Source organism: Fundulus heteroclitus, chromosome 21 (assembly GCF_011125445.2).
Source record: "Fundulus heteroclitus isolate FHET01 chromosome 21, MU-UCD_Fhet_4.1, whole genome shotgun sequence".
Classification (NCBI taxonomy): domain Eukaryota; kingdom Metazoa; phylum Chordata; class Actinopteri; order Cyprinodontiformes; family Fundulidae; genus Fundulus; species Fundulus heteroclitus.
The window spans coordinates 20,319,132-20,447,389 of NC_046381.1; the positions used below are offsets into that span (position 1 = coordinate 20,319,132).

The following is a 128,258-nucleotide window of genomic DNA, read 5'->3' on the forward strand; positions in this document are numbered from 1 at the left end:
AGGTAATTTTTTTTTTTGTAGAATTTCCAGCCTGCTACGCTTAAAACAGAAATGCATTTTAGTAGTTGCCATGGATACCTGTGTGCGAACGTTTAGGCCGGGAGTCTTGATTCCTCTTGGCGATCAGTGAGCCGCACGTGTCAACCAGCATTAACCTGCTCGGTCCGAAAGATGCCCAGATATGCACAAACACAAACGCACGCGGCGAAGAGAGATAATAAACACACAGCAACATGCGCGGCGCCCATCTCTGAGTGTAGCGTGTTGCGTTTGAAATCTGAGTGGAGTTCAAACTGAAGCGCGTCCTCCTAAACATGGAAGTAAGAGCGGAGAGGAGCCATGCGTAAGACAGGGGTACATGTCAGCTAAATTTAGCACTTGTATGTTTTTTTTTTTTTTTTGAAAACCTCCCAAACAGTACATGTGCGTGGCCTCTTAAAGCGCTGTCAGAGTGAAAAACACTTGCATAAAGTGTAGCCCTTTGCCTGTCTCTTCAAAATCGGATCCAATAAACTTTATTTCTAATGCACATTGAAAACCCAAGTGCAGAGAAACGAATCTTTACAAAAAACGTTACAAGCCTACATACTACACTATACGTATGTGTGTTTGTATACTTACATATATGTATGTCTTATCAGCTGTTTTTTGTTTTTAAAGGAGACAGAAGCTGCACACTTGCCAGACATCAGGACGTTGTTCTAGAGCCTTGGGGATGCTACAATGAAAGAAGGAGCTCTAGTGCTGAGTAATGAACAAACGCTAGTATTACTAAAAGGGCACTTAAGAAATATATTTGTGACAGGTGACCCGGTTCTGTCTTTTATTCTGGTTCCAGTCTGAAAGTCTGTTAGCAGACCTCTGAGGCAACTGTGGGCATGGTATGAGAGACTGATTGATCATCGTCCTCTTTATTTGTCAGTCCAGCATACATTCCAACACAATTTGTCTTCTGCATTTAACACATCCCTCAGGGAGCGGTTGGGCTGCCACTCTGCGGCGCCTGGGGAACATTTCGGGGCTAAGGGTCTTGCTCAGGAACCCAGAGTGGCAGTCTGTGGGATTCTAACCTTGGAAGTTTGCATGCTCTCTCCAGGTTGCAAAGCACCGTACTCCAACCGCTTGACCTCCGGATGAGGCCAAAATCAAATGAAATACAGTAATATGGCCTTGGTGTGATTAAAGCAGTAATAGCTGTCTTTGTACAATTAGTGAGAATAAATTTGAGTTTTAAAATGTAAGACGTGACTCTTACGTTGAGCTGATCTGGTTGTTCGACACTGCAAAGTGGGTTGCAAGGTTACAAAAAGACACACTGTGACTTACTATCATTAATGTGTAGAACATTATTAGCTAGCTAGCAATTCACCTCTTTCAGATCATCAGAACTCAAGGGCAAATAAATCTGAGTGTCATCTGCATAGCAAAAAAAATCAAATATTGTGATCAAATATTCTGATCAAAATATTTCATTGATGTAAGATTTGACCAAAAGGGAGTATTAATTATGTAACTAACACTGACCCTAAAATGGATGCCTAAGGAACACAACAACTTACTTGTGTTTGTATGTGTGTTTCTTACAATGTCAGATGGTATCTATTAATCATTTTAATTTCATAAAAAATAGTGTAACAACAAAAGGATTGTCGTGGCCTGGCAAATGTACACCTCTCTGAACTAACCAGTATTCTGCATTGTTTATTAAGAACCCAACACACACACACACACACACACACACACACACACACACACACACACACACACACACACACATACATACATACATACATACATACATACATACATACATACATACATACATATATATATATATATATATATATATATATATATATATATATATATATATATATATAAGGGGGCATAAACTGCTAGATTATCTGACATGACGATTAAGATATAGCATTTCATTTTTTCCTCTTAGCACTGATGCCAGAATTTTCTCTTTAGGGCCCAGACTGACACTCCGGGCTCGTTGTCAAGCATTGTGTTCTCCAATGTTTGTGCTCAACTTCTGAGCCAAGCTGCTGGAGTCCTTTTGCCCCGTCCATGAGGGCCCACGCAAAATTCAGCGGTCATATCGCTCCTTGTCTATCTCGGAGCTTGGCATGTTTTCCCTTAAAGTCAAATTAAAAAGGTATGCCAGAAAGGAGAGCGTATCTGCAATTCAGAACACATTTTTCTATCAGACAGGAGATATATTGCCGACTAAGTATTGTCAGATGTTCGCAAATTCCACATATTTTTCATATCCGGCCCCCTGAAACCTGGGGGCTGCTTCAAGACTCAAGGCACATCATGGAGAGGGACTCTGTTTGACCTTCGGAGCGCACACAGAAATGAGCAAAAATATTCATTCAGTTTGGTGCAAAAATATTTTCTCTGATCTAAATGCAATATCACCGGCCATAAATCATTTAGGGATTCATTTGGAAATCATTCGAAGAAAAAAAAAAAAAAAAAACACATTTATTTGCTGGGGTGTTCATCAATAAATGTAGCTCCTGCGCAAAGTTTTATTTATATATTCATGCATTCAGTTGATTCAGTTATTCATGTATTCACTCATTCACAAGGCCCAGTCAGTGGCTATGCGTCTATCCCTGTGTGTGTTTGCATCCATGTGTGTGTGTGTGTGTGTGTGTGTGTGTGTGTGTGTGTGTGACCTGCGGCGCAGCCATGCTATTCTGCGGGCTAGTGCTGTTCCCCAGGGGACTCTCATCTTTTACTGAGCCCTGACAGAGGATGGAGGCTGGGAGAGGGGTCCGCTGCATTAAAAAGCCTTTACCTAGCTCTGATTTATCACCCCTGCCTCGCACGCACACACTCACACACACACACACACACACACACACACACACACACACACACACACACACAAACCTGCTTACCACACCGTCTCACCATTTTTCGCCGCAGCTCAACTCTACACTCTATCAAAAGCAGGGACACCGAGACGCTCGTGCACACACGCACGCAGAGACACACACACACACACACACACACACACACACACATTCACACGCCATGAAACACATACTCATTCCATCATAAGATGGCTGCCTTGGAGAAAAAGTGAGGGTGCAAGGCGCCGCAGCGCACAGCAGTGGTGATTTTGCATTTTAATGGAGCCCCTCCTCTCCTACCCGCCGCTCAGTTGGTAATTCTGGTGAGTCGCAGGCTGCAGGCGCCAAGCCATCAGCCACCTCACCACAGGAAGACAGAGTGACACAATTACAGGGCAGCATTTCCCGGGTACATCACCTGCGAACGGCTGCGTGTGGATGTGACTTCCACGGACGAGGCAAGGACAGGGAGACGGGGGAGAGATTGGGTATTTGTTTGCGTTTGCACCGCTGGGGGAAGTAGATTGTCATTACGCCTTTCGAAGAGCAGCAGGGAGCCGCGCGGGAACCGCCTGTACACACGGAAACACTTGTAAATGCAGACGAAGACGCCCCGAAAAGCAGGAAACTCCTCAGTCAAAGCTACGGTCATACGTCTACAACCGAGACGCTGATGAACCCGAGCAAAACAATAAGTGAAATCCACACGTGGAGTTCACAGGAGACACAGATGGGCAACGAGGTTTTGTCCTTGAGAGGTTCCCCGAGACGTCCTAATTCTATTCATTCATTCATTCATACATACATAGATGGCCGCTACATGGTTTCGCTTGAGTTATTACATGACAGCTGATATAAACTTGGGCCAAAAAAAGAGAGAAGACACAAGGAATTAATTCAACACAGCATCTAAAATGTTACTTGTTTTGTTATTCATATAGTTTTTTTTTACTGCTTCAGTCCGTTTGCAGAGACGACACCCCAAGCGAAAGCTCTGGATTGATGTGTCCCACTGGGTCAGCGACGACACAGGGAGATTTTCTAGTCACATTTGATTTGATCAGAAGGAAAATTTGCCATTTTAGGTCAACAGAAAGGACATCTTAAGTCCAGCGCATCCTTAAATAAAAAGGAGAAAATGCGCATGTTGTATTTTTTAAAGCCACTGTCTGTTGAACTGTGTTTAGTTTAGTGTTTTCTTTTGTGGTTTTCTCACATTTGGGTTTTTAGTTATACGAGTATTCGGTATTTCTCTGTTCCTTGGATTACTTCCTCTCTGTTTCACACTCTTCCAGAGCTGTTCCTCGTCTTTTCCTTTAGTCACCTGCGTCGAAGGTGAGTGAACAAATCAAGTGTCTGAATTCCTTGATTCAGCTACTCCACTTTCAGATTTGCTATTTAAATCCTTCATTCACCACACTCCAGCAGTCCTCATCTCTGCATGTTTGATCCTCGCTAAATCAGTTGCTGTTCATTTATTTTTTTTATTTATATACAAGAAGATATACATATTTCAGTTAAAGTAGACTTTTAATTTTACCAACATGTTTTATTTCAGACTGAAAGTAATATTACTGTGCGGGAGTGGCCTTGCCTGAGTCCTAATTTGAATCGAATAAACAAACTTTAGAGGAAGCTAAAGATTAGCGCCATGGCAAGGAGGACCAGGGATAAATCATCATTCCTTATCTTTCAGGACATGCCTGTCTCTCACAGAAAACAAACTTGTTGGTTGAGTGGAAATAATTTTAACACTAAAAATCTTCTAAGGGTATTAATTATTTTTGAGCTCAGATGTATGTGCATATGAGTGTGTCCCTAAAATGTTATACAAAGCACAATTCTGTCGGTCAGCACTATGTTAGTTTCTTATTTTGTATGTCTACATTGTGCCCTAAGTGGTCTGAACAATTTCTGGTGAAGTTTTCTCAGGTCTTGTTTGGTGGGTATTTTAGTTTGTGTGAACCTTGTGTAAGTTGAAGTCTTTGTTGACCTGCTTTATGGGCTTAAACATAAAAATTTTGACTTTTTTTTATCTTTTGTCTGTTGTTGGTCTATGGAATCTCCGACAGAATGTCTCTCCTGGAAGATGTAATGTTTTTAACAAAAATGGCAACCAGAATTGCACTCAAATTATCTTGAAAATCTGATGAAAAGCTGACCAGAAAAGGAAAACGAAGTCTTTCAACTTTTAGCAAACTCATTTTTACTTTCAATGTAAGTCAAACTTACAAAAACAAACAAAAAAACAAAAAACAAAAAAACATCTTGTAGTTTATATCAAAGATGTGATGTAATATTTGGTCAAATTGAATGAGATAAAATATCATTGATGCATTCATTTCTTTCAGTAACTCAATTCACAAATTGAAACAGTTTATATAATTACACAGCGACTGATGTTTTAAAGCCCTTATTTCTGTTAATTATGATGATTGCCCGCTTTACAAACATTACATTTAAGACTATAAAATTACATCAGACTAATAAAAGAAACATTTTAGTACAGAAATTTAATGAAAAGTGTGTCTAAAACCTGCTTAATGGTTATTATTGTTTCAAAAAGTCCTTTTAATCTGACAAACGAGCCTCATCAGAATGTATATTTGATTGATTTACTTGTTTGATGGTCTGACGTCATATTTTACAATAAGAAAACACACAATAGATTTATTTATAGCATTTTGAACATTTGTTAAATAAAGAAAATAAAACATAATGCCTTATTTGTGTAACTTGAATTGATTTCCTTTAAAGGCCCTGTTCTCTTTTTGCATTGGTATTAAATGCTTGTATTTTGCAAATGTGAGAATTTGTCTGGCACTCCTTCGTTTTGTATATGTCAAGCAGTAAGATGTTCCTAAATAGAGCGCTTGGACACAAGTATGTCTGGTTTAAATGATGTATAAAGTCATCTCTTTTGTGTGTGTGCGTGTGTGTATGTGCGTGTGTGTTATTTTTTTTTTTTAAGCAGTAACATTTTGCTGCTAATCTTTCTGTGTGTGCGTCTCTGTAATTTTGTGTACTGAGAAAATGGAGGTTGAGAGGAATGCTGCTGCTGCAGCTGTTGGCTCCAAAACCATAATTCATTGTTGGTCATGCTACAATCTAGATTACATCTCTCGCAGCTTAAAAGTGTATTTTCCCATGAACAGCAATCTACAGCTCATAAAAATTCATTCTGCTTCAGCATAAACAATCTCCTTGTCCTCTCACCCTTGCATACGGGTGTGTGTATAAGTGTGTATACATGCATTTGTCCGTGTGGCATAAACAACCCCCCCCTATACTCTCCCGTCAGGAACACAGAGTGATCCATCAGTTTCTCCACAGAAAACCAATTTCACTGGAGATGTTCCGTTTTCCTCAGACGCGCGCTACCTATTGTCGCAGAATGAGAGGACACACCCATGAAGGGGATCGAGGCAGATAAAGAAGACTGAACAAGGAGGGCAAAGAAATGCAAAGAGCAAAAACAGAGACATGCAAAACACTGAGGAGATGCAAAGGTGACAGCGGAAAAGGGTAAAATAAGAACCGACCCTGCTTGCGCTTGATTGTAGAAGGACATGATTATATTTGGCTTCCCACCACTTCAGTAAAAGTGTATAAGCACCTATCTGTTGCACTGCTTTAATCTGCTCTGGTAGGTGAAAAATCTAATCTAATATGGGCTCCAAAATTTAAAAATGACAAAGGTCAGGCTTATGAACATTAAAAACAAAAAAAAAAATGAAATAAGCCTCTCGCCCTGCTTTGTTAAAGCTCAAAGTGTGGACCCATGAGGCAGGATGCAGCAGCCCAGCGTTACGCAGACGGAGCAGACGGATGACAACATAATTACAGAGAGTCTTCTAACACGCGATTAAACAAACAATGCATGTCATCTCGTCCTAAAGGTTCCAGTTTTGGGCGTCTTTTGTTTTGGGTTTTTGTTTTTTTTTTGTTTTTTATGCATGCGTTTCCAGAAAAGTGCAGCCGCATGTTGCAGGGGCAGATAAGGAGGTGAGTCCAATTTGAACACGTGGCATGCGGGCACACAAAGAGGTAGTCGGACCGAAGTACTGCATGAGAAATGGACAACAGGCTAATGCATCTTTGAAGTAATGGGCCCAAGTTGAAACAGGATGAGAAAGGCCTTCATTTTAGAGAAGCAGCATTGCCGCTAATGACTAGAGGGCCTCCAACTGCCATCTCAGCCTATTATAAGTTGGAGATGCCTCATCTATGTTTTTAAAGATGAATGCAAATTAAAAAGCATTAGGCTACATTCATTTGCGGTCTTTGGCATATAGGGCACTTTTGGTCCGAGGGCCACTTAAAGCCGTCTTATTTCTTCAAATGACCTTGAAATCAAAGAAAGAGCAAGTTTTAATGATTTAGAGAGCTCTTAAAGACTCGAAAGGAAAGGCAACACAGGGTCTCATTAAAATTTTCATTTAGACATTAAAAAAGCTTTTTGTTACAAATGTTCCTGCCAGGAAGCTGAGTTGATTTACAAAGAGGACCCTAATAATGCCCCAACATCTGAGCCAATTTGATGTAAACGCATGTGTTTCCTCATGCGTTGGGTGACGATTCTATAAATGCAAAGGCATGCTTGTTTGGCTTTTTTTTTTTCTTCTTTGTTCCTGGATATATCTGTGTAGATAAAGGGCAGTGCATTTGTGTGATGACTGGGGCTGAGGAAGAGTGGTGACCAGGATATCATTGGGCCCTCTGAAACCTGACCGGTCACCTCAGGTGCCACCCAAGGTGATTGGCAAGTCAGTGCACTTAGTGTTTTTTTTATGGCTGAGCCCCTCAGCATATTTCCGAAAAAGGTCGCAAGCAGTGTTTGCCAAAAAGGTAGAGCAGGAAGGCAAAGTCTTAAAACACAACCCTTTTTTGCCAGCATACTGTATGCACGTATGAAGAAAAACATTGAGGGAACCATTGTAGCCAAATGTTTGATGGATTTGCAAAAACAGCCAAAACGTTAATCTTATGAGGCTAATCTTTGTAGTTACATTTTGCTTTAGGAAACCACTTCCGCTTTAAACTCTTCTTCTGCTGCTATATGTTGAAAATAGGCAGATTTTATCTGCAGCACCGCTACTGTTCGACGAAGGAGCTGCCGTGGTTCGGCTGCGCGTCAAGCATGTGTTTGGCAAAAAGATGGAAAATTTAAATGATAGTGCATGGATGCCATGTTTGCCTGCGGTGAATACAAAAGGACATTTGAAAGTAACTAATCACTGCTTTAATGCTACTCTCGAAATGCAGGTAGAAAATAGGAAGTTGAGGAAAATCACATAAAAGAAATGCAGAGGTTCTACTTTTAACTGTATCTCATAATGTTGCACGGGGAATCTGACAATTGACATTAAGGGTCATTTTCTTGTCATTTTGGTTTAAATCGCAAAGCATGGCTCTTGCAATTTAGAGAAGGATTGCTCCACATGGCAATGCTGAGTGGAGAGAGTTGTAAAGAAGGCGTGATTTTTTGGTGCTAGGTTAGAGAAACTCAAAATCTGGCCCCCTTCCGTATAAAAGTCTAGTTCCGCCACTGTTTTATGAACACCAAAGCTGTGGAGCATTTTGATTCAGAGCAAGGCCTGTGAGTAATCTGGGGAATCCAAAGTGTCACTTTACATTTAGCTTCCATTTCTTCAGCGTCCTCTCTTCCACGGCTCGTGGTATGACTTCAGTCGGCGACTGCATGCATGTGTGCAGGTGAACCAAGAAGTGAGACAAACCCCGTACCCCTCTAAATTTTGCTCATTCTCTACTCCATTGCTGCCTTATTTCCCCATTGACTCAGTGTGCCTTGTTAAGACCTGGTATCAGCAACCTTTCAAATGTGAAGTGCTTCAAGTCTTACTGGATAATCTATGTCATTTTGCAGTTGTCTAGCAAATGTGTTTAAAGATTGCGTTTTGAAGTAGGCTTGGGTTACTAGCATCAAGGTATACCACCGTCTTAAAATGTCACGGGTTTAAAACGGTGAAATTAAATAATCATGCAGTTCCTGCAGTTTAGTCCTTTTAATTCAATTCAATTCAATTCAATTTTATTTATATAGCGCCAAATCATGAAACATGTCATCTCAAGGCACTTTACAAAGTCAAGTTCAATCATATTATACAGATTGGGTCAGATTATACAGATTGGTCAAAAATGTCCTATATAAGGAAACCAGTTGATTGCATCAAAGTCCCGACAAGCAGCATTCACTCCTGGGGAACCGTAGAGCCACAGGAAGAGTCATCTGCATTGTACATGGCTTTGCTGCAATCCCTCATACTGAGCAAGCATGAAGCGACAGTGGGAAGAAAAACCACCCATTAACGGGGAAAAAAACCTCCGGCAGAACCGGGCTCAGTATGAACGGTCATCTGCCTCGACCGACTGGGGTTACAGAAGACAGAACAGAGACACAACAAGAGAAACAAAAAAGCACAGAAGCACACATTGATCTAGTAATCTGTTCTACATTAGATGGTAGTAGCGGGTGAGCCGTCTTCTCTGGATGATGTCACAGTTAACAGAACGCCAGACCAGGTGTACCTACTATGAAGAGAAAAGAGAGAGAACAGAAAGTTAAAGCAGAAATGACAACACATAATGCATAATTGAAGAACAGTAGAACTCAATATAGTGAGAAAATTAGATCCTGATATACTCCAGTAACCTAAGCCTATAGCAGTAAAACTATAAAGGTAGCTGAGAGTAACATGAGTCACTAGTTATAATTTTTGTCAAAAAGAAAAGTTTTAAGCCTAGTCTTAAAAGTAGACAGGGTGTCTGCCTCACGGACCAAAACTGGGAGTTGGTTCCACAGGAGAGGAGCCTGATAGCTAAAGGATCTGCCTCCCATTCTACTTTTAGAGACTCTAGGAACCACCAGCAGACCTGCGGTCTGAGAGCGAAGTGCTCTGTTAGGAACATACGGGGTAATCAGAGCTCTGATATATGATGGAGTTTGATTATGAAGGGCTTTATACGTTAAAAGAAGAATTTTAAATTCTATTCTTGATTTAACAGGAAGCCAATGAAGGGAAGCTAAAATTGGAGAAATATGATCCCTCTTGTTGATTTTCATCAGAACTCTTGCTGCAGCATTTTGGATCAGCTGAAGGCTTTGAACTGCATTTTGTGGAATTCCTGATAGTAAAGAATTACAATAGTCCAGCCTTGAAGTAACAAATGCATGGACCAGTTTTTCAGCATCACTCCTGGACAGAATGTTTCTAATTTTGGCGATATTCCGGAGGTGAAAAAAGGAAACTCTGGAAACCTGTTTAATATGGGATTTAAATGACATGTCTTGGTCAAAAATAACACCAAGATTTTTTACTTTATTACCAGAGGCCAGGTTAATGCCACCCAGATTAAGTGATTGGTTAAGAAGTTTATTTTTTGAGGACTCTGGCCCAAAGATTAAAACTTCGGTCTTGTCAGAATTTAGATGCAGGAAATTTAAAGTCATCCAGCTTTTGATGTCATCAAGACATGACTGCAGTCGAAGTAATTGATTGGATTCATCAGGATTTATGGATAAATATAGCTGAGTATCATCAGCATAACAGTGGAAATTCATCCCATGCTGTCTGATAATTTTGCCTATCAGAAGCATATATATAGTAAAGAGAATTGGTCCAAGGACTGAACCCTGTGGTACTCCACAGGTGACCCTAGAGTTTGAGGAAGATTTATTATTAACATGAACAAATTGGAATCTGTCTGACAGATAAGATTTAAACCAGCCTAATGCTTTCCCCTTAATCCCTACAGTATGTTCAAGTCTTTGTAGGAGAATATTGTGATCAACTGTATCAAACGCAGCACTGAGATCTAACAGGACAAGTATAGACACAAGTCCATTATCTGAGGCCATGAGAATATAATTAGTGACCTTCACCAGAGCTGTTTCAGTGCTATGATGAGCTCTGAAGCCTGACTGAAACTCCTCAAGTAGGTCATTACTTTGTAAATGTTCACAAAGTTGATTAGCAACTACTTTCTCAAGAATTTTAGATAAGAAAAGAAGATTAGATATAGGTCTGTAATTTACTAACTCATCTTGATCAAGAGAAGGTTTCTTAAGTAAAGGTTTAATAACAGCTACTTTCAAAACCTGTGGTACATATCCATTTACTAAGGATAGATTAATCATGTCTAAAATAGTGCCACTGATCAAAGGGAATATGTCCTTAAACAACTTGGTTGGGATTGGGTCTAACATACAGGTAGAAGGTTTAGATGAAGCTAAAATTTTAGATAGCTCAGAAAGCTCTACTGCTTCTAAACAGTTCAAACACTGCGCAGATTCTAAAGATTCCTCCAATGATGCCAATTATTTTATTTTTAATGGCATCAATTTTATTTATGAAGAATCCCATAAAATCATTACTACTGAGAGCTAAGGGAATGGATGGATCAACAGAGCTGTGGCTCTGGGTAAGTTTGGCAACTGTACTAAAGAGAAATCTAGGATTATTTTTATTCTCTTCAATTAATGATGAAAAATATGCTGCTCTAACTCTGCGGAGGGTCTTGTTATACAACAATAGTCTGTCCCTCCAGATTAAGTAGGATTCCTCTTGGTGTGTAGAGCGCCATTTTCTCTCCAATTTCCTAACATTGTGCTTCAAGGAACGCAACTCTGAATTAAACCAAGGAGCCAGCTTCCTGTGAATAATCACCTTCTTTTTCAAGGGAGCTACATTGTCTAATGCAGAACGCAATGAGGAAGTCACATTGTTAGCAAAGGTATCGATTTGTGAATGGGAAGAAACAGCAATGCTGCCATCTACAGGGCATTTCTGCAATACTGAGGATATTAAGAAGGGGACAGACTCTTTAAGTTTTGATACAGCATTATCCGATAAAAATCTACTATAATGGAACCCTCTTTTGGGGGTGGAGAATTCAGTTAGATTAAACTCAAATGTTATTAAAAAATGATCAGACAGGACAGGGTTGTGAGGAAATACTGTTAATTCTTCACAATCAATGCCATATGTCAGCACAAGGTCTAAAGTATGGAGCCAAGAGTGCGTCGGTTTATGCACATTTTGAGCAAAACCAATTGAATCTAGGATAGTTTTAAAGGCTACACTAAGGTTATCACATTCAGTGTCAACATGGATGTTAAAATCACCCACTATAATAACCTTATCAGTATTTAACACCAAATCAGATAAGAAATCTGACAACTCATCCAAAAACTGAGTGTAAGGGCCTGGTGGACGATACAAAACAACAAACAGAAGAGGTTTTATTGCTTTGCAGTTTGGATCAGGGAAACTGAGGGTTAAATGTTCAAAAGAACTGTAATTATTAGTTGGCCTGGGACTAATTAATAAATCAGACTGAAAGATGGTTGCCACTCCTCCTCCTCTTCCCACAGATCTGGGAATGTGGAAATTTGAATAACTGGAGGGGGTTGACTCATTTATACAAACGTAGTCCTCTTGTAGCCAGGTTTCTGTGAGACAAAACAAATCAATCTGATTATCAGAAATCAATTCATTTACTAACAAAGTCTTCGGAGGGAGAGACCTTATATTTAATAGACCACATTTTATTATTTTATTTTTAGGTTCAAGGTGAACCATATTGATTATTATTAGGTTTTTATGATTTGTTCCTTTTTGATCAGTTTTTGATCTGTTAAGTTTTGGCCGTGGGAAAGACACCGTCTCAATAGGATAATGGGTGGGTAACAGTACAGAAGCTGCAGAGAGGTGTGTTAAACTACGGCTCTGCTTCCTGGTCTGGACCCTGGATTGTCAGCATTTAGGAGAACTAATAAATCCGGCCAGATTCCTAGAAAGAAGAGCTGCACCATCCAAAGTAGGATGGATGCCGTCTCTCCGGATCAGACCAGGTTTTCCCCAGAAAGTTCTCCAGTTATCAATGTAGCCCACGTCGTTTTCAGGACACCACCTAGACAACCAGCGGTTGAATGATGACATGCGGCTAAACATGTCATCACTGGTCAGATCAGGCAGGGGACCAGAGAAAATTACGGAGTCCGACATAGTTTTAGCAAACTCACAAACCGAAGCAACACCAACTTTGGTGACCTCTGATCGGCGTGACCGGGTGTCATTACCGCCAGCGTGAATAACAATTTTGCGGTATTTACGCTTATCCTTAGCCAGTAGTTTTAGGTAAGATTCTATGTCGCCTGTTCTGGCCCCTGGTAGGCATTTAACTATGGTCCCTGGTTTCTTTAGTGCCACATTTCTTATTATGGAGCTGCCAATAATTAAGGTCGGCTCCTCGATGAGATTGTCGCTCAGAGGGGAAAATTTATTAGAAACACAGATGGGTTGGTGGTGATCTGGGGTCTGTAATCTAGAGCTATGATTCCTACGAACTGTCACCCAGCCAGCCTGGTTACCAGGCTGCTCGGGTGCTACTGCTTTAGGTTCGCTACGTGAAGTTACTCTATGCGGCTCCGCGCTAGCAAAAGAGCGGCTATCAGCTGGTTTTTCAACAGCACGGAGCCGGGTCTCCAATTCTGACACCCTTGCCTCCAAAGCTACAAAAACACTACATTTATTACATGTACCATCATCACTAAAGGAGGCAGAGGAATAACTGAACATCTGACACAGAGAGCAGCAGATAGGAGACTTAGTCAGGGACGGAGAAGCCATTATGAGGCTAAGGCTTGGCTAGCGCTAGGCTAACGCTAGGCTAAAGCTAGGCTAGCGCCCTATTATCACGCCAAAGAACAAACCGTGTGAAACACGAGGAGTTCCCAAACGTGATGAGCAGCCACAGACAATGTTTTAAAAGTGCTTATGTGCTTAATGAGATCCTAGGAGAAGCTGAATGAGTTGGTAGGTTTCTATGGCTGGACGGAGCACAGATCTGGGATAGCTGACCTTCTGTGACCTGTGGCTGCACACTGCCAGCCAGCCAGCTGCAACAAGGCTCTTTCTCTTTCTATTGCTTACAGGTAACTAGAGAAATATCTCTAGCTATGGGAAACATTGGTATGGTGCTAAAATTAATTAAAAAAAAGTAACTCTTACTAGGGCATGCTCATTCTGGGCAATAATCACCTGAAAACCATTACAAATTTAGCAGGTGTTCATTCTACATTACTGCCTGAACCAATTAGCCAATGGCACATTACCTTTTTTCAACAGAGATTGACAAAAATAAGCTTCTAGTTGGATTTAGTAAAGAGTAAGCCAGTGAGTGAATTTTAACTAATTCCAATGTGGATCCTCAAGTCAGATTTAATGGATTTTTTTTTCCCACCTGAAGAATGCAACTCATATAGAAACACGGATAGGCCCAGAATTATTCATACTGCAGGTGATATTGATGTGTTGAATATTCCCAACCAGAGTCTCAACTTGAATCTGATAGAGAAGCTAAATGCTGCATTATTAAGGTCCTTCCAACCCCAAAGACTTGGAGCTCATCGGCAAAAATAAATCGTCAAAATGTCATCGCAAACACGCAAACATCTGGTCACCAATGATAATACAGGTTTCAATAAAGATTTTTTTTCCACTAAATATTGGAAATGTTATCAATCATTTTCTACATGCCATTTTTAACAAAGGCAAATAAAAGTATGTGTTTTCTTTTCAAAACCAAAACTCCAATTACAATGTTTTGTCGTGTTTTCTAATTTCCACACAGAAACAAACTTCCCGGGTTGGAAAATATTTTTTTTTGGTGTTAAACATAAAGACCAGACCAAATGGGATGGAGCCAAAAACACAAACCATTAGCATAATTAACATCTTCAAGTCCTAAACTGGTACCAATCCATTAATATTCCTTTGTCCATGTAAATGCTTCAATTACAATCCAAGCATGTTCGTCATTCATGAACATAATAGTCTATCGGTAGCACATAAAATATCTAAATGTTCCTTTGTTCATTTGCTACAATGTACTTAAAAACATACTGAAACCAACGATTCTCGTGTGGAGCCATGGCGGGGCTTAGTGGTCTGATTAGACCCGTCACCAGTCTGTCAGCTTGGTGATCATTCCTGGCAGCTGTGGTGGCTGATGGAGCAGTTTTTTTGCAGGTCGTGGCGGGGAAACCGGTACTTCACAGTCAAATCTGGCCGTTTTATTTTGCCCTGGTCCTCTTCACAAAGCACTTTGATGTGTTTCTTTTGTTACCAAACCTATGCGGCCTTCGCAGCATATGGTTCATGGGCTTTGTTGCAAGCCATGCAGAATTCAAGTACGTAAGCCCCACGGAAGAAGACGTGATTAAAAGGACAAACGCATTCAAATTGAAACGGTTGTATTTTTTCAACTTATTTCATGGTATATATTTTTTGTTTTAAACACTTTAACACTGGGATTTCGTGATAAACTGGCCATCCAATGGGAAACTCATCCAAGCCCATGCCCAGTCTGGAATGAAACAGTTTTGGGCCAAATATTTCAAGATCTTGGCTGATTTTACTCTGAAGAAAAATGACTAACAGTGTGTTTGTCACAGGTGTTAAGCATTGTAAATGGCAGAAAAAGGAGAACGTGTCACAGATTTTTTCCCGGTGTTTGGCATGTGGATCCAGCTCCTCATAACTTCTCCTCTCTTGTGTTTAGTTATTTACAGCCCTGACAACAAAAAAGCCTTGAACTGTTCAGCAAACTACACAGCACCCTTTGTGTCACAGGCAAAACAGGAAATCAGGCTTTTGTCCGCTCTAGATGGCATCAAAAACACCTTGTTTCATCTGTCTTAAGCAATCCCATCTTGACGCCTTCACACGTCCCCATGTGGGGCTGTGCCGCTCCTCAGAACAGATTGGGAAGCAGCGCGATCTGCCGGGGAAGTCCCAGCGGGCTGCCATAACATGCTCGTTTGCAAACGCACCTCAGTTACGCCGAGCCCATGTTTGATTTCTCTCAGGTTGCCCCTCCTTTCCTCTTTTTTTTATGCTGCTCTCACTCTCACTTTACTTCTATCACTTGCTCATCTCGTTGTCTGTATCATTGGCTTTTCTTGCCTTCGTTTCCCCCTTTTTTTCCTGTCCCTGCCAGTCAGTTCCTGTCAACCTGTTGGCTTGTCTGTATGTGGTTCTTTCTCTTGGGCCCATCTCTTTTTTTTTTTTTTTCCTCCCCTCTCACACCTCCTTCTCCCTTCTCTTTCACTTTAAAAGACGTGTTAGTTGGCTTTTGTATCTCCTGGAAATGCCAGCAGTGATTGTATCCTTCATCCGCAACGAAATAATAAGGCAAGTATACTCCTGCCCCCTCCATTTCCTTCATGTTTTTTTTTTTCTTTCCTTTTGTACTTTAGAAATGAGGTGTTGCAACAGTAAACGGTAAAGGCAGAAAGGCCAAAGCAAAGTAACGGAGAAAAGATTAGACTACTGTTTTTTTCTTTTCTTTTCTTTTTGCTTAAGATGTTAGTTTTGTGCATGTTTTTTGTTAACATGTGGCTAGAATCCTAGAAAAAAGCTGATGATATTTATTTTCCATGCCAAAGAATCATTGCGCTCTTCCCCACTGACTCACCGCTACCAACAACACAAACATTACTTCATTTACTAAGAAAAACAAGAACACGCTTAAATCCCCCTTATGGGTAAACATAACAAAGTTTTGCAAAATCATAAAGAGAAGAGGGGCTGAAAAGTTGCTTTACATCTCTTTACCAGAAAAAAAAAATAAATAAATAACATGTTCTGCTTTGGCGCATACTCCCCAATACAGCTAGCAATAAATAATACGATTTCATGTTGAGTATTTGTGCACGGGGGACAATGGCTTCCTGATTTCTCAGGTGGAATAGGATGAATCGCAGGTGTAGGGGATATTGTGTGCTTGATGGAACCCAGGTGCAGGAGTTATTTCCAGTCTATGCCGTTAATCACCAACCCGACGCTGAAGTATGGCTCGCGTTTTAGTGGTTTTAATATAGAGTTCCCTTGGCTTCATATACTTAGCCGCGAAAATAACAAGGGCAAAGTCAACAGAGACGCTGAGGAAGTAGCATGTAAATGTTTGCTCTATTTTAGGAGCAAATCTGCATTGAAAGTTTGTAAAATAATAGTTGCTGCATAATGTTCTCTGTTCTCTGCAGTTTCAGCATGCTGCAAACCAAGGTTTTAATGTCAGGACCAGACTGTTAATACCAAAGTAAGTCAATGCATAGGGAAATCAAGATATTGTTGAAAAGTTTAATCATTACGGTAACTCAAATCTGTTGTTATATACATTCTTCACAGACTGATATTTCAAGTGCTCATGCTACTTCTCTTAGTTTTGACGCTTATAGCGTACAGCTAAAGAAAAAAAAATAGATTCTGTTTGTCAAAACAATGCCACATAAGACAAATAAAAGAGTATATCTAATAAAGTTAATGTCACACAACTAAAAAGTATGTACCATACAGTACAACAAATATTTGATGTATTAGCTGCTATCAATGCTGCGTGGCATGAAGGCGCTCTGCTGAAGCAGTGAGAAAGCCCAGGCTGCCTTAATGGTGACCGTCAGCTCCTCCACATTGTTTGTCCTGACAGTACTAGAGCTGCTTCACAATCCAGTCAAGGCCGCTTTTACCCTGCATTTGATTTGCCTCAGAAGTCCCTGCTTGGAATGATATCTGTTACACCCCAGTTGAGCTTGTTCTATTTGAAAGTGGTAAAACAGAAACATTTCCTTTTGATTTTGCTGCTAACTACTGTTAGCAATACAAGCCAATTAGAAAATATTTGTCCATATTGTATACACTGAAGCACAAAACGAAGATGTTCACAAGTAGATAACAATAATAATAATATTAATAATAATAATACAATTAATTAATAATTAATAATGAAACATGTACTTTACATTATAAACTCCACAAAGTGCTTGCAGGATTTTAAATAAAAGTTAGATGTTTCATCGTACTATGTGTAGTACTGGTTAAATAAGACAAAAAAAGACAAGAAGTGATTATAAACAGTCTCTACCAGCAGCTTTCACCACATTCATTTTGAGCACAGCCATGTTAGATGCAAACCTCTGGGTTGCTCAGTGAATTTCTAATTTCCCAATCCCACTTCAGAGGTATGGAACGCCAAAGCGCTCAAAATTAAACAAATAAAACATTATGAAATGATTGTTTACTTGAATAAATAAGAGAAAAATCTACACAGTGACAACAAAACTGTGAAATAACTGAATACGTGTAAAATTTCCACCTCATTATTATGAAATATTTTTCATTCTTCTTGTGCATGATAATATAAAAATGTATTTCACATCATTTCTTTCACAGTAAATTATTATTGAGCTATGGTTATTTAATTCCAGCAGTTTTTTTATTTCAAAATGTAATTTTTAAAATTCATAATGGTGGTTTTCCCAACGGCCTATTTATTTCATAATGGCTCTTTTCAGCAGAATCCCTTCGCCTGCCAATCAGCGTCAGTGGGTTGGACCCGCACCCCCATTGGCTGATCTTTAAAAAGTTATTTCCTGGCTGCTCCATAAAATGCTCACACTGAGTGTTTCCTGTGCTGCATCCTCCGAACACCGTATTTGCAGGCCGATCATGTTACAGCGGGTGACAAACGGGTTTAAGATTTAAGCAGCAATGGTGGAGAGGACTGAAAACCTGTGAATAAGGTTGCATATATGATGCTTTCTGTGACATAAAACTAACTTTAAAAAGGTTTTAGACAAGAAGCTAGCTATATGTTAATCCGAAATAGCTGCTCAGTGTGTTGACATATCGCTTGATTTTAAAAATGCTCTTACATGCTCGGACCGCCAGCCGGCTCGCCTCGTCGCCATGCCGAGAGAGAACGCCTCTCTCCCCGCCAATTACTTTCAGACTTCCGCTAGCTTCCAGCTGATTGGGCACCGGCTGTGGCTCGCTACGCCGAGAGAGCGCGCCTTTCTCCAGACACCTTGCTTACCAACTCCTGCTGTTTGGTTAGTTCATTATTATTATTCTCTCTGCTTCCAGTTCATGGCGGGCACAGCTGGCTCATGCCCGCTCATGCCGCCGGGCCCTGACTTAAATAAACCATGAAAATATGTGACCCTTTCTGTAATGAATCTATAAATGTGAGTTTCCTTCTTTGATGTGAATTGCTGAAAAAAGTGAAACTTTTCACTGATATTGTCATTTGTTAGGATTCATTAAGTACATTTAATTTAGCAGTTTCTTGTTGTTAAGATAAACCACGAAATAGAGAATGCGAAACGATAAAACATACATGCAAGACCATACAGTAGTAGCACCCAAAAACATCCTCCCATCTCATTCATCAGCGTCCGACTCTGCTATGATCCCGGTAGAAGTCAAAATGTCATAGCGGAGTACATTTGAAACAGACTGTCTAAACATCCGATTATAAGCTGTTTATCCTTGTTAAACGATGACAACATAGTTCTGCCGATACGCGCGCGGCCTCAGATGTGATGTTGGTCAATATCTATTGACAAACAAATCATTGTTGTTGTTTTTCCCGTGTCGTCATTGTCCAGACCCAATGCATGAGGGGCTAAACTGGGAGTGAATGTGATTGGATTTTCGGTCTCCATCATTAAATTCCCATGCGGCGAATACTAATTCCAGTATTTAGTGCGGTGATGCTAGGGCTTGCTTTCATCTTAAACTGATTCCAGTCTAATTAGATTGGGCATGTGTGTGTGAAGGTGGGGGGGTGGTGGTGGAGTGATGGTGGTGGTGGATGTATCCGTCTGGACTAATCCCTGCCTCTCCGTCCCAAACATTGTATTATCCGGAGAAAATCCATTGGCTGGAGGCTATTCAAAGCCAGATCTGCCTCCACCACAGCTTCTGTACTGTATCATCTGGAAAGCTGCTCCCAGGAAGCTGCGCTGTACCGAGAGGGTGGAACCTAATGGTCATAAGTGATGTATGGGTTGCAGAAAACGCCATTTAGAATTTACAGTAAACCTTTTATCGTGTATTCAGGGCAAGATCGCTCACTGCTGTGGCCTCTTTAGCAATGCTGCGCCCAAACTATGAACTACTCTCTTATTCCTCCAGCCTTTTCTAGTCGTCCAAACAGCGGTGCAGGCAGTTGATTTGTGAAACCTCCGTTTTTTTTTTAAAGTTTCTTCTTTTTCATTTTCCATCTCTTCGGCTTGAAGATAACAAAGCTACGCCGTTTTGACAAACACAAACGGCCAAACGCAGAACAGATCACGCTAATAAAATCCTGGCGGACCACAGGGAAAACACACAGTAAAGAGGTCCCTCTTCTAGGCGCTGAGAAGGGCAGAAAAATGAAAAGCCTTCAGCCATTGTTCTCTGCAAAGGTCAATCGCAATTCAATCCCATAATATGAAAGAGGGGTGGGCTAACCTGGCAACTGACCACATTTTAGGGGCGAGCAACAGGAAAGGGCCATTCAGCATAACAGTTTGCACCCTGTGTTTCGAGCACATTCGTCAAGGGTAAAGGGTGAATTCAGAAGAGGGGAGAAAAATGCTATTTCTGAGGCTTTTTACGTGTTGCACAGTTTTTTTATTTTCTTTTTATTGCCACTACACACCATAGCGTTCCGAGCCAATATGATCCACCTCCTGAGTGAAAAGATCCTCATGCTCCCCTTTTATTTTTGTTGCCCTTGTGAAATTTCATTAGGTGGATTTAACAACTTGTGAATGTCGGCTTTCTCCGTGACCCTGACACCGGTGGCGGACACGTCTTACTGGCAGGGTGTGATATATTGTGTTAACGTTTTCCTGAGGTGCAATTTTTAATGTGACAGCCTCTGTTGACCTCACATCTAAAAAGTCACCCTCTTGTCTGACACTAGCATCCATTTTGCCTCCTAATAGAATTCTAAAAGCGATACCAAGTCGGGACATGAAACAATTTCTCATATATCTGTCCATCGATCTATCACATTGGAAATCTAGGGCAAAAATATTATGTGCTTTCACCAATTTCTAGTAATGAAAAATGTTCAGTGCCGTCTGCTTTGGCTGTACATCTGTTAATCCACGGCTGCCATTAGTCATGGTGGACTTTTTCCTGCACTGGGTGGATTTAGGAGCGGTACCTGATCAGCTCCAATCCATGGCATCTGCTTAAAATCAATTTATAGCTGAATGAAAGAACATCTTTGCTGATACAGAGTGGAATGATGCATACCACTGGGATCTGGCACAGTAAACTTACTAAAATGGTATGATGGAAAAGAGCTGATGAATACTTGGGGGAAATTACACATATTAACTCAGAAAAGTAATATCCCATTAAAATCACGTACAATTGGATGCATGGTTGTATAATGTTTTATGGATGAGGTCATGATTAAATCCCCAGATATTTAAAATGAGGTAAATACACCCATAGAAGAAAGCTGAAATTACTTAAAATTCTATACATGAACTGTTTAGCACAGTGGTGGAAGACTGGTTATTTGGGCTCGTTCTGTCTCATGAATAAAGACTGACGAAAATACAGCGAAGCTACATGACAATATGTGGAACTGGAGAACCAGATCTAAATAAGAAAAGAGTGACATTTCTGCAGCGGTCCTGTCGGAACTGAAAAGCTACCTTAGCGGTCTGCCATCTCAATACGACGAGACGGTACTGCAAACAGAAAGCAAACTAAATCCCTTCACAGCATGGAAGAGTTAGGTTGTCTTTTAAAATGTATAAAATGTTAGTTTTTCAAACACTGATACGGCACCGGTTTTAGTCATTGGTTAGACTTACCACATAGTGAGGAGTCGATGATTTAGTTTTTCATCACAACTCATACAAGCAAACCTTAGAGTTTAAATATGGTGCAATGTCTCGTTGACATGACGCAGTAAAATCAGATTTTCAGTCTAAAACAAGGCATTTAAATGAGCCGACCTGTATAACTATGTCCTATTTTAAATTACATCCTATTAGCACTTTAGCTACCGGGACCCTAGCATTATGGGATATGATTTATTCTAAATTATTTCATAAAAATGTGACAGACATAACTTTGTTTTACCAAGCCTACGTTTTGATGTTTATTTTAAAGCAAACATTATTTCTGAATATGACATAGTATGTGGATTGGTGCGTTAAAATTGGTCCTTGGGTGTAGACAGATTCACGTTAGATCCGCTGGTCATTGCTAAGCAGCTTAAAATAAACAGATCCCTCTGGAAAATGGTCAGTTGTATGTACTTGGCTGAAAATTGTGGCTCAAAGAAACATCAGTTAAACGTTCCCTGTCCAGTGGGCCATAGTGAATGATATCAGAAACTTAAACTGAAACTGTTGTTAGAATGAACTGAAATAAGTAAATGGGGAGACAGAACTGGTTTGCAGATACAGTTTTTAATGTATCACAACAATGAGCAACAAACATACTTGATGAACTATTTCCAGAAGTTGTTCAAATACCATCTACAATAAACGTCATTTCAACTATGACAACAGGTCTGTGACAAAATAAAAAAAAGGTTTCAAAACCATGTTATTACCGTGATACGGTACAGTTGAGACCTCAAACAGTACAGTAACAAAAACTAATGCGACTACTCTCTATATATAAAACATCAATAACATTTTTGGTTTAGTTTATTTAAAGTTTTAGCCATAGGGGCTTCTTCTTATTAAAACCTCAGGGTGCATTTCCTATGTAACCCAGATGTTGTAGAGTACATATTGTGTAGGATATGATTGCGCCATGAAAATCCCTTTGACATCTAGAAGAGCAATTCCAATTTCAACCTTTTGAAGGCTGTCCCCATAAACATGACACAATCCATCCATTTAAAAAAAAAAAAAAAAAGTTCTTTTTTTTTCTTTTTGGCTGCTGTGCAGTTGCAATATATATGTACAGTTATATTGTCAGACCATCCTTTTTTTTGTTGGTTTCGTAGCTTTTACCAGTCCTTCATGTGGGAAGTGTCCTGTCTGATGCTAGCATCTTAGCACATGATGCTAGCTGACAGTTCAGTCTTATAATGCTGAGCCACAAAGTGGGGAAAGGCAAAAAGCCAGAGTTGTGAAAAGCCTTTGGAATCAGGACAGTCGTTTATGTTTGTACAATGGCAGAATTGCACCTTGGGAGGCCAGGATGTCTCACATGAAACACAATCGAAAAGTGTCCTCAGGAATAAAGTAAATGTAAAGTACTAAAAATCTAAATAATGACATTTGAAAAGCTCACACAGAAAAAAAAAAAAATAATAAAAACTGATGTTTTGCTTAAAACTTTGAAGAAGAAAAAAAAAACAACACCTTTACAAATATAAAACTTAAAAAGGAAATGTTACTTGATTTCATTGTTTGAAACAATAACTAAGCATGATTCGATTTAACCTGTCAAACAGTTGCATTACATGCTACTTGCTCATTTCAGAATAGGAAATACCAAAAGCAATACATTTTTGCATTTCTTCATATTAATAAATTTGTACCATGCACAGCCAACTACGAATATGTACAACAGCTTAGCTTTCTTTGTTCACAAGCCTTTTTCTTTCATACAAATAGCCTTCTGTTACTTTGGAATGAATCACACTGGTTACCAAACTAGAAAGTGATTCGTAAAAAATTGAACACCCTTTGACAGCTTTCACATTCTTAGTTCCACAGAAAAAAAAAACTATTAAAAAAGAAACTAAAGCAATCAATGGAACAGTTTGGTTGAAAGTTGAAAGACTTTATGGCAAGCAAATTAAGATTACACAGTAGCAGCAAATGTTGTATGGTAATACTCTGAAATTTTCAAAAGTTACTAAATAGGAAAGAGTCGAATGTTGACTTCATCTGTAGATCATCAGAAGTGCCCAGAAATTTGACAGGAGGACGTTAACCTATGCACTAAGTGGCTGCGTATAGGTTTAACACTGTTTTGAATCCTGCACATACGTAAAAAAAAAAAAAAATGGTTAATGTTAAACAAAAAATGCTGTTGTCCCCCACTTAAAGCAGCATATTTACCAACGTATAGCAAATTATTATACCATTTTTTTAATTTATTTTTTTTACATCGTGACCAACTTGTACCTTAACAGTTTCAAGTATACAGTACTGCTTTCTTTGATGCACCAATTGTTAAATAGGTCTCTAGATTGTTAGGCATTACTCCTGTAACAAATATGGACCAATATGCTGCTGTAATCGACACAAATAATAATTAAAACACATACATATAAACAAAATCTATTAAATTAACAAATGACCTACTCAAATAATAAAAAGACAAATAAAAACAAATTAAGTGCACTATAGTCCAGACACAAGCAGGTACCGTAACAGTACAGCAATTCACAAATGAAAAAATGTTATATTCACAGAATTCGAGAGTCTATCAAAACTAGAGTTATTACCTCTTCAGAAAAGGGTGTGAGCAGAGGTAAAAGTGAGAAGGTAAGAGTTGGCACAGATTAGTATATACTACAAGAAAAACAGGGGGTGGGAAATAGATACAGCTTGCTGTAATACAAACTGGCAAACACAGGGGCATCATACACATTTACTTCACCATTCTAAATTCCCTCAGTGGCAAACCCATACTGTCTTTGTAGGGTAAAACTAAAAGGATATGCACATCGTCCATTGTAACAGTAATATTGTCTCTTGGTACTCTATACACATCAAGGAAATGCGTCCGATAAAGCTTGACATGTTTTGGTTATAAGCCAAGTGTACCCAGGCTTGGTGCTGTTTTAACAAATGAGAAATGTTATGTTCTGACCTGAGAATTTAAAGCTACTGAATTACACCTATCTAAACTAAGAGAGATTCTCTTTGAGGGTTCTGGATCGTCATCCCATACAGTACATGCTAGCATTTGGAAAACAATCCAGCTGAGGTGCAATTTGCTATCGTGAGAGTTTTTGGCTTGAAACAAGCTCCCCAGAGGGGAGTTTGTGGGATTTTTTTCCTACTCCATGTTTTTTTGTATACAATATAAGCTCAGTCAAGCATCTGCAACAGTTCTGTCCATAACAAAAATCAATCAATATCTTGCCAGCATATCAATATGGGAAAAACAATCCTGAGTCAATCATTTGGTACTGTAATTTTTTTTGGGTTAAGAGAAACTTTGGAACTGCAGTTTAAAAAGTCTTATTTTTTTCTTTAAGCAAGGGATCCTTTTGTCACTCCTACACACTGAACATATCCATTCTGATACTACTGAAGCTCGCGTCTAGGCCAGAGGCTGTCTTAGCCTTGACTTCCAACGCATTATCTAAGTCTTCCAGCTTCTGGCTTAGCTCATTGTCAGACTCATCTGAACAACTCTCGGTGGGTAGTGAGGTTGGAACCCCTGAGGTGCTGCAGGAAGTTGAGGTAACCGTTGAGGGTGAGGAGAGGGGGGGAGGGGGAGAGGCAGACGGGGAAGAGGAAGCAGCTTTCCGGCCTGTGTTGGCCTGGAACAGGACATTTGGCCAGGACTTCATGGACAAGCGAGAGAGATGAGGAAAGGTGTTATTAGAAGAAGCTGCAGACTGCGAGGTAGATGTGGTGTTAGGAGTAGGGGAGCAGACAGAGTGAGGTAATAATCTAGTATGCTCTTTGGCATTTCTCATTGCTTGTTTGATTGTTTTCTCTTTGTGCAAGCTCGACTGAAGGTGTTGGCCAAGTGCTTCATTCCCATTAACAACCACATTACAGGCAACACAAGTGTAGTTGCTCACTGCTTTTCGAAGCACTGTCTCTTGCGGGTCAGTAAAAGGATGTCCGAAGTAACAGAAGGACTTTTGATGACGTACCACGGAATCTTCATCAGCAAAAATCATCTGGCACTTCCTGCATATAAACTCATGCTTGACAGATGGTACAATAAAAGCGTCTGGAAAATCCATGGTACATTTGGTGTCTGTTTTCGGTTCTTCTTTTGTGCTTTCTTTTGAAGAGCCTTTGTTGTCATCATTAGCATCTATAGCTTCTTTTGGTTTGAAGGAATTAGTTGTGGTGCTCTGTACGCTCTGAGGTGTCTTGACGGGGGTTGGTCTCTGTTGCTGCTTCTGCTCAAGTTGTTTCTGCTGCTGCTCGAGTTGTTTCTGCTGCTGCTGCTGCTGCTTTTGCAGGGAATCTTGGAGAGTCTGCTGGTACTGTTGGTACTGCTGCAGGAGAGCGGTTGGGGAGAGACCAGCGGCCATGGCAGCTTGTGGGACTGCCGCGGGTCCATACGGAAACAGGCTCTCCATTCCACACAGTGGTGGAAAATAGCCCCCTGCCTGAACCCCTCTGGGAAGCTGTGGAGAAAAGCAGTTGGGAAATCCAGGAAGAAAGTAGGGCAAGAACTGCCCCCCCAATAAGGAGCTGGGATCACCTGCGGCAAGAGCATTCTGCAGTGCTTGAAGCTGTGCAGCATCAAGGGGAATCTCACTTCCTGGTTTTCCTGGCACTGGGCACGGTCTCTCCCTTGATTTGGCCATGCTAGGGGTGCTGGGGCGCGAGACGCTGTCATTCTCTCTGTCCTTCAACTTCATTTGAGAGGGCTTGTCCCCTGGTTTCTTGCTGTTGTCTCTCTCTGCATCTTTGCCTTGCTGCTCTGTGTGGTTTACTGTTGCCAAAGGTGTGGAGGGAACAGGAGGAGGAGGAGGAGGTGGAGGAGGAGGAGGAGTCTGCAGAAGAGTCTTGGTTGGGGTAGTGCTGAGAGACATGGCAGGAGAGGGGGTGGCTGGTGTAGGAAACCCAAGCATGCCAGCACCGGGAGACGCTAAAGCTGAAATACAGTGGTATATAAATATGGAAATATTCAATAATTCAATATTAAACCCCAGATCACTTTGGAAATTTGATGTTATAAGATAAAGATACTGTCACTGGCTGAGTCTTTAAATCTCGTTAAGATTTTGTTATGGATCAAAACTGTCACATGCGCTTTTCAATAATTTAAAGTCTTCTAAATATTATAATATAAATATATCAAACCTAAAATAGGGGGAAAACAAAAACAAAGTGTGATATAGATCATTTGCTGTAAGAAAAAATCCTTAAATTAGCAAATAGCAGTTCAGCTTCTCTGCTGACATTATGCATGCACTCCCTATCACCATTCCTGAATTTAAAATAGCTTTAAAAAGTAAGATTTTTGACAAACATATCTGTGATACAGAATAATCAGTTATATAGTACAATAAAATAGTGCAGGATAAAGATTAGTCCATAAAGCTTCTAGTCAGTTTTCTTTCACTGTTTGTCATAGTAACTCACCAGGTGTGTTGGGTGGGAAAACTGGAAGTGATGATGGCCCATTTACTCCAGGAAGTAGGACTGGTGGGAGGCCAGACAATCCTGGGTAACCAGAAGGCAGGCTGAGGCCATGAAGTGCATTATTGTTATCCACTGAAGTCTGCTGCTGTGAGCCAGGCAGGCTGAGTCCATCCCCAACTTTCTTCATACGATCCAGTTCTTGCTGGGCCATCAGCTGACGGACAGTGGTTGGTGCTAGGTAGTCCTTTTCTCTATCCACCTGGTTTCCTAGTGTTTCTTGCACCTTTGTGATGTGCTGCTTGGAGAAAATGTGGTCTCTAACAGACATCCTGGCTGTGTATTTTACACCACACAGTGTACACTCAGTTCTGGGCCCCTCTGGTGAACCCTGACTTATCATGAATGGCTTTCCAATGTTAATCTTGAATTTCTTCTCTTTAGCACGGGCATTCTGGAACCACACTTGGACAACACGTTTGGGAAGTCCAATTTCATTGCCCAGCATCTCACACTCTTGCATTGTTGGAGTGCGATAGTCACTAAAACATGCTTTCAGCACTTTAAGTTGCAAGTTACTCATCTGGGTCCTGAAACGTTTGTGGCCTGGCCGATCTCCAGTATTGTTGACTTTTCCAGATTTGTTGAAAGGGTTACCTGCCCCAAACGGACTGGGGGAACTTGGGTCTGCAAGACTGGATGATTCACTTCTGTCATTGCTGTCGTCTATGTCATCATCTCTGGAGCTATAGTAGGAGTCACAGTCTTTTCCAGAGAAGCTGAGGGCAGGGCTCACCATGCTGAATTGAAACCTCTCATTACTAGCATCAGAATGTGGTAAGAGGCCCTTTTTGCTGTCGTTCATCTTGTCTCCTCCATTGGAAGTTAGGCTTTCAACTTCGTTGTTATTACACTCATCTCCAGTTGTGACATCGCTAATGGCTGTATTAATTGATGATGTCTCATCGAAGTCCATCTTACTGAGATCATAAGATGAAGCCTCTGCTGAATTATTATTAGGCCCTTCAGTTTCATCACAGTTTTCAGCTTTTATGGATGAAGGGCTTAAGAAGTTTTTTATCTGCGCCTCAGATGGTTTGACTGGAGTTGAGGATGCAGTTGGCAGTTCATACTCATTTGGCTCAGTCTTGTTGGGCAGCTGGGGGTAGTCAAAGAAATTATACTTATTTGGGCTTTCCCCTCTTTCATTGTCTTGATTCATCATCGGGCTTGGTGGCAAGCTAAAGCCCGCTTGTTTAGCCTCATGCCAGTGTCTTGATCTTATGTGACTGTCTAGAGCAGATTTAGCCTTGAAGAGTGCTCTGCAAAAGGGACATTTCTTGTGGGACTGTGAGGGCCCTATAGCCCTAAACTGCCCCTTTCTCTCTCTTGCACGAGTGTTTTGGAACCAGACTTGCACGACCCTCTTCTTCAATCCAACTTCTCGTGCGATGTGGTCCAACATCTTCCGTGTTGGGTTAGAGTCAAGCAGATATTTGTCATAGAGGATTTCCAATTGTTCTGGTGTAATGGTGGTTCTCAAACGTTTATCTCTGTGTTGCTCTTCACTACTGTTTCCACCATCTTTATCATTAGCATTTTCCTCCTTGTCTTCCAGTTTTCTCTTCATTGACCCAGAGCCTGCAGCCGTGGCCATACTTGAACTACCCTGGGAGGGCATTTGGGAGAGCCCCCCAGATAACAGCTGGCTAGCCATTAGGGGATTGTTTGGATCAAATATCATATATGGCATATCAATAGGTCTTTCAAGGAACTGAGAATGGAGAAATTGGTTCTGAGCTGCCAGGAAATGCATGTGCTGGTGCTCTTGCCACAGCTCCATAGTGGGAAAGGCAATCTTACATTGATCACATTGGTACTGAAGCATCTGATGGGGGAGACTGTTTGTGAGTGAGGAAAGGGCAAGAGAAAGTGGACTTGAGGGTACTGTGGCTGCTTGTGGCTGAGAATGGGGTCTTGACAATTGTGCCTGGGGAGCTTTTTGAGGGGGTGGTTGAGGTGTGCAAGCCTTAGATGGTCTTGGTTCTGGTAGTGGCTTCATCACTGGTGACGGGGCCATCTCAGGTTGTTTCAGCTCTAATTCAGGGGGAATATCTGGCTTAGGTGATGTTTTCCCCATGTGCGCACGGGGTGAGGCCATCACAGGGGAGCTTGAGCCAGAGCTAGTAGCAGTTCCTGTCTGAGATGGTTTGGATAGCTCTAATGGTGCCAGGGTTGTTTTGAATAGAGGTTGATCAGGATTATCTGAGTATTCCTCACAGGTGTTGTCCTCATTGCCCTCCTCATCTTCATCTTTATAGCACTGCTTTTTCTGGTGCGTGATAAGATCAAAGATGCGTGGAAATACAATGTTGCACTTCTTACACTGGTACTGCATGTTGCTGGTTCTAATGTATCGCTCATTGGTGAGCTCTTTTTTCTCATTGTCCTTTGAATCTGCCTGATTTTCATAACTCTTACGGGCTTTTTGGCGAGCATTTTGGAACCACACCACAATGACCCGCGTTGGCAGGTTGAGTACAGTAGAGAGCTGCTCAATCTCATCATCCTTTGGATATGCATTAGTATCAAAAAAGTCTTGCAGTACTCTCAGCTGATAATCAGTAAATCTGGTCCTAGATGACCTCTTGTTCATGGACGAGTCAGTTCTGTAGTACTCATGTGCACTGACCTGGGGTTCCATTCTTATATCTTCCAATGTAGTAATTGGAGGTATGTTAAAGTTGTAGGGAGAGTCTTTACTCCTCTGCCTTTCTTTGAACAAGGTGTTACGGAACCAGTGCTTTATGACTTTTTGTGGCAAGCCAGACTTCTCTGACATCTCCTGAATTTGCTCTTCATTGGGGGAATTGTTGATATCAAAGTTTGCACGAAGAATCTTAAGCTGATCATCAGTTATACGGGTACGTGGTCGCTTAAACTGGGACTGCCGGAGAAAGTTTGGATCAAGACCTAACTGCTGCTGGCAGAGCTGTGTAAGGTCTGTGGAGAGTGAGTCCATACTGGGCAGCTGTAATGCCAACTGAGGGGGGAGGCCTGGGTGTTGGACAGACTGCATCATCAAAGGTGGGAAAAGTGGTAAATCTAAGGGGACAGGGAGCTGCACTTGTGGTGGTGCAGGTGGAGCAGTGGGTGGTGGTGGAGGAGGAGGAGGTGGTGGTGGTGGCTGGGATGGTTGGGTCTGGTGAGTAGTTTGATGTGCAGTTGGATGAGCAACTGGAACTGGCGATGGTGCAGGTGTTTGAGGTTTGGTCATTGATGTGGAAGGTGGCTGAGGTGTTGACACTGGAGTTGGAGCAGTTGGTGGTGGAGGAGGAGGAGGTGGGGGTGGAGGTGGAGGGGTCTCAGGGGAAGCAGGATTTATTGGATACAGTTTGTCATAGGCCTCTCTGTACTGCTGAGCAAACTTTTCAAGCTCCACATATGGGAAAAAGTGACTGTGCACGTGTTCTTGGTGGCTTTTGAGAATCAGCATATTTGAGAACAGTTTTCCACAGATTCCACACTCCAGCTTGTCTGTGTTGATGTCTACCTGTTCAATGCCTTCTTTGTTTTTCTTTTGATTTTTTTGCCTGTTCTCATTGTACTGGATGACCAACTCAAATCCAAAGTTTTCTAATAAAGCTTTGGCTGCATTGCCCCTTGCTCCTGACACAATACGTGGAGGGGGGATCAATGGCTCTGAGAACTTTGACTTTTTGGGGTCCCTATTTTCTTTTACGCCATCACTCACTCCATCTCCTGCATTCTCCATCTTAGCTCTGCTTTCCTGTTTATCCAAGTGGTCTTCAGCCTCTGCTGACATCTGCATCTCTGAAACTGATATAGCATTAGGCTCCATTTTGGATTTATTGCTCTGCAGTTGCTGGCTTTTCTGCTGTTGGATTTGGGATTGTAGCTGAGAAGCTTGATGCTGTTGTTGGGCCTGTTGTTGGGCTTGAGCCTGCTGTAACTGGTGCTGTTGTTGCATCTGCTGTTTCAAGTCCTCTAGAAATGATCCTGTCAGGCCAGGCATTCCAAAAGCTGCTGCTGAGTGTAAAGCAAGTTCTGGGCTTAAATTGAATTCAGCTCCTGGTATGTAAAAAGGGAAGAGGAACTGAGGCTGTTGAAATTGGAGCAAAGCTTCTGGAGTCATTGGGAAATGAGGGAAGAAAGCTGGGTTGAGAAACTGTGGCTGAAAGAAGGCTGCCTGTTGCTGGAGTTCATGCTGAAGCTGCAGCTGGAGCTGGGCTGAAGACTGTGCTGACTGGTGGCTGCTTGCCTGTGCTGAAACATGTTCAGAAGTTGGTGTTGGTTTTGTGTTGTTGCTGTCTTTGGGTTCAACTGTGTTTTCTTTGTTAGAGGAGGGGGTCCCACTTCTAGCATTGTCCGAATTGCTAGTGTTCCCTTGTGCACTTGGACCTGGACTTTTTGCAGGCGTGGGGCCACTGCTGCCGGTGACGCTACTGCTGCTGATGTCCGTTTTGGCTGTTCTTGCTTTGGTCTGGTGGAGCACTGATCTCATATGAATTTCAAGAGTTGAGCTTTGGCTGTAGGCAACATTACAAATATTGCATTTGAATGGTTTGTTGTCGATGCTGTTGGATGTCTCTTGTGGAACCGGACTTGATGCCTCTTGGAGAACCTTTTTCAGTTTATGCAAATGGGAAACTGAATTGTAGTGGACCAGTAGGATGTTCTTCTGGGTAAAGGACTCTTTACATACTGTGCACTTATAAGGTCGCGAGGGGTCTAAAAATTTCTCCATTGTAAAGTTGGGGCCTTTTCTAAATGGTAGGGTCCGTTTTGGTTCCGCCCCCATGTCATCAAGCAGAGAGCTACTGTCACTTCCAGTAGGACTGGGTTTGTCCTCTTGGTCCATTTCATCATCTTTGTCCAAGTCATGGTCAAAGGCTTGAGCTTCCTCCAAGGCCCTGGCCTCACTCTCAGTGATGTCACCGTTCAGCGGCAGGTTTCCTATTAGCTGCTGCACCTCAGCCTCACTAAGTTCAGGGTGCCCATTTTCCAAATGTTTTCTGAGGGCTAGGAATGTCCTGAAGCTACGCTGGCAAAGGCTGCACATAGTGGCTGCTCTGATAGCGTGGTACTGAGAATGTATCTGGAGCTTCTGCATCGTTTTGAAGGCCAGGCTGCAGTGGTTGCAACGGTATTTATATACGTGGCGATCAGATACAGAAAGCTGCTGTTGTTGCTGTTGAAGTCTTTGGAGCTCACTGAGATGGTCTTGTAGGTTATCAGGAGACTTGCTATCATGTCCTAATCCAGGGGTTCTTTTCCAGTCCGGGGCTTCTGAAGCCTCCTTAGGGGGCTTGAGTTCCTGGTGCTCTAATTCGTTCTTGTCTTGATTGGTTTGGTCCTCCTTTGAGGTGTTTCCTACAAGACAAAACAACAATTGCTGCATTTTTATACTATTCATTTACATTATTTTTTCTTCAAAATCCTTGATGGATGTTCCTATTTTTTTTATCTCATAAACAAATCAAGTCTGAAGTCGGTTGTATCATTTAAAAAACATTAATTGTGGGAATACATTTCACACAGAAACATGGTACTCTGCTCACCTTTAAATGTACCTGACCCATCAGTAAGAGACGTTGGGGAATCAGTTAAAGATGGACTTTTCCCTTGTCCAGTTTTTGGATGCATTGCATTATTTGGTGTGGCTGTATCAGGTCCCACAACCTATCAAGTCAAATAAATAAAATCAGCTGTTATAGTCGTACAGAATATATGTTTACAAAAATAAACTGTATAGAATAAAATAAATCAAATGCAAAAACAACAATAACATATTACTTGGAAACTTAAAAAAAAAATAGACTTTCTCTAAGCATCAGAATTTGATTCCATAAAGTCTATTGTGTAGAGACTGACACCCTGGGAAATATATAGTGTATTTATAAAATACACCGGTAACTGCAGTGAAAACTACACCCTTCTTAAAATACCAGCCCTTTATCTACATTTATCTCTCATATTAAATTAACTAATTTGTTGAATCACATTTGCTGACACTTGCATGCAGAGAAATATAATTTATAATAATTAAACTTCACGTACTGTTAGAATCAGCTTCTCCACACAGTCAGGAGCCACACTGTGAAGGTGTGTAAGATGCAGCTGCAAGTGAATTTTGTTGCTTAGGACATCCTGACATAGTGGGCAGCGTATTACAGGCTGCATGGAATGTTGGGACATCACATGGAGCTGCATACGGTTGGCATCTTTACTGCTGTAGTTGCAGTATGGACACTGTTGAACCTGAAAAACAAGAAAGTAGGATCATCTTTTAAATATCAAGTCAAAACTGATCTTGAATTTCAAAAACCAATATTAAAAAAAAATCAACGTTCATTTATTTATTTATTTGTCAAATTTTTGCTCATCTCATCCTGCGGTTGATTCCGCACAAAATGTAGATCAACCATGTTTTATCTAATTTGCCTAGGTATTTTAAGCAAGTCATGCAATTTTATTAAAAGAAACCATGATTGGCCAGAATTTCTACTCAGAAGATTACAGATGATAAAGGTGTGTACTCTCCTGAGCTGTGCCCTGCCCTCATTAGACGGAGTACTCTAAGCCTAGCTACGTCTCTATCACCTGTTTTAATAGAATCCATTTCTGAAATGAGTACATCCTCCCTCCTTGCAGGGCCCAGAACCAGACGAGCTAATACTTCATAATCTAATTTAAAAACACATATAATTTAAAGAGATGCAAAAAAGGGAAAGGAAAGCAGAGAGGGATGCCTAAGGCTAGTGATGGTATTCCACTTAAGAACACAAAAGCTGGCCTGTTGTGCTTGATGTTAAGAAGCTCTGTCAGGGAGGGAATGGAGAGATGCATTTAACCCTTTGAATGAAAGCTGGCGCCAGCAATTGCCAAATGCTTGGCTTAGCATTTTTGCTTCTTACAGTTAAGTATTTTCCCATTAGCTCATCCCACAGTGACAGTCAAGGTTAGATTTCATTAGTGCTTATGAACCTGCCTCATTAGCTATTAGCTTCTGTACATGCAATGACAAATGCCTGCAAATTGCTATATGCTATTGCTATATGAGCTAGAGTTTACCTTCAACACACACACACACACACACACACACACACACACACACACACATACACACACACACACACACACATATATATATATATATATATATATATATATTTATATATATATATAATATATATATATATATATATATATATATATATATATATATATATATATATATATATATATATATAAAGCATACTTATGGGTGACAAAACAGGTCATATCACCAACAGTTCAACCTGTACACACTTTATAGTTTCAGAATCAGCTGAAAATACACAATCCTTATGTTGCTAGGAAACCCACCCCAACGCTCTGCAGTTTTCTATCGATTTTCTGCAAACCTTTACCTGGTCGCTGGCAGAGGTCTTCCCCTCTGCAGACTTTGGCCTTTTGGGTGGACTTTCAATTTGTCGATCTGGCAGGAGGGAATGTTTACCCATGGTATTCAGTCCAGTCACCTCTTTGGACATGGCATTCAGTCCTATAAGACAGATGATTTCAGCAGTTAAAATCCATACGTTTTGTGAATTATTTACAATACATGTATTTTATATGGCATAATTTAGCAGTTTAGTAAAATATTGTTTAATGTTTTATTTAACAAAATGCTTCAATAATTTAAATATCTAAACTTCAAAATAATTCAATTCATAGCTTATTTATTCACACTATTTCTTATATAACGTCATTTATGTTAACAAATCTAGATGCATGTGTTATGTGGGTCTAAATGTAAGGAGAGGAAGAACATTTTGTGAAACATCAAGTCTTGTTGCATTTATAACATATGTGTGTAGCTTTCTGGCACATGTACACAGACACTATTTTACATTGTAAAGGACAAAGAGAAAATTCAGTATTCTTTCGCTTCTGATTGTTGTACGTTATTTTTGTTTGTAAAGTCAATATTTCATTTTATCCTTTCACTATATTCAACAACTTTTCTGGGACAGGAGTAAGTGTTCTATACACAATCTAGTCAATAGGGCCCCCAAATGCTCAAATAATGATCAGTAGGAGAGGAGGGGGCTGCTTCAGTTTAAACCACTACGAATATTCTTTACACTTCATCTGTGTAAACAGAGCATCTGCATAGCATAGTATGAGATTAAATCATGCTATTATTGGGTCATTGCAGCCATATTTCAATGGAACTTTACACCTAGTGTAAATCCAGTAGCTGTGATCCACATGTTCACTACATATTGGATATCACAGCTGCTATACTTGTGATACATATATTGACATTCAAAATACCCTCTCATAGCATGCCTTAGCTGCTAATAAACTTGCATATGCAACAGTAACAGATGCGTAGGAAGATGAGCCTGAAGTGTTATTTACCCAAGGCAGCCTATCTAATGCCAGTGGAATGCCAGGCAAACACATAGTGACAAAGGTATAGCTCTGAGTCCATTGGAATGTGCAATGCATCAGAGTAACAGAGGAAAAGATGAAGGATCTGAATCGCTCATATTATATGAGTATACATATACAGTATAAAGCTAGTAAAAACAAACTACACTAAATATGCTGACACTGAAATGCTGAGGCTACCACCTCAGTAACTGATCAAATGATTATTGATTTACAAATAATATGGTGAATATAAACAAGTATCTCCAATTAATATTCAGTGGGGCATAGGTGATGATTAAAAAAAATTATTTGACTCTAAAAAAAAAAAACATTAACATGGGCACAAGCACAAATTTTATAATTCATATTCATTTACAGTGACGTGGTGCAGCCCTGAGGACATGTAGAATGGGGGGGGAAAAAAACCTCAGTCAGGCTCATTATCACAGCATGACATACATTAAATGTTATGGTAATATTATACACTTCATTAGTTCATATACATTTCCCCGACTGCCTCAACAACTCCTGTGTCTGTACAACATGCTAAATTTTCAGAGCCCGGTCACGGCTGGTGGTACAGGAGCAGTGTGTGTGCCCGCGAGTGTGCGCGCGCGCGAGAGACGTAAACAGCGGGGCTCAATGTGGAGAGATCAGCCTCTGGTTGTATTTAGTAAATGCTGCAGCCACTGATAAATCTTTCATTAGCCTCATCCTAAGATACAAGCCGTGCAGGCCCTGCTATACTCTGCCACTGCAATTTACCCAATCTGCTCGACACAAAGACACAGCAACAGCAACTCTCCCTCCCTCATTCCCTCCCTCTTACATGCTTTCTTCCTCCCCCCTCTCCCTGAGCTATCCCTCCCCGGCCCCCTCTTTCGTGTCCCCTCCCTCGTCTGGTCACTCAAGGCAATATGTGAGCCTCACTCTTGCGAATCAACGCTTCACGCTAGATGCACAAATGGAAAAAAAAAGGGGAAATCAAAGCACTGATACATGGAAGGGAGGGGGGGGTGGGAGTTGAAAAAAAAAAAAAAAACATTTTGTATTTCATATTATTCTGCGGCTCGTGTTTGTATTGGACGCATATCAATTCCTCCGGCCCGTTCATGCATTTTAATTCTGTTGCATTAAGTAGGCGTTCCACTTATTTTATTTGTAATCCCCTATATCTGGAGCCTGAAATATTGGCCTGTCAAGGAAAGTGACAAGAGAGAAAGAGGGAGAGAGGGCTAGAAAAAAAAAGGAGGGGGGGGGGAGAGCAAGGGCACAATGAGAATTTCCAAGAACATCCGAGAATTGCTCTGCAGCCCAGAAGAGCGAGGTAATTTTGTCTTCCACTGCTCGTGATGGGCCCTGCAAGGCTCGTGTGCGTGTATACATTCATATACGTGTGTGTGTGTGTGTGTGTGTGTGTATATATACACCTCTTGTCAGGACTCTGACACGCCATTGGTCGGATTGGCCAAGGCTAGAAGCGCCTGCCGTGTCAGCTGACCTTACCCAAGTATGCATCCCCGCCTCCCACATTTATTATAACCATTTCTAATTTCAACTTTCAATTTTTGCCCCCGTCTTCCAGTCAATTTGCAACTAAATTACATCCAGGAGAAAGGAGATGAGGCGATTGGCGGACAAGAGCCTGCAAACACATTTACAATGTGGCTAGGGAAAAAGGGGGCCCGCGCATCACCATTGATTACTGTCATGCTGAAAGTAAATGTATGTTTTTGTAATGTGCGCATTTCTTGTTATATGCATGCGCAACATCAAGGTCTGTCCTTCTGGTTTATGTGTCTTTTTTTTTTGGTCATTCTCTGTTTACCTATAAAACAGTGAATGACCAAAAAAATAATCACAACATTTTTAATTCTACAAAAAAGAATAAAGAGATATTTAAACCGATCTGCATGTCCTGTGGCGTGCAGTACTCCTCTCTTTGTCTGCAAGTGTGCAACCCACACTTAATGAATGTCCATCCCCCTCTTTGTCCCCCCCCCCTGTCCTTCCACCTTCCGTTCATCCCTTCACCAAATGAAGTGGATCGGCAGAATAAACCCCAAAACTACCCCCCCCCCCCCTCCTACCCCCCTTTCTCCCTCGCAACCCCAGCAGTGACAAATGTCTGCACAGAGCAGGACCTTGCTTGATTAGATAAATCAAAAAGTGATTTATGACACTCAAGCCCCTTTTGCATTGCTGGGGGAAGGAGCGGAACACACAACACCCATCTTTATTTGCAGCTGTCAATGGTGTTTAAAGAGCTGCATGTACACACACACACTTACGCAAATCCAAATGTATCTATCTATCTATCTATCTATCTATCTATCTATCTATCTATCTATCTATCTATCTATCTATCTATCTATCTATCTATCTATCGGCTTTTAGGGTCTGAACCCATCTGCACAAGTCGAATTAGATTTTTACACGAGCAAGTAAAATATCAAATCCTTATCTCTCCTAATATAACATTCTCCTTGCTCAAACCTCTCCATTCTACACAACGTCGTTTTAATATATGTCTTTCTACTTCATGAAAATACCACAAAAACAACAACAACAACTCACAAGCATGAAGCAAAGGGGGCTGGGTGGCATGGATTTAGTATTCAATTTAGCCGTTCTGATCCCTGGCAGACTGGCTAGCGTTACAGAGCAGTAAATCTAAGAGGCAGAGCCGGCCAAAGCGGGCCAGGGAGGGCCGAGCGGCATGATTTACTGGCCTACTGCTCTGGGGTTACGCATTAGGCTGACCTCCAGTCACCTGATAACATTACAGCAACACACTCTGAACCTCAAACTCCCAGCGAAACACTCAGCAGGCCCAGGTCTAGCCAGGGGGAAGTACACAAAGAGATAGACTCGGGAAAAGGAGCAAAATAGAAAGGGGCACAGGCGTAGATGGAGAGAGAGAGAAAAAAAGGAGGGGTGGGGGTGTTAAACAGCAGCTGTCCTTTATACTTTGTCTTTTTTCTTTTCTTTTTTTTTATTATTCGCCTTTCCCCACCATCCCCGCATCAAATGAGATATAAATACGGGCAAGGTCTTGTCACATTTGACAAACTGTATGAGACATTCAACAAGCTGTCATTACAAAGAAAACACACAGTGGAACTGCTGCGGGCCTGCAATTAAACATGCTAATTTCCTTAATATATTTTAATCTCATCAGGAAAAAAAAGAAGCACATCGCTGCTCTCAAGTCTGGCAAATTTGCAAGATGTATGTACATACAAATCTCTGATAATATTTTGAATATGACTGAGCAATTATGTATTGCTCAGTCATATTTGGGAAACGATTTTGTCCCCCCCCCCCCCACCGCCCCATTTCACCTTCACAGTATTAATACATAAGATTGGACTGCAGGAACAATGGGTACTCTCTTTGCTAATCTGAATCAGAGAGATGTCTAATGTCTTAGGCTGTCTGACAGGCTCATTTCTATGCCGGGGTCTTTGTTTGCTTGGTTATTTATAAGAAGTGGGCCCCTGAGCTATAGCGGCGACGTGTGCCATCTACACACACAGCACAAAGCTATCTGGAAGTAATCCAGATCAAGAAGATTTGCATGAAAAATGTAACAGGAATTATAGTTAATGTAAAGTGACATCGGATTTTTTTTTTTTTTTTTTTTTTAAAAAGACTGGAAATGAAGCAAAAGAAAAGAGCTATTTCATTTTTTTCCTACCCTTTCTTGTCATTTTTCTATCTCTTCTGCTCTGTATTTAAACCTCTTCTGTTCTTGGAGATGCAGTGCACACACTGGCCAACTGGTGAGAGCTTTCTTTGAAGCTAGCCGTCGGCTAGTCACCTGTATCAAGGTAACTAGGGTTTTTGAGATCTTTTTTTGGCCTGGCGCTTCTATGGTTGGAAAACCTGCTAGAGCGAGGCCAGAGAAAATACCAGAGCCGCCGGAGTTCTGTCTAGTTTTACGGAGCGCCGAGCACCCCAACGCTGCCATTTCCATTTCAGTCGCAATACGGCGTCAGTGAACTGGCTTAAATAAGTCTACCACAATATTTTAGGGGGAAGACGAATATGGGGGTTTAGCTGTGTTTCTGTTGTCAAAAATAAGCACAGTTTCATTTCTAAAAAAAGTAAGGCCACTCACCAGCCCCAACCCCGGTACACTACAAAAAGAGAACTAAAAATACGTAAAATTTTCTTGAAATTAATGTATTTGCCCTTGATTTGAGCAGGTAAATAACATTATTTGCCAATGGAATGAGTATTTTTACCCCTAAAATAACATAATTAGATATATTGCACTTGAAATAAAATGATAGAGATGAATTGTTCCTATTTTAAGTGCAAAAATCTTATTCCATTGGCAAATAGTCCTATTTACCTGCTCAAATCAAGGAAAAATACATTCATATTAAGAAAAAAAGTATTATTTTTAGGTCTATTTTTGCAGTGTAACACCTGGGATGCACGATATTTATTAAAAGATGACATTGTTGTGTTATTTATTATTGCCATTATGATATTAGTTGCTGTTTAACTCAGAATTTCTTAGCAACCGTCTGTCTTTTCCAACATTACGACACCCCCGCCACTCTCTCTGAGCTTTAGGATGTCAAATCACCAAGCTCTAGATCAGCTGTGAACAACCGAGGTCGTTGAAAGTGGTCAAATATAATACTTGCAGGCAGAACTCATGTGCTGCATGCCGGGCTGCAGGATGGCTACCACAGCAGACAGCCCAACTAACCAGCTAAAATTAGCTGGCTATCCTCCCAGCATCACACGCTACAAAGCAGAAGAACACAAGATGAAGAGAAGAATCTGTAACTACTAAATAGAATGACTGTTTATTTTGTTGGTCTATAAAGATGAAAAAAAATAAAAGAATGTTAAAAGATAAAGGTATTCAAACTGTAATAGTCACTATGCTGCCTTTGTAATATTTTTTTTTTTTTTTTTTTATTTCTTCAGGTTATTCTTGTGTCAATACATCCCATAGGGTTTTTACTTAAAGTTTTTTTTTATTGCACGAGAATCCTGTGATCGCCCTTGACTAATCTAAACATTTGGAGCCGGCCTCCACTTTGAAGGCGATGGAAAAGATTTCTGCTTAGATAATAAAAAAAATAAATAGAAAATACAAGACTTAATGCTGACACACAATGGCTATTGCTTTTTCTACGACTCAACTTTGCGAAAACGCCGTTAATCCGAATACAAAATAAAACACTAGGCACTATTATATTTGGCTTGGCAGACAAACTAAGACCTGGCCCCCCCAAGGCATTTCTTGTAAGCAGTTATTCACCAAAAGTACAATTGGCACGCATTCCTACTTGTAAAACAGGCCTCGCTATGCTCAAACAACATGCACGAACACGTGCATACAGTACGAAAGCACGCCTCAGAACGGAGGGGGATCTGGGCACGGTGTCACTTTGCTGTTTTTTTTTTTTTTTTTTTTTATGTTTTCGGGGCTGTTAAATGACACTCTGGGTGAAATGCAGCAGCAAATGCATGGATGGGGGTTCCCCACCGGTCGGTCAAACAGGCCTGTCAGAATGACAGAGCTAAAAGATAGATGACTAGCTAAACTAATAGGCCCCAGCCTCGCTCAGCTCTCCTTCTGCCTCATTGAGCCTCACATTATGGAGCTAGGTATGGCACAGTAGGAAGAGAAGGTGAGGTGGGAGCTCCAGATGGATAGAGGGTGGGAGCTGGTGGGTATGTGCGTTTCTGTGAGTCTGGGGAGGGGGCTATGAGAGTAAAGAAAAATGAGACGCATTTGTAAAGGGAGGAAAAATGAGAACCTTATGCAATGAGAAAAAAAAAAAAAAAGGTGGACAGAGATCCCATGCAATATTCATCCCCAGCCTTGGATTTCCATCTCATACATAAAACCAGATGAATTCTTATTTGGGCAAATAAAACCTAACAAAGCAAGGACTATCCTGACCACAACCCCGTACCGAACCTAGCCCAAGATAACGCAAGCAACCGAGCTTCCTTTCGCTGCTTGTGGCCCCTCCCAGCGCACAATGTTTCTATTTGCGCGAATGAGCAAAAAGTTTCCTCTCCTCTCTTTCCGTCTTGTATTTTTCTGTCGTCGGTATTACCGGTGATAGGGTCACAGATTGGACAACAATTAAGTTATGCATTGGAAAAAGAGGGCAAAAAATAGGAGAGAAAGATAAATACAGGGAGGGTGCAAGGGGGGGAAAAAAAACTAATTTAAGGGTTGCAGGGATGCAGTGCAATATTAGAAAAACATATACACAACCCCCCATCTAATCCTGCGCTTATGAAAAATTAATATGTCATCGGAGAGGGCACAAGAACGAGAAAAGATTAATGCAAGGCGCTTATAAATTACAAGCACGCAAACTGATTTGATTAAAAAATAATCTAGGGCCTGGACACTGCCTGGTAATATCCACAACACTCAACTTTTCCCTCTCTCTTTCTCTTCATTTTTCTCTCTTCTTATTCCCCCTCTCTCCCTCGACCAGTTTCTCTTTTCTCCCCCCCCCTCTATCTGTCGGATGGAAGCGATTAAAGCCGGTCATGGCGGCTAGTAAGCGGCGTTCACATGTTACGCACACACTGGAATATCACCTAAGTGAAAGCTATGAAGATGAAGAGTAGCTTATGGTTAATGTGTTTTTTTTTTATATATATATATTGAATCAAGGTTTTTTTTCTGCCATTTTGCATCATGCTCTGGGACTTACGGTCAGTCCTTTTGCTTTCAGTCAAATCTCGTTCAGTCAAGTTGAGTCCGGGCCTGGAGGAGGATCGAAGAGGTCTCTCACTTTCCTCTGCAGCCTCTTCTGAAAACACAGACAGACTTCATTACCCATGATGCTCTCTGACAACAGTGATGGATGTAGAATGAGGACTGGATGATAAAGGTGTTTTTGCACGTATTGCATCTTAACCTTAACCAAACAAACTGCTTGTTCCATTGCAAAGCTCAAACCTGGTGTACAGAGGAAGGCACGCCTCATTTTCAAACAACGCAGCTGCTTGAACACATGCTTCACTGAATAAAAGCCTGTCAGGCCACTTCTAGGGAGTTAAACACAATCAGTTCATGGCCTGCAAGCAGGGAAGCTGTAACACATTAAAATATGTCCTAAAGGGAAACTATTTCAGACGCATTGTGTTATAATGCATGCTTTAAAATTGGAATAACTCAACATAGCAATGTTCCCCTGTTAATAAATGGTATTTTTATTTTTGTTATTTTGCTTTTTAAAAAAAATAAAAGGCATAAAATAGGCAGACTTCTACAATAGTTTACAGTTAACTTTCCTTTTGGACAATTTGCATTGATAGAGTTTTTTTTTTTGTCATAACCACTATAAAAGCCATGGGTATACTATAAAATATCTACCATTTAGGCTCAGTCCCATTTCCTAGGGTTAACCTCCACTTCCCTGTCCTTATCCCTTGGCACATGAATTAGGTGGTAGTTCAAATGGGACACTTCTTAAAGAAGTACTGCAATGTAAGCATACCTGATTTATTATTCCCATAGCTGGTATGTAAACAGTGATCAATCCTGCGGCTTACATTATATTTATGCTTCTTAAGGGGGAAAAAAAACATATAAAGAAATTACCTTTGTTCTTTTAAAGTGCTTTATAAATAAATATGGTATGGTATGGTGACTTGAGCCCCAGTGAGCCCTAAATATTAATTAAATATATTGAAACTATATTCAGATTCATGATTACGTATTAACTACTAATACTAATAGTTAATAAATACCATTAGTTAATAAATACCATTATAACTAATACTAACAAAAATAAACTTTTTGACATATAAATGCTTCAGTCTAGTAGACTTTAAGAATAAAAACTTACAAATAGGCACATTTGTACACATTTGAACACATCTGTGTACATAATAGTTATTTTTGTTCTTGTGACACTATATTTTACCTAGATATAATGTGCTACTTTTTTCTTTTTTTCTTTGTTGTTGTTGAGTAGAAACTGAAAATGACATAAAAAATCTTGGTATGAATTAAAGTACAGATGAAAACTGCTGGGATATTAAAAGATTTTGAATGCAACAGCAACTTTACAGTGACACAATATTATATTGAAACAGCTCAAAAAACACATTGATCACTGTGCCCTCAAATGTTTTAATTTAGAAGATATTTTACATTTGATAGTGTATTTGCAAACAACGCACGTATTGCGCCTTTTGTAAGTAGCTGGAACGCTACACTACTGGGCCATCCTACCCCTTACATATATTTTTATTTTTATATATATATATTGTGTTATAGATTGTGCTTGCTGTTTTCTTTTTCAACAATGGAAAAATATATCCCTCCTCACACAAAAAAGGGAAATCACATGGTCCAAATTTTTATTTACGCCTTAATGCATACACACATATACATAAATATATAAAATATATATAGAATTTAGCATTCTTGCAGAGACACACGCACAAACCAACACACACGTGCGACTCTGTACTATTAGCAGATTAGCCTGCCCATCTCTGCGAGTTCAGCCCCTTGTTTGATAATTCTGTGTATCTGCAGTGTTCTGCCAGTGGATTAAAGTGCGTGCATGTGCGTTTGTGTATGCGTACGAGTGTGTACGTGTGTATATGTGTCGCCGGCACAAGCTAACACTAATCCTAGCCGAGCCCCAGCGCTCCCTTTCATCCAGCCATCATTTGTCTCCGGCTGGGCTGATGTCACTTTGTAATGAATTTTGAGCAGTCTGAGAGAGGCCAGATAACCAGACACACACACACACATAAAAACACACACACACACACACACACACACACAGCGCACTCCTCCATCTCAGGGGTAGAACACACCAGTCCAAAATCAAAGTGAAACACTTGCAAACAGGCATCAAATCATACACACATACACTATTGTGTTAACCCACACATACAGACACACACAAAAAGCGTTAAAAACTTCATGTCTTTTAAATGGGGTAAGGTAGAGAGAGAGAGAGAGGCAGGCAGTGGGGTGGGGTGGGGGGGTGGGGGGGGTCTCCCTCACCACAAACCCGTCACTCTGCCAGAGTATTAAACTGCTATGTGTCTGTGTGCGTGTGTGCGTTTCAAAAAAAAAAAAAAAAAAAAAGCTGTACTCATCAATCCTGCAGAGCCTTAATAACCATATTTCAAGAAACACAAACACACACACACACACTACACTTACAGAGAGTAATATGCACAAAAATCAGGCGACGGGTGCACTGAGGTCAGCCTGCATTTGCATACAATCACTTTGGCCATTGTATGATGGGCAAAAAAAAAAAAAAGGGGGTCTCCAAACCCGCCTTAGAAACATGATATGATTAACCCTTTCACATAACACATGGTGCAAGCGCACGAGCGGAGACTAAGCGCTGGCGCCATCGCTTTAAGCAGCAACACATTAAGAGGACATTATATACGGCATGAAATTTTCATGGCGTGTGATTGTTGAGGACATTTGCTGCAGTGTTTGCGCGTGTTGCAGTCATTGTTGTATTCCTGCATTGGGCCTGTGTGTGTGCGGCGTGCACGCGCAGCCTTGTCTGGCCGCGCACGTGTGTGGGTGCGGGTTTTTTTCGTGCGCCACAGAGACCGGGACAGCACTCTGCTCCTGATGTTTTATTAATACATTGGTGACAACGGAGATGAAATATCTCCTGTCAGCTGGGAGAGCCCCGGCTGCAGAAATTGCAATTTTCACTGCTGGTGCTGCTGCAGCGTCCATCTTGTATTTTAATTCGCCTCACCTTCACGTAGTATATATATATAGAGAGAGAGGGAGAGGGGGAACGCGGTGCGGATTTATGTGCGTGTTTGTGTGGAACTGTTGCCGATGTATTCTGCTTGAAAGTCCTCCGTGACTGTTTTGTCTTTTCTGCATACTCGACGTTTGTTCGCAGCCAACATATTGAACGTGGTGTTTTGGAGACGTTTGACAAAAGAAAGTCCAGATGAATACAATCAGAAAAAAAACACAAGTAAGGGAAAACTGAGGTTCTACACATCTGTACTGTAATAGCAGCATGTGATAATGTAAATAAAGCAAGGTTGTGTTAGTTGAGCAGAATTATGATGGTGTAAAATCATTGGTTCAAAGGTTTATGTTAGCTCGTCTTTTATATCATTTGCAAAAGTCGTTCCAGAATTTGATAAAAACAGTAAATTTTAATAAAATACAGTTTTCTCTGAACTGTCAAGATATACTTTATATGATGCATTTTCGAGGCTCTATGAAACTAGAGAGCAAATTATTCTTTTTTTTTTATACAGGAGGACAAAGGGAACTGAACTAATCCAGAGGTCAAAAAGAAGTCGGTCTGAGATCATAATAACACTAAAACACCATTTCAACCAACCTCTAGGGGGTAGTATACCTGTAGCAAGAAAAGAGGAATAGATTGGTAAAAAAGGAACCAAAAAGGACGAAGAAGGAATGGGAGTGGTGAGGAAAAAAAGGGGAATAAAAGAGAAACGGCCGGGTGATCATCTGGGCCCAATCAGCCTTTTTTTTTTCTTCCTCTCTTTTTTTTTTTTTTTTGCTCCTTTTTTCTCCTCATAGCCAGTGATATCTGTGGTCTGTCTGCGTGAATCCAGGGAATGCGCTTCCACACCGAGGACATTCCCAGACGAGCTCCCTCCATACATCAGCCCAACGTCTGCCCTCCGACTGACCCTGACGGTTACACGCCGCGTCCGTGCCTACGCACGCGCACGTTTGTCCCCTGCCCGTGCACGTCTTTCGGTTTGTTAGTGTGTGTGTGTGTGTGTGTGTGTAATTGATCAAGTGAGAGAGAGAGAGAGAAAGAGAGATATAGACTGCTGGGTTTTGAATGTGAGATGTCGTGTGTGTGTGTGTGTGTGTGTGTGTGTGTGTGTGTGTTTGAAGGAGACAGCGGGACTCTCAACCATCAACTTAATCGCTACCAGAGGACAGAGCAAAACTTTCGCAGTCACCTTCCTCTGCCTCTTAGCGCAGGCACACAGACACATACAGAGAGGGAAAGAGAGTGAGCAGTCCCAGGCTGTGGAGGGGGTGTGATTTTGGCAGCCTGGTGGGACTATCTTTGATGTGGGTCAGTCGGAACATTAAAGCCGGCCGGTGGGCTCGACTTAACCACAGGCCCTGGGTTCGATTACCCTGCGACTGACACAAAGCCTATATTTAACTGTTAAAGAGGAAGAATAATTAAGTGACTCTTGATCATAGTTAAGGTTAAAACAGTTTGGTTTTAAAATCAAACAATTCATTAGAGATGGGAATTTGCTTGACAAATGATATGAAATCCAAACCATTTGCGTTCCAGGTTTTTGTAAAAAAAAAAAAAAAAAAAGAATACGCTTAGGATTTATACCCAGAAGAGACAATTGCTGTCAGGGTATAGAAAAAAAAAGATTTTAAATTGAGAAATATTTAAATCCCAGCTCTTTTTAATCTAAATAAAAGTACTTTGCAGCAACACAAAACCTAATCTATTGAATCAACTGGAATAAGACGTTGCAGTGACCGTTATGCCCTAAAACGCGACATTTATATACGCAAGTGCATTTACAAGCGCTGCTTGTACACCCTTTTTTTTTTTTTTTTTTTTACGAGGAGCTTCAAGTAGATAGGACGCCCTGAACGATGTCTAAAATGAGACGTTTGGAAAGTGAAAAATGAAGCGATAGACATATGGGAGATGGAAGCAATGAAGAATGTATTGAAAGTGTCAGCACTCTCTCCGTGCATGTGTGCGTACGTGCGGGGGGGGGGGGAGCGTGCCCTCCAGCTATATAATGACCTGCTCTGAGACCACTCACTCCCCCTCCCGTCCGCCCCTGAGGGCCCATAACCGCCATGCCGGGTCATTATGTGCCCGGTGGAGGACTCAGTCACACGAGCAGCCCAAACTGCAGAGTGATGCCACGCCGGGGAAACTGGACGTTTGGAGGCTCCAGAATGGCTGAATTCATTAGCTGGGCTTAGACACCTCTAATTTGCGTCCTTAGGGCTAGGATGGTGCTCATTAAAGGGGGTGACGGAGGGAAGGGGGAGAAAGAAAAAAAAAAATCTCTCGACATTTTGTTTATCTTAAATCGGAGCTGGCATAAAAAAAATGGGAGCATCAACTGAAGCTGTAATTGCTGGAGGAAGAAAATATCAAGAGACAAATAAAGAGAAAAGCAATAATAAATACACAGAAGTCCTTTCTGTTTGGGTCAGCCAACAGTCTTAGGACGGCTTTTATCTGTGTATAAATATCAACGCGGACTACATGCTCCGTGTCCAGTGCATCTGTGGTAGTAATGTAGCCTTAATGATTTGGGCTGCACCCCTGACTGCCATGTCTCCTTGAGTTAGGCCTGATGTTGACGCTGATTCCTTCTTACAACTCTGGTCGTGTCCCCTGTGAGACCGCTGGTGCGTGTGTGTGTGCGCGAGCGAGCAGGAAGGGGGCCCTGTGATGTCACATTCCTGCGCAGCGCGCGTGGCTCTAGTTTGGCCTCTAGGTTTTAAGGGGGAAAGCTTTGAAACGTTACACCGTCCCACACAGTCACAGGCCCGCATACATACACACACACACACACACACAGTCAAGGGCCAGTGGTAATGCTGCCAGAGTAATAACCTTACAGACTTACTGATCTCCCTCCCTCTTGTTCTCTCACCCTCAAATCTTTATTTACCCTGCTCTCCCTCCGTATCCCCCCCCCCCCGCCTCCTCTCTTTCCCCTCAGTCCCCTTGTACCTTTCCCCCGAATTTCAGCGCATTTAACAAGCATTTAGATCTTAACCAGATGTTGTTAATGTAGCATGTCTAAAATACTAAACATCAACCTAGCGAAGAGGCTCTACAGCTCCTGCACAGGGCCTGGGAAAAAAGCTCGCTCACCCGCCGCACACGCTTTGCACACACACCTAACCCGGCAAAGCCATGAAACGCGCACAGCGCACATTTGGCACCTACGCGTGCTTTCGGACGCGTTTCCCCGCACGCTGACGTTTGTTGGGGGGTGAAACGCACGAGAACTTATCACACCAGCTAAAAAACAACCCCCCTCCTCCCAAAAAAAAAAAAAAAAAAAAAAAGGTTTCAAGGAGACTCTGAAAGCAAGACAATAGGATTGTCACGTTTAATTCGCTCCTGGTGTGAATGTCAATAAGTTGAGCAGACGGAATAAGCTGGGAATAATAGACAGATTTCTGTGTTTTAAAAAATGTGCTTGTATCAGCAGCTCTGAATTTGCTTTGTTGTTGTCAATTACAGCTAACCTGGGACACTTCATTGTGTTTTTTTTTTATTTTTTTTTGCTCATATTGCCCGCTCTGCTTGTCTCGCAGGCAACTAACAAAACACCTATTACTCCCTGCAAAAAAAAAAGAAAGGCGAGAAAAAAGGAAATCATATGAATAAACATAGCCAGGATTAAAGGCTTGCGTGTCTTGCTTGCTGTGCAGAAAGAAACTGTTGTCTCGCGTAAAGAGGGGTTTCATTTTTAGTGCTGTGGGCAGTGTGTGTGTGTGTGTGTGTGTGTGTGTGTGTGTGTGTGTGTGTCGGTGTGGTTGATGCTAATGATTCCTTAATGGCAAATAGAAAAGGTTTTCACGGGACAAAAATATGTCTTCAAAAGGTACAGTGAGGAGGGGGGGGGGGTATGCACCAACACCTGGCTTTACACAATAGAGCAGCAGAGCTACTGTACACCACACACACACACACACACACACACACACACACACACACACACACCTGCATCTTACACAAGAGCCATATTGCATTTCGGCTGCTTGAATCACCTAAGGCTGAAGGAGGTGAATTGAAGAGGCGGCATGGCAAGCTTACTGAGGGATTTAAGAATAATTTTAGAAGAAGATTCCTCTCCTCTGTTTCATCTCTTCCCATCTCTCTCTCACTCTCTCTCTCTCTCTCTCTCTCTTTTCATAATTCCTCTGTCCAATATTTATCCAGCCCCTGATTATAAACATCTGGCCGGTGGGGCGGCCTGCACAGCAGCATCTGAAAACCGCACACACACGCGCCCGTGCACACACACACAGAGTGAGAGTCACAAATGCAGTGGAAATATCACACAAAGTCGGCAACGTGACCCTGTCAGATCCAGACCAGGGGTTGGACGGAGGGGAAAACAGGAGGAAAGGGAGCCGGACCAGACAGCGACAGAGAGAGAGAGAGAGAGAGAGAGAGAGAGAGAGAGAGAGAACTAGGAGCTGAGGGTTAATGGCCTTCCCATCTCTGTGATAAGAATTCATTCTGTTCTATTACCAGCACTTATCTACAGAGGCTCCTGTCTTTCTCTTCCCTTGCTCTCAAACTACACTCCCACACACACACACACACACACACACACACACACACAGAAACGCGCACACAACAAGGGTCCGAGATCGATAGATGAACCTAATGAAGAAAGCAGCTGTTTCTCGGCATACCTGCTCAACTCTATCAGCCCAACGAGATCTGCCTGTTTTACTCATCCGTCCGTCCATCCATTTATCTATCCGCCTATCTTTCTATCTATCTGTCCGTCTATCTATTTTTCTATCTTTTCACACAGCTATCCTTCCGTATGGCCGGCCCATCTGTTTCTGCGCGTGTCTCCATTTATCCCTCTATCTCTCCATCAATCACTACACCGGTAAACAAAGATGCGGGGCCCGGATAGATATAGTTTCGAATTGACCAGACCGGTCCTTGTCATGCATTCAAGGTTTATTTATTTTCCGGGAACTAATACGAGCCCTGAAAAGGAGGAATCTAATAAAATGGCTGCCATGGTTTGAAAGGATGGGTTTTGTGTGGTGTGTGTTTCTCTGTGTGTGTGTGTGTGTGTGTGTGTGTGTGTGTGTGTATGCTTATGGGAGGCCTGTGATGGGCAGTGGCCAAATGGATAATGCTTTAACAGATCTTTATCCCGTTGGGCTACTGTCCCGTTTTTGGCAGCATCAAAGCATCTGCTTTAAGAGCCATCAAAAACAAAGCGGTAATCCTAGTTGGAAAACAAAGCAAAGCAACAGTTGCAAAACAATTTCCATTCATTTACTGTTTGGTGACTTATTACGATGGCGAATCATCAAATCACACACAGTTTGAAGCTCTGTACCCATGAAATTAGAGATGCACCAGTTAACCGACCAAAGATCGGTATCAGACAATTTTCCCTTGATTAGCTCTGAGAGGTGAAACACCAAAAAAAAAAAAATCTAAATTGTATTTCCTATTCAAGTAAATGCATCAGAACGAAGAACTCCTACTATTTTTGGTCCTTCAACATATTATTAAAAAGCGTGTCTTTTGATATGCTTTATGAGGTTAATGCAAATCAGATATGGTTTATAGTTGGATTGAAAAACTACTACTTGAACTAAAGAATCTGCAGCACTCACTTTTTTTTTTACACTTAACCGCAGAAATATACGCTGGCAGATTTTTATTTGAAATTATTTTTAGGCAGTTTGTTACCAGTTTGAGGTAGAAGCGATAAATGCAACTCTCAAAAGATGTAAAAAAAAAAACAAGATATGTATGTTTTTTTCACATTTTATTATCTATTCCTACCTTTCCTAGTAAATCAATCCTTATTAGCATGACAGCAATTGTTTACCTGGTTTTGGATGTTTTCACTGGTATCTGGATTTATCTTAGAAGGGTAACAGCATATTTTGAGGTTGGAAGGCCTCCTTGCCATCACCCTCATTTTTAGCCCCATAACAGAGTCACTATCAGACTCAAGTTTGGACTCTGGCTGGGCTGCTACAAAACAATAATATTACTTCCAATCAGGGAAAACATGTTGTTAAACTAAATATATATATATATATATATATATATATATATATATATATATATATATATATATATATATATATATATATATATATAACTTTATAAAAATCACAAGTGCTCAAAATCGGAACCAACTAATCTGACCTTGAAGAAAACCGGAAATGAGTATCGGCCTGAAAAAGCCTGATTGGTGCACCTCTACATGTAGTCTTTATTCATTTATCTATTTAATGTTTTTGCACAAATGACGTATAATATTGTTGCCATTTTAAAACTTGTCTGGCAATGTTAAAACCATTTTTCCCCCTTCTCGTTTTATATGCGACATGACTTTTTCTTCGTACAAGCATGTGTACCCTTAAAACTCGGCGAGTCATCGGAAAAACTAAAATAACCCAAAATAAAGTCACAGACGGAAGGAAAAGAGACACTTTTAAGCTGAATTATCTTCTGGTTGGTTGTAATCCTTTCAACCAAAATATAAAACGTATAAATAAAACCACACATGGAACCTGTAAGACATGGCCACATATGTTAGCAACACACACACACACACACACCGCGGGGCCGGAGGTGGTGCTGAACTGTCCAGGAGATGGCATTTGCAGACTGCTACAAATAAGGAGTGTTGGCTTTCCTCTGACTTTCTCCAAAACATGCAAAAAATGTCCATTTCATTACTGGCTAAACAATGTCATATGGGCCCCCACTGGCCCTAATAGAAGCAGACAAAGACAGAGCAGCACACATATGCTTCGAATAAATCAGATTACTGAGGGAGAGTGGGGCAGTGAAAGAGTGAGAGAAAGAGGAAAAGAAAGAGAGACACCGCTAGACACTTAGAGGATTGACAATATTCCCCTTTTTGCTACCCCCCCCCAGTTAGCCCCCTTTTCCCTTCCTTTACTTTCTTACCCCCACCCCGCCCCCCTTAGTGGGATCTGTTTTAGATTTGAGCCCGCGCTAGAGCTATATCTCTACCTTATCTCTGCTAGCCGTCAAAAAACAGAAAGCTCCATGCTTCCATGCATTAGACCTCCAGCCTCCTGACATGCCACTTGAAAATCTCTCTGCCGCTCACAATGGCTGAGCAGGATGATAAAAAAATGGGGGGGGGGGGCGGTAGTAAAAAAGCTAATTTATCATTTAATCAAATGAAACACAGGTTACTGGGCTGTACTGATATCATTCCTGGAGGGTGCTCTAATACACTCTCATATAAACAAAAAAAAAAACAGACAAGCAAATGTCAGCTGTGGAAATTATGGAAATTTGTTTGGACACTATGACGACGAACGCAACCCAAACAACTCCCAAAGTGAGACTACTGTGTCAGAGATACAAGGTGTCACACGTTTTATCAGAAAAGCCATTAGAATTGTAAGAGGCTGTGACATTTTTTCTGAAATTATCAAGATGTTTCTTTTTTTTTTTTTTTTTTTTTTTGGCTCCCACAATGCAAAAGCTCCTCTTGATTGACGGTAAAGAAAAAAGTATTGATTCCTCTTGAAGATGTAACCGAATAAAAAAAAAAAAAAAAAAAAAAAAGCATAGACAGGGTGTGCAATCTGTTAACAATTTGAAGAAAGAGGAAAAATCAATATTTAAATGACCCCACATATTGATTTATAATTAAGTCTTAATTGCAGCTCCGCTCTGGACTTTCAAGCTGCCCTGTGACAGTAGCTCGGAAAGAAGAGAGGAGGGGAAACATTATTGATACGCTCTAACAGTGGTGGTGGCCCCGGACATTGATTCGACCACTTTGCGGTGCCTCTGGCGTGCACGCCCGATCTAAGTGCGCAGGCGGCTTCGGGGGGGGGGGGAGACGGATGAACCCGCACCTGCGCGGACAAACAAAACCAACGCGCCTAAGTCGACTAAGGCGGCGTAATTAACCTTCATCCGGGGAAAAGTCAGAGCTGTCGTATCTGCAGGCTTGACTGCCCACATGTTTGTGTGTGCATACGTGTGTATCTATTGTAATTACTCCATTAAGTGTGGAACTGATTGACTTCAGATGGGGGGCTGTCGGAGGTGTTATTTTGGACAGAACGGGCGAGTGTTGCGTTGAAGCCATGGAGGCCTACGCTCCTTTTTGTTCTATATTCGTCGGCTTCAGACCGTATAGCCATGTGATAGAATGTCTTCATGTACAAATCTGTGTGTGTCTGTCCCCGTGGGCCTAATCAGGTATCAGGCACCTTTTGTTTTGGGAGCCCATTGATGGATGAAATCTTTATCTGCGCTATTGATCAGGAGGGTGCAGGTCCTAAACTGTCTGTCGAGCTGCCTGCCTACTCCAGCTCTAACAAGATTGCCAGGGCCGAGTATATCAGTTAACATTTAATCAATGGCAGCTTAAGACACTGGGGCTAAGGGAAAGAAGCCCACCGCTTCGGCCCCCTGCCCCAAACCATTACCCGGGATTGAAACTGAGCAATATGTGGGTGCAAGTGGGAGCTCCAGATGATTACAGGGGATTGGGTCTGCTTGATCACATGTCTTCGGGGGACTGAGGTGTATATTTGTGTGTGTTTGTACCTCTGTGTTTACAGGCATGCAAGTGCTCACTTGTCAATACGTGTTAATTTGTCCTAAAGGAGGGGGTAGGGGATCCAGTTGGAGATGGTGTGACTTAGAGTCTCTCTAAGTGGGAGCTGAATAAAGTGATGGATGTATGAGAAAATTTACTATTCAGTTTAAGTTTAAACAGTTCTCTGCCAAAAAAAAAAAAAGAAGGAGAGGAGGAAAAAAAAGCATTAAAACACACTGCAGAGGAAAGATGTGACATATCGTGCATTGCGTGATTTTTCTTTTTTGCCGTGCTTGCAAAAAGCCCCCTGATGGTAAAAATGCAAAAAGGGGAGACTCAGCAAAAAAAGCAATATGATCAGTTAGGCTTTTTTTTTTCTTCCCCCTCCTTGCTTTTTTTTATTTTTACCATCATCTCATCTCATAGTAAATGAAACCACATCAGATCTAAGAGACAGATCCTTCCTTCTCCATGTTTTTTTGAAACTTTTTTTTTCTCTCCCCCCTCTACATTTTAATATTAATGCTCGCAGCGGACATCGTCAAATCTGATTTTGTGAGAGCGAAGCTTCCCCCTTGCAGCTCTTCCCAGTGTCCATGAGTCTCAGTGTGTACGTTTCAGACCGAGTGGAGCAACGCGTGGAGTCTGCTTGGGGGTTTCTCCGACGGGGGAAGCCCCTCTTACGTCCCTGTCTTTCGTCCAAAGCCTGAGAGATTCCCACCACCTAAAAATCAATGCGTGTGAGAGCATATGTGCTCCTGTGTGTGTCAGGTTTTGTAAGACAAATCTCTCCAGCGTGCGCCGCTTTAGTGCTATTGAACCGGGCTTCGATCACTCGGCCACTGTGAATAATGCAAGGCAGGCTACTGCTCACTTACAGCACAGGACGTTCGGCATGTGTGTCGTCGCGCGCGCACGTGTGACAGGACGGTCCTTTTCCCCCCCTCTTGCAAATGCAACAGGGCAGCTCTTCGACGTTCCTCCACTTGGCCCTCTTAATCTCATGTCAGATACAGGAACTCCCACATTGATACTGTGTCTCTGAGTGCGCGAGCGCCGCAAGCTCCTACAGTAGACGGGGAAGAGCTTAACTCGGTCGGACAGCTCGGGCCTGCACTTTGACACGCCCTGACTCATTACGTACAGCCGGCACATGGCGGAATATTGCGATTAAAAAAAAAAAAGAGGAAAAAGAAAGAAAGACAATTAGATATGAAGTCAAGGGAGCGTCGCTTGCACGCATGAACAAGACGCGCCTGCAAACGCGCACGGCGGGGCATCGGGGTGAGAGGGCTCGTCTCCATGTTCCCGGGCATAGGAAGCGCAGACGTTCATGGTACAGGATGTTACAGAGTAATTAAAATGATTCCGAGTGATGAGTGAGCTTTGTGTGTGCATTTTATCTGGTTTATGTACTGTTAATTAAGCTGAATGATTTGATGTGACACAAACCGTACGCGGGCTTTAATGGTGTCCTGTACTCCGTGTGGCTGGAGGGGACGACAACGACGGGGTTATGGGGAGAGACGGCGCGACACACGCGCGCACACACAGACGACTAAAACCGTTCCGAGCGTTCATTGGCCATGCCTAAGACGAGCATCTCCTTTTTCGACGTAATTATCTTTGTCATCACTTATGAGGCAATTAAACAAACATCAGTTCCTATTTCCTCCCCCTCTGTCTCCCCTCTCTCTCCTCGTTCCGGAGCTCTCCTCCCTTATACCGTCTGCTCCAGTCTCTGCTCCTCCAGACTGCGTCTCCTCTCCCCTCTCCTCCTCTCCTCCTCTGTATGACTTCAGACAAGGTTTCAATTTCAGTATGCTGATTGTCTCATTGCCAACTCGATGCATGTCTAACACTTACTGGCACTCTGGGGACCGGCAATGCACACCACAGAATGCCTATTGCACTCCACAGGTTTATATTTGTGTGCGTGCGCGAGGGGTGATGAGGGTGTAAAATGCCTATTACGCCGAGAGTCTGTTCTCTCTTACACCGAAGAGAATCCTCTGGTGCCTAAAGAGCAGAAAATTGCGATGCTCCTCTTCCTCGGTCCCCATTAACCTGCTTCTGAAACAAAGGCCGGGCCAAGACGTTGCGCGTGAGTTGCGCGCGGACCCTGTGCACCATCTGAAGCACCACTGCAGGCCTAACCGGGCAGAGAGATCAGCACCCGAAGGCTGCCAGAGCTTTGCGGAAGTGTCCGTACCCCTTGAAGGCATTTTCGCATGTTCCAAACACAGACTTGAATAGATTTCAAACTGATTTTACGTTAAGGATCAACACAACGTAGCGCATTGTTGTCCAAATGCATGTCTGAAAGGTACGGTGTGTTTTTACACTCAACCAACAGGAATCTGCTGGTTGAGTGTAATCTACAGGTAAATTTTTAACATCTAGAAGTACTCATTGTTTTTTTTTGTTTTTTTTTTTGTTTTGTTTCAAAATAGCTTAAGCTCAGTCAGATTGGACAAAGATTGCCTCTGAACACATTTTCTTAAGTCTCTCCACAGATTATCAATTGGATTTAGTTGTCAACTTCAACTGGCTGGGCCATTCTATCTCATTGATTGGCTTTCCTGTGAACCATTCCAGTGCTGATCTGACTTTAGGTGCACTGTCCAGACGGAAGATGAACTCGCCCCAGCCTCAAATAAATTACCTCCCAGGATTGGCCAATATTTAGCTTCATCCAGTTTCCTCGTCTGACCGACTTCTCTGTCTCTGCTAAAGAGAAGCATGATGTCGCCATCGCCGTGTTTCGCCATGGTGTTGCCGTGTTTAGAGTAAGGCGCGGAGTTACTTTGGGACAAATATCCCTCTCTTAGTGTTTTCCATGGAGATCAAAAACTTACATTCTGGACTCTAGTGACCGTAAAATCTTCTTCCATATGCTTGCTGCGTCCACTGGATGGCGTGTGGCAAACATCAAACTTGCAAAATGTTCAAACATTAAAGGGGTTCGCTTACGTTTGCCAGACATACTAGAAGATACTTCTTCTAGTATGTCTGGCATATCTTCTTCTAGAAGATACTTCTTCCGTACTGTATTTCTATGCAACACCTCATCGTTGGTATATCCGATTCTGTCAGTTCAGTCACCTAAATTTGGCTAAAGCTGCATCTTTTATGCCCTACAATGAACTTGTCCCTCCTTTCTTCCTCCATTCCTTCCACGCTACAGAAAAAAAGCGAGAGGAGACAGCGCCTTGAGACGAGCTTCAAGATGACTAAAGCAGCAGGCATATTTGTCTAATTTGCACAAAGACATCCACATCAAAGCACAAATCAAAATCCATGCTCACTCAATAGATTTTTATCAGTCTATCCATTTCTTGTTCTTTTTTTTTTTCTCCCAGCATCCTTTTTTTTTTAACCCTCTGTCACGTTCCTCTTTCTCCCTCTCTATTTTCAGAGCGTTATTAGGACATGATAAAAGCAAAAGGGATGTCATGACACAGGACCCCCTGTTAGCATTAGGAGGTGGGAGAGGGGAGGAAAAAAAAAGCGAACGAGAGAACGTCAGAGGGGGAGAGAAAAGATGAAAGAGATTTGTCTGGAAATGATTGCTCACAAGGCATTGATTCTCTGCTTTAATCTCGCACAGTGTGCTCAAATTTCCTATTAGGGAGATGAAGAAAAGAAGCGAGAGGGAGATGGGTCTTACTCAGTTAGGTAGGGAGGTGAAACTTGACATACCTCAGTTTTTTTTTTTCTTTCCTCCCCTCCCCCCCACAATCCCCGCTTTTCGGACAGACAAAAAAAAAATACATTTTCCTTATTCTAGAAAAGAGAAGCAGATTCTTTTTTTCCCATACGCTGCCTTGCTGTTAGGCCATTAGCCTGCTGTAAGTAAACAATAGAGAGGCACAGCTATTGCTACTGAAACCCTGGAGGGTCATAGGCAAACGCACACACACACACACACACACACACACACACACACACACACACACACACACACACACAACAAGCCACTGACAGCTGCTGTTACTGCAAAGCTTCCTTTGGTTAGCGACGATTAGCCTTAGCCTATAGGAAATCAATAGCTGCTATCAATTCCATACTGCTATTGATGGATGTGGTAAAGGATTCGGAAAGAAGAGTGAGGAAAAACAGCTGAAAAGGGGGTTGATTTTTTTTTTACCTCTTCAGGACCGGTCTGATTAAACGGCTTTTTCTTTCTTTTTTGGCTGTGTGTTTTTTTTTTTTCTCCCTTTCTTTTCTTTTCTTCGCCGCATATAGACTGCTTTCAATGTTCATCTGTGAATTGTATCATTGCCGTCGGAGATTACTGGCTGCTTGGACCCTGCGAGTGCATTGCCTGGTTACCGTGGCTCCAGCTCCACACAACCCTCCTCCCATCATTGGATTGTTTGTCTTAATGCTGTGTGACATGGCCCATTGTTTTGTCCATCTGTGGTTAAGAGTCAATGGACAGGGGGTGCATGAAGGGATCTAGGAGGGAAGAGAATGGAGGTGAGGGCGAAGAAAGAGGAAAAAAAAAAAGAGGGGGTGAAGGGGTGGCGTGCAGTCAAAAAAAAAATATAGGGAAGAAAAACAAGATGGAAACAACGGCTAAAAGGTGAAAAATATGGAAAGGGAAAGGTCAAAAAGAACCTGCGGATAAGGATAAAGGTGCAATGACCCTGTGATTTCAATGTAGTTCTTTACATAGACCACTTCCTGCTCCAGGAGCCTTCAGAGGCTTTCAGCTCCATATGGAGCGGGGCCTTGAGCTCTTTGTGATATCACCAATATAAAAGGCATCGCGGCCCCGCGACGCCAGTCCCCTCTTCAAAGGGTTAAGTCATATTTAGTATGCGTCCTCAGAGTTCCATGGCTTTGTATTGTAAATAAGGCTAATGTGGCATTGGTCAGGTATGCTAATTCAGATAATCAGTGCAATTTCTGCAAATTATAACTGTCAGTGTGGTGGGCACAGAACCTTGGCGGAAAACATGAGGGAACAATTTAGCTCGGGTAATACCCCTTCACCAAAGAGCTGCTCAGCTCCAAAAGAAAAACAATCGTCCTGAGCCCATACCGCCCCAACACACCATTTCAAAAATAGTTTATGGTGAATGAAACTCTTTTTTTTTTTTTTTTTTTTTTTTTCTTCCTCCCCCTGGAGCACAAGTCAGGCCGCTGCCCTTTTTTTCTTCTATGTGCACACACAGACCGCAAAGTAATTATAATTTGCTTGGATGGAATTATTCAAAAAGTGACCACATCTTTTACTCCCACTGCAAGAGAATCTGGTTTTGGGAAATATGGGGTAAATTGCTACTTGACGAAAATATAATAATATACATATATGAATGTGTCTCATTTTGATTTGACAAATGATTTAAAATGCAGCACATTGTCTCCATCTAATTGCACGGTAATTGAAAAAGGGAAGCTCTGGAGTGAAATCCCTCAATCTCATCAGGGACCACTTTTTTCTTTTTGCCTCGTTTTGGACACGCAACATAACAGTCCGAGATTCTGATAATGAAAGGAAGGAGGCTGACAGGACCCGGCGAACGTATAATCTGTAAATAATTTCTTGATACACAATAGGTGAAACAGTAAGGTCAAATTTACACAAACTCAATGATTAATTTGAATGAAAGCAAATAAACACGCGTAGCATTTGCCTACCATTAAAAGACGGTGAAGTCGGGTTCTGTTAAGGGTTTTAAGCAGTTAATATCTTACCACCAGTGAATATCTCTATAGGCATTTTTATTTAACATAAATCCAAATTAGTTGGTACTGGAGAGCGAAGCTAATGGCTAGTCCAACCAAAGTTGACTTCCACTCTTTAATCACTTCAAAATGTAAAAATGTCATTTATGCATATCTCTCTTTATCTACCTTTAAGAACTCGACTTACTTCCTCGTCTGAATACACAAGTCGCTTCGACCTCTCAGACCAACATGTGCTACCATTCAGACTATTTTTGGCTTAGCTCTACCACACTGTTTCACTCAGATATACAGTTTTCACTACAGCCTGTCAGGGGGCAACAATGTGCTGGCCTTTATACTGCCTGCGCAGAAGAAGACGCTCTTTCTGCGCATGCACTAAAAACAAAGAAGACATGGATTTACACAGCATATAAATGCAGTCTCTTCTGTTCCCTGAGACATATATTTTCCACACTGCGAAAAACAGCAGATCTCTCTCTCGCGGTGCTTTTTAAAAACAAGGTTAATCGTTAATTCTTTTGTTTTTCTTCTGCTCTTCTTCAGAACTCAATTTATCCTATCTGCTATGTCTTTGACGCCACCCTCTGACTGAAGTTGCTAGCGTTCCTGTTTGCTGTGCACATCCAGTGCAGTCACAATCAATCTGGGCTTCGTGGTCTAAAACAAGGAGGTATAAATTAGACGTTAAATACCTTTAGCCAATGCAAACCTTGTTGCATTTCCACTGACAGAGGCAGATAATTATTTGACAAGAAAATGGAAGAAGGGGGTAGTCGGCCACCACTAACGTAGGCTAGTGGTGGTGCTGAGAACAGGGCATTTGAAGTGTATATATATATATATATATATATATATATATATATATATATATATATATATATATATATATATATATATATATATATGTGTGTGTGTGTGTGTGTGTATATGTGTATATATATATATGTGTATATATATATATATATATATATATATATATATATATATGTGTGTGTGTGTGTGTGTGTGTATATGTCTATATATATATATATATATATATATATATATATATATATATATATATATATATATATATATATATATATATATATATATGTGTGCGTGTGTGTGTACAGTGCAGCTGAGCATGGCAGTTTTGCAGCCACGTTCTTTGTTTATTCACAAAAAAGTATGAAAAAAACTGTAACACTGTCGGATAACTACCTACATCTAGCCTGCCAGCTGCTACTAACTACTTCATACAGCTTTCGCTAACACAAACACTGTGTTTTGTTTACTATTGCTTGCACTTTCGCCAATAACATGTGACGAGAGAGGATTATGCCCCTTTTCCTGCTCGTACGCTTTTCACGGGGAATAACTTCAAAACTCCTGAACTATCCGTTTTAATATATTTGTAAAAGTATCAAACAAGGATATTTATAAGATGTCAGCTGGCCTAATCCTCTCCCGGCAAAACGTATAATCCAAAATGGCCACCCATGTGCTAATGCCGATGATTAGTTAGCTCTGGGACTCTGTTCTATGATTTCTCTCACTCTTATGGGTATTTGCGAATGTTTATGTAATGGCCACAAATTACTGAGACAAACCCTGGAAATAGACTTCTGTCTGAGGAGAGACCTTGCCCAAAACGAGAGAAAAAAAAAGAAGAAGGAGAAAACCGCTGGAATGACAGAAACCACCTCCACCACCCAGAGGGAGAAAAGGATAAAATTAAGTAGTGAAAGTAAGGGAGGAGGGAAAAAACCTAATGCCTCAAAAGGTTCTTGGAGTCATGACTCTAAAACGCTCCTCGTGGAAACAGTGAGGCTCATTCCAACAATGGATATCGGATGATTGTTTTATGCGTCTGCAGCCGTTCTGGAATCGGGGATTGTGGCGGAGCCCCGCTTTTGCTCTGCCCATGGTCCATCACTTCCTTCTGGATGAACACAAACACGCCTATATCCTCACCCAAGCGCGGGGATAAGAGGAGTGCATTAGGCTCTGTTTTTTAGCCTACAGCTGCTATGTAAATGGTTAGCGCAGCCACGCTAATTTGACAAGGACCAAAAAAAAAAAAAAATGTCCCAGAGCCTTATCACTCAGAGAAAACAAAGGGATCCGGAGCACGCCGACGCATGCACACGCTGGCGTACACAGCGCCGTGCACAAGATAAAAGTGTTGTTGGTCCCCTCTAAGTCAGAAGAGGTCTTTTGTTTAAAGGGGGGGGGATTCAGACAAAGAGGGTCCTCTCCCTCCCTCTTTAATGCATGTCGGGTGGCGGCGGGTGGGGTGGTACGGCGGGATGGAGATGTGTGGATGGTGGGTTTGGTGGAGTATGGATGACAGGCTGGGCTCTCTGAAATAATTACCTCCATAAGATCCCATCTCGTTTTCCTTTTTTTTTTTTTTTTTTTTTTTTCGTTGAGAGGGATAGAGGGAACACAGAAGGGGGGGAAAATGACAGAAAGTATGCAGAAAAGGCCCCACGTTTCTGCTCGGTCTGACTTGTGTGGAGCTTTACATATGATGGAGAGCAGGACTAATGGTCGAGGATACACATTCACACACACACACACACGCACACACACACTGACACAAGTGCACCTCATAGCAATGCGCTTTGTGGCTAAACAAGTGGGGAAATGGTTGAAACAAAGCCGACACCAGAAAAATCACTGGAACAACCGACGTTCAGAGACTCTTAATGTCCCCAAAAAAATCCAGCTAAACAAATTGTACAAATTATGAAACTGATGATGGAATACCCATGACTTGCCATTTATCATAGTTTCGTTTCTTTTTTTCTTTTTCGCCTGAATTACACTAAACAGCTCCATTCAGGGTTCATTGCAGAACAGAGAGAGAGAGAGAGGGAGAAAAAAAATTGAATTCTTCTAATCACTTTTGGACGGCCCTCAAACAAAAATGGCATCTGCGTTCTCCATGTTGAGAGGGAATTCATTTATGCTTGCTCTTCTGATGTAAACTGGCATTTTTTATAAACTCAATTTACTTTATCACTTATAATTGTACACAAAGACGGATAGTTTAGCCCAGAAATGTGCACACAGTGGGCTTTTTGTCTGAGAGAGGACTCGGATGAAAGATAATCGTGAAAGGTTTTTAGTGTATGTACACAGAGTGTCTGTTCGCGCCACGCACGGTCCACTCGCATAGCTGTGTTTACCTTGAGACGTACTTCTAAAACTCCGAACTCGACCGGCTAAATAAAACTGAGACGGGCGAAAAACAAGACGACGTAATCAAACGGCACGGCGCTAGCGTCGCGCCTGTCTTGGTTGAAAACACTTTTACCCTTACAGTGTGTCTGCAATGCCGTATCCTTAATTGGGCCATAAAATCTGCATCCAAATTGTTTAATGAAAGCCATTCACATGTACATAAAGTCCAGAGCATAAGAACTCTTATTCCCAAATGAGCCTATAATTATCTGGCTGGGTTCCAAGTCCCAGGCTTTAAGAGAAAGATACCGGTCAGCACTTAAATTAATCTTTTTCATACCGGCCTCTAATGAACAGAAAGTGCTCGAGTCAGGAGTTGCAGCCCCAGAAAAACTAACAACACACATTCACACATGCACAATTGCACACATCGCCCTTAAACCTAAGACTGGCTAAAAAATGTTGCCTACTATAGAAAGTTTTGCCACCATTAAAACAGTCCCATCAACTTTCATTATAAACACATATACCAGTAGAGCATGCATGTATTTCCTTATAACATTTTCTCGGGCTCTTGCAGAAGAACATCCACCAGACAAGACAAGAAGCCAGGCCTTATATGTCACAATGAACTCTCAGTCTGGGAGTAATGAGATCTCATGCCACAAGTTCTCACGATATTGATCAGGTCCTGTCTGGTTAAGCGCCGCCCAGATGCTGCGAGGATGCAACTTGCTCTGGTGAAATAACTTAGTACTACGGGCTCTAAGTGTAAACGGGAGCGCTTTAACCTCAACACGCTTTTGCATCCAGTTTAGACGATCTTATCTCAGTGCCATATAGGAAGTAGTTCCTGAACGTCACTGCTGTGTTGACAGACTCGGCTGACAAAGACGTCTACGATCGGTTTCAGAAGCACCGCTTCGCCTTTAGGAAGGACTGCTTTCTGTGCCTTTTGGCAGTAAATCCAACCTTTGAATGCGACATGCATTAAAACCAAAACATCAAAACTTAACTGAATTGTTTTACACTGATTACAGACATTTTAAAGCACAGAGATTTACGCTGAGTAAAACAAGCAAACGGGGGTATTTTGAATTGTACCCTAAGTTTGTGGTCAAATCTAATCTTGTTTCCTTGACCCAGATGTTGTGTATTGTCTTTGTCTTGTTTGTGTTGTTAAAGGTTTAGGGGACGATCTTCTTTCGGCTTTGAGTTCAGGGGGGGATCATCGTTTCTACTGGTTGTCCTATGTCCCAATCATTGTGACGCGCTCACCTAACCCAATGAGCGTGCTCGTTCCTTGCCAGTTTCCTCTTGGTGTGCACGAGCACTCCTAGTGTTCATGTACCCAGTGAGCTTCGGTGTTAGCCATTCGTTGTAGCTCTGCTGCTCTCACCGTATTCTTGACTGAGAGCTGCAAGAAGCAAACTGTCTTACAAGTTTTTGAGAAGAAGAGGAAGGCCTCAGAAGAAAGGAAAAAGACCAGAGTGGATTTGGGAGATTCTTTCACGCGATCCCCCGGAGGAGCGGAAGAGCAAGGTAAGACGGTCTTGCTCATGCACAGTTATTCAAAAAGTGACTCTTACCTAACATTTCCAGAAAAATTGCCCACTATACCTTTATGTATTTCCTCAATAACCAGAAGTACATAGTTACGGCGATAAGAAAGTGAAGTTAAAAACCGTAACCATTTGCGTATTTCAAAAGAAACATCTGTTCAGCAAAAATCTAAATCAACTAGGCAAGAAAATCGGCATCCAAAAAAAAACAAACAAATTTAGCATCTTAGCAGTTGCAAGCACGTTTTTTAAGCCTTGCACTAACTTCTTTATGAAATTACACTTTGTGGCCTCAAAGCTACCGCTAAAGCTAAGGCCCGAGCAACAGAGGCGCCAGCTTGTGCCGCAGGAACGTCACAAAGAGGCGTAGCAGGCGAATGCTGCTTTTGACAGCTTTAAAAACCTGCTGCTGTAACCAAACTAGAGATGCAAAGAAAGAAGAGAGAGAACAAGGGTTGAAGAAAGTGGCTTAGACGCTTCTGTTTGGGCCGGAAAAAAAAAAAAAAAAACACGGACGAAGCAGGAGTCAGAGGGAGACAGAACAAGCAGGACAAAAAAGGAGCGAGGGAGAGAGCGGGAGAAAGGAGGGAGGGGGGGGACGGATGGGGTCAAGTTAAAATGTAAGGTAATGATTTATCTAAGCATGTTTTGCTGCTGCACCCTGATTCTCACCGAAGCTTTGATCCGTGTGTAATTAAAACCAAATGTCCGCCAGCATCATTCCTATTTCAGGACTGAAAGCTCCTCGCTTCTGCCGTTCGTGTGAGCGAGTGTGTGTTGTGATTCATATATATTAGTAAGCGCTCAGTCTCCATCTGTTTTCTGGGAGCAAAGGCACAGTATAAACAGGATACTTTGGGGGTGCACAGCCTTAAAGACACACACACACACACACACACACAAAGTGGAAGGATGGCATAAGGCTGCGCAGAAGTTCTGTTAAAAACGTCTTACCCCCCCCCCCCCCCTCTCCCCCTACACCAACACGACGCCCCACTCTGCCCACTCCCGCAGGTCAAGCAAAGCAAAAGCCAGTTAAGCACTCATTTTCTCCCAGCAGCATTAACATAGGGATGACTAAATAATGGACCCTGACTCTCAGTCTTCTGGTTTAAATTAAAGCACCCCCCCCCCCTCCTCTTACACCCTACAACCCCTTACCAACCATCCAACCCCCCACTCAAAGAAAAAAAACGATTAATCTTTTTTTTTCTCCCCCCTTTTTTTGTCTCTCTGAATGTTTTACAGTTCTGTTACACTTATTAGCTGCTGGCAGGACGGAGACTCTTAAATGAAAGCCAAATTGCTTTGGTCATGAGAAAGGAAATGAAAGCTCACTCCAGGGAGAGACTGTGTAGCCATAGCATACATGAGAGTGTGTGTCAGCAATGCATGTGTGTGTCTATGTGTGTGTGTGTACAGGCGTTCCACTGTGAGATCCTCCCAAGGTGAAATTTCATAAGCTGACTGCTTGCTGGCCTGGGATGTCCCTGCGCACGGGACGGTGTGTGCTTGTGTGTTTCAAGTAGAAGTGCGGCAGCCTAATGGGAACAGCATGCTCATTTTGGGGAGATTAGGGGGAACGGACGGGTCCGTATCGAGAGACGTGATCTGGATGTGAAGACGCGAGGAGAGGGGGAATAAAGGAGGGAGCGAGGAATAATTAATAAGAGAAAGTGAAGATGTGCTGAGAAATTGACAGTCGCCCCCCCCCCCCCAGAAGTCGGCTTATTTAAAGCTTGGTCGACGAGAGGCTGGAGACCGTAAAAAGAGCGATCTTCACCCAATCAGTAAACAAATCCCTCGCAAGCAACCCCCCCCCAGGTCTCGCTGACAACTCTACGGTGCTGAAGTTGTTACCGAGTGAGGAAGAGTCGAAGTTGCCAGTTTTCAGTTTCAGTGAGGCCTTTTGAACAATGGCAAAGGGAGCAGTGGGATGGAGGAAAAAAGTTAAAGGAAAACTTTACTCCCCACGGCATGTTGACACATGCCTGTGCTTCGATCACTCAAACAGAGAGAGCAAGAGAGAGATTCAGATTTAAAGCAGATAACAGTAAGGCTGAAGGTAGTAGAGCTAATTTCCTCTCTTTTATCTGTTTGAGCTTTCTATCTCTGTCACAGAACATCCTAACATTGTAACGGCGGCAACCTTTTGTAAATCCCAATGTTACACTAAGTATCTCCAAACTATTGAGCAAACATGCTAAAACGCGGGTTTATTATAATGCTAGCCACGCTAACAGCCACACTAACTAATTGATAATCTAAGATGCTGAAGCCAGTTTTAAATACGAGCTTCATAATGTGTTTGCAATGAAAGATAATATAATATAATATTATTAATTCACATATGGCAACTACCAGTAGTCTCCCATACAGCGGGTCAATGACCCCTCAGGCATGAGCGCTACGAAAACAATATTGGGAATGTGTCTTATGTTACATTATTCACATAATATTGAAGAAAAACTGTATATGCTATAAAGAAATGACAGTTGGCAAAGAATAAATTAATGTAAAAGAAAAAGTAGCATTAAGTATAACTTAATACATATCAAGGCAGCACAACTACAGTATAATAAAGCAGGTGTGATGAGGCACAGACCTGGGCTGCCGGGACACTCCTTGACTTGGAAGATTTCATGCAGGCTCAGCCCGTCGTCATCCCCTCCCATGCCTTGCTGGTGCAGCTGGAGCTTCCTCAGGCCTTCGTTCTGCTGGTGGCGAGCAGAGCGGGCGTGCTGCACCAGGTTGAGGCGGGCCTTGGTGGAGTAGTCGCACAGGGTGCAGAGGTAGACACACGACTCCTGACCGTAGGCGCTGTCCTGCTTCTGCAAGTGCTGCGGGACGGAGAACGACAACAGTCATCAATGGTTGCGCAACACCCCACGCATTGGCCTGCCGTATATCCCGTAACCTGCAAAAAGTAAGCCCCGCCCACACGTTTGAAAACGCAGCCCCATATGTTTGCCGCGACCGAAAGGGTGAAACGTTTACACGTCCGGGTTTATGTTTTGTCTTCAACGCGCGCTCTGTCCGGCTCTCGGCATTGTCTGCAGCTGTGGGGGTTTCTCATTCAACGTGTGCTGTCAGTTGCAAGCCCTTAATTTTCCAGTTGCCTCTTTTTAATGGCATTGTAGCCCGTGCAAAGCTACCCCCTACCTCTTGTCCCGCCCTCTGTGTTGTGTAGGTGCATGAACCCACATGCAAGCACTGCTGCTGCCCCCACCCCCCCCCACCTCCAGCCCACCTTGCCCTACTCCCATACACCCAGTCAAGCCAAGCATATCAAGTGTGCTTCTGTTGTTGCTGCCGGGCTAATGAACAATGCACAAAAACAAAAGAGCAGGCCAAGCTTTTATTATCTGATCCTCTGCAGAGGGAGAGGAAGGGGGGGGTGGGGTGGGGGGGGGGGCACAGGGAGCAGAAGAGAGCAAAGCGTGTAGACAGATACACGAAGGTGGCTCATGAAGGTTGGCTTCTACTTTGTTCAGATTTATTCACGCTGCTTTGTGAGAAACAGGTGCAGCGCTTCATGCATTAATTAAAATGTACATTGAGGTGTGTGTGTGTGTGTGTGTGTGTGTGTGTGTGTGTGTGTGTGTGTGTGTGTGTGTGTGTGTGGTAACTGGCTCTCATGTCTTCCTATAGGCAGGGGCTTCTTTTCATGAAGCAATTAAAACTCAGGTAATATTTTCGTATCCTTGCATCATTTTATTCCGAGCAAGGAGAGAGTGTAAAAAAGATGCGCGTGAAGAAGGAGTTGCCGCGTTCATATAGGCTGATGTGTGTGTGGTGGGAGGAGTGAGGCGCAGGTGTGTGAGTTCAACACCCCCTCTTCCCATTTTCTTCCTTTGACAAACAGGGATTAGCAACATAGCTACAGCCGCCAACACATCTTTTCTCGCTCTGTCTCTCCCTCTTTTCTTTTCTTTTGTACAAAATCTAGCGAGTTTTTTTTTTTTTTTTTTCTCACGGGACGGTGGGACGTCCCCTCGCAGTCAGAGGGCCCTTTCAGAAGTCTTAAGTTTTAATTAAGTCGGAGTTGTCAGGAGAAAGCTCCCCTAGTCCAGAGCTCAGGGCCATTAATTACAGCTATCTTTGTTTCTCTGTGAAAGGAGGCCTCCTTTGCTTTTCCTCTCTTTCTTTGCTTTTTTTTTTTCTCCCCTCTTTTATCCCCTCCCTCTTTTACAGGAGAACCGGACCGCTGAGCCTTTCTGTGGAAGCCACACACGTGTGCCTCGGAAACAAACACGTATTTATCACCGGCAAAGACAAGAATGTTAAACTTTTTCTCCCTTTGTTGAAGCCTAAACTTTCTTAACTCCAGCACTATTCCAAACAGGAGGTTATTCGATCCTAACCAATAATGTTGTCACCACAAAGGTACCTCAAAATGCAAGACAATACACACAAACGCTCCTACGGACATTCTTTCAACTTGTATAACGACACAGTGTTAGACTAATATCTTTACCTGCCATTTAGTGTTTTTAATTATGCCTTGAGATACATCTAGAAATCTGCCAGTGAGCAAAGTCCAGTTGCTTTGTTTTTTACCTTTTTTGGAATGACCATTTATATGGTAATATAATATACTAATATGATATGCTAAAGACTGGGTAATGTCTGCTCCATAATCATTTTGCCTGTTTTAAGATCTGAGTACAACCATCACTTTAACAGCAACTCCTCTTTTAGAAATGATGTGAAATCGCCTCTCCACTGCTAAAAACGAATCAGGATCAGTTTTAAGTCTGCACACACAAACAAGGAACTTCAGCTCCACTTTGCCCTCATTAAATACATTCTAAGTATAAATACATAAAAAGGGGAAATAAAAATAAAAAGGTTGTACTTCTTGAGTTCCCACAGAAAGTACGGTCTTCGCCGTGCCTTTTCCCGAACAGTGTCTATGTGGAGAGGGTGGTTCCTAGGAATCAAAAGTAATTTGCAGGAAACACAGCGTTGTTGGGGATGACGAGGGGAAACAGCGTGTGTTTTTTTTTTTCTGGATGTTCACTGGAAGTCATTAAGTAATCTGAATCAGAATCAACGTTATTCACCAAGTTTTTAGGTCCAAACAAGGAATTTTGACTTTGGGTTCTAACACGCGCATAAAATATCAGTTAATGATCCATCACCGCGGTAAGGTTCAAAGAAATGTGGTAAATTGCTGTTTGTGTATCTTCTTCTTATATCATAGCAGTAAAAGAGAAATCAGAATCACATCAAATCAGGAACGGCAGACTTGAGACGAATAAAAAAGTCCGGAAAACAACCACTAAAGTCTAACCTAACTATTTATTTCTACCTGTGTCTCACCACTTCATCGTAAATCCCTTTAAAACATACTTTTGGATGTGCCAGATATGAAAATCAAGTAGCATCAAAGTTAAAAGTGAACGTTTTTACTACAACTACACATTAAGAGTGCTAAAAAAAAGTCAATCATGTTCCATGCAGATGCTTTGAATGAGATTTTTTTTTATTTTTTTTATTGAAAGACTCACTCATTGTTTCCAATTGCCCCTTAGGCACGGCCACAGAGAGCATTCGCAGTGTCAAAACTTAACGTTTTCATCTCCATCAGCTGTGGTCTAAAGCACCACACATCCCTCAACTTATGTTATAAGGTTTTTAGGATGTGAGGCGTCAGCCGGGAGCAGCTCCCAATGATATACTCGCTGTTGAACCAGGCTGCCAGATAGGTTTAGGCTAAATATTAATTCTCTCCCCATCAGCACATTCCAGAGGGTTTGTCTAAGACCAAAACTAGAGGCTGTCTGTCGCTCCGTGGAACTCTGCGGGCCCGAAAGGCAGGCGGCCTGGTGATCACAGGCCAGAACCATCCATGATTTATGAACTTTTAAAGGAGCACTTTGACTCCTGCCAGGCGTGGGCTGTGTAATGCATATTCAAACACACTGTTCCTGCTCCTGGGTTTGCGCCCTTGTGTGTCTGCTCGCAATGTGTATGTAATTTATGCCGTGGCAGGATTGTCTGTCTGGAAATGCGCTGTACGAACATTTGTATCGAGTGTCTTTGTGTGCCTGTGTGACAGAATGGAGGAAAAAAAAAAAAGGGCCATCGTTGTCAATATGGCACATTTCCAAAAGTGCCTGGTGGTTAATTGTTGTGGATTAGTGTTTGGCAAACAACCAAATAAGCTAACACTCCCTGTGGGCCAATGAAGATCAGCTAAACAGCATTCCCTGGGTGGACCTACCCATGGCACAGGCAGCTACTCAAGGGGAGGGTCCACACCCCTGGCATGAATGAAATACAAATTACAACCTTCGTGAGTTTCCTGTTCAGCTGTCAAAAGCACAATTTTGTCAATCCTCAATCACACACACACACACAAACACATGCATGAACTCACTGCGACGTGTACGAGGGGAGGGGAGCCCATATGACAGGTAAAGGAGGCTCCCCTGTGTCGTTTTTTTTTTTTTTTCTACCGCTGCCGCTGCTGTGTGTCTGTTTATGTGAGGATGAAAGAGGACCGCATTCATTATGCAGAATGAAATGTTTACAAAACACATTTCCTCACACACACACGTATATACAAAAAAAGCGTACGCGCACCTCCCCTCCCTCTCGCTCGCGAGGATTTGTGGGGAGATTCTGCCGCGCCGCCGTCTTGATATCCATTTGTTCTATCCGGGGTGACAAAGCTGCCTCATTAACTGAATTCTTAATAAGCCGAGCCAAAAGACGTCTCTTCGCGACTTCTTTTATCTCCCCGTCGACGCAAAAACGTGAGGGTTTGCGGATGAGGTTTCAATCCATCCATCCATACCTCTGGCCCTGTCGTGTTTCGGATTTTCTGCGTCTGTGACTTCCTCTCTACCTTCTGCCTTGAATTCCGGCGCCTGCCTATAATTCCAATCAAGTGTGTGTGTTTTTTTTGTTTTGTTTTTGTTTTATTTTGTGTGTGTCTTTTTGTGCGCTCGTGATTTGTTCGTTGCCGTCATAAAAATATTTTGAAAGCAAAGCGCAGAGCAGTAGGGTTGCGTTTTCCTCCAGAAACCAAATGACAAATTAGCGCGTTCAGTACAAACACGACTCTTTCCTGTCATTAAGTGCAGAACCAGGCGGCTAATGAATACATACTGAAAGTAAGAATGCTCTTCAACGGCAGCTGTGTCTTAATAAGCACTGTGTGCGTGTGTGTGTGTTTGTGTCAGAGCATGTGTACACACGTTTTATACGTAAAGAATCACTGCACGCGTTGGCTCTCGCTGTCTTCAGTTTGCTGAGAGAGTACCGGCGTAGTAAAAAAAAAAAAAAAAAAAAAAAAAAGAGATCCCTCTTTATAGACTTTTATCAGTGTTTCTTAGCAGAAGCCTGCAGCTTGTTGTCGAGTATACCTTCTTTTAGAACCGCTACCAAGCTTCCGGTGCTACCCCCATTGGGCCCCCGGGGGCCATCAGAGACAAAAACAGCCCCACTTGGACCAGCAAACTACAAAAGCATGCATTGTTCCTTGAAAGTATTTTAAACACATACCAGCGCTGCCTGGAAGGCTGCCAAGAGTGGAATTCCATCAGCGCTACCACCTCCCTAACACATGTTACTGCTAACCGCCACTCAGCCTCCAAGACATAGATGTAACACAAGATCCCTGCCAGTGGCACGGCTGGCAGACAGCAGCGGGGGGGTGGGTTGGGGGGGGGATGCGCTGACGGAACCAGGTAGGTGCCGCCTCGCCTTCGCTCCGGCGATGGCGCTGCACCGACACTGCCCCGGCGCTAGGCAAGCACAAAAACAGCAAAACTGCTGAGTTTGTATTTTTCTTTTACGTTTATCCTTCTCCTTGCTTCCAAAAACCCTTAATGTGTGTTCGAAAACCATAGTGACACAAAACAGTTTGAACATCCCGACCTTTCGGTTTCTTTCGGCTGGACTTGACACTACGCGGCTCTTTCGGAAATGCAGAGGATGATATTTTATAGAGCTAAGTATACCCTCTCCTGATCTCCGTTCTGGAGCCTGCCCATGAGGTGTAAGGGCCTGTAGGTAGAAACGTCGCTTGGGTCACCCAGTAACAATAAGCCTGTGATGGTCGTATCGCCGCTGTTGAAAACAAACAAATCTTCATTATGTCCTTTATAGTAAGCTCTGCTGAAATTTTCTTTCCCAAGCCTTTTCCTTCACTTTGTATTTCTGTCTCCATTTCCTAATATTCCTCTCCGCTGCTTGTCGGCGGAGAACAACGACCGCGATAGGCCTCCCTTCTGTTGACGACGATGCACGTCTGCGGCCCACTTCCGTTTCATAGGCTCCCACACACGCACACGCATGCACATACAACCGTTCACACGCTTGTAACCCCGACACACAGTAAGCGTGCCCTGACAAACACTGTAAAGGCCATTCTAGAGTCCATAGTTCTCTGACCTCTAGCCCCTCTTCTGTTTGAATTACTGTGTCTCTGTATCTTTACTCTGCCTTTTGCCCAGGCAAACACAGGCTCCCACATAGCCAAAATCTCAATAAAAGTAATTTTATAGTGCAATGCCGCCTATTTGCCTCCGGCCTTAAATAAAGGTCTTGAAACTATGCAGTATTTGCTACAGAATTCATACCTGTTGAACCTTTGCACGTTTCCACACTACAACCATAAGCTTTAGTGTTTTCGACGTATTGGGCTTTCATTTGACAGAGCGAAGTGTTAGGTAGACGTTTCTCAAATAAACAATTACAGCTAAAAAGTGTGGTGCACTTTTTTTTCGGGCCCATCTTTGAAAAATAGCCTAAGCTCAGTGAAACTGCTTGCAGAGCGAGTGGAGGTTTTCTTTCATGGCTGGTAGCTCCATACATCTTCCCATCAAGTCAGAGCAGCTTTTCTGTCACCGCTGAAGAAAATAATCCCTCCAGCATGATGTTAGTGTTCCTGCACACATAGCGTATCGCATTCAGACCAAAAAATATTCTGATATGGACTCATCTACAACTCGTCTTCTCCGGTATCTTTGTGGAGTTTCCCTTGTGGTTCGATGCTCTCCTCTTCCTGCTCTTAAATAAAAAAGCCAGATTTCTGAGGTGCAGAATAAATAGTTGTCTTGCTGACAGATTCTCCCATCAGAGCTGTGGATCTTGGTAACTCCTCCAGAGACACAACTGGCCTGTCTAATGGACCACTCAGGCGTTTGCACGACAGCCATATTTATAGTGAAATAAAATGAAACACATGGACATTATTTGCCCAGCCTGTGACGTCTAACGGCAGTAGGTTCCTCTGGATTTTATTTAGGGTTATCGGTAAACACAAACGTAAACGACACATTGCAGCTTTTTGTTTATAAAAAACTGAAAAAAACTAAAACAAAACCGCGCGTTCTTTTTCTTCCACTTGTCCGTTAGGCGTTACTTTGTTCTGATCTTTCATGATAACAAACCACATTGGTTGTAATTTGACCGAGGAACATGAATACAGGTGACCGTATTCTCCGCACCAATTATATTTTTCTGCCAACGCAGTTGGAAATAATTCATCCTTGAAAACCGACACACCTGAACACATTCTTACTCACTGGCGCATGTGTGTATGGAGTCTAGAAAGTCAACTCACCTCCATCACCCCATGAAAATGGATCAGTATTTACATTAGCATTAGATTTAGACAGCGCGGCTCAGCCACTTACTCCCTATTAGCCGTCCTGACCTTAGCCCATTAGGGTCTAAAAGCTGCCGCTTGTCTCCACCGCTGCCAGGTGAGACTGACCAGACCTCGCCATTTTCCTACACTATCAAGCCCCGGCGATTATCTTCTCCATCGACTCACAATGGGACAGAAATCACAAAAGGCTTGATCACTCAAAGACTAGCGGAGATGCATTTCCTTCCCCGTCACTTCGCAGGCATAAAGGATTGTGTGCTTTTCATTAAGATTCTTAATGACTTACTGTCATGAAAAGAATCAAGGCAAGGCCTGTGATGGGAAGTACGGCAAAAAAAACAAAAAAAAACAACAACCTGCGGGTTAGATTTTTCGGGTGATACCATCAAAGCGGTTTGGACTGCTTAGAATTTGGTGTATTTTGTAAATGTAACAAAAACTAAAGAAAAAAAGAATTGGCAAAAATGCCTGTCTTCTTAACGCTAGAATTATTTTCCAGTTTTTTTTGTTTGCACTCTCCACCATGAAGGCTTGCTGCCATATGTACTTTCAAACAAAAAAAAAAAACGGAAAAACAACGGTGGAAACCCACATGGACAGACACCGACAGAGAAAAAAATCTGTGACAGAAAGAACAAAAGGAACAAGAGATGGAAAGAAAGAGAGACGGAGAGAGGGGAAAGATAGGGGAGATTCTAGACGAGCATAGTTTGAGTTCAAATCACTAATTACACATTCCTGAGCTTGTGAAGGGGAGTATTGTTTTCCATTTAGCCCTTACCCTGTCGCATGGTTTTACTTAGCACGAAACAAAAGGTACAGGGAACAAAACACAAGCCTAATACCAGGGCCTGCTAATGACAGAGAAATGGGGGAAATTATCCCTGTGGTGGATCCGCGTGAGAAGATGGCTGGTGATGACTGGACAAACGGAATTCGTTTTGAAACTGTCAATAAACGGCAGACGGCTTTTTCCTGGGAGCTTTGCGAGTAAACAACAGCCAATATCTAATGCCTTTTCCATAGACATTTCACTGCATATGTTTACGCTGCATGCGTCTCCACACGACTTAATATAAATACCTGTTTGGAAGTCTCAGAATCTGCAGATGATGGCATTTCGACACATTCAAACAGAAGTAGATTTTTTTTAGGCTTTTTTTTTTTTTTTGGGTGGGGGGGGGAGTCATTTATTGGACTTACTGTGTTTAAATAAGCGAAAATGTAAGTGCATGCTAGAGTGGTGCTCTGTGGGGAAGAGCACAATGAAAGCACCTCTTCAGCTGAGCTATTTTGCATATTGCCACAGGAAATCAAATGCCTTGCGATTGACCTACAAGATGGCACACTTGATCTCTCTCTCTCTCTCTCTCTCTCTCTCTCTCTCTCTCTCTCTCTCTCTCTCCCTCTCTCTCTCTAAAAGGCAGCCACCTCTGTCTGCTTTGCCCACCTCTTTCAAAACTCCAAGATTTAAATAGCAACTGCATATTGAAGAGCACCCTGGGAGAAAAATGTACTGACTTCTTACATAAACTCAAGGCAACTCGCTGTCGACAGCCTTTCGGTCGCTCAGGTTAGTCCTGTAAACCCAAAATGATGAGATGTTCGAGGAACACTGGGGGGGGGGGACCCCAACATTTTCTGCGGGAGCCACTGGAGGGGGGGGGGGTAAGCCGATAGCGGTGGCAACAGTGGGCAGGCCGACCTGGCTGGTGGTGTTTGCCCAGGCCCCAGCCGTCTAAAGGAAAGATATTGTTTTGCCCTGAAAAAGCCTCAGCCGCAGTCCGCATACCAGCATCCACTCAACATACCAATGGGCCCTTTGAAGATTACTCAAATGTTTGCCTTTGTCCACCCCCTCCCTCCCCCATCTGCTCCTATTCCTAGTCCTAACCTAGAGCGCTTCCTAAATGAGGAAAAGACGAGAAAGGAAAGAGTGGCGAATTAATAGAACTCAGCCACCTTCAGATTCTAGACGTTGTTGTTGTTGTTTTTCTGTAAGTGATGGGCGACGGAGACTCCGCGGCACGCTGACCCCTTGCTGGTAATTCCCAACAGAAAACGTTAAGACTCGATGGCGCGGAGCAAGCGTCTCATAAGTTTGCCGATCCTAATTTGACAGTTAACTCCTCCACGTTCATAGCACTTAGTATCTTCCGCAGTTAGGAGTGGACGGCAATAACGCCAATGGGTTAATTTAACAGAATGTGTTGAAAAAATCAGGACCCGCTCACCCCACACAAACCGCATTAATCCCGAACAAGTAAGTGGGCTTTCTATCAGGTCTATTTCAAAGCATTAGGGATTACCTCGCAGAAACTAAGCTGCTTGAACTCACAGGAGGTCAGCGGTATTGTGCTGCTCGCAGAGATGGAGGTGCCTGTGGTAGAGGCTAGGATAGACGGCAGGACAGGTCAGTTCCCCTTTTTCCACAGCTCTCTGACAACATCCCCAAATCCTTCTCCCTCCTTCTTTCCCCGCGCCGTTTTCATCCCCCGTCTCCCTCTCTCTCTCTCTCTCACCGTATAATCGAATATCTCCCACTACTTATCTATTCACTGAGCACCTAATGGTTAAAATCAATTACAGCTGGTATGCTGAAACGCCGAATATGGCTACACATGCTGATAATGACAGAGAGAGTGTGAGACTGGGGGGGGGGGGGAGAAAAGGAGCCCAGAAAGAGAGTGACTTGGGATTGTTCCAAGGGAGTAGCACAATTACCTCCAATCGATTGGTTATTGATTTGGAAGGGCGTTGAGGAGTATTTCAGTTCAACTTTGTCCATATCAATATCCTGATAGAATCATAAGGCGGTTAGAGCATGATGGTGCCATCTAAATACAATTGCAGAGCTGAAGCAACATTTGAAACAGCCGAATCGAATGATTTTACGACAACTTGCGTACAAAATTAAGCACACGTTTTAATGTCAGGGCGATCCCAAAAAAGTAAATCTAATCAACTCCCGCTAAAGAATTCATCTGATCTCCCTGCCATGTGTTCTGTCTGAAGTTGGTCTGATCAAATCAATGCTTCAAAAGTGGAGAGAACATGCCACGGGGGGGATCATATCTGAGCTCAAAGCACCTTCTTTCATTATTGCGGTTTTTTTTGTTGTTGTTTTTTTTGACAGAACGGTGTTTGTTATCTTAGCGCAAACAAGATAATCAAACGCGAAGGGAAAAGAAGAGATTGGAAGGAATTGGAGGTATCCAACAAAAAAATAAATTTAAAAAAATCGGTGCGAGCTACGTGTGTGTGATTTGAATGCGATGGAGGGAAGTGTGTGTTTTGGCCAGGATATAGGGAGGATGAGAGGTTTAAGAAAAGTGGGGAAAGGACAAACTCTTGCCAGCTTCTTTGTTCTTGCATCCCCGACACTACTCCAACCCCCTCGCCCTCATCCTCCACTTGTCTCCACCCTCCCCCCCCACCCCACCCACCCCCTTCTGCTATCGTTCCCATACCTGTCAGCCCAAATCTGCTTCACAGTCTCTTGCACATGGACACAGCCCAAATGACCCACAGTGAAGGGTGGGAACGGTTATTAAAAGGATCACATCTGGCTATTAATCTTAGAAAAGCAGCAGTGTGCGTTTCTCCGTTTCATAAAGACAGAAACTCACCTTGTGAAAAGAAAAAAAGAAAAACACACACACACAAAAAAAAAAAGCATTTGCGTTACAGCCTAAACTAATTCCCTGGGGAGTCAAGAGGCAGAGGGGAGGTGAGAGGGGGAAGGTGGCTAGGGTAATTAAGCATCATTTATGAGTGTCAGCCAAAAGCTGGATCAAAGCTGGACATTACACACACAAACACACACACACACACACACAACTCCTCACACGACCATCTGGTAAAGGCGTTGGTAGGAGAACGGGCGCAACTCTTATTAATATCTATGAGGATTATTAGGAAGACGGGCGAGGGTGGGGACGTCCGTCCATTCAGACCTCTGTCTCAAACACAAAGCCACCGGCACAGCATATACTCTCTCTCTCCCTCTGTCTCTCTCTCTCTCTCTCTCTCTCACACACACACACACCTGCTTTTATGGTTTAATTAGCCTCTATCCCAACTGCCCCGCCCCGTGAGCTCTGAAAGATTTCCATTGTAATCTCGACGCAGGTGAAACAGGAGACTATTTGACTAATCTACTAACCGCCCGGCATCAGTTTTCCTTCGAGCAGAGGGGGAAAAAAAAAAAAAAAAAAACGCAACAGTAAAACAGACAACCTCTCTGCTTGGGAAAAGGAGAAAAAAAAAAGATAAAAAGTGTGAAAATTTGCCTGTTCGGGTTTTCAGCTCTGAACTTTTCATGGCATCATGCGTCTCCATGACAGAACATGAAAATCTATATCTCGCAGTCAAGCAGCATCTAGTGTGAAGTGTCTGACAAGATTCCTTTTTGAAGAAAATATCAACTCCAAGTCTGTCGAGGAGCGCAAGACAAGGACGCTGTTATCGGCACCCTGTGTCTGGTACAGGCACACGTGGACTCAAGTGGAAAAATAGTAACTTGATACCCATAATTTGCGAGTGTTTTTTTATGAATCTGCGCAGTACCGCACCTCTGCGAGTGCATACGCATTCATGTGTGTTTGTGTGTAGCTGAGAGCCCGCGCCATAAATGGGGCAAACGCTTCAGAAATAGACCCAGACGTTTTTCTATTATAGCCGCCATCACAATGATATTTTATGCAAATCTATGGGAGTCAATCTCCTGTCCATTTCCCCATCACACTAGTCCAAATGACGGTCCAATAATTTGGGTTGCATATATATTGGGCCATTTGATTTTTAAATGAGAGAGAGCAGGCTTGACCCTTGCTAATAGTCAAGGCACAGCGGTGGACCTAAAATTGCCAGATGCACAATCAAAGCGACCTCCATTTGAGCTCAATAGAGGGAAATTAAAAGTCAAAGGAACAGGATAGAGATTGAAGAAGTCAAGAAGAAAAAAAAAATCTTGATTGATGGAGAAAAAAGAAAGTGATCTACAAATCTAGACTCCCTTCCTTTCTCTCTCTCCTCCTATCACTTATCTACTTTAATTCCCCTTGCCCTATGATTCCAAGCCCTGGTGTTGCCAAGAGGATCATAGGTAATGAGATGCCCTATCTGCTGCTCCCCAGGGGTCAGGCAGCAAGACGGAGGTGGAATGAAAGCGACTCAAGAAAGAAAATGAGTGAGGCAGAGGTGGTGGAAAAAAAAAGTATCTAAATGTTGTTTAGGTTCCGATTCAATTCAAACATTTGCCAATTCATACCCTCCATCTCATACTTTTACATTGCCATTTTTTTCCCTTCGTCCTCACATTTTATGTCTGAGAACAACAAGCGTCATGGTTTTATGGAATAGAACCATTTGATACTGTTTATTTTTTTTATTGGTAGTACAGTATTTTCATGAGGAATGAAGATGAAACGTTCTGGAAATGTTCTAATCTCATTTACAATTTTAAATCAACTGTATATTATTTTTTCCTCCAGACTTTGTGTTATGCTACTTTTCCATTTATTTTGGCTATGACCCTGGTTGGCACCCTTGACTCTTGAAATCTGTGGGATCATAACCGCTCTTTGTAACAAAATAACCGTAAAGCATCTAATTTTAGAAGATTGTATTTAATGGCATCAAATATTCCCAATTTCCTTGAAGTGGACTAGGATTACCTTATTAAAAATGTATTTAAATGGTACATTGTTAAAACGGGTCCAAAACAAGCCCCTGGGGGGGTATATACCGATGCATGGTTGGTATGGAATGTCCAACAGCAGATGAAACGTACAAAACTACCACAGCATGGAAACGGCAGAGGGGGAAATTCACCCGATCCTTAAGTCAAGGTTTGCCGTTAAATGTGAAAGCTACTTAAGAGTCTGACACACTTAGTTTAAAGCAGATTGTGAGAAAGTGAGCGAGAGGAGGGGAAAATGCCCTGTCCATCCCGTATGTCCATTTCCACCAGGATTATGACGGAAACTTGGAATGGCTAGCGGTGGTTTCGAACAGTTAAAGATTTATTTGGATAGCCATAACAGAAGCAGGTGCCATGGTCTCTAAAACACGGTGTGTATGCCTCTGTGTGTGTGTGTGTGTGTGTGTGTGCGTGTGGTCCTTGACTGTGCCACATTGACCATGAACATTCTCAGCTCCTAATGACCCAGGGGCAAGCGCAACGCAGATCTCAACCTCAAAGCTCTGCTGGGACACATGCACACACAAACACATATGTTCACCTCGAACTAAACCCCCTACTTAGCCAGCCAGCGCATGAGGCTGGCACTGACAGATTTACTCTCGACTCCATGTGCATCAAGGCTAGTGTTTGTTATTAAGAATCATAACGAATCCATACATCATAATATTCAAGTCTGAGCTAAATACCAGTCAGGCCAGCTATGGACAAGCTAGGCTACAGATCATAGGCTGGTAGCGCACACACTTTGTCACAACATCTCGTGCTTTGTCGACTTTTCTAGAGGGATGGGGATTTGTGCAGGGCTGACAGCCTTTATAGCGGCAAAGTAAGATTCAACGCCCAGTGTTTCCAGTTAACGTCTAAATGCAAGAATGCTATGCTACCCGAGCCACAGTTTTCCCTATGATGAATAAACCAGGACCAATCAGACTGTCTACGTTTCCGATAAGAGGCGAGAAGCAGACCTCCATTTTTTTTATTTTTTTTTCATGTAAGGCCTGTGAGTTCCTTTGCCACCTGCTGTGCCCTGGACACCAGATGACTTGATGTCCATGAACTGCTAATGTCATTTCCCTTTTTCTGTTTCAAAGTCTGGAGGGAAAAAAAAAAAAAGAACTTTCAAACTCTCAATTCCCCTCAGAAGTACTCAATGGCCGCTACAAAGCGGCCATAAAATCTCCTGAATATGCTTTTTGTTTGTATCTTCAAATGGTTTCCCATGCCATAAAGATATTCTCTGTTTCCAAAAAAGCCAGATGGTGAAGTCTTCAACACTCGGATCTTTTATGCGCGCGGCCAAGCTACCACTATCCCCATGTGCTTTTCACCTCTGCCAATACATAAAAGGAGAGGTGTTTTTCTGGTCAAATAAAGAAATGATTTTTTTTTTTTTCCCCCTCTCAGCTTTTGCTCTGCAGCTCACTTAGCCCAGTCTACACGTTTTTCTAGCTCTCTTTCTCTCTGTTTTACCACCACATGTCCAAGGGTAAAATAGTGGAATTTCTGCCAGAGGCATTAAAAGCGTCATCTGTGGAACAGATTTGTTGAGGCCTGTGGACTGGGTGGGTGGGTAGATGAGGTAAAGGGGTGTTTGGGTGCGCACAGGGGACATTGGGATGACCCTCGCTTGCCTTGGCAAAGCTGGGGTATGTACGTTTCTGAAAAAGGTACTTCCTGATTCTGCAAACTGCCTATAGAAGATCAAGAAAAAAAAAGAATGAGAAAACTTTTATTAGACTTCTAGGATTCCTCCAGTTTCCACACAACACACCGATATTGTTACCTTTTTGTGCGATAAAATCGCTGCCAATATTTTATGTAACCTTGGTAACTTATCTTAAAAGCGCCTCGTATTAAATCAATGGAAAAGGCAGCCAAACGTGATTCAACCCTTTTAAATGCTTTTACATGTGTGGAAACAAAGACACATGGACGAGCACGAGAGCCTTCCCTTGACAAAAAAGGAGATTCTGATTTGAGTCAACTAATCATGCTGATTCAATATGCCACGGCCTCAGGTAATGCAGTCTAATGTGAAAGCTGCACGTTTGCTCAGAATTTCTCAATTTCCCTCGAGCAGAGACATCTCCAGTTCATCTCGTGCCAAGTTCAGCCTTTGCCAAACTGTTGACAATCTTCTGTTAATATGAACATCCTGTGGAAGTCAGCTAAGACTGTTTTAGATAGCCCTGAGAATGGCAATTAGTCTAATCCAGTTAAGAAACTGTCTTTAAGATCCAGTCAGATTTCCTAAATAAACGTAAATCCTTAAGGAATAAACAATGACATTTTGCTAAGAATAAAAGCAATGCTGGTTAAAGTTCAACGGGTTAAGTGGCTCCTTTAATAACAGAATGACTTGATTTAAAAACAGCAACAAGTAATGTGCTTAACATTTAAGAGATGCAGAAATAAATGAGCTGAAGGTAGCATGCCCAAGCGCCACCAGACTGTTCAAACTACAACACTCTTTTTTTCTGAAAGCTGTTACCGAGAAAACAAAACCAAGTATCCGTAAGGTGTTTAAAAAATGAAGTAAGTGGCGGCGCAAAAGGTGCCGGCTGCTACCTAAAGATACTATACCTGAATTTATTTTTTACTTGTTAAGACTTTTTACGCATTAAAAGACGTAATTTGATAATAACAATTGACCAATTGATAAGGAGATCAAGCAAATCCAGATTTTTTTATTTTTTTTATAGGAATAAGCAGTAAACTGGGGACAACCCGGGAACGATTTTCTCTACCAATGGCAGAACGAGGTGTGGAACCGTTGCTAAACAGCAGCTCCTCCAGTGCGTCCATGACAGGGTATGAAAACAAAGCAGAATGCATCTAAGTATTGACCATTCCCATAAGAAAATATAATGTACCCGAGACTTAAGTCAGAGAAGACAAAGAAAAGTTCCTCAATGAAATCTTGTTCCCTCCAGAGAATTGTGCAGAAGTTTGAGGCTCGTTTAGTATTGTGCATGTTTTTTTTTTTTCATGGCGGGAAAAAGCAGCAAGCTACAACTGCCAATGAGAGTACAGTGGAGCAACTGAGGAGGACTTTTGGCCCACTCAGACCTTGACAAGGCCACCTCAATGAATATTTTTTTTTTTGATTTGGAGTTATTTAGAGGTGGATTTGCTGATGTTCAAGATTTTCTAAGAGTACAGTTTAAACTTAGATAGTTTTGACAGCTTTTCTAACAACCAGTAAAATTAGCATTTGAGAATTGCATCCTCAGTTTATTGTTTGACATTTATTTTTGTTTGACAATCTGTAGGATTTAACTGGGACAAAGAAAACAATAACTGAAAAAGGGAATAAAGACAATTTCACATCACTATACATCCTCAGTGAATATATGCACAGACTGGTGTTTACAGCTCCTGACACTAAAAAAAAACGCTAATAGAACTAATTGCCAATATAAGATGCTAACGACGGTCCACAGTGTCACCCAGTAATCATTTTGTTTTTGTTTTAAATTAGTAAAACCCTAATTCGCAGCTACTGCTGTCTCACACACAAGTTGTGACCTAGCCTCGGCTTCTAATGTAAATAATTAGTAACCGCGCACGAAAGGATATTTCAAAATATAGTTCTAAAAAGGAAAAGTTAGAACAGCTATATGAAAAAACAGAGCTCTGAAGTCGATCACCAAAACTCATCTCTAACATTACGCTGTGTACCTCATCTTGAATATAGTATATCAACCTCTTGCAAATATTTGTTGAAATAAATCTATGACCCCCTTTATTTTATTTAAAAGTGGGCAATTGAAAGTCAGAAAATTATATCTCAACGATTTATATGAATCGCTGATTAATGTTTACATACTCTTCCTGCTATCTTTCCCACATCTACATCTTCACAACATACAAACTCATTCAAATCCACACACACAACTAAATGTCAGTGCCAAATTTTACAGCTGTAAAAGGAATCCTCTGTAATGCATCCCAGTTGATCCGGTCCTGCAGGGTGAGGCCTTTGAAATGTAGCGACATCCAATTAAGCTGAAATCCTTAATCACTCTAAATATTTAGGAGAGGAAAACAACGCCAAACACTGGACATATTTCAGTTTCTTTGCAAAACATCTCTATGAAGTGTAGAAGGTTTAATTGCTTTTTAAAACTCAGTTCTTGCTGCATTTCCCAGCCTGATATAATGACCTACTAGTGCAGTAAGACTAAAGCGTGTCATCAGTAAAAGAGTTTAACTTTTCTTCTTTTTTGGCAAAAGAAGAATGTGTTTGTCTGCTGGGGAGGCACTTATGTATTCTTGGAAAATGATATATCAAAATAAAGCCAAAAATCCATTCCATCGCAGGAAGATCACCAAAATGCATATTTTGTAATCTTTTTTTAATATAAACACTGCCCTCAGCATTCAGATTGTTTGCTGCTTTTTTTTTTTTTTTGTCATACACACTAAAGACAGATCAAACATCAAGAGTAACATTCATTCTGCTCTGGCTGTCCCAACAGAAAAAAAATTATTTGCAAATGCTATGCTTAATATAGATATTTTTTTTTTGAATAATTCCAGTGCCATTTTTTACCGCAAAGACAGCTGAAGGTAATCGACTTATCAAGGATAATCTAAACTCACTGATGTTACATGACTGTATGTGTAATAAGAACGAACAGCAGTGCCAGCAGTGCCAGGAAATGTAACCATATCAAACCGAGATCTGCTTCGTTACTCTCACGGTGACCTTTTTTTTTTTTATCTTTGTCGTTCCACTCTCATGGGAACTTTTTATCTGTGTGACGTTGCACTTAAGAGGACAAGACGAATGCTGTTAAAACAAAAAATACGGCAATTTATCATTTATTATTGTACTTTGCCGGTGCACTGATATTTTCAAGATAATTTTTGGTGTGGCCATCAACAGCTGAGACTTTTTTTCTTTTCTTTGCTTGGACAAGAGGAGTGATTTTTTTTTTGCATGGTACATTGCAAGCAAAAGGGTTTTTACCTTGTAGAGGCGGATGGCGAACTCGTGCCTCTGGTTGGTGGCGTGCAGCCTCAGCTTATCCACACTGTTGCTGTAGTAGTCGCAGGCATTGCACTTCAGGTGCACCGGGTTGCCGATGGCCACGCACTTTAATCTCCACTGGTTGGCCTTGCCTCCCTCCTTGATGTGAGCCACCAGCTGATGTTTCTGCATGTGCTTGTCCGTCTTGCAGTGCAGCTGAAAGTTGGCCTTGAGCTGCGTGTTGTAGCTGCAGAGCTTGCACTGGTAGACATCGCCCACCACGCAGCGCCACTCCTCTTCGGGCAGGGCGCGCTCAGCGTTGATGTGGGCGTTGAGGGCCTCTAAGCTGTCTGTGGAGTAGCAGTTGCACACGGCGCACTGGTAGAGGCGCAGCGAGGGGTCGCTGATGGGTGGCGACAGGGACGAGAGGGAAGGGTCTGCCGAGGACATGCCCCCCATTCCGCCCGACGACACCAGGGATAGATCATCCGCCATCAGCTGGCCGCCGGCAAGGCGCAACTCTGCTGATAGGTCGTTATTCACTACGGAGAAAATGAGCGAAAACGCGCGTTAGGCAGCGAACTGGAAATAAATTAAGAGGCTGTAAAAGGTAATTTTTTTTTAGGTTAGATAAAAGAAAGAAAGAAAAAACAGAAATATGTCAGTAATACAAAGGTGGCGTGAGAGCGAGAAGGCTAACATATGCGTGTGGGCTGATATCCGAAGGAGAAAAAGAGAAAAATACACGTTTTTTTTTTATTAAATGAAATTAAGGGCAGAAAAGAAGATTCTCCCATGCAGGCCTATCCTGCACAAAAGGGGTTTGATCAAATAAAGCCTCACAGAGAAGTAAGGCTACTTACAAAGTCTTGTCTATAAAAAACCCTAATAGGATTGAATCAGGATCAATTACAATCATCCTTTTCAACTTGCTAACTCGCTCATCAGGTAGCTTTAATTACTGCTCTCAGCAATAGTGGCACAATGGTTTCAGGGCTCTGGGCTTTTCCCGCATCAACCAAAGATTTGAAAAGCTGATCAATGCATTACACGCGCTTTTCTTTTTTTCTTCCGCCCACTAACCCTAGGACAAAAAAAAAAAAACGAGATCTGCAATTCATGCAAATGTAATTAACACATGCGTTTGATCCCTTCATTGTCCTGCTATGAATGTTACCAAAGTTAATCATGTTTTTGTTTCTTTTTAAGTTAAGATAATATCACAACACAAAACACACCAAAGGAACCCACATCTTCTAAATAATTTGTTTTACAAAATCATTTTCTCCAGTTAAGTGATGGCAGAATCTACATAAACAGAGTCAGACAAAGCTACATAAACTTTTCTTAAATGCTAAGGCGGATTAAAGAATGCAAAAAAAAAAAAAAATGATTTATGCTTGCATGCATCATACTGAATATGCATTTCAGTTTGAATCAGTTTCCTGCTCCTACCATTTATACCTAGGTACATCTGCACTCACTATGGGGAGCTGTGAGTTATCAGTGTAATTCACCGAGAGTACATCTGCTAGCTGGGCTGTGACCTCCACACTGGAGGAGGGAGTGGGTGTGCAGCACTGCAGGGTCATTGTTAAATCTCTCTCACTCCTACGGGAATCCGCTTCCTGCTGTTAGTGTGTGTGTGTGTGTGTGTGTGTGTGTGTGTGTGTGTGTGTGTGTGTGTGTCCGTGTGTGTAAATCCATCTCTGAGTAAATGAGTAAAGGTTGGATTGGTGTTTATATTGTGGTGGCGATGATGGTGGTTGTGATGTAGAGGGGGTGGATTAAGCTGATTTAAGAAAATTACAAATGAAAGATTAAGAATAATTCTCATGTGGCATCTCATAATCATTTTTTAATCAGTGAGAGGGTTCAAAGAAAGGAGACAATGACAGAGGCACCGCATGAGAGCAGAGATAAGAGAGAAAGAAATCGAGAGAAGGATAAGCGGAAAGGGGGCTAGGGCAAAAACGATGGAAAGTGACAAAGAAGGTGAGAGGGCACAGAGAGATTGACGAAGAGCAACAAAAGAAACACACACAGATTAAAAAAAAAAGCATACCAAGATGGCATCAGATAAATGAGATGAAACAGACAGAACTGGTTGTATTAAAAGAAAATCAACAAAAGACATCAGAAAATTGAAGTTTAAGAACAATAAATCAAATTGGGTATTTCTTCTTTTAAAAACCCTAATCTCTAAAATCTGTCAGGCATGCTTCTCTTTCTCGGGAGGCAAAATTTGAATCACCTAGGCCAGATCCGAGAGCAGCTGCAGTCGCAGGATCCAGCTGAAATGGGTTAATCATCATCTGGGCATCTGGTCCACCGCTGCCAGCTGGATTCTCCAATTTAACTCCTGCGAGCCCCATGTTCTGAGCCAGGTAGTACTGGTAAAGCTCTGCCTCGGCCGGTGCCAGGCCCAGATGGAGGCTGTGCTGGATCTGCTTCATGTTCTGCTGCAGCAGCATCATGTTGTGCATATGCTTCTCGCTGGTCATGTGGATTCGTAAGTTCCGTGCCACATTGGTCTCATAGTCACACACCTGGTGAAAAAAAAAAAAAAATGAAGGTTTTGGATTCAGCTTTATTGGCTACCTTAGCAAGAACTCCATTTATAGCTGTATGACGTCTGGAATGGAAACTAAGAAATCAGGAGCATCAGTTTAATATTAAAACATGAACCAACAAAAGACAGCTTATCTGTGCGTTAACGGTACTGGTGCAAATATACACCGTTTCATTTGATGTAGCAATAATAAGATAAGATGCTCGGATATATAAGACACTGGTTTGTTATAGGGGTCAGATGATCTGGCTGAGGGGGGGGAAAAAATAATAGACACAGTGACGCACAGATAAATAACTGGCTCATTGTGCAGACAGTGCAACAAGCTAATTGGCATGTGTGCAACCACTATGCTACAATAATGCTCTGTTTATTTCAATACCTCACAGCGCCAAGTGGGCTTCTGCTTGGGCTTGGATGGAGAGGGAGCACTGCAGCCTCCACCAAGGCTGGAACTGGACACGGGGTTGGCATGGTTGTGATTATACGGTGCCTCACTGCCACCATTCTGGAGTGTTTGCACGTTATTCAGATGCTTGTCTGACTGCATGTGGATGCTAAGGTTTCCTTTGGTGGTGGTTGAATAATTGCATACCTAAAAGAGAGGGATTGTTGCAGAAAAACTGATGTATGATAAACATTAAAGCATTTATGACAGACACTAACAGGTACCTGATGAGAGAATAAGCATTTAAATTGAGGCTTTCTTTAGATTATCACAAGTGTGCTTTGTTGACAGAAGCGCTTTAATGTCCATATCTTGATGCAATATTTTAAAGGAGTAAAACTGTCTTGTTATTAATGATGCATAACCTAACTGACACGTGCCTGATGAAACAATTTAAAAGGAAAATTGCCTTATTAATCTTGTAGAGACTATCCAATTAATTTCCAATGCTTATGTCATCTAAGCAGACTGAAAAGTTATGGTCAAGCTTTCATAAAGGTAGACAATCAAAACCAAAAGGATAACCTTTTAGATAAGCACATTCAGAGACAAATTACATGGCAAAACAAAATCCAAAGGATAAGATAAAGGATGGACAGACCTCACAACGGAAGGGCTTGTATCCGCAGGTATAGCTTTCGCCTCTAGCTAAACGAGGGTGAGGCTGTCCTGTCCGGCAGTACACACATGATCCACCAGACTCTGGATGTTTTTCCTTCATATGAGCATCCAGTGTTTGCTGGTACTTGTAGTGCCAGTTACACTTTGGACATTTTAGCGTCTTGCAGGAATTACGTGAATGCATCATTGTCATGTGTCCTCCTAGAGACCGAGAGGATCCCAAGACTGTGTCACATTTGGGGCACTCCACCCCACTGCCTGGGGATCCTTCACCTGGACCAGGAGTTCCTGGAGTCCCTGGGGTTCCAGGTGTACTAGTGTTTCCTGTGTTTTGATGTAATGGACCGGGACTCTCATCATCTCTGCGCAGCATCATCATGTCAAGGGGATTAGACAACGGTGATAACCCATCCCGGCCTGCCAGGCCTTCAGTGGTTGAGTCATTGCTGTTTTCACGCTCTCTGCCAGCTGCTAGGGCAGTGGACAGAAGGCTCTTCTCCATCTCCAGCTTCTCAGGTACAGGCAGGGAAGAAGAGGAGGTGGATGCAGGGCCTTTGCTGTCACTGTTCAACTTAAGCACACTGTTGGAAAGGGGGGGGTTACTTTGGTTTAAGAGAGGGAAATCTTTGCTACTGGTGCTGTCGGCCCGCTGGCTTGCCATTGCCATGGTCATTGCCTGTTCCTCCTCCTCATCTGCCTCCATCTCTGCTCCTCCACCAAGTGAATAAGCATCCTCATCCTGTTCTGGACTTTCTTCTCCCACTGTACCGGGCTCCCGCTTAATGGGCGGGTACTGGCTCAGGTCCGGCCCATTGGGTTGCAAAGTGCATGTGTCCCTAACGTGGCCTTTGCAGTCACTATCAGAGTTCCGACTTTCTAGGCTGCAACCAGAGGCAGCAGCAGTAGAACTCCCACTGAGGGTTCTGTGGGCACCAACCCCACTCCCGAGGTTTGGGTTGGTCTCAGCCTTTGGCATGGTTTGGGTTCTGGGGGTTTGGTCAGTAGAGGAGCTGCTGGCACTGCCCTTCAGGAAGGCAAAGCCTGCCTGAAGAGAATCTGCATTCTCCCCACTACTGTGGAACGCATTCCACAAGCCACGGAGCCCCGTGTCTGGCCCCAGGAAGTTGGCAGGTGAGGGAAAGTGGGGTAGCACAGCGTTTGGGGGTTTTTTTGGTTCCAGAAAGCTTATAAGAGGTTCTTTGTCCTTGCCGATGCCCTGGATGATGGCAGAGACATGCTTGTTGCTCAGCAGCTTCTGTTCCTGCTCATTCAGGGTCATACGGTGGTCATGGACAGCATGTGTCACGAAGGAACGGCTGTAGCCAAAAGACAGCTTGCACAGGAAACACATCAGCACAGGTTTCCGCCGCCCATCAGCCACACAGCCCTCAAACTTGGACAAGTCCACATTGTTGGGGACATCTTTGGACACACAGGAGTTTTTGGCTGCACCATCCGCCTTTAGATAGTCTTTGTCATGCTTGTGGCGGAGGTCATAGACACGGAAACTGTGCAACACAGGACCAGCGCCCACCAGCCCTCCAGCTGAGGTATTTGGGAAGGAGGGGTGGTCAGCCGCTAGTGATTTGCTCCCAAGGGATGAGGCGATGTGGAAGGTGTTGATGATCTGGGGGTAGAAGGACATGGGTGCAGCGGGCTGCTCCAACCGTTCCCCTGCTGGGCTGAGGCCACTCTGGCCACTGTTGCCCTGGGCACTAGGGAAGGTCTGGGGTGACAGCAGGCCCCTGAATTGAAGAGACCCAGAGAGCCCCCCCTGGTTGCCACGCTGCTCTTTGGAGTCCTCCAGGATAAAGGCAGAGCCATCGGGCTGGTAGATGATCTCGCCACACAGGTTCTCCACATCACTATCCTCTTCCATCTCCATTTCACTGTTCATATCCCCTACATCTGCGGCACCAACCTCACGTTCTCCTTCATCCTCACTTTCCTCCCCAATCATCCCTTCAACCTCCTCATCCTCCTCATGATCTCCAGCAATAGGCAGGCGGGCATTAGGGCAGTGGTGCTCCATATATTTTTGTAAACTGGAGAAGGAATTAGAACATTCGTTGCAGGGGATCTCCTTTGCCGGTGCCACAGGGGATGTGGCAGGGGCAGAACAGTCCGAACCCAAAGCTGCTCCTCCTCCTACTCCTGGTAAAGTTCCGGTAACACTCCCTTTGTTACCGGAAGTAAAGCTTTCTCTCTGACCCTGCTCCGTTACAGGGTCAATAGTTGCACTGACAGTGGTGGGGGTAGTAGTGGATCTACGCGGACTCACAACTGGCCGTCCAAGGCCATTCTCCAACTCTCCAATGGCAACAGGTGACGACTGCTTGTTGATGCTGTTTGTGACAGTGGTCTCCATGGAGACAACTGAGTTGTCCTCAGCAGCAGCATCCAACCTCTGGCCACCATAGTCCTGCTGCCGTGATGACACCATAGGGGGAGAGTCACAAGTTGCCATGATGACCACTACATAGGGATCTCATCTCATCGAGCCCAACAGGGACCTGATTAAGGAAGAAAAACAAAAAAAAAAGATATTTAGCATCTCAGTTGTGTTGTAGACCTGTGTTATAGTAGACTATATATATATGGAAAGCATACAACAAATTTATCCAACATGAGTTGTTGTTCTGCTATTGAAAAAAGGTAAGAAATTTTAAAGGCATTAATATAATCTCTTAAGAAGAAAGTTTTCAAGACTGGTGAATATTGCTTTTGTTAAAAGGTTATTACTTTTAACAAAAGCAAGGCTCGCAAATTCTGATACAAACAGATGGATCAACATTAGGAAAAACAATAAACTGTTACTTTATGAAAACAAAAGATGGAAGGACTTCAGTCAACCATGGCATGTTCCTACCAGCTTGGGGTTAGCAATTTGGCAGTGCAGCCTTCTGGTCATAGAAACAAAAAGAGTACTCAGAGATCATCTCCATCCATTATATTAACTTGTTTTCTTATGAAACTCAGGACAGAAAGAAGTAAAAATTCACAGAGAAAGAGTACAGCACAAAGGACTAGCTTCCATGAGGAATATTGTTTGGAATACCAGTGAGATGTTATCAATCTTGGGTGGGAGCCCATCTTTGAACCCATGACTACATCTTTCGCTTGGATTTTCACAACAAGGTACAAACACTAAGCCACCAACAAACACACAGTGCAGAAAACAACACATCCCAAATCCACTAGCATGTACTCAGAATTCCATGGTGTTATCACAATAAAAAATTCTTTCAAAAGCATAAGAACCAAAAGTCCATTGCTAGGTTGAGAAAAATCCATCCTTGCTAAACTACTTGCATCAAATGAATTTAATTTGAACATGCTAGTGTTTTTCCCTGTGATACAGTATTAGGCTTCTTTCGGAAGCTTGCCTGTAAATGAGCTAACCTTAAAGGAAAGCTTTAAACAGCCACGTTAACCTTTAACCCAATCCACCTGCTGCTTAACTCTCTCTCTTTTTTCTGCCAGCCTTTTCCTCACAACAAAGCTACAAAGCAATTAGGGGATTAATCCACAACAATCCAGGGCTAAACAAAGCTGGTGGGAGGGGACAGTAAAAGCGTGAGGAATGAAATCAAACACGAGGACCAAGTGTGTTTTTAAGGGTGCACGTGTGTGCAAGTGTTACAATCAGGTTTATATGTCCCAGAGATTAGAGATAATATAGGAGAAATTGTGTTTCTGTCGCACTTAGCATAATAGAGTTTGTCAGATTAAAGAAAAATATACAAAAAGGAAAGACAAAGAATATTACTCCCAATTGAAATATATATATATATATATATATATATATATATATATATATATATATATATATATATATATATATATATATATATTTGTTTGTGTGTGTGTGTGTGTGTGTGTGTGTTTTCAATAAAGCCCTTGTTGGTTTTTGCTTTAGGCAATCCTCTTTGAGGTAACAACTGTGGTCCTCTACAGCACACACCTCTACAGGCAAACACACATGTTTTTATGTTGACTCTAATTGTAATTGCAAAAACATTAGCAGCAATTTGCCTTGCATTCTAATGCAAAAAGATGAAACAGCGAAACTGAATCATGCTAGAAGCATGCGGGGTAATGACACACACATGAAGTTCCTACCCTAATGCATACGTTTATTCTAGACTTTGCTGCATGATCTTTGTCGTAAAAATGTGCAGGCGAAAGGCTTAGTCGGTGGTACGGAATGAAAACAGTTTAGTGCAAATAGATTTAAAATTTTGTCTCAATTAAGACTTTTTTTTTTTACAGTCAGTCTTTTTACATCCTGAAAATAAAAAAACAAATTAAAACAAATTCATGTGCTCCTTACTGATGTTCAACAAACCCACAGTCGCATATTTTCATATCTTCCCCAGTGTCAGTCTTCCAATGCGCCTGTTAAACATGTGATTGTGGGTAAAGCCTCGCCAGAGCAGTGGGTTTGATGGGTAATGCGACACATACAACAGGATTTACTACATGTCGGTGGTGTCATTTTACTCCTTAGTTCATTGGGGAGCGACCCCTTTGAATTGTAGCTCGGACATAAAACATTGTGGTTTATGAATTATGCATCTCTTTAAGAATGGAATTATGTCTTACAGTTAAGCCAGTGTGTTAAGCACTTGGAACTGACACATCATCCCCCCCTAATGCTAACAGGTTCAGAGCTGTTTACATGTGTGCTCCCTGCCAACAATAACATAAGTGTCCATTATTTTCTTTCCTCTGATTCTAATTGACCCCACAACTTTTTCCACCAATGAATCACGCAACGTGCAGAGCACGTACTGCCAGCTGCTTAGTGTTAAATACATAATCTTTGCTAGCAGTTGGATATACTGACACTCTCTCTCCCCCCCTCGCTGTTAAAAAGCTATGTAGCTCGAGAACATGTTTTTCATAGAGTAAAAATAAATATACACGCAATAATCAAACATGCCCTAAGACCATCAATTATTTCTGAATTCATCCTGATCGACTCTACGTGCTGAAATTTGTCAGTTTGTCTGCTAGGAAGGCGTTTGATGTGGCTCAAGATCTGTCAGTATTTAAATGCCTCAATATTTCTGTGTGTCACCATCAAGAATATTAAAATAAGCAAGGATTAAGAGTCCTGCAGGGGAAGACCATTGCTTTAGGTTTCACAATCTGTCTTTATGTTCAAGACTCTTGTTCTAAAAGTACAAAAACAAGCAAGTTTTTGAGTTTATGACGGTGTCCCCTAGATGTCCTCGAGGTGACAACAATCACTATAGAAGAAGTCTCCACCACCTTTAAGTTGTTTTGTTTGGCAGCATTTAAGGTAGCCGGTAGAAAACAGACAGACAGAAGTTTTTAGCACTGTTAACAGACCCCGACTGGCTAACGGCTAACAACGCTAAACTTTGGAATCTGCTCCGAGGATTCCCAGACACACTCAAGTAAAATGTCTGTTTCGTGGTTTTTCAGTCTCAACGGCGATTATTGACCTTCTGGTCATACTTCTAATGATCCAACCTGAACAAGATAATCCTACACTAAATAAAGATTCAACAAAGCACACATTTGAGATTTCTGTGGAAATTATGCAAACCTTATCTATTTTGGAAACAGAAGCTACAACTCCAATGCTTTTCTGTCATGAGGACCAAGATAGGCCTAGACAGTCATAAAAAAAAAAAAAAAAACATATATATATATATATATATATTAGGGCTGGGCAACGATTAAAATATTTAATCGCGATTAATCGCCCTGATTAATCGCGATTAATCGCGATTAATCGCATTGTATTTACAAACTCCAAGAATGAATTCAAAAGTAGTGTAAAGAGCACTTTTATTTTAATGTTCTGCTGCCATTTGAACAAAAGTGTTGTAACATTTGTAGCACTTATTTTATACTGGATATTTTCAACCCATCTATTGAATTTAGTGCACTAGTTGATCTTTTCTTCATAAGAGAACAAGCACTGCAGCCAAAATATGGCCTTTTTTATACCTGCTGTATATTAGCCAGTCCCTAAGCTTGATGTATCATGAAACTGTTGACCTTTTGGGTTTTGTGGTTTTTATTTTATTATTACAATTTAATAATAATAATAATAATAATAATAATAATAATGTTATGTTCAGTGTTTTTTCGCTAATCCACCTCTTATATATTTCAATCCTTATGTAATTTTGTCTGTGTTGTGTGCACCTGCCTGTTGCTTTAATCCTATAAATTTCCCCGTTGTGGGATAAAAAAAGGATTAGCTAATGTTATCTTATCTTAAATAACACTTTTTAATATATGTACTGGGTTCTTTCAAGGTCTTAATTACATGTTATGTGTGGGCTCCAGTAACATCCATCCATCCATCCATCCATCCATCCACTGATCTACCTGGATGTTCCCTGGAGGACTGAAACGCCTCAGTCAGAGACGTCTGTGGGTCTGTCGGGGCAATGAGAGAAGTTTCGTCTCCTCTCTCCGTTTCTGGGGCTCGACGTTTTCATGTTTTTTCATGTGCTTAGATAAATTTGTTGTGTTTCCACTGAAATTAACCGGCTTTTTACAAAACATACAGCTTGATTTCATTTACGGTATTAAAATAAAGCCAAACGGTGCTACTTCCTCTGTTCATGTTTTTTCGCTGCTGCGGTCTCTCTCAGCTGTTTGTGTATTAAGTTTGTGTGAGAGCTGAGTGCGCGGGCCAGGCTGAGCCTGCGTGCTGATTGGCTGGCGCCGCTGAGCCATGTACGAGAGGGGAGGGGGAGAGTGCTGCCGAGACAGCGCGCTGCAGTCAGCGCGCCTGCTGACTGACACTGACTGAAAGCATGTGAGCAACGCGTTAATGCGCGATAAAATAAATATCGCCGTTAATAGTCTAATGAATTAACGCGAAATTAACGCGTTAACTTGCCCAGCCCTAATATATATATATATATATATATATATATATATATATATATATATATATATATATGGATTAGTAAACACTGGACTGGATTATCCAACACTGATACATTAAAATGATATATTTTTTGGTCTTGTTATTCAAACCCAACATCACGTTCCATCTCTTGAGCTGGGTGTTTTGTTACACCTTCTACAGATAAATGTATCCTCTTTAATGATATGTAATGACATTGTCTTGATGGCAAACATATCAGATATTTCAATCAGCGGCCTACCTGGGGTTCAAATCAAGTTTTTGGATACCAACACCCTCACCTTCACCAATATCTAAAGTAGTTCCAGTCTATCTCCTCTTCATTGGCTATGCTTCACACCTTTTTCCCAACAGCAGTATCCACTTGTCCTTCTTTTAAGGCAGATCATATTACTACCAGCTAAGAAACATTCCTGTTTCTCTCCCCCACTGGCTTCCTTCGCTCTGCTAACCAACCAGACTACTTTCATTTGCAAGAAAGAAACAGACAGACAGATACATAGAGAGAAACTAACAATGAAGGTTTTTTTTTTTTTCTCCACAACGCAGAAACAGTTCCCTTCTTTTTAACAGGAGAACAAAGGAGGTGGCCTGAGCTGCTCCTACCTCTGTTTTTTAATTAAGCATGTCCCCCTTGCTTTCACACATATACACATGAACACTGGATGACACAAACACACACACTTACACACACACACACACAAAGTAAGACAGACACACATAACATTAAGGTAATTAAAGTGGCAGATCAGATCCACTGAGAGGCAAATAATAGCCCAGGAATGCCTGCTTGGGACACCACAAGTTCTGATGGGTGAAAGGGGCTAAGAAACTCCTTAGCCTTTTGTTTTTCTCCACCCGCCCCTTTGCTCTTTCCCTTATCCCTCCATCTGCTTTTCAGTAGCCCCCTGAGAGGCCGAGAAGCAGTCAGTAGGAGGGGATTTCTTTTTTTATTTTAGGCTTTTTACAACTTTTCATCTTTCAGACCCGAATCAATCACAATAGGCTTCTATTTCAGCTTGAAGTTACAGAAGTTAAGAAGGAAGCGTAATCATCTGCACACACACAAAAAAAAAAGAAGCTCCATAAAGGCTGCCAAATATGCCAAAGTGCATCTTTTCAGATTTGCAGCTTATCGAGACTGATAAATATGCAGTTGTTGCGGTGGTACAAAAAAAAACATGCAAGCTTGATAGACCTGAGCTACTGAGCAGGTGCTGATGTCACAGTCTCCTCCTCTTTTCCCTTGTCTTTTCAGGCTATCGCGCATTAGCCAGAGTCACAGCCTGTTATATGTCAAACCTGTAATTGCAGTGCCGCCACACTGCCGCCTTTGTTTACACAGTGATCTGCCGGATTCATATTCTTCATCGCTTACTGGCTGACATTTCATTGCAAAAGGCAACAAGTGCCATTAAAGCTGTGGTGAATATTTACAGCGTTTATAAATACCGGGATTAGGCATGTCATTGATCTGAGATGTGGTCAGCAAAGTTCAAAAGTGCTTTTTTTTTTTTTTTTTTTGGTCTCCCTTGTTTGGTTGAGGGAATGCGAGAAGACATTTAACGAGTGGTAGGAATACATCCAGGGCCAAAAATCTTCCAAGGCGACCCGAAACGGCTAAAGTCAAACAACAAAGTGAGAGGACAGCGTGAAACTATAGCTGTGTGTCCGCTCCTTAAGGTCTCCTGGAAGGTTGGCTCTCTCCCCTGCATGTGGCCCCTTAGCCCAACACCAAATCTTCTATCAAAATGTCACCAAGCATTAACCAAAGACAAAGGGGAGAGACGGAGTGAATGTCGCTGCATCCATCTCCCACCGTCAGACCCATGAATGGGCCTGCTCTGTCTAATTAGACCTGTTTATTTGTTGCCATGCAAAGATGAAGGGATGAAAAAAAAAAAAAAACGAACTGGATAAAGGAGGATGGGAATTATCTCCCTTCCTCACAATGCGAGAGAAGCTTTGGCTGCCATCAAAGAGCCCCGGTGCATGTACGCAACGACACATGCACATGTGCACACGATCACAGAAGGAGAGCCTAATGCTCTACTTAAAATCTTAAAAGAATGGAGAGAGGGAAGAAAATGCAAAAGGATAAGAGGGGGGAGGGCTTTTAGCGTGACCAACTGTTTTTTTCTTCTTTTTTTTTTTGTCTTCTTTGCTTCTTGACGCACACAAAGGGTTTTAATGCGGTCCCTGTTTGTGGCCTAAAGGTGTAATGTTAGACACAAGTTTCAGTAGATCTTCAGTAGTGCCCCACTCTACCTACCCCCCATTCACACACACACACACACTTACACACACACACACTTTTCTGTCCCTCTGTCCTCTTCCTTGCGTCTCCTTTGTGAGCAAAGGCCGTCATTACTAAGAGACACCTTGTCATTATCGCATTGGGCATCCCAGACATCTTAAGATCCACTTTAACACAGCGATCCTGTTCAACAAATTACTCACACTGCAAAAAACGGCTTTTTAGCAAATCAAAAACTCAACATTGCTTTGCATCAACGACGACGTGAGGCCGTTAAAAGAGGCAAAAGAACAACAAGGGGGGGAGGGGGGGTTGGGGTTTATGAGGGAAAAATGTAGAGGACAGAAGAGCCATTTTTATCCTTTTCTTGAGACCAGGTATGTGGGTTCTATCCCTCAAGTTGATGACAAGTAAATTGGTCTCATTGGTTGCTCAGGTAACATTACACCCAACTCCCCTCCGGCTGATATTTCATTGTTAGGGAGAGAAAAAAAGAAAAAAAGAAAAGAAGGAAGGTTGACATCGGAGATGAAAAGTAACAAAAAGTGTTTATTGGAGTTATAGGGGAGAAGAAGCTGTATTGGGGTGTGTACTAATGTATGTGGAGACTAGAATCTGGGCTTTTCTTGTTGTAGTTTACCTTCCGAACAGGCCATAGATTCTTTAATCTGTTTGATTACAGCAGCCTTTGTCCAAACCTCAACCAGAAAGCCCAACATACATTCACACTCCAAAGATTTCCAATCCAGGTTCAGATTATGACACTTCTGTTGAATGTTTACCCTATAGGTCAGCGTAGTGATTATCTGCTGCTCGTACAGCTACATACAGACAAAGTTTTAATGGATTAAAGGCAACATTGACTGGATTTAACGTTCTTACAAATGGACTTCGGGCTTACGCGGGGGCCGGGCTAAATATAGGCCCCAGCCTCACGGCTTTGAAGAGGTTATTTTTCAGACTAAATTCAAAGTGAAACACAAAAATAAACAGTGAGACACTGCTGGGTCACAGTCACCACTTACTGCCCTTGCTAAAGATTTTTTTTTTTTTTTTTTTTCCGGCATCAAAGGAAAAGCCAATCTACATAGCTAATGCCTCCACTTTTTTTTTTCCTCCCTTTTGCACGAACTAAAGACAGCAAAGACCAAGGGGAGTGAAAAAAAACTGGGGATTTTTCTTTTGCCGACAATCTGGAAACACTCACTGGTTAATTAGGGTTGATTGGAAATGAACCGCACAAACAAAGGGCAGCCTATGTCCTGGCTATTACGACTAGGCATGCCTGTGCGCACGTGCACCGAGGGTTACTTAAGCTACCTTGGGAGCGCAACATGGTTTCAGCTTGATGATGTGGACTCTTCCTCTCACTTTTTTTTTTACCCCCCCACCCCCCACCCCCTTTTCCTCCTCCAACCAAACCCAGCGCTGTGAAGAATGTGTGACGACCTCCACTGCCAAGGAGCAAAACTTCCAGCCCCTGACGCCACAAAAGCCAAGAAGGTAATTAAGTTTGAAAGAATAGAAGCACTACCACAAACAATGCGGCAGTGTCCATGGGGAGGGATATATGTGTGTGCACTTTGGGGTGGGGGTGTGTGGGGGGTGGCATAGGGTGGGGGTCAGAAAAGCCATTAACATTCAGGGGCCGGGTGAAAGAGAGGAACGAGGGCAAAGGGGAACCTAGGATGGCATTCGCTCCCTTTCTGCGTCCCCCTGTCTTTCTCTGTCGCAGCACGACTCGTCTGTTCATTTGCTTTATTTATCTCTCTTCTTTTTCAGTTTCTCTCAATCAGCCTAACATCTGGTCTGGACCCCACTGCTCCTACCTTATCAGCCCCCGACACCAACGCTGCCCCCCCTAACGCAGATCTGTTTTGCTCTTTTAGGTCCCTTTGCTGTTTTCCAGGTGAAATGTGAGGGGTACCCCCGACGCACAAAACTTCAATCAAGCTCACTCTGAACTGTTTAAACCCACCCTCCGATGATCTTCTTGCGATACTTTAGCTGGAGGATATAGAGCATGCAAACTCTAACAGGTACACACAGCATCCTTGTTGCTCACCACCTGAGAGCGCTGAGAACAAACTCGATTAGCACCCCACAAACAGACACTTCCACATGCAAACATTTGCAATATACGAACCCAAAAGAAAAGTACACAGGGAGCTTTCACCTTCTTTTTTTTTATTTTTTTTTGCCACATCTCTCGAACAGCAACGAAACTCAATTAGCAAAGAATGTAATTTTATTTGCAGAGACCAAGGTAATCGCACACAGTCGCGGGCACACACACACACAGCCTTACACAGTTTAAGCAAACTGTCCCTCGCCCACGTGGTCAGAGCTAAGAAAGAAGTATTCATTGCTCATGCATGTGTGTCCGTCGGCGCGAGTGCATCCGAGTGTGTGGCTGCGAAAGAGAGAGAGAGAGAGAGAGAGAGAGAGAGAGTGTGTGTGTTCGGACAGTGGAAAGATCATGAGACGCATTTACGTCAGATGAGTGATTCAGACAAACCACCGCTAATTTCAATGAGGGATTCTTCTCAGGGCGGACGGGGTGCTAGGAAAACGAGCAGAGGTTGGCGCTCGGGAAGAGCGAAGCGCAACTTGGGAAGAAGGGGTTTGTGCAAATGTTTGCACATCTGCTATCAACCCCTCTTTGCTGCGGACGACGGACGAAAGCGAGTCACCTTCCGACTGTTGTGTCGCAGCGTTGTGTTTGCACTAATCTGCTTCGCTTTTGTCTCTGCATCTCACCAGAGACGTGGATTAGTGCTAAAATGATGACTGCCTAATCCTTGATTTGCCTGTGCTAAATAAATATTAATCTACCCTCCTCATCATCATGCTCTTGTAAGGCACAAACATACACAATGTGAGAGGGTTAAGCTGTTACATAAATCATAGCCTTATCTTTGGGATGAGACCAAATCGTGAGACCATACACACACACGTACACACCTCCTCACACACATCAAGCTGAAGGGGGTGACGGTGTGGGATTATTTGCCACTGAAATTAATAATCCTGCTAAATACAAAATCCTGAAAGAAAATCACGAAAATACATGTTTTCTGTTTGGGTTGCACAGATACACACAATGATATAGTCGCAGGGGAAAATAAGAATAAAAAGGTCCAACTACTCCTCTTTGGTGTTGATTGGAATTTTTTTTTTCCATCTCTCACCCTGTCAGAGTTGGAAAACATTGAGAAATAAAAGCGGCTATAGCTGAAGTCTCTCTCCCAACACGCACACAAACACACAGAGATACTTAAATTGACAAGGCCTTGGTGGTGCAGCGCAGAAGAGGTTAAGCAAACACTGTCCATGTCAGTCAAGGATAGCTTGCACAGACACAGAGAGCAGCTTCTGACGCAGGACCTTTCATATTATCCACCTGGCAAATCTACGCCACCGGGTTATACTGCGTCGAATGCCACGAGTTTCAGGTTCTCTGGTGATTTTGTGCAATAAAAACGGGAAAACCCCCCCGAATATGCAAATCGCCGGACGACAGCATATTATTTTTGACTTGGCAAAGCATCCTGAAGTAAGGGGGGGGGGGGTGTAATTTTCCAGCTCTGAAATGTGTTTTGCAAGACCAGTAGGTCCTGCTGATACTCTGAAGGCTATTATTACGCATCGCAAACTAGTGTAGCAACTTCTGCTTCTTGCAGCCAAATTCCTTTTAAGGAAAAGAGAAAATGTCACATAAACTGGTGAAAGATTTCTACTGGTATCAGGCGACAGCAGGAAAAACATGTCCGTGCACAGAAAACGCTGTACAAGTCCACCGATTTTTTTTTAACGCAGCTGACTGTCCTAAATGCTTATTATTACTCAATTATGGCCCGAACAGGTAGGGACACCTTGTCTCTCTCCTGTGTGTCACAGCCAGCTGATTTATGTTTGCTAAACCTGTGCTTTATCAGGCTGATTACAGTCCCACACGGCAAAGAGAGGAACCAAGAGGGGAACGAAAAAACCTGTCCAGAGATATTTTACTGTCATCTCTCAGACGTGCCGAGCGAACCTTCCGCGTCTTTTCCAGGGGGTGAAAACAATTTTTAAAGTTCAGGTCTCCCTGTTGTTTTTCTGAAAGATCGGCTCTCGCCCCGGCGGAACCTTGGCCCTGTCATTATTTTCATAAACATAATCATAGGGCAGGTATCCTGACTGACGCCACGAGCTATGCGCCGCTGACTAAAACATCTCCTGAACACCTCTCTGACATGCCACAAAACGATCATTAATGTCTCGAGTTTAAAAAAATTAAAATAATATATATATATATATATATATATATATATATATATATATATATATATATATATATATATATATATATATATATATAGATGTATATGGCCTTACCTTACATTAGAAAAAGCACAAATGAACACCCATTTAGTCTCGTACAGATGGAAGCAAGAACAGGGTGTGTGTGTGTGGAAAAACACACAATACCTTTTGGGCTTTCCAAGAGCTTGACTACTCGTGACAGGTCTAATTTCTGGACCCAGGGAATTACTAATTAACTTAAGCTTTCGGCTCTCTATTTAATTAGAGAGGTCTCCAAATGAACTTTAGACCAAAGCCATTTGCTTTTTAAACAAACCCCCTTTTTCTGACAGCTGTTGTGAGTTTGCCCTCTTCTCACAAAAACCCACGAGCAAAGCTAAGTTGTTATTTATCCCATCATAGTTTTTTTTTTTTTTTTTTCTCAGCTTACCGTAGGAGGACAGAAAAGAAAATTTCAAGAGGAACGCAACCAAAAAATAAATAAATAAAAAAATGAGCAGAGGAGTGGGGAAGTGTACAATTTAATTGGATTTCACTACAAACAAACAACTGTCACATGTAATTAGCATAGTTTTAGATTAACCCCACAATATTCCTTTATCGAATAAACGCCCCGTCAGGCAGATCTAGGTCGGCCTGCTGAGAGAGAATCAAGATAAAAATGGACCCATAACCTTACGTTTTTCCTACCCAAAAGCAGAATAGTGACATATTGAAATTGTTTTGTTTCCTTGTGTCTACGGATGGCGCGTCGCCATTCATGGGCCATGGAACTAAAACGTACCAATGCCATATTTTGTGATAACTGAAGGGCAACGTGATACTAGATAAAAAGGTGAGGCGTTTGAAAAACGGCATGCAAAGTTTAAAGCATACAATTAAAGTTCTGCTTTTCACTCCAAAATATACCAGAAGGATAAGTAAGGGTCTATAGCGAGTTAAAGAGACTAACAGACAATCCATCACCGCGCCGTGGCAGTTGTTTAGGTATAGTGTTAAGGAAGAGGTCCATTCTTCAAAAATACTTTGCTTTTTTAGCCGCTCCTCCAAAGCCCGTTGACTATCTGCTCATCTTTGCCGGGATAAAACAAAGCAAAAACTCCCCTCACTATTTAGTCTAGGTGCAGAGAGCTGATACATCAGTGAAAAACCGCTGACAAAACGAGCCTTGTTAATACCAGCAATTTCATATACAAGAACATTCCAGCGCCTGCTCTGCTCTTCTTCTTTACTGTCACAGAAAAGAGGAGTCTTGTCTCTTTTTTTCTCCCCCCCCCCCTCCCTCTTCTTCTTCTTCTTCTTCTTCTTCTACTTCCCTCTCGAAAAGCAAATAATTTAAGATTATTCCACAGCTGGTGCCAGGGCCAGAAAAAGAAGTCGGGTTCTGAGAGGGATACTTTTGGCTTAAACCTCCGTGGGGAGTTGCGGAGACACATGTTTGCTTCTCTGCGTCGGAACGGGCCGAGACCCACACAAGAAAAATAAATCGTTTTACAATTTATCTTTACTGCTATTAATTCAGCAAACACAAATTGGACACAACAAGACTTATTTAGCGTGGCTTTTACGAGTGGCTATTTTAGCGACTGGAACTGAAAAGCGTTGTTTGTGTTTTTAATTCTTAGCATGCCGTAGAGAAACGCTGCTTTTGCGAGGGGACGTCACGCACAGTCAGATCCCCCCCCGTTTAACGCTGTTTCAATACATTCCCGAAAATATGAATTGGGGTTCTCTTTATAACACTGGAGTCTTCTAATGCCAACCAGAACAAGTGTTTCCATGCAATCCAAATCAAATTCCTTAGTTTCTTCATTTCAACTCTCATTACACTGTTTGTTTAAGGCCACAAGTCATGCATAATTAATTAGCCACTTATTCCCTGACAAACCTTGCCAATGGCCTTGATAGCCACATGCTATTGCCTTCAGGAATACCAAACGCCAATCATGTCACAAAAACCCTGCAATTAAAATGCAAACACTGACACCTAGAAACTTGTCTTTTTTTTTTGTTCATGTAATCATAAAGAAAATACAATTTATTTGATTTAGACATTTTAATTATTATTTCCTATTGACACCGTCTCACTCTTTTTTTTTTTTTCTTCACACTTCAAGATTTCCTTGAGGTCTATTAATGTGCACATCTTGTGACTGGGCTCTCTGCCTTTTCAATCCTTTCCTTTGTCTTTAGCCAACAGGGAAGAGAATGTATCATTTGTCATGAGATGTCTTGTGCTATTGTGGGGTGCTTTTTCTCAAACCTGGAGAGACTTAGTCATTCATCAACTTTTTTTTTTTTTTTATTGTTTCCCCCCTCTAAGCTCAGAGATAGCTGCCTCTTCTGTTTGAATGAGGTAGCTGTGCATATTTTTCATGGTTTTGTTTTTATCTTGCCAGCTTTCATAGCTTTGAAAATACTTCTGAGAGCAATCGATAGAATGTGGCGTATAACCTTTTGTACCGCGCATTGTGTTCTTGTTAAGTATAGGAGGGACAAACCTTTCTAAAAACAAAACAAAAAAGGTTGCTGAACACTTTGGTGAATATGTGAGGTAAGGACTTTGAGGCTCTCGTACGCAGCTGAAGAGCTGAGAAAGTGTCCTTCACACTGAATGCAATTTGAAGTGTAGAGGACAAGCAATGTCAGAGAGTGACTGCATGGTCTGCATATACAGTAAATTACAAAAGTATTCATAGCCCTTAAACTTATTTCCATCTTTTCATAATAACAAATACTTCAATGTACAACTTTAGGATTTTATGTGATAGACGACCACATTTAAAATGGATACCGTTTTTTTTTTTTAAAGATAAACTGGATGTTGTATTTGTATATAACCCCTGCTCTACAGATCCAGACGTCGATTCTTCTTAGCAAAACAGCTCAAGGTCAGATTGGATGGGTGAGCATCATTTTATGTCCAGCCACAGATCTGGTTACGGACCGTTACCGGGCCGTTGTAACTCCTAAATATGTTTGACTATAAACCATTCCATTGTGGTTCTGACCATGTGCCTGTGCTGCATACCATTTCCCTAAGAAATCACAACTAGGAGCTGGGAATAGGGTAAACCCGAGTAAAAAGCCTTCCAGTCAACACAGTCGGGAAGTCGGGATTCCCAAATAAAAACAAAACAGCAAAAGGTCAGGATTCCAATATGGCTACGGCCAGGAAAGCAGTTGTTTTTCTGTAGTACCTCTTACAGACATAATTGAAAGCTGGACTTTGCGCATGCAAACACCACTTTTAATCTGTTCGGTTAAGAGTTGCAGCTACAAGTAACAATGATTTTATGCACACTCCTACAACAGTGTCTTCTAATATAACCATGTTTTCATCACAGCTTACTGTCGTCGACGCAAGCAGCTGCCATATTGGATCCGACAATCGTCTCAAAAAAAAAATTCTCCCATTTCCAAAGAAAAAGTCCGACTTCAGCGGCCGCTCCAGGTGGTTCATCCAGTCTGAAGTTAGGATGTCTGAGTTCTGACTGCAACTGGAACGCAGCGTTAGGGCCATGTTCATGCTGGAATGTGTACCTCTGTCCCGGTCTCAAGTCTTTAGCCTACATCACTTTTTCTTCTAGTACTTGGCCTGTAATTAAGTCCATTCGTTATTCTGAAGACCCTGTCCAGCTTCTTTCTCCCCACTAAAGAAAAGCACCCGCAACAGCAAGATGCTGCCACCGCCATAGTCCACAGTGGGGTTGGTGTGTCCTGGGTAATGCTTAATATTAGCTTCTTGGCAAACATAGCAAATCTCTCGGTGGGACTCTTTCCATTTTCCGTGTTCTGTTAGATGTCCAAAACTTGGCATAAAGGAGTAGTTTCTCTTTGCATTTCAACTGCCTAATCATTTTTAGTCAACTCCTAATATCAGACCACCTTGCCTGTCAGAGCGGAAAAGAGGAGCATCCACTGATGACAGATGAGACAAAACGCAAAGAACGTGAGACAGTAAAAAAAAAAAGGGACTTAAAGAGAAAGCAATCAGCAATACAAGAGAGAGGCCCCATTTTTTCCATCGGCCTATTTCATTTTACCGAAACCTGAGAAAACTGCCACCCCCAAGGCCCACAGGACCTCAGATCAAACAGACAGAATGCTCAAGCCCACGGCCCTGATTGTTCTTTCCCCACCCGGTGAAATCCCCCCTACTTTCACTTTGAAATGAAAAGAATAAACATATTATTCCAAATACTTAGAGCCGTGTTTTTCCACGGCTAATATCCTGTATGGGATGGCTGATGCAAAATAGGCAGGAGAGCCTGAGAACGGGACGGAGCACAGAGGGTAGAGAAAAATCCCCCACTTTCTATTTTCCCTTAAGAGACCGATGAAGGCTTGCCGAGATGAGAGAGAGAGAGAGAGAGAGAGAGAGAGATGGAGACATGAGAGAGAGGGTAACGCAATCCTTGCTGGCGCTGGACCAACAGCAACAAAAACATTTAGATAACCGCGCTCAATAATGAACGATTTCAATGAGGACAAAAATTACATTTCCTACAGATAACATGCCCCCTTCCCATAACAGAGCCAAAACAGCCTTGAAACCACGTCATGCTCAAGAGCGGTGCACTGGATTATTATGTTAGGGGAGGGTTTTAGTAACTATATTAGTATCCTTTTACCCCGGCCGAGACTGTTCTTTTACTGGTTGAAAGAACTTGCCAAAGCTGAGAGAGACAGCAAAAATACAGGGCCATTACAACAACCTGACTGGAGCTACAAGAAAAGCAACAAATCTCTCCTTAACTGACTCGGCCAGTGCTATAGCACTACCAGCAGCGTGGCTCACAATATTACCGAATGTCAATACACACCACAAGGGCCACTCCAGATAAAACTCCACGTACACATAACTAAGGATCTCCGCAGCGCACTTGATCCTCACAGGTGGCGTGGGTCACGGTGAGAATGGCATCCCCACCTTTCTCATCCACTAAGCACTCGTTCCCTTTCATGCCAAAATCTGTCAAGTTGCTTGAGAGGGGAAGAGGCAAGAAAAGAGGAGATATAGCGTGGAAAGGAGGCAGAGAATAAGAGAGCGAGTCTTTGTCCTCCTCCACTCAGCTTCAGCATGTTTCCTCCTCGGGTCTGCCAGGGATTAGCATATGAAAGGCGAAAGAAGGCGTGCAAAAGGTCAAAGAAAGAGTATCCCGTCCAATGAGAGACAACAAAAACAGGCCACACCGGCCTTTGTGCGGCTCATGTTCTCCACCGTCTAACCTCGTGCCCCTCCCTTAACCCTGGATGATTTCCATACTCCAGAAGAAGACGGTTGATCATAAATTACTTGCAATGTCGAGCTTGGTCATATGGAAGTCATGGTTGGCGATTTTAAGCCGTGTCACCACCCTAGGCGCTCCTTCCGTGCTCAAACACACACGCGCTGCCGACCGCATATAGCACACCTGCTTCAAAATTTCACAGTTGCCTCAGTCCGGATGATATCCCACCAAATCCTCCGCAAACATCTCAATAAAGGAAAACGCAAGAGGAGTGTAGTTTGATTTGATCCACGAAAAGCCGCTCCCTTCCTTCCATGTAAATACTACCTGAGCCACGACCATCTACTACATAATTGTACACTCCAGTGCTTTAGGGATCCAGTTTAGTATATATATGGAAGCTTAGGGATTTTACCAGTCTCCATTGTTACTCTATTATCATACATATTGCTCCACATGACAACTTCCGTCTGCTGGCGTCTGAACAAACACCTGAAAACACTGGTCTTGTTTTTCCGGGGTGTTCCCCAGCACAGACAGTGGAGTACTGGTAGCAGCCTGGGAGACGGGGGGGGCAGGCTGAGAGGGGAGAGAGGGAGAGAGAGAGAGAGAGAGAGAGAGAGAGAGAGAGAGAGAGAGAGAGAGAGAGAGAGAGAGAGAGAGAGAGAGCACAGGGGTAGAACATTTCATCTCTCTTTCATCTCTGTCACCCAGTCAAGCGTTCAATGCCCCATTCAGCGCCTGCCCAGCATTATGCAAAATAATGCTAATCCCCTTCCCCGTGCTTTCACACTTGTATAAACTGCCGTTCCTACCTCTGAAAAGCAATTATATCAGTTTACGTTCCTGTCAAAAAACAGGATTAGCATGCGAGTACTAGTAGCACCAACTAGGTCCGGTCTCTATCCACCTTTTGGCTGTTCAGGAAACAGAGCGCATTAAATGTTTGTCCACCCCACCCCGATAGAAGGAAGTCAGGCTGCTCGGTCGGGGGTATGGCTTTAAACGTGTCGCAATTAGATATTTAGATGAACTGAAGAGAGGGGCCGGAAGTTTCGCTGGCAAACTTCCTCCCCGTGGCTCCATCTGTCCCAAGCCACCTTCGCCAGAATCTCAGCTTTGTACAATCGTCGTAAAACAAATTCAGCTACACTGCCACCCGGGGCTACGCCAGCCCCACGCTCTTCTCGCTCGTCACGGACTGTATGTGAGTTACATATGTGACACACAAATGATCTGTTGTCCCCACCCCTCGCCCCCCCCTCATCGCAGCATGTTGCATCCACATGCAAGACAAACTTGCCTGCACACATGCAAAAACACACGCGCGGAGCAGACCGAGTGTTTTTGAATATGCAAATGCTCCCAGTAGCAGAATGCTGTAAACAGGAGTCATTGTGGCCTTGTTTCATCTGGGCAATAAGGCAGTTTTTCCACTTTTTGCGTTGGGCGGGTGCGCACTGCGCCCATCCCGACCGATGACAGGTCAGACACAAGGACATTAGTCAGGACAATTAGAAGTGTCGTCGAGGCGACTAATGAAATTTGGCAAAGTGGCCATCCATAGACTTAAATGATCTAGCTTGGTTAGGTGCTAGCACTTGGGGGCTGGCTGCGTGCTGCTGGCCCGTTGCCTTACACACACCCATTATTCTCTTTTCTGCCGCCGTGGTACAATAGACGCACTTGTATCTCAGCCGATACCCACCGGCAGTACAAGCTCTCCGCCTGACAATTTGCATATGTTAATATAATTAAGTGCTAATTACACTAAAACTCGCATATTCACAAGTACCCTCCCCGGGAGCTACACACACAGGCTTGATCTCGTTCCAAGTCTTTAACCCTCCTCCGCGCTTTGCTTGTGCATGTGTGTGTGTGTGTGTGTGATAGAAAGAAACTGTGTGTTAGTAGTGGTGCCCCAGGGCTGACACAGGAAGCCCCCCCCCCCTCTCTCTCTCAGACATGATGCTGAGCTGCAGTGAACTTCTTAGCTTCTCCCCTGTTCAGGCCTCCCTGGGCCAAAAGACCCTGACACTACTGCTGCTGCACATCGTCAACCATCTCAAACACACACACACACACGAAGGTTCAGATCTTGAATACCTCTGCGCTCAAAAAGTACACATTTTGAAACCCCGCGCATTATGGATGTTGCGTAAAAGAAAATCTAAGAGACACGAAGGGATCAAAGAAACCGGACAAATTCACCCCAACTGCGAAAACAAGTGCAGGTACACATCTCCAAACCTGAGGAATACATTTTCACCCCGTCATTTCAAGCACAAAAATCTTTCACGTAAGGCCAATGCTGGACTTGTCCAACACTAAAACCAAAGAAAGCAGGTGCCAAGAATGACAACAGTTGTTCGAGCTATTGATAAAAGACAAAAAAAAAAACTACATGATTCCCTCCAGGGAGCATGTGTGCATGGATGTGAGAGTGTGTAGGCCTGCCGTTTTGATAATGGAGGACAGGCGGTTGTGCTTTTCACATTGTAATGGCCGTGAATCAGGGAGGAAGCCAAGCGGTCGAGCTACAATTAGAGGTCTTTTGTGCCTCTTCCTCTGTCTATTTTTCCCTCTCTTTTCTTGCTTTCAATCGCTGACACTCTACCTATCGAGGGTATGTTAAAACAGTCTACGCTGCTCTGCCGCTGAGGGTGAATGGGCGAGAGTTTGGGCTGAATGGAGGGGAAATTCACACTGCGCCGCTCCTGCTGGACATGCACGGACACATGTGTGCGCTATGCACGCACCAGATGGTACAGCAAGACAAATTAAATAAACACACGCTCACAGACACACACACACACACACACACACACCTATTGCCAGACAGAAGCCTCTGTGTGCACTGTCCCTTAATGATTGTCTATTGGGAGTCAGGAGGTCCAACCTCATTTAGCTGACTCTCAATGAGATGCAGCATTATGGCTATGGTAATATGCTCCTCCCTTCCCCGATAATCATACGCAGGTCATTGTGTCAGAGTTATTCATTTCGATCACAGGCGCACGCCAGATGTTATTATGCAGGAGAGTAAATCTCCCCGATGGGTGTCGATGGTTGCCTGTTTCGAAAAGGCTGCAAAAATAAAGAAGAAGAAGAAGAAGAAGGAGAAAAAAAAAGGATATTGCTCCAGCAGTCCAGCGTGTAGTGAGCTATACTGCTCAGTGAAGCATGACGGCTGGTAATGCAGGTTCGGATGTAGCTCCGCGTGTGTCTTTTTTTTTTTTTTTTTTTTTTTTTTCGAGGCGGGGAGAAGCTCCCCCTTTACTAATACCTGCTTCTCGGATTACCACAGCGTCTTAAGTATTCAACCATGCTCCTATTTTCCTATTCTGCCTTTTTAGTCAAATTGGCTGTCTTTACACCGTAAAGCGGCGATATAGCCCTCTTTACCGAGGGCCTATGGGGGATCCACAGAGAAGAACATTAAAATGCAGCCATAGCCTTGTTGCAAAGCTCCTCTCTATTTCTTTCTGTCTCTTTCTGCAGCAAAGGCTTCTAAATCATCCAGCCTCCTCTATTAGACGGGAGACTTATTGAGGTAGAAACCATAAAAAATGAAGAAGGGAAATTTAATCCCTGAAATATTGATTTGCACATTAATATCAGATAGGCAGAGGGCAATCTAGCCGGGTGGAAATGACACATTGTCGACCCCTAGGAGAGGCCCGAGCCAATCTTCTAGCTGCATGTGTCTTAGACCCAGGAGTTATAGGACAGACTCAGCCCCTGTCTTCCTCTCTCTCTCCTTCTCTCTCTCTCTCTCCTCCTCCTCCCAGTACCCTCTCATCCCTCTTGCCCCCCTCCATCCACACCCTTAATGAAAGCTGCAATGCTGAAAATGCATTAGCTTTTAATAATCAAGAAGCATTTTCAAGCCAACAGCTTTTGTCCTTCGAGGGCTGTCTGCCCATCTTTTACACTATGTGTGTGTGTGTGTGTGTGTGTGTTTTATTCCTCCCTCTGCCATGGGTCAAATGAATGTTGCGACTTGCTTAACTAACAAGAAGAGAGACACACAATCAGTCTTTGAAAGTGCACCCAGCACAGAAAAACAAAAAAAAACAAGAGGCCCGGGATTCTGCAATTATACAGTAAAAACTAAAAAATATTTGCAACACAAAGGATAAAAGTAACAAAGCAATGGGGAGGGGAGGGGGATTGAAATGTTCTTATTATGGAATAATATAGTGCGAGACAACACCATCATGAACTGATGAAATTCATTGCAATTAGACAGGATCAACTCGTTTCATAATTGGAATTTTAATTCCTTTTAATTCGGGCCTGGGCTGCGTGTTTTGGGGTTGGAATGAAGGCTTTTGGTGCGAATGAATGCAGCTGGATCGTCTGACTCAACAGAACCACCCTGTCAAATGAACATCAACCCTTAGCTTAATAAATTAAAAAACAATAATAAACGTAAAAAATAAATAAATAAAAATCATGTATGAAATGAAAATAAATAAGACGTAGAGCTAATTCATTTTAAGCCCTAAAATGTAATAATAATACTTATGTTAGAACACCTCAATAGCAGTGTTAAAACACCTTATTTATTCTTCTTATATACATTTAATTGCTACTTTTTTAAATAAAATATTTTATTCTTTAAGAAACCCAACATGCATCATATATATATATATATATATATATATATATATATATATATATATATATATATATATATATATAAAATCGATGTTGAACAGATTTTAAAAAAAGAATACAATTCTTCGGGGTAAATGAAAATACACTGAGAATCATAAAGGACAACAGAAGCAGTCCTGTAAAAATAGAGCCGCTCATATTAGCGCACTGCTAACCCGGAGCGACTACCCTGTCTCTCCGTACACACACACTCTCTTTGCACCGTTGCATACCCGGGCTGGAGGATGACCGGCCCCTTGGCCCTGGTGTTTTTTTTTTTTTAACCTCCTCTGGGATCGATCGCACCCCCTCACCCCGACCTCCCCCCCACCCCTGTGTCACTGTCCACCCCTAAGACCGAAAACACACACACACACACACACACACAGAAACAGCCACCAGGACGCAAAAAACACACACCAGATATCCCGCATTTCTACTCCTGCTCTCCAAATAAATATCACTAAACAACACTTCAAAAGAAGGTGCATCCGCATCATCTTCTGGGATTATAATGAAAGGAAAATTATACGCATGGAACTACTGGTTTTATGTCAAAACTTAAAAAAAAATGAAGATATAAATTAAAAGAAAAGTGTTTTTTTTTTCATTTATTGGTGAGAATAACAGCGTAGATTGAAGACGGGGTCTAATTTTTGCAGATGCCAACGTTTGGGCAAAGCAGGAGCGCCAGGAGTTGCCTGCTTTTAAAGGGACTCCGTGCAATCAGCAGCCCAGCGATCGCTCCCCTCCTTCCAGGCGACGCAGCTGCCCGAGCCCCGGTAAAAAAAAAAAACCCACACCGCTTTCTAAGACCAGCGTGGAGTAAGCGAATGCATTCTGCTTTACTCGCTACTCTCCGACACAAAACAAAAACAACAACAACACACACAGAAACATTTCAATGCGGTCGTTTTGAAAAGAAATGCGCTCCCGCAGATGAGAGAGGATCGTGTCTGGGGAGAGAGAGACTGGTGCGTGAAAGCCGACCCTGTTTTCAAGAACTGGCTCTCAGCGCATCCGAACTGCGGCTTTCAACCGGGCTCTGCGAGGGTTAAAGACTCGTGATGGGTCGGTACGGGGAGGGAAAGCGAGAGAGACCGGACACACCGAGCGGAAAGGCGCCCTGGAAGCGGACATGTCCGAGTAGGGATCGGACTCCAGGAAAAAAGGGCAACCCATATCCGCACTGCCAAGCCACACAGACGCTCGCCTCGCCTGCTGCCGCTTTTTTTTCCCGTTTTGTCACCGAATCCGCACACAACTCGGAATGAACTGAAATCCGTGTTAAACTTTGCCAAAGACGCGTCGTGTTCTGCATGTATATCTCCCCCACCGCGAACAGATGCGTAAAAGGACGTCTCCGGACCTGACAGTCGCTTGTTTTCACTGTAGCCAAAGCGCCGGAGTTGCGCTAACATCACCATATCCCCCTCTGTGTTATGGACTAAAAAAAAAAAAAAAAAATCCCCCAGCACCTGTTATCCGGGCAACCCTGGTGTCAAAGATCCTCCACTCAGATAGATAATCGATACCCGACCCCTAAATTTAAACACACGCACCCTCAAACTACTCAATAAAAGTTAAAGGGAGAGGTGGAAAGGAGCAAAAAAAAAAAAAAACTTACTTTCTTCCCCCTCCAAAAGCGTCACCTCCGCTCCACTCTGCTCCTGGCTTTTATAAAACAGTCACATCCAGCGGCTTGCGAAACGAGACAACAACAACAACAAAAAAAAAACCGTGGAAAATTACAATAATCCTCCAACTTTATAATGGGGGGGAGAAAAAAAGGGGGTAAAAATCACAAATGACAAGCGTTTCTGAAGAGCTATCCCTTATTTTGGTTCCGGTGGCGGTGGAAACGACGTGTCGACGGGGGCTGCCTCGCAGTTTCTCTCGTTGGACGGGAGGTCGGGGTAACGGAGGAAAGGAAATGAAAATCCGATATGTCTTTATTCTGCTAATTATTATCGTTTTAGCCCTGTTTAAAAAAATGGCTGATTAAGTTGAGTGCGCATGTCTTTGTGTGTCTATTTCCCGATATGCACTCTGGGAATGGGTAGAGAGACAGAGAGAGAGAGAGGGCGAATGGGAGAGAGAGAGAAATGGGAGAGAGAGAGAGAGGGGAGAGAGAGAGGGGAGAGGGAGGGGGCAAAAAAAAAAAAAAAGAGGAGACGGAGAGGGAGGGAGAGAGGAGAGAAGTGTAATTAGTGAGTTGATCAACAGTCTCCACATTGCAAATGACGCGCACACGGAGCCCTGGCGGCCGCAGAGGTCCATGCGCTCTGAAAATCCCTTCTGTTGCCGTTTCTCTCTGAGGGGCCAAATCACATGCAGAACAATGGACAATCGCCTCCCACTAATACTAATAATAACCACCTAATACTAAAAGTCCATTTCCCCCTTTTATTCTGAGGACGAACTTTTAAAAACACGTCTTTTTTTTAAATAGGTTTATTTAATTCTAAGAATACAGATTGCCTTTAAAGTTGGCGCGTGTTGTTTGTCGTGCATCATATCAGCTTGATTTTTATTGATTACGACGCCACAGGTGAATTATACGCGCACGATGAGAGTTTGGCTCTTTTTTTTCTTTGTAGATCATGTGAAGGTTTCTTTTTAAATAAAATAACAATAAAGTCTTATAGACGTTCCTACTTGAATGACTTTATAGCATTTTCTGAAATCGGACGTTTTTTTCCCCCTCCTGAAATAAAAGGGATAATGTGAGTGAAGGCAGGAGGAAAAAAGCGAATCAGTAAAACTGGCCTGTAACCGCGCATCAACACCTGAATACGTTACAAAAACGCGTGTTTTTTTCTAGAGTTATGCCTCAATCTAAAAAAAAAAATGCACTTCTTGTGTTATAAAAGTGACGATGTTGTGTAAATTCTACATTAAAGCTTGAAAGAAAAGAAAAGAAAAAAATAAAACAATCAAAGCCACCGAGCTTCCCAGTAATCCACCATGTCTGAAAGCCGTCTTCTGCCCTTTTTCTGGACCGCTGAGGCCCCGTGTGGGTTCAATAGAGTCAAATTGAAAAAGATCCAATACAGGGTCACCAAAGAAAAAAAAATCCCCTTCCATGTTCAAAGCCCGGTTTACATTTACTGTTCTCACAAAGTGACCCGCTCATTTGACCGTATTTTCTTTTTCAATGCAAACCGATTATTGTGTTCCCCCCATCGGGTCCCTTCACAGAGGCTTTTTTTTGGGGGGTTTGTAGAGGAAGACTTTCCACATTCTGAGACGCAAGAGAAAATCAAGAGATCTTGTTCGCCTTCATGGGGGAAGAAAAAAAAATCGAAGCTGGGGGTGAATTGAACTGCATGAGCCGGGACTTGGGATGTGATGATAAGGCTGCTGCTGCTGGCAAGTGGAGTGCTAGGGTCTGCTTTGCAAGCCACATTGACTGCACAGCACTTACACCAACTGGATCCTTAAGAAGCCAACAGATCCGAGCCCGACCCGACCCCAGGCTGTTTATTCTGGGTTTAGAGAGGTCTCTGACAAAGAGGGGAGGGTGGGTCGAGGTGATGAACGGAGGCGTCACTTTCCACCCGGATCCAAGGCGCTTGCTGCTGCTGCTGCTGCCGTGGCTGCTGCTGCTGCTGCTGCTGCAGCTGCTTCCCTGTCCTCCAGGGGGATTTTTCTAGTCCGCCAGCCCTGGGAGGCGTCGCTCACTGACGGCTTGGAGAGTCGAGTCGACCCCGCTGCTGCAGCGAAACGCGCACAAGAGTCCACAGGGACCTCGCGTGCGCTTTCCCAAAGCTGCAGGAAAAAGGATCTTTTTTTTTTTTTTTTAGATATATAATTTGCGACTTTACATCACCTAAACGGAGGACTTTACACAAATCGGAGTGATTGTGTGTGCTTTTTTCTACATTTCTGGGAGGGGATGTGCTTTTCCCCATACTTTCTAGTGATAAACTTGGTGCGCTCAGTCCACATTTTCTGCAGAGATGCGTTTGTTATTTTTGCTTGTTTCCTCCGAGAAAATGAGAAAGTGCAAAGCGGATTTAGACGGCTGATATAGACTAGCGCTTATCTTAACCTCTTGCGTTCTTTTTTTTTTTTTTTTTTTTTGTAAATCACCCCCTTACCCTCCCCCGTCTCCTCCCACCCTCTCTCCCGGCAGACGATGCTCTTTCTCCGGACGCAGCTTGACAATGGGGGCACGTTAACTAATATTTTGCTCCATTTCCATATCAGCGCGATCCTCAATTAATTATAGATTTTATCAGTAAACTCCCTCATCTGTGAGTGTGTGTGTGTGTGTGTGAGTGTGTGTGTGTGAGAGAGAGAGAGGGTGAGTGTGTGTTTGTGTGTAAAGGAGAGAGAGAGAGAGAGGGTGGGGAGAGAGGTAGAGGCAGCATGTGTGCGCGCGAGTGTGCCGTGTAAGAATAAAAACGTCCTTTTAAGCCAACGGGAATTAAAACTAAACTATTCTAGTGTTTGTGTAATTACTGAAAAGAATAAAAGGAAACGTGTTTCTCGCCTGTTTTTCTATTGATTTTTTTTTAAAACGTAGCACTGAACACCTTCAGTGATCTTCTGTCACATCAGGAGATCAATACCTTTGAATCGTCCGGAGACATTACCATATTGGTTTGACACACCGGGAGATGCCAAGGGATGGAGCTATTGTCGATCCATCAATATATTCTCTGAGATCCGGATAGAAAACTCAATTGATGCTCAGGTTGATTTTTTAAAAAAAAAATGTAAACAATTATGCTGTCTTATTTTAAGTTGGAATATGTCCCCTACAAACAGCTTTTTCTTTTCTTTTTTTTACTCCCCCCTCTTAAAGTTCAGTCGGGCTTCCATCTTGCTTTTGACCTATGCGTCGGCGCCCTCATGGGGTTGCAGAGCTGACCCCTCTCTGCATCGCCAGGAATAACGCACAGAAACACGGTAACATTTCCAGCTCCGATCGCCAACCTGCCACACTGATCGCCCGGCAAGAACACACGCAAAAAAAAAAAAGAAAAAAGCAAACGCCAAATTGCATAGGCCCATAAAGCAGGCAAGAAGTTAGCTGTAACTCTTTCAACTCTAGATCCACCCAAAGATGAGCAAAATCCATCCTCTCCCTCCTCAAAACTAAGCCAAATCAATCTTCAAGAACCTGGCAGAATTACCCTAAAGGCAAAGACAAAGTGTTTCCTTTTCAAAGCACACAGCTGCAAAACCGTTTCTTTAATTCTAAATGAATAAAAAAAGGATTTAGAAAAAAAGCATCTATCGGAGGTAGACTGTCTTTCTACGGACGGGACACTCCACAGATAAGTGACTTTCCACCTTTGACTTTTCAGCAATAAAACACGACAAAAGTGAGGGGAAAAAACAATGAAAACAAACGCAGACCTAACGTAAAGTGTCTCCAGATTTTCACACCGAGTCTCAAAGCCATCCAGCAGCGTTGCGCAAAAAATAAACCTTCATTAAAAAAAAAAGCTTCCAAAACGTACCTCTTCTTACCTCTTTTTTTTTTTAAATCCCCCAAAAAAGTAAAAAGTGGAATAAAAAAACAGAAGAAGCAATATAAAAAAATGCAGACTCTTTGGTACCTTTGGTAAGCATTCCGTTTTCCTTCCTTTTTTTCCTGTCTTTCTCTTGCTCAGTAGCGATCCGATAATAGCATATGGAAAGTGTTTTCAAAATGCCCAGATTTGGCACATTGTCATTGAAAAGAGAGGAGCGCAGTGATGCGGTGCTACAACAGGGGAAATGAGTTGCGGATTGGACGCAGCCCGCCTCGGTGCGGACTTATCCCACTTTAATTTAATATTCCGCAATCACACACACTAGTGATGGCATATAATTCAAGGAGAAATTCAGAGGGAAGGAAATGCTTTTGTGTGTGTGTGTGTCTGGGTGTGTGTGTGTGTATGTGTGTGTGTGTGTGTGCGCGCGCGCGCTTTTTTTTTTTTACACCACTTTATTTGATTAAGGAGAAAGGCAGCACAATATTGTCTTTTTTCTCTGTTTCCCCTTCCTTTCTTCTTTTTCACTCCCCTCCCTTTCAGAGTTACATTTTAGATTGTCTTTATAAACGAAACAATAGATATTTATTTGTTTGTATTTAGGTCATTTATTTAGAACCCCCCCCCCCCCCTCTCTCTCTCTCTCTCTTTCTCTATCTCTGTCTCTTTCCTTCTGCTTGTCGTTGTCACAGTGGAATCATCCCCTAACATAAAATCGAGACCCATAAACGCTTGTTTGTAAAACACTGAACCCAAAATCAATGTATTGGGTCATTTCGATCGATTATATAAACGAAAATCCATACGCAACATGAGACCGGTATCAGCCCACTCTTCCGCTCCGTTTTAAAGGGAGAGACGGAGAGCTAGAGGGGGGGGGGGGGTTAAAAACAAATACTCTCAAAGTAGACCTTTACATCAGTCCAAGAGCAGGACCCCTCCAATATTTTCACATCAAGGACCCCCCCAAAAATGAACCCATCTTAGAGAAATGGGGTCTGATATGATTACATTTTGACCCCGTTTTTTTGTTGTGTTTGTTGTTGTTATTGATTCCGAAATGCTTTGTTGAGCTGCGGGTGCTGCAAGTGAAACCTGTGTTCAGACGTGTGTTCACTAATTGGAAATAATTTGGCAAGTATTAAAAATAAACAAGATGCAATTCAACAGTGTGGCTCTTTTAAGAGGTACTTCAACACCCCCCCATGACCTGCATGTCAAAGTGCTTCCAGATGCACCGCGATAGCGCAGCTCCTGATGACAACAATTAGAAGAAGAAGAAGAAGAAGAAGGGGGAAAAAAAGCGTCCCAATCAATCCGGGCCACACGGGATTAATTCGCATTTCAAGGGTCAAGGGGACCCCCACCCTCACCCGCCCCCTCCTCACTCCTCCACCCATACGCATCTTCCGCCGAATATCGCATTTCAACGGCGCATAACCTGCGCGCGGAACAATCAACCACTTCAGGCGCTGTAATCACAAATGCAAATTCTCCCCCCCCCCACCCCCTCACCCCCGCCCCACCCCACCCCACCCCTCCAGCCAGAGCCACGGACATGACAGCCGGTGCGCACCGTCAGATGAGCTGTTGCATAAACTGTGCATTAATATGCAATATGATATGGGGAGGATTGGGATGAGGTGGGGCAGAGGGGGTGGGGGTGGGGGTGGGTTGGGGTGGAGGGGGTCAGGGCAAGCAGAGGGGTAAAAGAAGGAGGTGGCAATCATGTAAAATTTACATGGGACCACAGCTGCTGGGGCTCTCGAGCAGGAGAAGAGGTGGGGTGCAGCCATGGGGAGGAGGAGAGGGATGTGTGGGGTGGGTGGTGGTGTGTGTTTGGGTGTGTGTTTGGGTGGGTGGGTGGGGGGGGGGGGGTTCTTGAGATTAGGAGACAGAGGAAAGTGGGGTGAAGGTGAAGGGAGGTGGGTCTGCCGGTGCCACTGTGTTTATTTGATAAGAGCAAATCGTGACCCCCCCCCCCCCACACACACACACACACACACACACGCGCACGCACACGCACACACCACTGTAAACTCTTTCCAGAGACGCAGGCGGGGCAAAGTTGGCCGTGATACAGCTGCTGCGCTGCTACCAACTGCCTCTGAGGAAGAGCAAGTGTGGAAGGAGAAGCAGGAAGCAGGAGAAACCAGAGAGGAGGAGAAGGATGACATGGCAAGAGAGTCTGGGTCGCCCCACATTTTCGGGTCGCTCAGACGAGAGGAAATCCACACTAACCGAGCACACCCGCGCTTCTGACGCAGCACACACTTCCCATTCAGTCCCACCTCGCCCCGCTGCCCTCCTCCCACTTGCCCCTTTGGTCCTCCGATCTTTTTCATTGTTGAACTCTATTTAATAGACACGCGTCCGGTGAATGCCTTCCATACATGGACAAAGGAATACAAAAAAATACAAAAAAAGGACCCCCCCGAATACGGCCGTGTCACGATGTCCCGACGCAGATCTGGTCGAGGCCCCTTTTTAATGGCTAATTTTATTACTTATTAATCAGATTCACACGGATTTGTATTTTAAGGCTGAGGAGGATAGAATCAATAGTTGTTTCTCCAACAACAAAACTAAATGTAAAAAAAAATCTAAAGAAATACTACAGGAAATAATTACAGATAAATAAATATTATGATTATGACATAAAATAGTAATAATACAATAATAAAATCAAATATGATAATAATAATAATAATAATAATAATAATAATAATAATAATAATAATAATAATAATAATAATAATAATAATAATTTAGAATTGAAGAGCATGTTCAGTTCAGGCCTTCTGGTAATGGCCTAATGAACGTGAGAGCTCTGTACTATATGTCCTCACATGGCTTATTAAAGTCCTCTCTTCACGTCAGCTTGAAGGAACGTGTTAATTTAGTGGTCCGAGAGGTCCTTTTTAGACCTCCAGTAGTCCCCCCCCCCCCACCCCTCGGCTCTACCTCTCCTGGGGACCGTCACCCCTCCACCTTTCCAGCCCATCATCCACCGATCGGGGCCCACCCTCCCTCACCACCAAAGCCTCCCCTCCCAACCGCCTTGGCTTTTCTCTGACACCCAATCGGCCGTCCCAACACGGCAAATAACCCGGTCAGCACCGAGAAGTCAGCTCCATGGCAACAGATTGACATCTTGACACCTCGGGTGAAAACGCCAGAAGCCCCCTCATACAGACTATTTTTTTTTTTTTTTTTTGTACAAGACTTGTGTGATACAGTGGATATGTGGGAAATATTATAGCTTTTTCTGACATTAATGTTTTAATAATAATAATAGTAAAAATAAGATTTAAAAAAATATTACTGATACAACTCTATTTGGGCTAATATACATGCTTTGAAATATGGCAAAGGATTGGTTTAATTTCTACACACATACTTTTGTAAATCACTGACTAAATTAACCGTTTCACCACTCTTTTTTTTGTGTTGCAGGCACCTAGCACAGATATTTTCCACCAAACAGTGCTGTCAGCTGGAAGCTTGTGGAGTGCGTCCCCTGCCTGGACGCCATCATCCTCCGACAAGCCGGCTAAGTCATCCTAAGGCGCAATGGCCAGCGCGTAAACGCGCACGGTTCAGGGGGCGAACAGACATGGCAGCGACTGGAGGGATGTGCAAAAGAAAGAAGAGAATCCAAAAAGGAGGAGGGAGGCGTCTTTTGTTTTTTTATTTTGTTTTTTTCCTGTGATGTACAGTGACCCTGAAAGATGCTAGTTGGCTTCATTGCTGCATTAGAAGGGTCCTTAAGAGGGCCCTTCAGTCTCCTCTCCCAGTAACATCATTAAACCGGGTGACCCGAGTTCAAGCAGCACATATCTGCGAACACCCAAGTGCCTGTGAGCAAAAGACTGTTCTCCAGGCTCTCCTGTGCTCATGTGATTCTGACCTCTGACCTGACTGAGTTAGATGGCAATATGAAACCCGTTCTACGTACAGGGAGCCAGCTATAGGATTTATTATCAAAAACGCTAACAGCGCAGCAATTTGCCTAATGAAAAAGGCACCGTGCAAGATGAATATTTCACAATTTATTCAATAAAGATATCAAAATATTTGGTTATTAATTAACACAATACTAATTACGCCACTAAAAACGTACATTTATTTGAAAATCTAAAAAAAACAAAAAAAAAAACAGGTTTGCTACGAGACAGTACGCGATTGATTAGTGTCAACATCTGCTTTTGGACAGCGTGGACCCATGAATCTGAACCCGTTCTAAGGAAAACATGGCATCACGTTTATATCGCGCGCACCCACATCAACCAAAGAGCACAGCCACACGAACACAGAACTCTGTTATGTTTTCAATTTGGGTTGAAATGTAGACTTTTTCCCTCGGTTGCATAACTGCCATCCATATCGCTCCTCCCTTCAATTAAATGCTACTTCTCCCAAACAAAATGTCAGAAACGGTCTACACAGGGTAGTTCAACAGTGATTTGTTCTGAAAGCTCTGTGTCCTTTTTTTTCTCAGAAAAGTGTGTGTGTGTGCGCATTTGTTTATGTGTGTGAGGGGGTGTATGTGTGGCTTGACCTCAATTGCGGCTGAGTTCACAAAGGGATAAAAAAAGGTGCCTAAAAATACATGTAATTCACAATCAGGCTGAGCTGAGAATGACAAATCCTTTTAAGACGCCCTACAGTGAGATTTGAGATTATGAAACACAAACACACACACGCACAACGTCGTTTTAACTGTTCATGCGCATGGATGGTATGACAGGGGGGGCTAAAAAAAGTATAACGTTGTGGAAACTCCAAAATAAACTTTATCGCTCTGTTCAAATAAATCTCTTTTCTAATAGCATGTCTGGCCTAAAAACCCAAAACCAAACAGAATAAACATTAGAAAAATAATTCTAAGAAACCATAAATGTTCCTATGAGTTTCTTGTGTAATTTGTAAAAATTTTTTCCACCAAGGTTAAAGTTATGGTCATTTCTAAAACGAATAGGTATATTATAGATAATAAACATATTCCCATGGGTGATGTGATGCAGCTCAGACGGGGGGGAAAAAAATAACTGTAAAGCACGCATTTCAAGCTTCTGCATCGTCTCTATTTGAAAACCAGCACAGGGTCACTCGGCTTAAGCCCGCTGACTCAGAGATTCCAAGATGGCGGCACACCTGTGATGGAGGTGGATTGTCCTGATTACGTATGGAGATCATCTCAAGGCCTCCACAGACTACGGACAGCAGGCAAACCTTTGGTTGCCGGTCAAAGGCCCGTCGTTTTAACGCCACTGACTGCCCCCTCCGAATGAAAGGATAAACCCATCCTTTCTATTTATCTCTTTCTTTTTCTCTCCATCTTGTGCACACACATACACAGACACACACACACACACACACAGACACATGGACCCGCACTTCCTGTTTCTTCCCCTCCAATACCTTCTCTCTCTGTGTCTCTCACATCAGAAGCGCTGAAATGCACCCCAGGGCCAAATCGCACAGAACAACCCCTCTGAGCCAGAGAAAAAAGCTGGAATCCGTTTGCCCTGATATTTCACCAGCACCAGCCAGGAGCGAGGGGGAGAGGGAAAAAGACAGAGGGAGAGGAAAGGAGAAGAGTGGAGAGAAAGGGAAAAGTGTGAGAGAGAGAGACTGGGGGTGGAGGGGTGGTGGTGGTGGTGGGGGAGACTGGGGTAGAGAAAAAGGGATAGATGGGAAAAACGGCAGACCAGGGCTGCATTTGGTGGGGGTGTGAGTGCCATGCTGTAGGCTGTAGGACAGTCGGGACAGTGCAAGGTGTTGCTACTGCTAGGTGTGGTTTGGATTACAGAGAGGGAAGAGCATGCATAGTGATAATGGTGGAGGTAAGAAAAAAAAAAAAAAAAAGAAGGGGGGGGAGAGATGGAAGGATTGGTCATGCGCAAGGTAAGAGTGAGGCTTTGTTTGATTGTATATGGTGGTGGTGATGGGCAGAGGGAGGGGGGTAAGGTGGGGGATTGGAAGGAGGGGGCTGAAGCTGTCGTCTGTGGGGTTATTATTATTGCAGGCAATCTTCCTGTGTGTGTATGTGTGTGTGTGTGTGTGTGTGTGTGTGCGAGTGTGTGTACGTGTGGGTTCGTGTATGTGTCTAGTGGTGGGGAGATGAGGAAATATGAGATTCGACTGTGGGGCCATTATTTTTTTATTTTTCTCCTTCGCATGTCATGTGGCAAAAAAAAAAAAAATAAGAAAGGTTTGTGGTCACGCGGGGCCGAGGCATCTGGACTCGGGGCAAATTGTCATTTGCATATTTAACGAGGAAACCAGCGGGGCCCACAGCTGATTGGGCTGCTCGGGCCTCTTATTGATCTGATCTGAGGGTTGCACTCGAGTGTGCAGCAGTGACGTCCAGGATGCAAACGTAGGCCCTGCTGATTAACATCGCCTCCCACTCTGTGCCAGTAATAACTAAGAGGAACAGAATATCTTGAAGAAGAAGAAAAAAAAAAAACAGAACAGATAAGAATGGAAAAAAAAGAACACAGAATAGAGATCAGTAGCACGTAATGGAAGAAAATATGATTTTATTATGGTTTTTTTTTTTGGCTTTTCACCCAGTTTAATAGGAGTACAGTTAATGGGCCTTTCTTTCATTCTTTTTTTTTTCTTCTTTTTTTTTTTAATCGGGCACAGGCATCAATCAGTTGGTGTCAGGCGGCCGTTGAATCTGGGCTTTGGTCCTCTTCACAGATGACTGATTAGCAAGCCAAAATCACCAGATCCATCTTCCGACGGTCACTTTTATTACAGTCATTTTTAAAGTGACAGCAACCTGCCTTGTCTCACAACACTGGCCACCGCATATATATTCTCATCTTCTCTCCCCCTCGTTCCATCCCTCACTGCATCCGTCTTCTGTCGCCGAGCATTTGTCAGCCACCGTCGTATTGTTTCTCTTTCCTTTAACTACTTTTTATCAGACTTTTCTGTAAGCTCTCCAGTCCCTACACCTTCTTTCGCCAGTGCACTTCTCCCCCCACCCCACCCCGCCGGGGCAAGTTGAGGGAAAGCAGGGTCAGGGAGGTGTGGAGAATACGAAGAAAGAAGAAAAAAAAAAAAAGTGAGACCCCCACCTCTTCCATTGTCTGATGGGTGTGTTCCGAATCCCTATTCCGTTTGCTCTCCAGGGGAAGGCGAGAAATTCGTTTTGCACAGGGTCCGTCTCGTGATGGAATAGGAAACCTCCGTTCCCATGCTCAAAATGAATGTAAATGAAACAGTTTCGGCGAGCGGTACAATGGTCACAGCTGCATTTTACATGGCTGCATTCTGAGACACAGAGAGGGCGATATTAAAAGTTGGAGGCCGGCGAGTGTCAAAATGTGCTCTCGGAGGCCCGGGCGTGTAATGATACGTTGCCGGGAACGGCTCTTCAGGAGATGGTCTGGGAGAAAGGTTCTCTTTTCGGAGCTTGTCTGTCATGTTCCTCATCTTCGCCTGCTGCAGTTTGATTTCAAGCTGCATCTGAGATAAATCACTGCATCAAATAGTCATTGCGGTATCATTCAAAATGGCAGCTGAGTTATTCTTTACCAAATGGTTTACATATATATATATGTGTATGTGTGTGTGTGTGTGTGTACAAGCATCTATGGGGGCCAAACCCAAAAGAGCACACTTCTGTCTTGGCAAAAGTTATGCTAATCGCAGCTGACACGAGTATAGAAAAAAAATCTTTCAAAAAAAAAAAAAAAAAATCAGTCGGAGTAACATGTGTCTGAGATTATATTTACAACTTTCTGAGCAAAGAGGGACAAAGCAACACACACACACACACACACACACACGCACGCGCGCACGCAAGGGACACAAACACTTACGCCTGAACACACAGCAAAGCAAAAAGTGGGTCAGGTAAAACAAGGAAACGTATTTCTGAGACAGCCTGCCATTTACAATCTCCTCAAAAAAACAACTGATTGAACAGCTTGTCGAAACATTAAGGCTCAAATATGAAAGCTTTGGAGTCGTCTTAAACACAATGAAGGATTATTCTATTAAACAAATGTGTCCTTTGTTTTTTTTTTTTGTTTTTTTTTTCCCCCGTGCAAGCTTAAAGACTAAAAGCTTTTAATATTAAGACCTAGATAAGCTATTGCCCTCTATTCTTTGTTCAGGGTTTTAAAGCAGATGCTATGACTTCCTTTGTCCTTTAAAAAAAATGTTGAAGGAGGGAATATGCAACATATGCAACAATATATATATATATATATATATTTTATTTTTTTTTTCTTAGGTTGTGATATGTGCTACAAGACAACCCGGGTCACATTTTACAATGAAGCACCTGAACATCACAGTGACTCAGACGGCTGTAAAATATGTGTCCTGCTAAACTCAATTTGGACAGAGCCTTCAGACGCATGTGTGTGTTGAAGGGACAGATAAAAAGACATACGCACACAGGAAATCATTCTAATGGCACTAGCAGCTGTGCCTTACTAAGTGAACACATATGACTGCAGATATATGAGGCTGGTCCTTCCTAAAGCTTCGGAATCAGAGTTCTGCCAATGCATTAGAAGTGGAGTTTGCTCTTAAACTTTGTCATCCAGCCCTTAAATCACCGTCCCCGCATAAAAAAAAAAGCATCAAAACGGAAACAAAAACTTTGGCAGTCATATCTTCCTCGCTCTCCAGCCGGCTCTCACACTGACACTTTGTAATCTTTCTAGAGGGAGGCGAAAAAAAAAAAACCTCAGAGGTCTGAGTGAATTTGTCCCAAATATCCAACAATAAAATAATAATCTAAATACCAAAAAAAAAAAAAAAAAAAAATCATTGCTGTATTTTACTCTCGAAACGATTGATGACAAGCTGTAACTGCCGTGAAATTCCCCCATAGATTAAATGTCCTAGGAACTGTACCCTCATCCGGAAAACACATACACACATACACACACATACACACATCTGTCAGCCTGCACACACACACCCACACATGGACACGTGCGCACACACACACACACACACAGCTTGTAAACCTCAGTCGCCAAAATACCTCAGAGAAGAGGCAAGTCACAGAGATATAGATTCTGAGATGTGGAAAGCATGGACACACAGAAGACCCAGGCAAAGACAAAAGTTGCATGCAAAAGAGTCTGACATAAACAGCCATGCACTATAAGCTGTGGAGTCTGGACACCATATAATTACATGCATGTCTGCATAGAAAAATACAGAGTTACTCACAGGCGCTGAGACTGGAGACACACTGGGGGGCAAATCATAGCAGGAGACTTGCAGCGTGTTTGCCTGATTACCAGTCAAGAAAATAGCAGATAGAGCATGCTCACACCGCCACCTCCGTCCTCCTACACGGATATGCACATACACCTGTTTCATTCCTGGTTAGTCTGCGCACTGATTATTAGAATGGGAAGAACGTATGTTTTTCTCCTTCGGTTTTTCAGGCCCAAGCTTTTTTTTTTATCTGTTATTTTTGTCTTGATAAGAGTTAGACACCTTTGGCAAACAGGGGAGGATCAGACTGGAATTCGTAGATCCCAAATGTGATTCTTTTTTTTTTATCAAGTTTGATGAGATAAAAATGCCGACACACACACATACAAATACACAATAAACGGCGAAGGCTAACAAGCTAAACAGTGTGGGTGGGTGATGGGTAATACGCAGAGGAGTGTTCTAGGTGATTTTCTCACAGGAACCGTGTTTTCTTTTCACACCTCCACGGGCTGTTCAACTTTTCTGCATATGTAGAGGCTTTTGATGGACTGCTAAAACTACGAGGTGTGAGTGAGTGTCACGACAAGGACAGCCAAAGGCATAAGCAATAGTTGTACGAGCTTGCAGCCAGATAATCCTAAAGATTCTATCGCATATCTTAGCAAAAGACAGAATAACAAATTTGTTAAGTTGTGGAGATGTTTTAATATTTTCATTTCCTTGTGGGTTTACTGGATTATGTTCACTAGAACACAATATAAAAAAAATCTAAATAGTAAAACATCATCTCTCTCTCTCTCTCTCTCTCTCTCTCTCTCTCTCTCTCTCTCTATATATATATATATATATATATATATATATATATATATATATATATATATATATATATATATATATAAATAAACTATATAAACCATTATTAAATAACGTCATGTCAAAAATTATCCATTCCAGTAATACTTTGTTGGCATTTCAGCAACAAAACCTGTTTCATGTTTGCTGACCATGTTTCCACTGGTACCCAACAACCAATGAATAATAAGAATGTCTACATATGTAATATAAATATAAATACAGCTGCTCTGAGGTTTGTTTAAAGCAGTGGTAGATTATAAAAATGTTTTCCCAGAATTTTGAACATATCAGGGAGCACAGTTTAATCTATATTAGAAAAAAAATAATGCTTATACATGTAAATTCGCAAGCTGGGCAAAGCGCATTTGAGAGGCCTACAGTAACTCTGGTGGAGCTACAGAGAGCTCGGGTGGAAGACATTCTTGACCAGACAATCACTAGTGCCAAAAGTCGATATCAGTCACTCAGCAAACATGTAAAAGAACACGCTTCTATTACATGAGAGCAAAACCCTTCTGGCCCTAAATAAAAAAAAAAATGCAATACACGTTCAAAACATTTTACATCACCATGAACTCACCATCCTAGAATGAAAAGATGGCGGTGGCTGTATCATGCTGACAGGGATAGCTTCGCTACGGGGGCAAGCGGAGGGAAACTATTGAAAGCTAACAGGCGGATAACGGAGCTAACTCCACGGCTATCCTGGAGGAAAGATCGCCTGAGGGTGCCAAAGACTCCACGTTTACATTTGCAGCTGGATGTTTTCGGATGCTCTCCATCCAGTCTACTTTAACTATTTATGTATTCGCACATCATTTACAAAACTATGAGTGCAACATTTTGCAAAACAGACACTGGATTACTGCATATCCCCACGATTCACATTCCTCTTCACCTCCACTCGTTTTCAACGGATTTCTGCCAAACTTTCAGGCAAACACTCCATTTAGTCATGTTTACACTTTAAAAAGTGTGCTATGACAAAACAACAATAAAAAAACAACACATTAATCAGACTTAGATACCATACCGCACATTACACACATTTCAAAACCTGTAAAGTAAAAAAAAAAAAAAAAACGAAACAAAATAGAGCATTAACTGGAGTTTAGTCTTGAGCATAGAGATTTTGAGAAACTACACACCACTGTATATCATAATA

General features: G+C 42.5%; 1 protein-coding gene and 2 long non-coding RNA genes across 6 annotated transcripts in view; 2 read left to right on the plus strand and 1 right to left on the minus strand.

Annotated features, from left to right (window-relative positions):
• Positions 1–22,139: 22,139 nt before the first annotated feature.
• Positions 22,140–117,372, minus strand: zfhx4 (zinc finger homeobox 4). 4 transcript variants are annotated; one of them, XM_021317190.2, is made up of 12 exons: positions 117,113–117,372; positions 88,137–90,669; positions 87,470–87,682; positions 86,770–87,064; positions 84,516–85,057; positions 66,811–67,045; positions 42,153–42,251; positions 34,431–34,564; positions 33,079–33,279; positions 32,580–32,700; positions 27,001–32,391; positions 22,140–26,509 (listed from the first exon to the last, which is right to left on the minus strand). In XM_021317190.2, exons 2-12 carry the CDS (start codon positions 90,621–90,623, stop codon positions 24,942–24,944), a joined length of 11,286 nt encoding a protein of 3,761 aa, XP_021172865.2. In that variant the 5' UTR covers positions 90,624–90,669; positions 117,113–117,372; the 3' UTR covers positions 22,140–24,941. The 4 variants fall into 4 exon arrangements, with proteins under 4 accessions (XP_021172865.2, XP_035980787.1, XP_035980788.1 ...); XM_036124894.1 differs by lacking the exon at positions 117,113–117,372 and adding an exon at positions 117,024–117,041; XM_036124895.1 differs by lacking the exon at positions 117,113–117,372 and adding an exon at positions 113,167–113,415 and having other exon boundaries at positions 42,153–42,248.
• On the plus strand, positions 113,443–121,104 carry LOC118556741. The gene is made up of 2 exons (XR_004927323.1): positions 113,443–116,456; positions 120,485–121,104. It is a non-coding gene; the product is annotated as an uncharacterized LOC118556741 (long non-coding RNA).
• A 1,622-nt stretch (positions 121,105–122,726) lies between these two features.
• LOC118556890 overlaps positions 122,727–128,258 on the plus strand; it is a 40,559-nt gene continuing 35,027 nt past the window's right edge. Inside the window, exon 1 of the long non-coding RNA XR_004927455.1 lies at positions 122,727–122,877. This is a non-coding gene — a long non-coding RNA (uncharacterized LOC118556890). The remainder of the gene's footprint in view (positions 122,878–128,258) is intronic.

Excerpts from the sequence above, each read along its gene's own strand:
- zfhx4 (XM_021317190.2), bottom strand. The coding sequence starts at position 90,623 with ATGGCAACTTGTGACTCTCCCCCTATGGTGTCATCACGGCAGCAGGAC. Across the intron at positions 87,683-88,136 it reads ACAAGCCCTTCCGTTGTGAG|GTATGCAATTATTCAACCAC; the intron begins GTCTGTCCATCC and ends CCTCTCTTTTAG. Across the intron at positions 67,046-84,515 it reads TCGCCATCCGCCTCTACAAG|CACTTGCAGAAGCAGGACAG; the intron begins GTAAAAACCCTT and ends TCCGTCCCGCAG.